Source organism: Oryza brachyantha, chromosome 10 (genome assembly GCF_000231095.2).
Source record: "Oryza brachyantha chromosome 10, ObraRS2, whole genome shotgun sequence".
NCBI classification, from domain to species: Eukaryota; Viridiplantae; Streptophyta; class Magnoliopsida; order Poales; family Poaceae; genus Oryza; species Oryza brachyantha.
Genome location: NC_023172.2, coordinates 15,994,143 through 16,130,266, shown reverse-complemented (window position 1 = coordinate 16,130,266; position 136,124 = coordinate 15,994,143). Strand labels below are relative to the sequence as shown.

The following is a 136,124-nucleotide window of genomic DNA, read 5'->3' as shown; positions in this document are numbered from 1 at the left end:
GTTGTATGACATCCATCCTCAAGTCTTTGTCCTCACCTTGTTACAGCTCAAAACTTCACACGCTTTCTAATGCTCAGGCAACTGTTCTACACAGCCATCTCCATCAAGACCTGCATCATCACCACTGTGCCAACAACGTTTACAACCAACTTCACAATAAATAAGTGGAATATTTTATCCCCATAAATAAGATAAATAAATGATTTAACAATACAGAAGCCTTGTCTTAGTAGCATCCAATCTCAGTTCAGAAACGAGTAACATCTTTAGAAATATCAGTCAGACAAGTTGCACGGTTGCACCCAAATAACGTCATCTTAACAAAACTAAGAGAATAGTATTTGCAAATGTCATAACACTTGGCGATTGTATCTCCAAATTTGGGGATAAAAATCAAATATATATATATATACATGGAACAAAAAAAACAAGATAATTTTTAACCGCAAAAACAAAATCCCACATGTTTAGGACTTGTATTTGACAAGCATGCACCCCAAAGACAACAGCTCAGATTCAGTGCGCAAGCAGCAGTGTTGTGGCCCAAAGGATACTCGTATGATGCAATAATATGTGTGTGCAAACAATGAACAAATGCATCATGTGGGGCTGGGATTCGTCCGGGTAAAATTATCATGCTAGACCTGTCAACAATCACAAGAATTTTATCAGTTATTGCTACAAATAGCTCGAGTGTATACCAAATGATACAGTGATGAGCCACCTGACCAGGGCCTTCAAGAACTCACAAGATTTGCAGGACGCTAACAGCCTCCCCTCCATGATTAGTATGGGTTATGATACTGAAGTTTAAAAGGTTCTGCCAGGAAAAATTGCAATGTCGCACTGCAGTAGTGCATCTGCTGTGTTGGAAAGAAATGAAGGTAACTTCATTGAGAGATCCAGACCTGAGAAATAAAAGGAGTAGCACATTGGTTATTTATTCATCGGATAGGTTCCTGTTGTTGAGAAAAATATTCTTTGAAACACTTTTTTATCATGGAGGCAGTAATGAGGGAAAAACCATGAAAAAGGGAACCTCTTGCAGCTATAATATTTGCTTCATAATCGTCATTAATAAATTACAAAACTAGATGTATTGTACAAAAACAAGGACTCAGCATGTGCAGAAGTTCAAGTCCACTGGGTAAAGTGTATTGTGCATTATGACATAACCATGCGTAACGGCACTATGTGTTCATCTGATTTTATTTTAATGTGTGTTTGTACATAGTAAGCTTCTATAGAACTGATGATATCTGTTATGTATGTTGACCAACTAGAACCTGGCTTCATGAAATCAACAGCATAGTTAGTACAAGAGTAAGAATAGAAATGATGCATCTGTGCAACAAAGAAAAAATAGAAGGAAAGAAACTAAGGGGAAGCACAGAACAGAACTGAGAAGGCGGAGTTTCATCGCCATGGCTGCGAGAGAGAGATAGCACTGTTTGATGAAGCTGCTCCATGACCCCTAAAGATAGTGGATTTGAGCGCATTATACTGATCAACGACCAAGTTGTACAACGTCTCTGAGAATTTCTCTCTGCACTGTTCAAAATAACAAAAAACCAAAGACATTCAACTTGACAAATTTCCAATATAAAAGCAATAGCTCTAAACAGATAAAGCAGCATCAATAAGTAAAAAACATAAACACAATCAGCGCACAAATCTGAAAGTTCCAAGTTCTTTAAACTATTTACTAAATAACAAAGGTTCTTAGCCTAAACCCTAGGGATAAGGGGAATAAGAGACTAACAGCACTGAGAAATTTAGCATTGAATTGAAGGAATCCAAGTATCCAACTGCCAATGTCAAGTGAAATCCACAATAATGCAATTACAGTTTATTCTAGACCCTCTACAAAACCAAATTTTTGTAGCTTAGTTTCATGTCCTGAAAAATTCATATATGCACTGATGCATCCATTCACCCTAAAAAATATGCCAAATGATGGGGCCATCACTTGATGCATGACTAGACATATCACTAATTTCAGCTACCCTGACAGCTGACACTGTAAATATTCAGCCATTGCCCCAGCATAGAGAGAGAGAGAATGAAATTTAGGCAAGAATTCATCGTGCTTGGTAGTCAGTAAGAAGGCAACAGTGTCCTGGAAAACTAATATAATGATTATTGTTCTACCTGATACCTGATGACTGCATAGAAGTTTCCACCCCCCCCCCCCCCCCAAAAAAAAAAAAGAAGAAAATGAATCCCTTACCCTCACCAAACGAAAATACAGAAAAAAGAAAGTCAAATTGGTATTAGAACTGTTTTTTACAGTGTTGCTTGACAAAAGACCTACAAGCCAGAGCATCACACTATCCAGTAATTAAACCTGGTAATCTACAACTAACATTCAGAACGAACCTCATCAACATCTTGGATATGACCAGTAATGTCACTGTACTTTATCTCTTCAGCCACTGACAAGCCTACACCATGGAAGGATATAACCCTTTGCTCACCAATCTCTTTCTCAACCTATTCAAAGATAAAGTTCAACAAGGCTCTCTGATAAATATATATAAAGTGGTAAGAGGTTGCAACTGAATATACCTTTTGTGGTGGAGGCATAACCTCGTAGCAGAGCAGTGAGAGTGGATATATGTGCCCAGGAACACCTGAATGCTCCAGAAGCCTCCTCATATTGTCCACTGCAGATGCATCAAATGGTGCCTGTCCTTGTTTTTGTAAGTAGTAGATCAGATGAGGATAATTAGTAAATGGGAATTATATACATTTGGCAAATAAAATGGTATTTAATTTTGGTAAACATGGGAAACTAATCGGACCATATAGAGCAACAAGACTGAGGCAGATAACATACCGGGTGCCATTCTCCTGTCAAAGGATCTGGACGATCTCTACCACCACTTGGTGCTATCCAAATTATCTGTGAACCGCCACTACAAATGTCATAAAAATTGACATGAGCAATCCAATGTAACAAAAAGGTAAAGTATGAACGTTTCTGTGCTAAAAGAAAACAAATTCAGATCCATGAAGAATTAATGGTAAATATAGAATTATTCCTTATAAATAGTATTGACTGCACTACAACAAGGTGGTAAACTTGACACATTATAAAACTAGCATTTGTATTATATGTTCTACTACTAAGGCTGTGTTCGGCAGCTGTGGTTGCCAACTTCTCCATCCTCGTTTCCGCATGCATACTTCCCAAACTACTAAACGGTGTGTTTTTTGCAAATATATAGGAAAGTTGCTTTAAAAAATCACATTAATCCATTTTCAGATTTTTTTGCTAATACTTGATTAATTATGCGCTAATCTTCCACTCCATTTTAAGTGCCAGTACCAAGGGGTTAGTTTCCAAGCCCCCTAGACAAACGCACCCTAAGTACTAACATGACAGATTAATGGTAAATACAATAGTAAGCTTCAGTTTTACCAACTTCTAGTACATGGTTATACAGCGAAGTAAAAGAGGCCTAATATTTACAAGTAAAAAGGATGAAAACTAACATGTTACTGTAAGGAAACAATACCGTAAAAGCAAGGCCATTTCCTTCAGACTACGAGTATTTGCCCTCCTCTTCATATCAATTAGCTCAGGAAAATCATTCATATGCTTTTTTGAGTACACACAAATGAGATTTCTGGAGAGAGAAAATTCGTTTATGAGAAATTGACATTTTCAGGCAATAGCACTAGAAAAATAAGACAAAACTTGGCCATATGAGCTTCTGGGTAGAGGAAAAAAACCTTCCCATACTAAATGGTTTGCAAAGGGGGTCCGTAACAACCCTATCACCAGCAACATAAACCTACAGAAATATGGTATATTAGTGCTAACGTGATTAGGTCAATAGCATATGATGATTTACATGTAAATTGGCCAAGTATGTTCAAATTATTGTCATACTATGTTTTCACTAATCCATGGATTGCTTCTTTCAAGCAGCAAAGCAATTATTGCTGGATCCGCTTCTGTCTGATGGTTAGACATCAGAACAACATTATGGCCCTACAATGACAAACAATTTCAGAAAATAATTTGCATAAGAATCTTTAGACATCAGAACAACATTATGGCCGTACAATGACAAACAATTCAAAAGAAATTCTTCAATGGTGATTAAAAAGGACAGAAGTATGTTAGGATAATTACTACAAATACCTAACTACCTAGCATCTGGTGCCTCCAGCAGTGACAGAAGTAACTTACACAAAGAATCATCTGGTGTAGTGGGACATCATGTGCTAACATATAATGGAAACATTTTATCCCTAAAACATAAGAACTGACTCATGGCGTTTGTTCTCGTCAATCTCTTCCATCAAATATCTCAAAATAACTATCAACACAAAAAATCAAATATTGATGTCTAGCTGAACCTTTCTTGTGGTAGTCAATTGTTATCAATGCCTATTTTATCAAAGCCGGGGAAGGAGGGGAACCTCTGTCGATCTGTATAATGATTATTGTCCATTTACCTTACTATCTATGATGCTGGGAGGATTACACCGTTCTTCTAAAAAAACAGAGAATCAAATCCAGAGTGGCCTTTGGAGGGTGCTTTCTACACTAGTCCTTTTACCCCTATACATGTGATTGATGAACAATTGGTTTCTTCAGATTGATGAGCTATTTATTTTGTTAATTTTATTTGACCATGGCAGCTTGCATTCACCAAGATATTGAAAAGGATTGCTTATGAAAGAAGCTGTTGATCAGAAATAAATAATACAATGGATTTCAGATGAAGTAACCTGTCGAAGCTTCTGTTCCATATCCTGAAAAATGGATATATTACCAACATATGAATTCCTGGGTGTATGGAACAGATAGTTAGTATGATAAGAAAGACATGGCTATAAGCTACAGACAAATTAGAACACGTGCAAATGTTGCAAATCTGTTGGCATGTTCAGGTAGTAAGATAAACTGAAGTGGGTTAGTAACATCACTTTTCCTGTTAAGGTATATCTATGACTAAACCATTAGTTAAAAGTAACTATAGATACTTATTGAGAGGATGGGAACAACACACGTCTTCAAGATCAGGGAAAGCAGGTATATTATGCCTTGATTAAAGATATCGCTTTATCTATAATGGGCATCCAGCCATCCTATATCCCGATTAATGTCAGCGACATCATGGGAATATCTGCTGTCTGTGCGAAATGTGCAGACAATTCTTCAGAAGTCATCCTCAGTAAGCATTTGTGCTACGAACTTTGGAAATATACAAATCATGAATTTGCAAAAAAAATGAAAAAGAAAAAAAAACTGAAAGGACCCTTGACACCCGACGATCTATGTTAAAATTAATGTGCATCATCTGGAAGAAGAGGCTTTAGTGAACAAAGCTGGTATGGTAAGGAAAAATGCAAAATGTTGTCCATTGTAGTTTGATCGAGTGATGTCTATGGGAAGTGCAGCAAATTTAGAATGGAATTATTTCAATCAAACCATCGTGGGTGTTGTCAGCATAGATTTTGCATTACCTATAGTCTACGAGGGGCCTAATGTAGTTCTGACCAAACATGTAATAGTCGAATGGTTCCCTTACAGCTCTGTGATAAGGTGGAAAGGTAAACGGATTCTGCAAAAGGATGAGGCAGATTGATAAATAAGGGATATAAAAGAAAATGTGAGCAAATCAGGAAGGCAAATGATACAAAGTAGAACCTCTACATCCAACAGAACACAATCGAACAAAGCCACCATGTTTGAAAGCACGATCTCGTGTGTATTTGGATCCCTGCTCTGCAGAACCTGATAAGGCAGAACATTCCCGTGCCATGAGCCATGAATGATGTAACTGCAGCAGATAGAAAGGAAGGTTACCGCGTTCTTGTAGTTGTAGTATAGCTCTTCCAGATTGGCGGCGACATCTGCAGGCAGCTTCCCTTTCTCCACTTCCTTCCTGATATGCAAAATGAGGTCTGCAAGAATCGAGAAATAGATTTTGGAGGTCCAATCCTCTACTAGTCATGACTAACTAGCAGGGGAGCAATTCGCCACACCCAACATGAGGAGTAAATCGAGTGCAATGCAGGAATGGGAACCTTGCTCGTTGCGCGCGTCGAGGAGGGGAGAGGGGCCAACCACCTCGGAGGCGAGGACGACGGCACCCTTGGCCGGCATCCGGGGGCCTCGGGCCGGCGGCCTCCAGGCGGCCTTGGATTCGAGGCGGAGGGCGGCGGCGCGGCGGGAGCAGCAGAGCCTGGCCGGCGCGGGCAGGATGGCGGTCCACGCCGGCGAGGCCGAGGCGGCGAGCGGCGGTGCCTGCATAGAAGCTTCTAGAAACCTGATCCGAAAAGAAAACCCTAGTGGGCAGTGGCGGGCGGGCGGGCGGGCGGAGGAGCTTCTCGGGATTTGTGCCAAACAAGGCAGGCACGCACACACCCGACGCGAACCGCTACGGTGCTATGTCCCTTCTTTTTTTTTTTCCCCTACCCTACGGTCTTTTTTTTTCTCAACATTAAATTATGCTAAAGAAAATATAGAATATACGCTCACAACGCACACACACTTTTCTCTAAAAACACACGCGCGCAACCCCCTATGAGCACTGGCCGGCAAATCTAGAGAAACTCTGAAGTCGCCCCTAAGAACACGCGCGCAAACCGCCCCGTTGTCGACGGGCACATAGTTTTCCACTGAAAGCACAAAGCCCAGCACCTCAGGTGCTACTAAGGTCTCATGTAACCACTAGGCTACAGGTCCATTCGCTTTTTTTTACATACTTAGTAATACATTGTAGTTTTTTCTCAATGTTTTTCACCGCTACCAAGTATGTTTCTTACTTATGATTTTCAAGTATTGTCAATATTTATATATCACTACTAATATATATATATTGATCAATAAATAAGGCCAGATATAACCAAAAATCTTAAATGAGAGAGTGATTATTAAAAAAAACTATTTTAAATCTCTCTATTAATACGAAAATTTACATGGTCGAGCTATGTCATTGATCAATCACGGTTATTTTTTGATATTTCAGAGAAAAAAGTGAAACGGTATATTTTTAAATGAAAAATAATTTATGAATAAAGCGCATATGTACATGTTATTATCAATCTAGAAAAAAACTAAAAAATGAACTATAATAAAAAAATATTTCAAATCAACTCTAAATTTAAGGCTAAAATTTTAAATTTTGATGTATAAGAATGGCCATAAACGAACTGACAACTTAAAAGAGTTTATGTTTTCCTTCGTAGTTTAATCATAATTTTTGTAGTAATCAATACTTGGATGTGACCTTTCGGTAACGACTGCTTGCCTACTACTCCCTCGGTCCTAATACAAGTACATATCCAAATACAATAGTTAAAATCATCATCTTAAGATCATGCGGCCAGGACGAACCCTATTTTTGTTTACACATACTTTTATATATTATATTTTTTTTCTAAACTATAAATTATCTTAACTGACAATTATAGAGTTTCCATATGTTAGGAAGTAACTTTTCAATTTTAAATGTCCAACATTTTCTATGTATTAATGACTTATTCTCGTAAATAGGTATAAGTATTTGATGTTTTGAAAATTTATATTGACACCATCTTTGTATGTAAAATAAGTAAGTTCTTTGATATGTCAAATAATACATCATTGCAAAATATTTTTTAATCATTGAATGATATGTGCACTTTCTGATAATAATGAATGGGAAATATAACAAATGGGAACATCTCTGGTAATTCCACTTTGTTAAAAAATATGTACTATATTTTTCTTGTAGTGTGGAAAATTGATCTTGTAGTGTGGAAAATTGATCTCGTAGGGATTCTTAAATTAGTGTATCAACTTTCTGTTGTAATGTTTTTGAATTTAATATATAAACTTGGCCTTACAATTATTGGAATTATCGTCCAACAATATATGCCAACCTATAATTAATTATTAATTATGTAATAGTATAGTAGTCATTATTAACCGGTGATTCGCTGCTATTTTATTAGAGTTTGTTTAGATGATCGCAGTAACAAATGGTTGATAGACAAAGAACCTTAAAAATTTGATTGATGTGATTAAATTTGAAATATTTTATGATATCTTATTTGTCTCGCTAATTTGAACAGTAGCGTTAGGCCGAGTACAATATACTGCCTTAAATGCCTATAAAATTACATGGTGAGAGGTTGATAAGAATAAATAGATAGCATTTAAATACGAGATGATTGATAGCACAGCTAATACCAGGATACATTTTTCACGAGACAAATTTAAAACTTAAATTATGCTAGTTATGATAGAGGTACTACTACACGCAGTACACGGTAGTAGGGACATCGTTCATGTCACGGTTAGCGTTATCCGATAAAGGGCATAAGAATATACTCGCATCGAAGTCGACAACTGCCCATACAGATGTTACATTTGGAGCATCATGTTCTCTCTCATGCCGGAACACTTTCTTCTTCTTTTCCATGAAACAAAACAATGTGTATGTTTCGTTATTGTGTTTGGACATGCTATGCGTTATTTTATTGAGTTAATGGGTGACAATGATACAACTCAATGTTTCGAGAAAGTCGGTTTTTTTTTTGAAAAAACGAGAAAGTCAGTTATGTTGTTGTTTTTAATCTATATAATGCAATTGGTTTCTCTTCTTAATGTCCAACCACCATTTTTTTCCTCTATGCCTTAGGGGCACATCGACCCTATCTATAGGGTCATCTTTTGGATTTTCAAACGGAAAAACAAACAACTATTTTTAAATAGGAAATAATTTACAAATAAAACTTTTATATATGTGTTAATGACGATCTAAGTAAACTTTTAGTGAAAAAACTTAAAATCAACTTCAAAATTAAAATTAAAAATTCAATTTTCGACTTATAAACATAAGCCAAATCTAAAGGATAAGCTCGTACCCTATCAATTTATTGGATGATGCTAAAACTTAGGACATTCTGGCACTACCAATAAATTAGTAGGTAAATTACCTGGTTACGTTTACATTTGGTTTGTTACCAAGATTGAGCCACAATACACAATGACAGTGAATAATGTTTTAGATCTGTGTCAAACCATTGTCATTACCAACAAACTGGATATGGATTCAATCCAACCCAAGGTATAAGTATCAGTACTATTTAAATTGCAAAAAGAAATGGTAGTGCATGTTTTGGTAACAGTCCAAAGAAGCCTTTACTTATGGCAGGATGATGTGCCAAACCTTGCTTCAAGCTATACGAGTCACAGCTATATGTGCCCAATCGATAAGCATATTTTAAATGGTAAGAAAAAAGAAATATACCTGGGCTTGAGAGTGTAAGTCGTATACATCCTGATAACTATGCAAATTTGGTAAAATGGTAAATATAGACTTGGAAGCTTAATCACTACGTGGATGATTCTCAAGTGATGGGCCATCCACACCAAATTTCCTAGTTTTTGTTCTAAGACATCTAATCAAACGACTAAGATCATATACCATGTAGGTTAGAATTAACTTATAACTGAAAACAGAGCGCAACACCCATGAGCTCGTTTTTTCTCTTATGCTTATGCTTACAAGATAAAATTTAAATTTTAAAGTTAAAATTTAGAGTAGATTTTAAAATTGTTTCATCGTAATTTATTTTTTAGTCTTTACATTTATATCACAAAAAACACATATGTAAATGTTTTACTTATTTTTTAATTATTAATAAGTTTTGCTTATGCGTAATACAAGCTAAAAAAATAAGGCTACAAAAGTTGTTCTATCAAGGGATTTTAAATCACCACGGTCAACCATAATGACTCAAAAGGTCTTATTCACAAGGTCACCATGTAGAAACTCTAGTCACGAGACAATAACATTTTTTGTTCAAAATTTGGTGCGACTCTGGGATCTAAACTAGTACAGCTAACTAATAGCTCCAATTCATCTATAGCCAATCTAATATCTAATTCATATAATAGTTAGCTATAAAACATATACTACTATGTCACATCTGTCATACACATACTGCGTCTTGAAATCCATGTTCTAGCTTGCTATAAATCGATAGTCCACTGCTCTTCTCTCTCCTCTCTTATCTCATTAAAATATAATTACAGCCGGCTATCGTACCTACTCTTAGCGAGCTTGTTGATTTTCCCTTGGCCGCAAAGCACGTGAAGAGGAAACCAGCTTAAAGTGTTCTTCTAGGGCCACGTTCAGGTAAGGGTTGACAAGTTAACTTATCCAACTTATCCAACATAGAAATTATAGTAACAAATTAGTACTTAATTAATTAATTATTAAAAATATAAAATATATTAATATGATTTTTAAACAACTTTTATATAAAAATTCTTTGTAAAAAGTACACCGTTTATCAGCTCAGTAAATGTGTGCGCGGAAAACGAGTGAGTTAAGTTAACTTATGCTCTTACAGGAATGCGGCCTAGGCTGTCATCTTCATCTAGACGGTTTATTTAGGGCGCGTTGGTATGGGCATGTTGTTATAGGTTGTTTACACTTTATTTAACACATACTTATTGTATGGTTAAATACATAGTATATATATTTTTAAAAAAGTTCATATATAAAAGTATAGTTAATATTTTACCAACGTTTACACAATTAAATAATATTACATAAACTAAAAAAAATCAATGTATTCATCTTCATCTCCACGTAAGAACACACCGAATCTGTCACTGGAAAAGGAGGAAAATGTGTATTGAAACTCATGTCAAGTGCAATAATTAAAAAGTCTTTAAAGGTAAAGACGAGTAGAAATTGTCGAAAAAAAAATAAAGACGAGCAGAAAGCCGCTTCAAACGAAGTTACTCCGTGACCACGTCACCGGTAAGCCAATAATGCACGCAAACAAATTAAACGAGGATGTGAAAAATAAAAATCAGGACTTGATGGACGGCTGGCGTTGGAAGGAGACCGTTGACTGCGCTGTGAACCGTCCGATGGATGGTAGCTGGATGTCGGCCTCACGGTCACGGCGTCTCCCTCTTTACTTACGCGGCAAGAAACGAAGGGAACTTGGGATCCAAGGAACCCTCACCGCCAGGGCGGCCCCACGAGCGCGCGGGACCCACATGTCGGCGAGCGCGTGTAGACGTGAGGCGGTAGCGAAAGCAGGAGGAGAGAGAGACACGACAGAGGCGTGGACCGAAGCCCAATAATTCCAGCGGCGCACGCCTCTCCGTTCCCCTTCCCCTCACCTTCCTCCTCCTCCCCGCGCGTCCCCTTGCCTTCCTCGTCGCCGCCGCCGTCGCCGTCGCCGCCGCCGTCGCCTCCGCTGCCGCGATCCGATTTGCGTCTTTTGCTCTGGCCGGCCTGATCTTGCTGGTCAAGGAAGCGCCGGCGGCCACCGCCCCTTTCTCCGGCAATCGTTGCCGGGGATAAAGTGGGGCTCGTAGGTTAAGGAGGGGTTTGGGGATTAGATCGGGAAGAGATGAAGCAATCAATTTCGTCCACCGTTTTCCATGCTGACGCTGCTGCGAGCCCTAGGTATTTTTCCGTCGATCGATTCGTCGTACCCAACACACTGCGATCATCTAGATCTGCTCTTTTTTTTAAAATTTCGTGCTGATGATTGTTAGTATATTTGATCTGGTTCAATGATTTTCTCTGGTAGCAAACGCCCTTCTTTTTTCTTTCTTCTTCTCATTTTTGTTGCAGCCGATTCTTGTATAGTAAGTAGATTTAAAATTACCGTCCTTGTACGTTCTACGGTTGATATTCTATTGTTGAATTTTTGGACTTGCCATGTCAATTCTGGTGAATTTCGTATTGAATTTCTGCACATCGTTATTTTATTGAATAATTCTATGCGATTGTGTCAGTCTTGCAAATTAACTGAATAATTCTAGAGAGTTCCGATCAATTTCGTTTTAGGCTTCAGGCTCCATATACCTTCTCTAATTTTCGTAGCCAACCAACTTTTTACGTTCCCGTCCTATGAGATTCGTAGGTGTTGAGAATATTTCGTTTTTATGGATGATATATAAGCCCTCACCGTTGGTTATATCAATGGATAAATCATAAGCTTCACTTTATGATGATAAGGAAAAAAACATTTCAACCTGCAGGAGTACATATATCTGATTGGAAAAAACTAGCACAGTTTTTTCATCTTTCTTCCACCAAGGACAAATTTTGCATAGCAATAAGGATGTTCATTCCTGGTTGAGTCAACCAGTTTAAAACTGGACGATACCCAATTTAGTTAGGAAATTAGCTCAGCGGATGGCAAGCATGTGGGGAAAATTACTACTCTCAGTTTTGAAAGGTTAGCTCAAAATTGGGAATAAACAGCCCGATATGTACCATGCAATCATATTGAAGGAAATTTCTCATTGGTGTTTGTCTCGTCTTTGCTTATAATCTATTCATAGTGCCTAAAGAAAAACAACCTATGTCTCTGCTAGGAACAGCGTTAAGCTATTCTTTTTAGTGACTACGGCACACAGTCAGTTGTATTGCTGATTTGAAATATTGTGTCTCAGCAGTGTTCGTTCTCTAATATCTGCTAAATTTTCTTTTTTCAGGATCATTTCACTTCTGCCTCTTTCTAACCCGACTCTTTTTGGTTTTTGCCTTGTCGATAGTGACCTTGAGTACACTCAAAAGCTTGCCTATTAGCTTAGTGTAAATAGTAGGCTTGTTGGGGTTTAGTTTGTTGGAAAGAATTAGTTTCTGGTTCATTTCAGCTAGCAACAATGGCTGCGATGAACGAAAAGGTATTGGGTAAATATGGAAGAAACATAAGTAGCCTCAAGAGAAAGCGGGACAATCCTGCTGATGGCTGCAACACCTCTAAATTTCATCAGCACTCAGCCGATAACTCCATTATTAGGTTTTATGTTGACGAAGCTCACAAGGCAAAAATCAAGTGCTTCAACATGCAGTTTATACAGAGTTATCAGAATTTCATGAGTAGCGCATTACCTAAGCGAATTCTGCTCCGCCAAGGTGGTGAATGGAAAGACTTCCCAGAGCAAATTGTCAAGCTTGCCCACATTGATTTCAGGACCAAGAAGTCAATCACAGAAGGTGAATACCAGAACCAGATATTTTTGCTGGATTTTGTGAACATGACATTCATAGACTCAAAGACAGGTCTTCAGAGACCAATTGCTTGGATTGATGAAAATGGGAAGCAGTACTTCCCAGAATTTTTTGTTGAAGATCAGTTACTACATAGGAAAAAGGATTTTGGCAACAGAGATAATGTGTACATAATTGTCGAGCCTAATGGGACACAAGAAATGAATGGCCACTTTGGAGCATCAGAAAGTTCTGCAGAAAGCTCAAACTTTGAATCAAGTACCGATGATGTTTCCAGTGCTAAGAGAGCTAGGGCTCAAAGGAGTGTCCCAGGGAAAAGAACTGGTGGTGTTGGAGAAACTATTGGAGAGAACGAGCCACACGCTTTGTTGCCTATTCCCTGCAGATCTCTACCACAGGATATGCTGGGTGAACAATCACGTGCCCAATTAGCTATTTCTGCCGTTCAGAAATTGCTATTGCAGGCACGGGGCACTGTTCTTGGTTCCAATGACATCGTTGGGATATACAGAACTCCAGTGCTGGATAATTATAAGGAATATCGTTATAATCTTTTCAAAAAGCAGGTAGAGCGTACTAAATGTAAGCGTGGCAATGCGAATGTCCGCTATGCCTGGCTTGCTTGCTCAAAAAGTAGCGTGGATGAAATGATGCTGAATGGCATATTGCAGTGTAAGAAGCCTTTTAAGTGTCCAGAATATGGGATCGGAACAATCCTAGCTCCAGCAAATTGCTCCAATACCTGGTATGGTCCTGATTTATGAATCATCTAGTGGGCAAAACCTCTTATGATTCTAATGAACATCTAAGCCTGTTATTGATACTTCCTGACTGTTTTTCTTATTTTTTAGATAAATAGTAGTTTCTCACGTGTTACCAGAATCATTTACCCTTCTCATTTATTTTTTGTTTACATGTTTTTGGATGCTATCATCAAATAACTGCTTCAATTACATACTTTCTTTTGTAAGTTTTTATTTTCCTAACCATTCAGAAATTCAATGTTTGTATTACTTTCTGCAGTGTGAATTACTCTGATGTTGATGAAAATGGCATTGTCCATATGATGTTGTGCCGTGTTATAATGGGGAACGTAGAAATAGTTCACCGTGGATCTAAGCAGCATCGGCCTAGTAACGAGTATTTTGATAGTGGTGTAGATGACCTTAAAAACCCGGAACATTACATTGTATGGGATATGAATCTGAATAGTCACATCTATTCTGAATTTGTAGTCACCATCAAATTGCCTTCTGGAGTCAAAGGTAACTACAACTGCTGTGTCCTTTAAAAAAAAATTGTTTAGCCTTGCACAATTCATTAAGCTGGCAGCCCCAGATTTTCTTATGAGTGAGTATTTCATTATCTGCTAGATTCTCCTGCCACTCAAGAAGATTGTCACAATCTATCAGAAGTTTCATCACTGGTCTTGAGCTCTGGTTCACCTGAAAGTGTCTCACAGGTAAGATACTTTGCAATGGGACTTAATAACATGCTATTGTCACATTAGAGTCAACTTCTGTTCTCATACAGACAAGTTCCACTGTTGGAGCAGCAGCAGCATGCAGTAATTCAGATTGAGTGACTGATTCAACTATTGACTTGTGCTTGCTTATGAGATTAGACTTCAAGCTGACTGTAGTATTTTATCTTTGATAGAAACCTCCAAATATGATAAGTTTTCTGTTAACCATGCTATCACTTATGTTGGCGGTACTTGAAGAATCAAATAACAAACATCCTCTTATGCACAATCAGGACATGAACCTTCAGGCGTCTCCAGCATTGGGAGGTCAATATGAAGCCCCCATGTTAGGAGATAAAGTGGAAAGGGCCCCAAGCACGCCTTGGATGCCTTTCTCCATGTTATTTGCAGCGATTTCGACCAAAGTTTCTGCTGAGAATATGGACATGGTCAATAGTTGTTACGAAGAATTCAAGGTTGTTTATTTTTCTACCATATTCGTTAGCTGAGTTTATCCTACCTTTCTGTTGATGTTGGTATCTGAGCCGCCTTTTTTGTTGTGCTTGTGGATGCTTGCAATACCAGAGCAAGAAAATAAGCCGAGTTGACCTAGTGAAGAAGTTGAGGCATATAGTTGGTGACAGAGTGCTTATATCCACAATAATGCGACTCCAAGATAAGGTGTGCACCTTTCCATTCGTCCCAGGCAATCTTATTTCTTGATTCATGTGGATATTGAAAAGCCTACCTTGTCAGCCAAGGGGGTTGACTATAGCTGTCATGATCTTCATGTTGTGAATATACCTCTTGTTATCTCCCATACATAAAAGAAAGTGCAAGAACATACTAGCGTAGTTATGTTTTTTGTTTAGCTTTTTTCATACTTGTTAAGAAGAATTTACTTGTTTTGCATGTCAGCAGTTACCTCCTATGTCGAGGCAGGAAACACCCAACACGTGGGCCAAGATGATGGGTAAACCATGAATGAGGTCGGTGGCGAACTTGAGTGGTAGTACTCAACAACTCAGTAGGAGGGCTATGAATCGAGTCTCATAAGTTGTCTGCGTCTGTATGGTGATGCGGGTTTGTCTTTTCGGTCCTAGATTCATGTTGCAAAAATTTCTGTCATCTGTTTCCGTTGCGAAATGATGATTTCAGCTTAACCGGTGGACCTGAGGTTTACAATCGATAAGTTTCCATGTTTACCCACTGTTTGTTTCCTTCTCTTTTTTCCAAAGAACCTATAAGAGCAAGTATAATAGTAGGCTATAAGTTATCTATAAGCTGACGTGAAGGAAAGAGGTAATGAAAAAGGACAGAGGTTGGCTCTCATGTAAGAGGTAGTTATACATCAACTCTAAAAAAATGCATTAAATGCAAAGGTAAGAGAAAGAGATAAGAAATAAAAATTATAGTCAGCCTTATAGCCAAACTATTACATGAGTGACTATAATATAAACTTATAGCTAGTAAGTTGGCTTTATTATTAAACTTGCTCTAATGCCATATATATATATATATATATATATATATAGATTGATGTTATTGTGTCGCCATACTATGAAAGAGCCGTGCTGCTGTGCTTTGCCTTTAGTCCGTTAATCCGCCATCAGTGTGCCTTTCAAAGGCAATCCTATTATTCTCAGATGACAGGTGCGAATTGTCCACACTTCTCATCGTTGTATTTGCCAGTGTCAACTTAGATTTAGGTTTGTTTTAAAAAAAAACTAAAGTTATCTTCATATCACATTTTCCCAATGTTATCTTCAAAAGGTGGGTGATTTCCTGCAGCTGGAACTTGCCGCGAGACAAAATATGCAACAGTAGAAGCCATGCCGGTAAATGGATGAACAAGTGAAGTCCGTTCCTAGGCTAGATGGAAATCATGTGTTGGTGGGTGGGGCGTCGGAGTCGGGATCCCAGCCGGGAGGCTCGATGTTGGGCCAATCCCCTCTGCACCCTAGCCTGATGTAAAGGCTCTTCTTACCTGCCACACATGCAAGATTGATCGTTGCCTGTCTATTTATCACTATGACACTGTACGTAACTAACAAGGCAAAGGGTAGCTGATAGGATACATACCTGCTAGCTTCTTGTCTGCCAAAGTTAGCTGCTTCAAGGCCACAAGGCAACCCTGCGCAACAGCTCGCGTGTACTCCGGGTCCCATCCACCAAGCTTCACCACTACATCAGATTTTGCGTACGCAACACTGCCTGCGCTCACACTTCTCCGGGCCTCTTCTTTGGCAGAAGCTTCATCTACGTATGGCATCCGCATCAAGGTAATTAATCTCTGGAGATTAACTAGCTACCAGTAATGGACTAGTAGCACTTGAAATTCCTTACCACTAGCATCAGACACCGACAACCAGACTGTAAATCCAGCATGAAGATACTGCCATTTATCAAATCTGCTAGCTGCTCCTTCCTTTCCCCCCAGAGTTGCTACGACAGTCCGAACATGGCTGCAACAGACATATCATTCTAAGCTTACTGACCAATAGATCAACCGAAGGCAACAAACAAACTACTTGTAGCTCAGAAAACCAACCTGCTAAGGCTTTCCAGGACAACACATTCAGCTTCTGCTACCGAGTCCACTCCTTCCGAACCCACCCCTACAGGTCATTACATACATAACCTTGTCAATTCACTGCAACTGCAACCATATGAACTATGCAAAACATGGTCGCGGTTTTTATCACCAGAATGAGGCCAGAAATTTACATGTGTCAATTGACTTTTGAGTGGCACTTTCTAGCAGCTCGCTTGTGCAGACCGGAAGGTAACTGCAAACATACGAATCATCCAACAAATATTATCTGTCATAGAATTGTATATGTTCATGATGGAAAATTTCGCAAGTGAAACCTGATCTAGGCATCTACTAAGCAGGAGTACTAACTAACTATATTCAACTGTACATCTCATTCCAATGAGCTACCATTGCACTTGTGTAGCAAATTAGAAGGTGTAGAAGAAACCAGAATGAAAGAATTTGAATTGTTAAGAAATAAGATGCCGCGTACCCAATTCCCTCAGCTATTTCTTTGGCAACTGCTTCATTTATGTCTGTGGAGTCACCAACAATATGAACGCTAATCCCAGTCAATAACTGAGTGATTCCAGAAGTCAGGGATTCCCAAGATTCATCGATGTCAGGCCATTTTAGCTCTTGCTCAACTTTCTTAAGATTTACCACCAATTGATCTTCGTCTATGAACCTGCAACACCCAAATGAGTATGACAACATGAACATTGGAATGCTCAACTGTCTTAGAAACTCCACAAGCAACAGCCATCTGCTAGATCAGTTTTACATACCATATAGTCTCAGAAGACTTAATCCTATCAAAGAGCTGCTTAACATTGATCAAAGTCTGCAGTGTCCCATCAGACTTGGCTCTGACCAGCAGAGACATATCATCAACATCAACAAAAACATCTCTTGAACTCTCAATGCCAAGCTTTCCTATGTCCAGCCTCAGCTCCACCTCTCCATTGCCATCAGTAAACTATAGAAAGTTAGGAACAAGGAGAGTTGATTATTTTGACAACGTGAGATAATGTCCGGCAGATTTCTAAAGGACGCAGAGGATCAACCATTATAAATTAACTGGAAGCCTAATATACAGCTCATAAGAGATTGCAGAGAAGTACTGTAGGATATAACATACATACATATGGTTCAGACCTGTTTCAATTACAACAATCAGAGGAAGAAGAGGCATCTCGCTGTCCCAAATAAGCATGTAAGTAGCACAATTTTGCAGTTTTACAGAAGAAAGAGAACTCGGTACTCACTCGCCAACTATGCTGCGGCGTAAGCAGAAAATAAGCTGATAAGGTAGAAAGCAAGAAGAGGAAACTGGTGGGTGGAGAAAGAAGAAATCGCTTGCCTCGTAGTCCTTGGCGGGGGCGGGGGCGGGGGATGCCGACACGTCGGATGCGCGTGGGCGGAGGCGGGGGCGGGGGCGGGGGCGGGTCGCCGGCGGGAAGGCAGCAGGAAGAAGACAGCGAGAGGAAGGTGGGCGAGCCGGAGGCCTGAAGCAGCAGAAGGTGGCGGTGTGGCAGTGACGGGTCGGGATTGACGGGGAGGGGGAGGGCGGGACGGACAGGGAAGTGGAGGCCAACATCTTTCGATGCTGAGACAGTGTGAGGTGCAGCCTCAGCAGCAGGAGTCGAGGAAGAAGATGACGGACGGTACATCATCATCAATTCGTAAGCTTAGCTAGCTTTGCCTCTCTTTCCTTCCATTTTGGGCCGGGCTTGTACGCACTGCACTCTTGTTATTGTATACTGGGCTTTTTCTACAATACGGTTTATTATTGTATTGTAACATTGCATATTACACCATCACTGTTTAGGTAATTTTAATTGCAACAGTGGCAATCACTCCATACCATTGCAGATTTGCATTCCGGAGGGAAAAGAATGATTCACTATTGAATCAATGATATTAAGCACCAGATGAACATGATGGAACAAGCGTATGAAAGAATACAGTTAGCCGAAGAGTAGCAGCTGAGGTTGCTGACAAGAAGAAGAAAAATGAAAGAAAATTACAAAGATATACAGCTGCATAGAGTCAAAGGTAGAGCGAGGTTCTAATCTGTGTTGGTCACTGGCAGTGCAGGCATCAAACAGAAGCAAAGCAGTAACCCAAGAACCTCCAGGCTCCAGCAACAAGAATCATCATGTGTCACCTCTAAACCGTGCCTAGCTGTGCCTCAAATTGGAGGCCCTGCTGCACAAAGAATCGATTAACCAACCTTCTAAAGTCAGTCAGCTTCTGTGCTAATCAAATCAACCTCATCCATCCCAACCCTCCTTCTATCATTTCGTGTAGTTAACAGCCCACCTAAACAAAGAATTTTTATCTCCATCAGAGGTTAGCATGCATCTGCGTCAGAATTCTTCTAAATTGCAGGCCAACAACCAAGCGACTTGTCATCCCTTGAAAATCTTTGCCCTGAACTGCCCTGCTCACCCACTCTGTTAGCACTAGAAGAAGGTAGCCGGATTTTCAGTCGCTTTGGTCGGACTTCTGCACCAGCATCTCTACTCGTTTCCGCAAACTCTTCTTGGGAAGAATAGCTGGTACATGGGTACGAGTACGACTTCTGCTTTGCAGAATAACTGCTCTCATCCTGCTGAGTCTCCAACTGCCGCCGCTTCATCCTCCAGTGTTCTTCACCACATGACGAGGATGAATTCAAGTTTTTCATACTCATACGGCCTGAGGGAACTGAACAGTGGCCATAGTCTTCCGGTTGCTTATTGTCCTGCTGTATTTCAGGACGCGCCTTCTTTAACCGCCTGAGAACCTGATTGCGGTATTAAGTATTTACATCAGAAACAAAAGTATGCACACTCTAAAATAAGATAAGTAAATGCTCTGAATGTTATGGGCCCATATGGCATCCTTCATATACAGATCCTTGGTCCAAAATGGTATGGCAATTTAATTGGTTCATTGCAACTTATTTATTTATAACATGATTGCAAATTATATGTCAAATGCCCTGGACAACCTGAGACGCCCAGCCATTTATATAGAATGCCATTTGGAAAACAAGGCAGAAATATTTCATCATCACATGACGGACTTTCCCTCAAGGAGTCTAAAGGTTGATGCTAAGCCATAGGAGTCTAAAAGATGAAATTTGAGCATACCTGTCGATCAGACATGCTTGATGTCTTGGCATCAGATGCAGATTTTCCAGACACACCAGACCTGCGCTTGACTCGGAAGATTTCAGATTCAGAATCTGAATTTCCACTGTATTCCACAGCTGAGGCATTACAAGAACCAATTCCATTATTAGCATCAGCCACACTGGATGCATTTGCACCCACAGCATCGGTCCCTTTGATTAAAGATGTGTTTATGGCTCGCTTGGTGGAGTCCACTTGGTTGGATTGATTGGCACATGCCTGAATAAAATAACAAGAACATTAACCCAACAGAAACATAAAAGTTGGAAACATGTTGCAATGTAAGCATGGTAAACCTACAGTTGCTTCAGCACGCACAGGCACATCGTGTTTTGCAAAAGATGTTAGTGTTGATGTTGCAGGAGAACTCTTCACACCATCAGCAGCAGTTGCTCCTGAGAAGGCATCTTCTAGCAAGTTTTCTTCAGTGTTGCTGATGCTCTGAGTAGTCTCAAAAGATGGTTCATTCTTCTCGGCCTGCTTGTATGAGTCAAAACCACTTCTTTCCTTATCCAAGCAAATATCCTTCTCAAATTTTCTTGATAGAGCTTCTAGCTCTTGTATGTCCTCCCTAACGTAGACAACCCGGTTAGATTTACAGGGGCAGCTCCGGAGTTCTTGTTCTGCAGTTCAGTAACCAAATTATTAGGTAAAATATAAACAACAAAGTACAAAAAGAGCAACTTTAATATTTCCTACCGTGATGAAGGCAGATTGGATCAAAGTTGCATCCACACAACACATGCGTAATGTAGCAATCACGCCGACACATGCTACAGGAGAGATTTGAGTACATTTTTGGCTTGTAACATATCTGAGAGCCCATTTTAGCAAGTAGACCACGTGTGTGTCTCTGGAATCGCATCAATTGCACAAAGCAAGACTTCACACAGCGCTGTGAGCGTGGATGCTCAGATTTATCGAGAAGTTTTGGGTCGCTGTTTAACAGTTTGTGGGACAGAAACTCTGCAGAACGACAAAGTAACTCCTCGTGTGCAAGCAATGGTGTTCTGTTCATAAGTGCGTAGCGTCTGCTAGCCAGAGAACCCAGAGGAAACCAGTCACCGATAGCAAAATTGACAGCCTCACCACAATTGAAGCCTGGAAAGTCCAAGCATTGTTAGAATACTACGCGTATAGCTATGCCATATACATATGCACAAACTGTAAGACATACCGTGGCTGAAACCCGCGTGGTAGGAACGGGGGAAAGTAATGACAAACTCCCCAGGTTTCTGCACAGCTTTATAAACAGGAACATTGTGATCTAACAAGATATTTGGGGGGAACATTGTTGTCTTCCCCAAGAGAACATCAAATGCTGCATCTTCTCCTTCACCAACCAAAATATCCTTGTTGTATACAAACTGGCTAGCCACCCTTTCAAAACCAGGAGCAGCATCACCTGGTATACCATACCATGTCTTAAACGCCCCACAATGATGGTAATTGATGCTGATGATATGAACAAAATGTCAGTGCACCAGTCTTAAATATGACAAAAGGGGGGAATCCACAGGGAACTGAGAATTTGTACCTGTATAGGTAATGATCTTCCACATGCCATGCAAACATACTGAAGAGCATCCCGATATAAAGCATAGGATCTGTTACTCCCTGTTTTGGATCAGTGTAATTACAATCATGAAGTTCTGTCCATGTTAAAAATTGCAAAACACATTAATTAAGCAGTAAATAAATTACTTACTGGAATTGGTGTCTGCAGAAGTCTTAGCACAGAATTGGAGAGGCGTGAAAAATTCTATGGAACAAGGAATAATATCAGTAAAACACACAGCAGCAAGCATTAACACATGCACTCATGCGAGAACACCCACACACACGAAAACACGGAAGAGAGTCAGTCACCTTCAAGTTCCAATTGCTTTTCCCAAGTTGATCATGAGGAGAAGAGGAGAAAGCGCTACCATCAACATCACAAGCATATTCAACGAAATCCATTTTACCAAAAGCAATTTCACGCCAAAATTCCTCCTCCACGTACTTAGCTGGGAGACAGCTAGCACTGGAGTATTTCTTAGCAAACACCTTGTTTGCCATTTTCTCATAGTCTCGGAAAGTATACTTTCTGCAAAATCATGCCAAGCATGATGAGACTTGGAAGAAAAGCAGATGGTAATGAAATTTACCAGAAAATGGCGCACCTTTCACTCATGAAGAAAGTGACTGTATCGTCTTCAGCCCATTCGGCTAGACGGAGCGGCTGAACCCTAGTCATGAACTTGAAACCAGGCTGTTCCTTCATCAACACGACACCAGCGGGAACAGAAGCGCTTACTGGAGATACGATTTTGCAAATTCCTGGGGGAAAAGAATAGCTCATGGTCATTAATTTGGAAAGCAAGATCCTGCATGGACTGATGGATCAATCAGTGATACAATGTCAACAGAAAATGAGGCCAGCGGGAAAAGGAAGCAGTACCATATTTTGAAGCCACAGGTGCAATCTTCTGTATATAACCAATGGGATCCTCAAACTCCTCCTTGGTGGGACAATACACGGGGCATTCTTCTATCTTGTCTATCCATTCTAGGTTAGACATATCAAACTTATCCACCCTGCGCTTTGCAAAAGGATCCTTTTTCCGGGTTCCGCCAGGTAAACCTGTGACATTGTTAGAATGCAATCTGACCCCGCAGTTTGCAGGAGTCCTTAACGCATCCCCACCGCTCCTTGCAGGCACCAGAGTACTGTTGCCGGCATTGTTCTGAGCACTCAAACGCATCCTCTCAAGCCGGCGCCTCTTGAGTGTCTCGATGCCACTCCTGACCTCTGCAGGAAGGCAGTTCCTGCCCTCCACCTGTTGCATAGGTAAACACAAACATAACAGAATGAATGAGCAAGGAAGAAGGTTCATCTGCAATGCAGGAAGGCCGCATTGACCAACAGAGACAGCAGACTCAGCCAGCACCAACAATTTGGATGATGCCAAGAATTGGTCACAGGTAGCACCGAAAGAACGGCAAAGTCCCAACCAAGTCAAAAGAAAGCTACAGTATTGTATTCAGACACGGCACATTGATATCCTTGGGTGGTTTCTCTACCACGGCCATAAGTCACAATCAGTCAGCTACAGAATTTCCCCAGCCATTAATTGTATTATATATTTTTTACTTATAGTTGTAGAAAATCCAACTAATCATGAAACGATTCGTGGCAATGGTGGGTGCCCATTAGAATCCATTGGAGAGAGAAAATAACGGCGGATTCAGATTCAGGATGAGAGGAAGGAGAAGCCATATATATAAATACAACAAAAAATTGGGAAGGTAGGCCAGGGCCCTTGGAAGAGAAAGAAAAGGAGAAGAAAAGGTGAAATTTTGCAGTGGACAGGAGACGTGGTCAGAGGAGAATTACGCACATGTGGTATGACCAGACCATTCATTCATTTTGAGGTGTGAATGTGATAACGGAGACGAATTCGTCCAAAAGGAAGGAAGATGCCCCTCGCAGAGGCTGGAACCCCAACCCCACACGGCAAGAATGGAAGGATTTGACTCAGTACTAGTAGTACTTCTCGCAGTAGACGGTCTACTCCAGCAGTAATAATAATAACAATAATACTCGATCGTAAATTTTCATGGAGGAAAACAAATTAAGCGCGTTGACTTTGTCCCCCTGCTGCTGCTACCCTGGTGCTATAACGTTAAATCTACTTTCTGTCCCTAATCTGTTGTTGTTGTTGCTGCTGCAGCGGACGCATTCCATTCCAACTCTCGTTCATTCCATACAACATGTAATCATCTCTAGTCTACTTTGCTCGTCAAAGAGAAAGAAAGAAAAAAAAATGTAGTACTAATACTTTTTTTTCCCGAACAAAATCAGCTGCAGCAATTAAAGAATAGACGAACAGAACAAATTAACACAAAAACGCGGTAACCCCCTTAGGCTGAGGCAAATTGGTGTGATTTGATGCGGAACCTAGAAGTGGGCGGCAGTTTCGTTTGGAAGATGCAATTTTGGGGAGAGAGGGAAAAGAATCGAAGCAAACAGTAAGTAAGTAAATTAAAGAGAGGGTTGTTAGTAGTAATAATTCGGCGGGAGTGAGAATATGGCGGCAAAGGGAAAAGGGAAAAGAGGCGGGAGAGCAGATCCGGCGGGGCGGAGAGCAACATACCATGGACGGACGGAGGAACCGAGCGGGCTCTAGAGAAATCCCCTCCGGCGCGGGTGCCACATTCCCCTCCGGCGAGCGGGGGCGAGGGGATCCGGAGGAAGAGAGGCGCGTCGTCCTCTCCGTGGTGCCCCGCTGGTAGTTTGGTCCGCGGCCGCGCGCGAGGGAAGTGGGGGTGGGAGTGGGGGCGGGGGGGAGCAGGTGGGCCTGGGCGGAGAGGCAATGGAGGCAATGGAGCGGCAGCCGGAGGAGGAGGAAGGGGAACGGAACGGAGGTTGCGGTGGTTGCGGAAAGAGGAAGAAGGGGAGGAGGCAGATGGAAGCAGAAGCGGAAGCAGGGTCAGGGAGGGGTATTATTGGAAACAAAAGCGCTTTTTCTTTCTCTTTCCTTTTTCTTTTCTTTGCTTCGCTGTTCTCTTCCTCCCTATATACTAGTATAATATTTCTTTACCTCATGCCTTTTGCTGCACTGCAAGCGCGACTATTTTATTACTATTCCATCTATACTATACTGCTCTACGTATTACCATAGGAGTATATGTATACCACCAGTAGCACGTACCATATTTTATGTTAGCAGAAGAGGAGGAGTATTTAATTGATTATTTATGACGACGGACAGGACGGGAAAAAAAGGGAAGAGCCCGTGAGGTGAGGTGAGGGAGAGGGAGTCCATGTTGTTGCAACCTGTGAGCTGTAGGAGTTGGGATAAAGGATTTGTTGAGAATAATAATACTCCTCCTATGCAACTAGTACTAGTATCGATCTCATATCTCATCTGGATGGAAGAGGCAACCCAAACCAACCAAACCAAACCAAACCAAAACCAAGGAAGGCGCCAACGGAAGCGCGTGGATGTATCCGCCCACAGCGCCAACGGGTTAATTGGTTTAGTTTGCAAAAGCTCCAATGGTTTTTTTCTCTCTCTCTTTACAACCAACAACCGAAGGGAAGGGAAGGGAGCAGAGGGAGCAGCAGAAGAAGCACGCGTCCTCACCTGCTACAGTAACTACCTGCCGCAGTGCTAGTCTAGTCTAGTCTGCATGTATGTGTGTGTAGGTGTCCCTCCCCATTAACACCACGCCCACCTGGAACAGTCTACTGTACAATGCCACCAAACCACACGTCTCTATTACTAATAATAATAATAATAATAATAATAATAATAATAATAATAATAATAGCTACTTTTCTATATACTCTTAATCTAATTACATTTGTATAGATTTTATTAATACATGTCTCTAAAGGGAATGTTATAGGGTACTAACGTCGTTCCCTAGCGATTGTGTTGTTAACATGGAAAACAAAAGATAATTCACACTTCAAATGTTTGAATTTAAACTAAACCCCGAGGATTTGATGCGGTAATCGTCAGGTCCACGAAAACTAAGGAAAAAAATGTAAAATACAGTAAAAAATCCAGAAATTAGTTGATAGCTCTATAAAAAATAATGTAACATCACATGAATTTTTGGCAAACCTTTAATATACCGTAGCTTGGTTAAGAGAATGAAACTCGCCAGAGTCGTAGCGAAAGTGAGTCTTTATAGGACGATTGATAATATCTCAATCCATGTTTTGTTTTTTAAAGTTCTTTTTTTCTAATTTTGATGGAGCCACAAAATATAAAGTAAACTTTAGTATTTTTCCTAAAAAATATTTGAATAAAATTCATCAAACCGTGTGGTTACCCCGCTAACCCTTTAGGTAGGTGGCTCTTGTTGGTCCCAACCCCAACCACTTGTACATCAGCACAATTAGTAGCTGCTAGCTAATACAATACCCAAAGACTATATATTTGTATTAATCCACAACTACATCTATATATTTATGATACTAGTGCATACAACAGGTGACCCAGCTAGCTGATGGACGACCGATCATCGACGGACGGATGCCATTGCATTTCAACGTAACCGTGTTTAATTCGGTCGGGTAGAATTTCAATTGTGAGGCCATCACCCCTCCTTTTCTTATGCTTAAAAACTAAAATTTAAATTTTCAATATTAAATTTAAAGTTTGTTTTAGGATTTTTTCCACCGAAGTTTATTATTCAACAATGGCTTTTTAGATGGATGTGAATACATATATAAAGCTTTTATTCATTATTTTTTATAAATATGACATTTGATTTTTTTTCTCTGATTTGCAAATGAAAAATAATTTATGAATAACACTTTTATAAACTTTGATTAAAATACCCTAAAATTAACTCCAAATTTAAAGTTAAAGATTTAAATTTTGGCTGTACACCTAATAAAAAGACGAGCGCTCAGCTGACAAAGCTTAAAGTTTCAACTGGTACTGGTACTACACTACTACAGTAGATTAGATAGAATGAGTGTTGAGTTGTTTTGTGTTTAGCAATTCAACGAATAATGCGAGGCCAACGATAACAATACGGAGAAGCATGCTATGCCCTGTGTTGTCGCTGGCCTAGCATTAAGCTTTTAAAGTGTACTTGTGGGCCGGGTTAGTGCTTGGGCTAAGCTAGTGGAGGAAAGCCTTGCAATTCGCAGAAGAGGCTACTTGTACAAGTCTAGAGGTAAAAGAAAAGAACATACTATGGAGACGACAGGTGGAGACTTCAAAGTTCAGCAGGAGCAGCATTCAGCCCCGTTTAGTTCGCAAAAACTTTTCATAAAAGTATCATATCGAATCTTTGGATATCTAAATAAAACATTAAATATACATGAACATTAAAACTAATTATACAGTTATACGGAAAATCATGAGACAAATCTTTTAAGCCTAATTAGGACGTGATTAGCCATAAGTGCTACAGTAACCAACATGTACTAATGACAGATTAATTAGACTCAAAAGATTCGTCTCACGATTTCCAGGCGGAATCTAAAATTTGTTTTGTAATTAGAATATGTTTAATAATTCAAATGGGTGTCCAAAAACTAGATTTGATGTTTTTGCAAAAAAAATTTTATACTAAACAAGCCCTCAATTCTAATAATAAAAGACACCCCCAGCACGCACTCGCCAACTCAAATTTTTTTAAGAAATAATATTATTTTAATGAAAAATCATAAAATTAGAGCTAATCCGTGGAAAATCACAAATTTAGCGTCCTATAGACTCCTATCGAACGACCAGCAGTCGACTGGGGAGGAGATCGGAGGGCTGCGAGTTCAAAAGGGCATGTCGAACCGGGACAGTTCGACAGGCCGGTTAGACATGCCCTAGACATGAGCCTGTCGAACTGGTGGGAGGCCCCTGTTGATCGGCACAGGCCTCGCTGCGCCAGGTGGGCCATGTCGAACGGTGAGTGTTCGATAGGGCCTTGTCGAACTTGACGCTAATTTTGCGATTTTCTGCGGATGACTTCTAATTTTACGATTTTCTATTAAAATAATATTATTTCTCAAAAAAAATTCTGCCAACTCTCCCCTTGGCTGCCTCCATCCAAAATATTTGAGCAATTTCTTTTTAGTATTTTAGAACGAAGATAGACAAGGCTAAGCATATAGGATAACTCCCCTAAATCTAATTAAACTAAGATAAACGTTTTCTAAAATCTGATGAATTAAGACAAAGATATGATAATCCTAAATCCGCATGGCGTGGGCTGTTCCTTTTTATGATCTTCGACAGAGTGATAGTAAGATAATACTAACAAACCGGGATGAATGGATCATATTATATTCAAATAGCTCATCTTTTCAAATGAACCGGGAAGGTCGGTCATCAGCAAGAGGATAAATGAAAAGAAATAACCCCAGACTTGGAGCAGCAGGAAGGCCAAACATCTAGCTACTATTATGTGTGTGATGAGGCTTTTGGATAGGCAAACAATGAGCAGTCCAACTTATGTTACTCTACTAGAGATAGCAGAGCTAATGGGCTGGGCCTGCATGTATTTGTCCAGACAATTAAAACACAAACAATCGTTTAATCGCTACTAGTGGACCGATGATAAATGCGGGATGATATACACACAGATACATATATTCGATTTGAAATAAAATACTGAAAAACAAACTAGGATAACAAAATACCCTAAGATCATCTACGAAATACGGCTTATATGCTGAAGGGTGAAGTTAAACTATGGAGGTAACAATAGTGTATAACTAGCATAGTATACGCCTTGCATTGACCAGTATCCACTACTGCTGCGTTCCGTTTGGGCTTGTTGAGATGAACTACCCCCTCGTTTTTCGTTAGCACGTTTTTCAAACTACTAAATGATGTATTTCGTGTGAATATTTTTTATATAGAAATTATTTTAGAAGATCAAATAAATCTATTTTTCAAAATTTTAATAAGTAATACTTAATTAATCATATACTAATTACGTTTATTGTTTTCCGTGTTGCTAATTAGCTTTTGCAACAGCATGCTTCGAACGCAGCATGACATCTGTTATAAAAATATAAATAACTATAGAGTTTAAATATATTTTTAATATAAGTTTTTCTGTACGGATTCTCATAATTTTTCTAATACTAGTGATTATATGACTAATTGGATTATTTGAATGAAGGGAAATATAAGAAATTCAAAATTTTAATTTTAATCACGGGAATAACTAAAATTTTTGAACTAAAACTTAATATTTTGGTAGATAACTGAAACTTACCTACCTTTTGGGAGCAAAGGTGCGTAATCTAAGGCCTTTTTCGGTTTACAATTTTTTTAAAAACATTGATATACAGTCACATATTTAAAGTATTAAATGTGGTTTAATTTGAAAATAAATTATAGATTTCGCCAAGAAACTGCGAGACAAATTTTTTGAGCCTAATTAATCCGTTATTAGCATATGTAGGGTAAGTTACGGTAGCACTTATGGCTAATCAGTACTAATTAGGTTTAAAAGTTCGTCTCATGATTATCCCATCCTGTGTAATTAGTTGTAATGTTTATGTATATTTAATGCTTTATTTAGATGTTAAAAATTGAATGCGATGTGTTTGCGAAAACTCTTTTAGGAGCTAAACACGCCCTAAAGAGATCTCCGAGCGATAAATAGGCCTTTTGATTTCGCAGGTAGCCATAGGTTAGACGTAGACATGTGTGGCTCCGGCATCCGGGCATGGGCGAGCCGCAGTCGCGTTGAGTTGGCGTCTCCCACGCCACGGACATGCACCGCACGTCCCCTCCAATCCATCAGTACCACTAGCACTCCCCTCCCTTTTTATCCTACACTACATATATATATCAAAAGTTATAAAGGTCATAATGTTTTTTTCTTTACTTTTTCAATCTTAACTGATGGATATGTCATTTATTTTACCAAACTTTAATACCATATTTATTTTGAAAATAAATTCTTTTTTAGATTAAGAAGAAGAATAAAAATAAAATCATTTTTTTAGAACAGAGAGGTAATAACAAGCTAGCAAAGCAAACACTACAACTAAAGTGATTAATTAACGGAACGGACTGAGGACATTTGCCAATCGTAACTAGCTATATTCATTTCTCCCTTTGTCTGTTAATGTCGTGTGATCCACAAAATATATATTGAACGGATATGATACGATAGTCTTATTATGTAATACCCTTTCCATGCTTTTTTTTATATGATTATGTTTGTGTTATTAAAAAAATATGTAGTTCTTAATTATTTTGTTACAATTTGATTTACTATTATGAAAACTTTAAATATATATAACTTATGTTTTTATATATTTAGATAAATTTTTTGAATAAGACGAATAATCAAATATAAATATAAAAATTAACTATACGATATAAGAAAATGTGAAGGTAGCATAATATATAACTAACTAATGGATGCTGCGTGTTGTCGTCGTCCTGGGTTTATATATTATGGAGTATATGGAATATTGACGTGATGTATGGAGCTTAATCGATCGATCGTTAGCTAAGGATATTATACCGTATATACTGGTGTGGAGTAGTGCTTTCCATTCCTTTTGCTTTTGCTTTTGAAGCTCAGTTCGTGGCACCAAGCTAGGTCAAGGATATTTGGCCAACCATAGCAATATGTACGTACCATGCAATCGCCACGTACATGCCGCCCGCAAATATGCAAGGCTGGCTTTGTGTTGTGTGTACACAAATTAAGATCGATCGATAGATCACTCCCTGGCCTGCATCCATCTGCATGCATGGAATCTCCTACTTCACCCTCTCTTTTTTAATTGGCCCTGCATTTATTATACGGACCGAGCAGCTGGCCGCAAAGCAAACAAACAGCAGCAGCACAAAGGGCATCTATTCTAACTATCTGCGTATATGCGTCGTCGCTCACACTACACTACTGTCTTCCCACACACACACACACATTTACGAACTTCTTGGGACAATAAGGTAGCTTAGGTACTCTTTAATAGTAATTCTTAAATTGCTAAATATAAAAAAATTTATGTAGAAATTGTTTAAAAATTCAAGTAATTTCATTTTTAAGTTTTTTGTGCGGCTGATGCAAACTTCAAACCAGAAAAACAACCATGTCGTAATTGGTTCGAGTATGGAATTGTACACCATTATTTGTAGGTTGCACCATAGAATATTAAGAAACATTTTCTGCCAAAAATAAGAAAATTGTACTTTTATAGATTTTATATCAAAATCTTCTCGATATTATGAAGCTTCTCTTTTTTAAAATCAAAGTCTATTTAGTTATAAACCTTCTGCGTGAAATATGAACAACAATTTTACATTTAAAAATTTTATGCATAAATAAAATAATTCCCGTTCATAAACTTTACACACAGATAAAATATTTTCAATCATAGATTTTATACACGAATAAAATATTTATTCCCGTTTGTAAACTTTATACATGATAAAATATTTCCATTAATAAACTTTATATGTGAATAAACTATTTTCGTTCATAAACTTTAATCATAAATAAAATATGTGTATCTAAAAACATATTTGCTCATCAAATTTGTAGAAGAATAAGAAAATTATATCCGATATCAAGAAGAATAAATGGTTTTTGATAATTTAATTAGGTAAAAGGATTGGTATTAGAATTTGCGATCTGTTGTTTGATGCATTTACGATAAAATGCATAGTAGCAAATCATCCCATAAAAACAGGATTAAAATCTGTAGTTTAGTTAAAAAGCTGCATGCTTCCCAAATACTCTCTTCATATTTTTTTATATGACAACATTGACTTTTAGTTCCACGTTTGACCTTTCGTCTTCTTCAAAAATAAATAAATAAATAATTATTATTTTATTATAATATGATTTATTATTATATAAACTTTAAGTATGCTTTATAATTTTGCATATTCAGATATAAGGGCTTATTCGTTTCAGAGGATAGGAAAAACGTATGAATAGAAAAAATATAGGAATATCGTGGGTTTGCATATGCAAAACAGAGGACCAAAAAACAGAGAAATGTGACGGTATGGAGCATTTGGAGCACAGGAATATAAACCGCATGAATTAACATGCATCTTATGACAACCAAAACAAATGAGGTAGGAGTGGATGTTTTAATCCTATAAAATTCCTACTTTTTCGTAGGATTTGTAAAGTATTCTTTTGGAATTCTTGCATGTCATTCATATGAAACGAATGCATGAACAGTTCGAAATAGGTAATCCTATAAATATCCTGTGAAAATCCTGTGAAACGAATGAGCCCTAAATTGTAAATTAGACAAACAGTCAAACCTAGATTCAAAAGCGAATGATGTCATATAAAAATATGCTACGAGAGAAAAGACTAGGATTGGCGTGCTTGATCTTCGGGCGAGCGTTTGCTGATGAGCGTTTCCGCTCCTCTCCTTACATTGCTGCAGTTGACTTCTTCTTCTTATTCCGACAGAGAGAGAGGGAGAGGTAGTACTGTATTTTGGAGGACACTCTGCTGTGCAGCTGGAATACTGTATGTCTAGGGCATCTATTCCTGCTGTTCAGCCCAAGGGGCCACCGCTACCCTCCAGACCTCACCTCACCTCCTCATCGGTGGCCACGTGGCGCTCACTCTCAATATCGTCTCTCCACACGGACGACTACTCGCTCTGTTTTTCTTTTCTACTGACGGACATCTTTTAATTTTTATGTCGTTGATAATATATATATATATATATATAAGTTTTTTTTAAAAAAATAAATATACTGTTTGTCTTTACTCTGATAAAGCGAAACGATCGTCCTTACAGTTTTCCATGCAGTATTAATTCTTCTTATCTATAAGAAACATGCATACCACTGCTTATGCATATATGTATGTATGTTACTCCTCCCGTTTCCTTCCGTTTCGTAACGTAAGTTGATTGATTTTTTGCTTATAATGTTTGATCATTCGTTTTATTTAAAAAGTTATGAAAATATTATTTATTTTATTTGTGACTCATCTTATTATCCAAAGAACTTTAAGCATAATTAATTTGTTATTTTTTATATTTATACTAAATTTTTAAATAAGACGAATGAGTAACTAAAAATACTCAAACATATAAAACGGAACGGAGGTAGTAGTTATGTATGTAGGTAGTCGAATCCATCCATCAGACGCAGACAGCTCAACGGTATATGTAAATGCATATGAGTGACGTCGCTGTATGTATAATGTATGTATGAGTCGCCCTTGCTACAGTCCATGTGGTTGCTGTCCATCTGAATATTACTGTATTGTTTTCTGCAGGCAGCACTAGACTGCAGGCCGGCCAGCGAGTAGTTGCAGAGAGGGAGACACGTCGTACGTATGTTCACGATCAAACTAATTTTATCTTTTAGCCTATATTAAAAATACTATAAGAAGATATATATAAATCTTTTTTATTTATAAATATAACGTTTTTTCTTAAAAAGGATAAATGATAATTAACCACCGTACTCGCTGGTTACCCAGCTCAGCTGCTCGGCTCAAGCTTAAATTAATATCGTCCATCCGCCGGGTAAAACATCCTAATCACTCTCACTCGCACGGATGGACACGTGCTAAGTTAATTAGCAGCTATTAGAGCATTCTCAATCCATAACGCTAGATATAATTTTTATAAACTCTACGTCATCAAGAAAACTAGTACTAGACACTACTCTTCCAATACAAACACCACTATTCCATACTTCAATTTAGTATTACTTATCTCACATGATATCTTGAATGTTGTGTAGAAGCTATGTCTCATGCAAGACATGATTTCATTCTCTTTTCTCATTTATTCACTTGACACATCATCTTTTATCCTAGATAACAACTTATTTAATGTTATAGACACCATCCTAGTTATTAGGTTGGAAATGCCCTTACGACATGGAGTACACCTATATGACCGCCTACTTTGATTGTAATATAAATTAAAGGGAAAAGGTAGCCACCCGTATACCGTTTCTACCATTGAGGCGGTATAACTCGTGTATGGCAATGCGTAGTAGAAAGATAGATAGACAATTAATTATTAATGCACTAATTAAGTAGAAGTCAGTAATTTATCGGTAACTAAGGTGTACACAGAAAGATAATAACCATTCTTTCATATATATTTTTTAATTTTATCTTTTTATTAGAATGGTGATATTTGATATATTATTCATATTTTAAAGTATCGTTGTGGTATCAACGAGTGTTGCCGATAGCATATTGGTATTAGTTGTTATCGATAAGCTGATACCACCATGGTATCAGTTGATACCAACCAAGTCTCAGCTGATAAAGGGTAGTACTCTCCATAGTCAAAGATATTTATTGCTTAGCATAAGATTGGATTAAAATTCCTAATTCTGACTATCAATAATTTATTAAATAATAATTAGTTCAAATACAAATAAAATATATATGTACACACATACATATATACATTAATTGAAAAGTACCATCATAATATTATAGAGTTATTATATTTTATGAATTTGTTATAAAACAGAATTATTCGTTGAAATTTTAGAAATTTGACCAAATCTTACCGTATCAACCCAAATCCTATGAAAAGAAGAAGCATAGGAAAACTGAAGAAATAGCCATTTGGATCGAGTATAAGAAAAAAAATAAATTAGAAGACATATAGCCACAACTTTTTTTTAAGAGGATAAACCTCACGTCAAAAATCCTCTAAAAAAAACCTATGTTTTGAGGAATTTCTAGGGAATTTAGAACGGACATTCCAAATGATAATATAGATATTTTTTATATAGGAAACTAAGCCTTCAAAACTTCCCCAAAATTCCTTTGTTCGGAAGGAGCTCTTATATTTCTTTTAACAATACACCATGATTAATATATTTATTTCCGGATGACATATGACGTGGATACACGTGTGATTAAAGTGATCCGCCCGCGGGTGTCTCGTTGCTTCCACAAAAGCCCTTGAATTTGCCCATCCTGGCTGATGCCTACACGTACGATACAAGAGAAAGGCCAAAATTTGAAATTGCCAGCTACGCGAGATTTATATATATATATGTAAAATACGGAATATATATGTTGATCGATCGGGACACGCGAAAAGCAGAGGTAGCGACCGAGAATGCATGAGAGGAGCTCGGCCTGCGCTGCATAGCTATTGCTTTATCAATTGGATATATATAACCGATCATAGTCATAGTCAAAGTCACATATATATATATATACACATACAGGTTTCAGTTTGATCAGGTCAGAGCTAGCTGCTAATTAAGAACATAGAGGATCGAGCTGGTAGATAGAAGATGGCAAGAACAACAAGGTCATGGAGCGGCCTCGTTGCAGTAGTGCCAGTGGTAGTGTTGATGATGAGGTGGGCAGCAGCAGCTTTGGCGGCGGTGGACATATCGCCGGTGCCGTTCGACGCCGCTGTTCGGAGGGGACAACCTGGTTCGCTCACCCGATGGCCGCCCGCACCCTCCACCTCAAACTCGACCGCTACACCGGTACGTCTACGTACTTCATTTCATTCATTCAATCCGGCCTGCTGCCTGACTCGATTTCCTAATTAATTTATTCTTGATGTATATTGACGCGATCTGCAGGTTCAGGGTTTGTGTCCAAGTCGGCGTATCACCATGGATTCTTCAGTGCTTCCATCAAGCTTCCTCATGGCTACAGTACCGCCGGCGTCGTCGTCGCCTTCTATATATATATATATATATATATATATATATATAATTGCACCGGCTGGCCACCGTTAATTAATTTTCTCTCAATTGATTGACTGAAATCTGCATGCATGCGTATGTTTGCATAATCATTAATTTGCTCTCTAGCTATATATATGGACTAATATTGGATCGATTGCTCTGCTCTTTAATTTCCGCTTGCGCTTAATAAACTAACTAGCTTTAATTAAGCTAGGTCATGGCCTGCCATTTCCATTAATTCGATGCATGCATGCACGCATATGGCGGTTTCTTACGAATAACGAACATACACCGATCGTTCGTTAAGTTGGTGGGTGCAGCTGGATGATGATCGATGAATTTGGCCGGCCTAGCTTACCTTTTCTTTTCCGGCCACTTTCTTTAATTTGCGATCGAGGAATCGAAGATATACATATGTATTAATTATCTAGCTTGTTGACGAAACGCACACAGCTGCAAAAGACGCAGCACGTACTCCACTCATCTTGATTGGTTGGTTCACAAATTCTAAGAGTACGTGGGGTTTGAAATTTGGGTGGTGATATATGACGAAGGCAAGTGCAATACGGACGATTGATTCATAGTTAATTCGATATCGATCGCTTGATGAGATTACATATATAGAGAGAGATGTGTGACCTGGCTGAAAAGTAGACCTACTAACATCTGCGATATAATCAACCACCATATACTACAGTAGCCGCACTAGTGGCGGAGTGTGTAGTCATGCAGAAGTTTACGAGAGCAATTCTCAATTTGCTTCGTGCATTTTCCCTTTTGCTCTGTGTGATCCTATGATCCTTCGACTCATCCTCCCCACCGTCCTAAAATAATTCAATTCATATATTCCCGCTCTATAAAAAAGAAAATAACAATCAAAATACCTCTCGTGATAGGAAGACCTTATTGTTATCTCGGTAGTGAGAGGTATTTAAGGAACAAAGTTTTTTGATTTATAAAAGGATAGAAATAATTTTATTTTAGGATTAGATTTGAACTCTATAGAGATTTTTTTGTTGTTGAACAAGGGAGTAATATTTTTCAAAGTCTAAGCTTCCACACATTGGCCAGGCCTAGCAGGCATTTTGTAGTTTAATACTCTCTCCATATTTTAATAATTTTATAAATAACATCATTGGATTTTTTCACATGTTTTAATATTTATCTTATTTAAAAGTTTTATGCAAATATGAAAAAATATTAGTTATAATTAAAATAATTTTAGCAATAAATCTAATCATAATAAAATATATAATAGTTATGTAAGTTTTTTAAATAAAAGGAATAGGTAAACGACGACGATCAAAAGTCTCAACGTTTATAGTATTATATCTGTACTTGTTGGTTTGGTTAGATATATATAATCTTTACGGGGTAGTCTATATTTATTATTAGGGAGCAGGCAGGTACTGGTACAAGGTTAGTTGTGACTTGACAATGTGATTTTTTTTTAGAAGATATGGATTGAATCATGAGCTTACCTAGTTGTTATGATACTTTTTTTGAGATAATGACGGTAAGTACAGTAGGTGTGCGCGCGCGCACATATATTGCCCAAAGCAACAGGGTAGCCCATGCCTGGCCTCCATCAATCAAAGATCGGCGCCCTATCTTCTGGATGGATGGGTGGACGTCATTGGTAGGAGACAAGTACCTGTCACGCCCTCCCCTCCCTTTCTCCCCTCGCCTCCTCATTCTAATAGCCACCATGATAATTCAGAGATAGAATACCTGCCTGCCACACACATTATTTTGTACAATCCCACAAAAATCGGATAGCATCATATCCTATTACTACTACTACGAATCTAAACATACATGTCCATATTTATTATACTAGGATATATCATATTCGGTACCGTGTTTAATTTTTATGTAAGAAGAAGCAGTACAGATGCCTTGATTGATAAATTATTCCAGGCTGCTTCTTCATTTTTTGCACTCAAAACTATCAGGGCATAAATCTCTTACTGTGTACTAATAACCGAAGCAAGCAGAATTGGCTAGAACAAGATGTAACAACGTTGTATGGATTATCCTGGTTGACCATCTTCTGTCATTGTACAATCATAAATATAATATGCATGCATAAAGTGATGGATGGATGATGAATGGAATTGGACGTTAATTCGGTTGAAAGAATGGAATGCAGCTGTCGAATGGAGACGTGTTCCCGGGGAAGCACGACGAGCTGGACTTGGAGCTGCTGGGCAACCGGCGAGGGCACGCCTGGCACGTGCAGACCAACATGCATGTACGGCAACGGCAGCACCGCCCGCGGCCGCGAGGAGCGCTACCTCCTCCCCTTCGACCCCACCGCCGCCCCGCACTCCTACGCCATCTCCTGGACCCCCGCCGCCGTCATCTTCTACGTCGACGCCATGCCACCCCCATCCGCGAGATCGTCCGCTGCTCCGACGACTACCCCGCCAAGCCCATGCCCGTCTACGCCACCATCTGGGACGGCTCCGGCTGGGCCACCGACGGCGGCAGGCACAAGGTCGACTACGCCTACGCGCCCTTCACCGACCTCGTCGTCACCGGCTCCACCTGCGGCCGCGAGAGCTGATGACGTCGGAGGTGGCCGTGATGACGCCGGCCAAGCGTGGCGCGATGCGGCGGTTCCGGTCGCGGCAGCTGACGTACACGGCGTGCCACGACAGGGTGCGGTACAAGGGGGTCGTCTTCCCCGAGTGCGACGACTCGGACCGCGACAGCTTCCACGCGTGGGGTGAGCCCAAGCGCTTGAGCAGCAGCAGCAGCATCACATACTCGCCGGCCGGAGGCGTGCACGTACTTCATCGATCGTTCCATTCCTGCTCGTGTATTTCACTTTCCCACTCAAATATGAATCTTTCTTACTACTACCGTGTAATCTAAGAGCAACTCGATCCTCTTTGGGCCGGGCCTGAGCTTACGGTCCACAAAGAGACATACAAATATGGGCCGGGCCGTTCGAGGAAGAGACGGAAGTGTATATGGGCGGCCCAGGAAGGCACGCAACGGCTAGTAAGGAGAGAGGAACGGGGAACAACGGTCATATTACCGACCGTTGTACTCCTCTCCTCCTCCTGCCTCCTGGACTACTAGTTTAAAGCAAGCACACATCATCGTGGAGCCGCCTCTCAAACCCCTCTCTCTCTCTTCTCCGACGACCGACCACCGGACGACCATGGAGACGCCGCTTTCCACCAGGAGGATCACCCGCTCCATGGCCAAGAACAACGACCACCAGCGCCACGCGCTCCACGACATCACCAACGACTCCCCCATCGTCGGCCTCGCCCTCACCACGCCGGCCTCCACCGCCACCAAGACGCGCCCCAGGCCCCGCCGCACTCCCGGTTCCGGCGAGGCGCTCCTCCGCGGCCAGGTCAAGACGCTCCTCCAGAAGGTCGACGAGGATCCCGCCCCCAACATCCACGCGCTGCTCGCCGTCGCCAGGTCCCCCGCCCACCTCCTCGCTCCCACGCCGGCCAACACGCCGCATCTCTCCGCCCCTCACGCCTTCCCCCTCACGCTGCCATGCGTCCTCCACCAGGAGGACTTGATCCCTAAGCTGCAGGTACAATACCCAATTGCCATGTTTAAGTTTTCCTCCACACCATGATTTCTTTTCCTTCTCTTCTCTTCGATTAATCACACGTGCAATCACGAAATTCTCTCATTATATGTGTCTTTTTGTAACGCTAAATTGATTTTCTTTCTTTCTTTCTTTCTTTCTTGGACATCCTCTAATTTCCTGCGTTGAATGCCTAAATTCAGAATATCCAATACCATCTGTACAACTCCAAGATTCTTTTCAACTTGATTACCCCATCATGGGGGTCGATGAATCATGCTTCCAATTGTGTTAGGATAACATTTGGTTTCTTGACTTGTTGCATTCCAAATATATTAGACCAAGGATTCAGAAGGTGCTAATTTAGTGCACAAAATTAAGAGAATTTCGTGACTTGTCTTTGCTTATTGCTGTTCTTACATTTGTCAGGTGTTAGCAGTTACAATCCACATATTTATGCACAAAATTTCACAAATGTCTTTGTGATGCTAACCATGTGTTGCCTTGTTCAGTCAGCTCGTTTAGTTTATCGTTGCACTTGGATTTGAGCTGCTTTGCTCTTTCTGGCATGCAGGTCATTGCAGCAGCTCTGCCGCCGCCGGTGGCTCAGGAAGACGAGAACCTTGGGGAGTGTAACCGTGCACTGTTGTTCGAGGATTCCCCCGGAAAATCGGAGCAGTCCAATGCTGGGCCGGTGGTCTCATCATCCCTCGCGTTCCAGGACAGCGGCAGCGACAGATCACCGGACGACGACAGTTCATCGGCTTGGTCCATTCAGGTCAATGCCAGCTCGGAGAAGGGCGACGACGACACGTTCACTGAGCAAGACCATGAGGAGGAGTGGCTAACAGAAGATGAGTGCTTTGATGATCTGTGTGAGGGGATGAGCAAGATATCTGTGTTTGACGATGAGGAGCAGGAGGAGGAGGAAGAGAAGAAGGTTGGGCTGCCTGCGTTCCAGGGGAAGCACACCCGGTTCATCTACGACAGCGACGGCGAGATGGAGAGGGAGGACGTGGCACATGTGCCGGTGGAGAACTGCAGCATGGTGTTGAGGGGCCTGCCGGTGCCGGAGGGGAAGCATCTCCGCTTCCACGAGGAGGAGGATGAAGAAGAATAGGCAGGCCTCTCTCACTCGCTACCTGACAAAGTGATACACTTCACATCCAAGCAAGAAAACATTGCTAGCCTCTTTTCTTTTGGTCTGGACAGACAAATTCAGTCTGGTGCAATACAATGTCTTTTGTCTGGTGCAGTACATGTTTTGTTCATGTTTCAGTTCTTCTGAATGCCCTATGAATGTTAAAACTGAATAATGCAGTGGAATGCAACCATCCAGTACTTTCGTGCCTCTGCGATGTTCATAAGCGACTTGACTATAAGTGATTGCATTTTTTTTTCAGTTCCCATGAGTGGTTGCATTTTGTTCAGTCACCGTAAGTGATTGAAGTCTGTTCAGTCAACTTATGTGCTTGAAGTTTGTCCAGTTACACATAAGCGATACACTACGCATCCAAGCAAGAAAACATTGCTTCTTTCTTTTTGTCTGAAAAAATGAATTCAGTCTGCTACAACATATTGCCTTTTGTGTTTCCGTTTTTGTTCAGTTCTTCTGAGTGCCTGTTACAACTGAATAGTGCAATGCAATAAGTGATTGAAGTTTATGTTGCAGCAATTCTGTGTTTCGGTTTATGTTTCAGTTCTTCTGAGAATCGGAGTGCCTTGTGAATGTTACAACTGAATAGTGCAATGCAATATACAATGTCCCAGTACTTGATGCCTCGGCGATGTTCATAAGCTTACTTGATTGCAGTTTGCTCAGTTGAGCGTGTTGCGCATGTGTCAAAGCTTTATTTTCAAAACGAAAAATGATAAGTTCAGAGTTCAGTGATCATCATCTGACCACGAAGAAAAACAAAGAGCTTCAGTCCTCGTCATACTTGAGGAGACAACATGCCATCCGTTTGCTGCTTGGCTTGTTCCTGTTTGCACAGCAATTTCTTTCTTGGCCCAATTGGAATCCTCAGTTTATTAAAGCAACTGGGGAGACTTTTAGACATTATCAGAGAGAGAGAGAGAGAGTGGAGTGTGGAAACAATCTAGAGGAAGGAGAAATCATTAAATCGATAAGGCGATAGAGGGAGATATATATGATATCCTTCAGGAGCGAAAACGACACGATCTTCGTTGACTGCCATTTTGTCTTGTTTGGCTTTAGTTTCCTTGCTCTCGCTTGGCATTGCCCTGCTAACATCAGCTTAGTGTCCCTACTAATTACGCCTTCAGAAACTTCTGTTCATTCACAGAAGCTTTGTTATTCCTGCAGTTTTCCACAAGTTCGGTGTTAATCTTGAGGAAAAACAAATGCCCTCTTCTGTATCCAATGTTGAGTTCAGAACAAGACACGGAATAAATTTCCGGATACAAGTATGCGACAGCTGGCCGATGTCAACTTAGGCATTAAGGAAAAGTTTATGTAAGCAAAGCATCGTTTTATTTAGGCACAAAGGAAAAGTTTATGTAAGCACATGTATCTCGAGAGATTATTAATTCGATTCTAGCTTGTGTCATTCCATTTCATAAATAAAACCAATATCCATATCTTGACGTTTAGGGTTCATGGGTAAAGTTGGAAGGGGCATGGTCATCTCTATTTTATTGGATATGATTGGTTGGGTGGATGTAATAAAAATAGTATCATCGTTTTATATTATAAGATATTCTGGTTTTATCTAAATTTATTTTTTATTAGTGTGCTAATAAACCTAGACACATATATAAAACATGTACGTTGATTCATGAATTAACGTAGACGAACACAAAAAGTTTTATAATATAGAACATAGGGAGTAAATTATTAATCCACAACAAATATATTTTGGGTTAATTGGATTCATGCCATTATAATTTTCACAGTTTTGAAATATGTCATTATAATTCTTCTATTTATAAATATGCCATTACAATTTAATATGTATTCTACGTGTGCTATTACTTACCGATTCAACGGCTGGAAAATTTTTGTAAGACCAAACTACCCTCGTCTTCTTCCTCCGTCCCTTCTCCCGGAGACGATTCCAGAAGCCGCCTCAACCTCCTCGCCGCCAAGAGTGTCTCCCTGTGCGGGTGCTTCGACGGCCGCGGTGCCGACGAGCCCCACCTGCCGCACCTCCGCTGCCATGGAGGGGGCAAGCCCCGACGCCTCCTTCACCACCGGCGGCATGTGGCGGTCCAGCTCCTGGACAACTCAACAACCTGCAGCACAACACATAAAAAAAAATCATCACTTCTTTTTAACTAACCAACGAAATTGGCGTCCAAATTTAGTTCATTCAAACAGCTATCACACCATTTTAATCAAGCGGTTTTAGCCCTATTTTGAGAGTGAAAGCGCACCATGTCTAAAAAGATTGATTTCATTTTTAATGATAAAACTTTATCAAGCAGAAGATAAGATGAACCAGCTGAGAGTAAATCCATATGAAGATTTGTAGTACTAGTTTAATCCCAAGTGATTAGTTTGCACTACTACCTTCAAACCATCGATTTTAATTCTGTTCCCTCAAACAGCAACAAAACTATTTCAATCACAAACTAATTTTAATCCCATTTAATCATAGAAGAGAATGACATTTTTCTCTCTCTCTCAAGCAGCCTCCTACTACAGCCTTGATGGTGCCCTCGACGTGGTCGACGCCGGGGCAGAGCGGCCCGGCGCCCTGCTTTGCGTAGGTGTACGCCGCCGCCAGCACCAGCGCGTGCGCCGCCGCTTGCTGCACGGACTCGAGGTACCTCAGCCTCTCCTCCTCCGCCGTCGCCACATCCGACTCCGGCGTCCTCTCCACCGTCACCTCCTCCTGCTCAAATCAACCAAACCAATCACCAGATTCATCACCACAGTCCAGCATAGAACAAAACAACTCAACAACAACACCAAAAATCCAGGAGCAGGTGGCCGCACTCGGTCATTCTCAGCGATAGAGAGAAGGGGACGAAGGATGAAGGAGAGGGTAGTTTGGTCTTAAAAAAAATTCTCAGGCATTGAATAGGCAAGTAATGGCACATATGCAATGTATGTTAAATTTTAATAGCATATCTATGAATACGAATAGATGAATTGTAATGATATATTTCGAAACCGTAAAAATTATAATGACATGAATCCAATTAACCCATATATTTATTACCACTAATCTTATGATAATTAATTCTAATTAACAATAAAATGTACTAAATATCCATAAGCAACACTAATCTTAAAATTGTAATCAGTAATTAACAATAAAAAAATACTAATTATTTGTTAGTGATCATTGTTAGCGAGGGTGCATGGTCTCATCGAGTCAAATTGATCGGATTTATTTCTCTAGCATATTTGAAGAATATTTCCTATGAGACTATTATATCCACCCTTCCAAGAACCAGAACCAAGCCCTGTGAAAAACCTGGTGGCCCTATTCTATCCACCCATTGTTTCGAGCAAAACACACCCTTAGTTTGTGAGCTAGTTTTCATATATATCCTAATTGAGGTACCTTATGAACCCTTCCTTTTTTTTGCCGAAAAGCATGTCGTTTGGGCCATTATGCAAATGTGTAGAAAAATCTGAGCTTTTAGTTCAATTTTAGTACTGGCTCTATAATTTTTTTCGTCGGGTGGTCCGCTACGCTCCAAAATTGGTTCTACTCCATGCTTCAAAATTTTATGACGTATTAAACTCAATATACATACATATAAGAATAAAATATATGGCAAGTACTTAAACATGGATTTTAAGGACTAAGGCATCATCTAAGTTTATAAACTTATAAAATACACATTTAAATTTCTAATGTATAGCTCGGACGCTACCGGGGACATCCATGATGTCAATTATTTTGCATTTATATGGCTGTTAGCAATAATATACCCTAAATCAATTCCTATCACTCCCAAGCGACACTTTACTACTTCCTAATAATTGATATCCCTAACCTGATATGGGAGCGGTGATAGTCAATTTAGGGGCATACTATGCTAGGGAGGCACAAATACAAAAATTCTCAAAAAAGCACGTCAACATCTGAGCTACATAATATGCACTTTGGACCTTGGGTGATACAATAAACCAAGGTTAAAGATTTAGATATGCATTTTATTAAGTCCATGGACCTAGGGGGTCATCTTTTTTTTTAGGAAAAAACTAAACAACATATTTGCAAACAAAAAATAATTTACAAATAAAATATTTATATATGTGTTCAATGCAACCTAAAAGCTAAGCCTAAAAAATAAACTACAACTGGAAAACCTTAAAATCACCAATAAATTTAAGATTGAAAATTTAAGTTTTGACTTACCAGCATAAACAAAAGCCAAAAGATGACGTGCTAAGCAAAAGCCAAAAGATGATGTGCTAGATATTAACCTAGTCAAAATTTAAGGATTGACCATGTATTTTATTATATACAAAATTTGCTCAAGCAGTACCATAGATATAGCAATAATATCTCGTACCATTGCCAGTACACTAGAAACCAATATTTGAATCCAAAAGTAAAAAAATCATGTAAATATTTTAATGTGTCATGCCTATGGAGTGGATTTGGTCCAGATTTAAGGGGTGAGGGTCCTTCTAGGCTAAAATCAAGGACCGTCCAGAGACCAGCTAGACCAGAAGACCACCCTCAACCGTCTCGTTTCACTTGGATATCAAGATGTCCCAATTATGATTACTATTAAAATCAATCAGATTCACTTTAGATCCCTTAACACAGAGTTTCAAAATCATCCCTCAACCTTAATACCGAAAATGTTGGACTCTGAACTTTTGAATACCATGCAAAAGAGGCCCCCAGCAGTATATAAGAATGGTTTGGCGTCCCAGTCAGCAAAAAATATTAAAAACAATTTATGAGGCCCACATGTTAGTATCAAATCAGCTTAAGCAAACTTAATAAAATGTAGGGCCTGCCTGTTAGCCTATTAAAAAAATTCTCTATCCTCCCTTGCTTCCTTGCTCCTCGCCGGCATGGGCAGCTTGCTCAACTTCACCGGCATGGGGTAGCTTGCTCCCCACCGGCGCTGACAGCAGAGGAGGAGAGGGAGCTGGAGCTGGCGCACAGGCGGCTGCTGGCGAGCGGTGCGCGGAGCCGTGGAGTACGACATCCCGCTGCTGGTGGACGCGGAGTATGCGACCGTGCAGCCGGCGATCGACTACTTCACGTTCGTCGGCGCGAGGGCGTTCAACGGCGAGGGCGCTCCATCATCCACGAAACCATCCAGGCCTACCTCCGCGACGCCCACGACCAGCTGGAGGTGATGGCGCGCGCGGCGAACGGCGAGCGCGTGTGCCTCGCGCTCAAGGTGTTCCGCGGCGTGTACCTTGCCAGGGAGCCCTGCCTCGCGACGTCCCTCTGCGTGTCCTCGCTGATCCACTCTAGCATCCAGGACACCCACGACTGCTACAACGGCCGTGCCACGTTCCTCCTCGACCATGTCCGGCGAGGGGCTGCCGCCGTGACGCTTGCCACGCACAACGTCGATTCCAGGCAGCTCGCGGCGGCGAGGGCGCGGGAGCTGGGGATCGGCAGAGGTGACCGCGGCCTGCAGTTCGCGCGGCTCACGGGCATGGCGGACGGGCTGTCCCTCGATCGGGCTCCGCAACACCGGGTTCCAGGTGAGCAAGTACTAGCTGTACGGCCTGTGGAACACATAATCCCCTACCTCATTAGACGAGCCAAGGAGAACATGGGTTTGCTCTCGTCTTCCTCCTTCGACAAGCAGCTGCTCCGGTAACCGGCGTTCCTCAATCAAAGCTCCGTTAAATCTAATCTTTATATCAGATCTGTACCAATCGATACGATGAATTTGGTTGATCGGTTGATTTCAGGAAGGAGTTGGTCAGGAGGTTCAAGGTTGCAATGCTGGGATGTGAGTGAAGTGATGCTGCTGGGACTGGCATGCAGTCCGCTGGTGGCTCGCCGGCGCGACGCTGAGATGGGGGCCTCCGCCCAGACGGTGGCGATGGCGATGGAGAGGAGGGAAGAGGAGTTTTTATTTTTATTTTTTATTTAACTTACAGGTAGGTTCTATAAGCGGACTAGTATGCCAAGTAAATGAAATCATTCCCGTATATTGCTTGGGGATCTCTTTCGCATGGTTTTTATGAGCTGGTGGTCTAACAATTAGTTGAGGGACAATTTTAAAACTCGGTGTCAAGATGAGTGACCTAATTCCAAATCAATTTTTTGTGGCCCATTAAATTTTGACCGGAGGAATTGTCATGGTTGTTTTTCTATGGGAATTACTCTGTAAGAGCAGGTACAATATCAGGTTACGAGACAACTATAAACATATTTTAAACAGATAAGAGAGAAGAGAAAAAATAGGTAGGCTACTAATTTGTAGCCAGCTGTATACGGGCTCCAAAACAAAATATGTATGTGATATGTTGAAGAGAAAAAATAGGTAGGCTACTAATTTGTAGCCAGCTGTATACGGGCTCCAAAACAAAATATGTATGTGATATGTGAACCATGTATTAATGTTTTGTAGGTAACTGTTATATGAATTGGCTATTTGATTGACCGTAGATAAACTTGCTCTAAAGTGGCAATAGCGGTGACTGACAAGGTTTTCGGTATCTGCGCCGTTGCACTCCTTTTTTATCCTCATGTATTACAAATAATATTAATCTTAATTAGAGTTGATCTTAAATTTTATTTTTTACTTTATTTTTCGGTCTTTATTCTTGGATCAAAATTTTATTTATAAATTATGGTTTATTTGTAAATATATCGTTGCCTATTATTCCTAACAAAGACAAATAATCACCTGGTCATCGGAAATTCGGAACACGCAGGCATCAACATGTCCGGGCACTCAGCAGCCACACGATTCACTGAACCGCGTGGAAGTGCCTTCTCCCTCCCGCCACGCGCGCGCTGAAGGCATATCTGATGGTGATGTGTTGTTTACTCAAGACTCACACTTTGTGAGTGCAATTTCCCTCCATTAATTTGTTCACAGGGCTTCACCAAATGGGCAATTGAACATAACTGAAATGAAAATACTAGATTTTTTTTTTTTGAAAAAAACCAGTCGTGCTCATTGTTAACAATGTTGGTTTTAGATTGCTGGTCGTTTCTCTTTAACTGCTCCATGCTAGTATCATGACGCTGATCGGATACGATGGCTGCTACAACAGTGGCAGTTCGCAATCGACATGTGTGTGTGTGTTTTTTTTGGACAAAGCATGAAGCAATATGAAAAATCGGTTCACACGACCGACACAAGCCCTTTGGTTTATATAAAATGAAAATAATAGGAGGCATGGAATGGAGTAAAATATGACGAACTACTATACTAGTTTGTGAGTTGATATGAAACGAAAATAAACTGTAGTGGTCATGAGACAGAAGGGGCAATTACTAGACGCGAGCAGATGCCGAGAAGTGGACGGGCGAAACACAATCCATCTACACTTGCGAGAGCTGTTGACTCACCGGACAGAAATCATCATACATACGGCGTGCGCCATTTCGTTTGTTGTCCCTTTGGAAGTCCACATACTATTTCCCCCTTTATGTCTGACCCAACGTTCATACCGAGTTCATAGTGCAGATTATTACTCTGCTTTTACGTATATATTTTTAAATTATTAAACAACATTTTAAAAAAAAGATTTCTATATCATTTATTCATTTACAATTAAAAAACTATACATTTTAAATATAATCGCGAGGAGTACGAGGCTGTATAAACTGAGCTGCGTCTATGAGACAACAGGAAAACATTTTGTTCAGAGAAGAAAGGAGTGAGGAATGTGGCACCCTCATATTTTTATTTTGCTTGTGTTTATAAGCCAAAATTTAAATTTTAAATCTTAAATTTTGAGTTGATTTTAAAGTGTTTTTTATTAAAGTTTATTTTTAGCCTTTACTTTTTTATTGTTAAAAGCATACATATATAAATTTATTTTTGTAAGCCAAACATACATATATATAATCATTTTTGAGCAGAAGCGGAGCGCTCGTGGAGTTGTGATTCCTGCTGCTCCAATGAAAAATATTTATAAGATTTAGTTAAACCGGTAAAAATCTTGATCATCAATTATTTTTTAATGCCTTGTTTAATTAGCATACAAACAATATAAATAATTTATCCTAAAAATATTATAATAATTATATTAGGTTTTTTAAATTTATTTTAGGATATCGATTAATATTTTTTGATGAAGTACTCCAAACAACAACAGTACAGTAGGAGTAGCAGAGATTCCTTTGGCTGCCTTTGCTTGTGTTCTCTGTGAGTCTGTGACCCCTCTCCTCTCCTCTTCTCTACACTGCGGCTGGATGAGTAGCCCCAACCAAAAGTCAAGAAAAAAACCAACTTGGTGCCGCACTTCAACTCTACTGCTGCTGCTCCTGCTAGCTTCCCCTCCCTTCCCTTCCCCTTCCTTCCGTGAGCATCCCGACCACCACCTCCTCAATCCACCGCCTCCCTCCACCTCCCCGGCCTGCCCTTCCGATTAGCTTCACCAATCGGCCTGCCCTGCCGCTCCCTCCGCCAGTTCCCTCCCCCGCACCCCTCATGGATCGCAACACCAACCCGCATCTCGGCGTCAACAAGCTCGGCCGCAACATCCGCAAGGCCACGCCACCGCCGCCGCCGCAGCAGCAGCCGCCCGCGCGCCCGCCGCAGCCGCAGCCGCAGGTCTACAACATCAGCAAGAACCAGTTCCGCGACATAGTCCAGCAGCTCACCGCCGGCACCCCCTCCACCCCGCCGCCGCAGCACCACCAGCCCCCTCACCGCCCTCTGCCGCCGCAGCACCAGCAGCCCAAGCCGCCCTCTATGCGCCTCCAGAAGATCCGCCCGCCCCCCATCTCCACCCCCGTCGCGCGCCCCCCGCCCGTTCACAACCACCAGATCCCCAACCCTAACCACAACCCCGCCTTTCACCGTCCGCCGCCCATGCCCATGCCCATGCCCGGCCCCCCTTCCTGGTCCGACTCCCCGGTCTCCGCCTACATGCGCATCCTCGAGAACTCGCTCTTCAGCGCCACCCCACCAGGCGCCGCTGCTGCCGCCGCCGCTGCTGCTGCGGCAGCGGTTGGAGCTGCAGCGGCTGCGGGACAGGCGCCTCCTCCGCACCATCCTCACCCGCCGCCACCGCCGCCGGTGCCGTCGCCAGGGATACTCCCCTCGCCGAGCGGCTTTCTCAACCTGCTCTCGCCTACGCCCAGGTCGCCGTACCCGCTACTGTCGCCGGGCTTCCAGCACGCAGGACCACTCACGCCCAACTTCCCCGCGCTTTCGCCACTGCCAGGCACAGGGATCCTTGGTCCAGGCCCCATGGCTCCTCCCTCGCCTAGCTTCTGGTTCCCACAGTCGCCATCAGGACTGCTCTCGCCTTCGGGCTTCTTGCCAATTCTGAGCCCACGGTGGAGAGAGATGTAGTGCAGGTCGCTCGCCGCAGCGCCGCAGGAGCTCCCGTGAAGGCGGCCGTGTAACATTTGACGCTAGGGATGTAGCTACTGTGAGGTCAATTGGTCGCTGCTGCCCAGAGTTGGGCACAGGTGGGTTGTAGCTTCGGACACCACTATTTGTTGCTCTTACTTACTACTTGTGTGATTAGTCTATAAGATGGTTGCTCATATATTTGTAATTGTATAACTGGGGAAGTTTTTAATTCATTCACTTTTCTTAGCTGCAAAAGCCGGACAGCAAAAACTGGGCATGCTGTAGTTTAGATTATCGAGTGATTAGGCTTGAAACATGTAATTGTAAACCTTTAGTTCATCAAAGATTAGCCCATGTTTTACTGTTATTTTGCTCACTGAGTCCTGTTTGGTTACCTACTCTTGAGCAGAATGTTTGCCCCTACCTTTTTCTTCCTAGGCGAGAAGGTAACTTTTTAGACATCAGCTTGACAGGAAGATTGGCAAGTCATCTTATTTGCACCAACAACTGTCAGAGGAGGCTGAGGTTTCGTACATCATTGTTATCACTATCACTCTTTGAGCGTTTGCTAGATATACTCATTGTTATCATTATCCTTTTCCCAAGTGGCATGTACATCTTTACATTGTCTTTTGTACATGCCACAGCAATGTTATTTTCGAATTTGAGGAATGTCACAGTGTGAATCGTGTTAGTGTTTCGGCACATCCATGGAGCTTGACAGGCTTGGCTGCATATCCGTGGTAGAAAAGTATAGTTACTGGTTTCTTCCAGGGATATATACCTTTTCCATTGCAGTTGTGAGCATCCAAAAACATCCATTCATAATGCAACAGTAGTCCATATACTTTTTTGTATGGATGGGAATACACTGTATTTTATTATGTACCTACAATTTGTGAAGGACTCAAAAGTTGTGCAACACACTACTCATCATATAGCTTACAATGTGTGAAGGATCAAAAGAATTTTCTAGACAAATATGTTCTTTCTTGAAATGGTGTTGTTCATGTGTATTATACTGTGCATCCCAGAAATTCCGCTGCTTTTGCAAGTGGGAGTTCCTGGGCTATCTGAATTCTCTTCTAGGTTCTACCCTGTGTTATGTGTCTTATATTATAGCAGTATGATATTCCTCTGTTCTAGGATTTATATGAAATCCCCTTCTGGATCCCTGGCCATGTAATACTAAAGTAGGGAATAACTAAAGGATGGTTCTTCTTGTTGTTCTGTATATAAGCAATCAATGTTCTTTGTACTCCGCATATCTTTGCAAGTTAAAGAGTATCATTGCAATCAGTATCAAATTATATGGTACTGGCAGGATAGTTTTGCTGAGGAATAAGATATTTCCTGCACGTGTATCCATGAATGTTTGATTAGGCTGTATCTATAAATGTCTGAGTAGACTGGATGACCATGCCATATGCTTGGTTGTCGAAGCTAGAGCATCATCCAAAAAGCAAAATGATTGCTACATTGTGGTAGTAGTATTGTTGCATATTTAATCAAGCACGAAAAATCTGAATATTTGTGTAGCTTTTTACCTCGTCTATCCGAATTTTGTGGGTTCATAGTTTTTACAAGCAGTCGGCCTTGCTTACAGCTTTGGTCCCTTTATATGCGCATTCAGGCAATCTCGTACTGTATTGTCATAACTACTACCTTATAATTTCTCTTTTAACTGTTTAAAGGCAGTACATTTCTCAAATCTCTTGGAATAAACTAAAGACATTGCACTTCCCATATCAACACCATTGCTACCGTACTTTTCTGTTGTTTCCGGTTTGTATCCAAGCATATTTGTTTCAGGGTAGTTTCCTTAACATAGTTTAACAAGGCAACAGAAGCGATGTGTAATGAGCAATTTGTACATGCTTTTGAAGATTTTTGTTGGTTATCCAGCGTTCCAATCATGTCTGAAAAGAGTTGCTTTGTTGTAATGATGAAGATATATTACATTTGATTTTTAATGTACAGCTGATTGGTGTATTGTTTCATCGTAGAAGGGATACATTGACGAATGGCTGCATTCGTGGCATTGTATCCCACGAGGGATTTTTGATTTTCATGGGCATACTTTCCAAATTTAAACGGTGAGTCTAGTGAAAAAATAAAACTTTGGCTAAGTTATTTTACGCAGATTATTCTTAGTTTTTACACGTGCACTTCCCTAACATCTAAATAGTGTGTTTTTTGCAAAAATGTTTCTATATACAGGCTTATTGTTTGATATTTGTAAGATATATTTTTGATTTTGCAGGAGCTAAATTCATTGTTTACACCATTAAATAGTTATAAAAAAAATCAAATAATCTTACGTCTTTTATCCATAAAATAACACACCCGAATCGTCATCTGATCTCTCTGAAAAGATTTTTAGTTTGTAGCAGTTAATTTAGTCATTTAAACCTTAAATAGCTATAGAAATTATATAATTCCTTGATGTTAGTAGGTACCTCAAACACCACCTATACTGATGCAGGTATTGGGCTTGGTCGATTATGTGTAAGCAAACCATGGGGAGGTAGCTCATGCTTGGCGTGTCCGCGTAATATGCTCTAGCTTTCCCAGGTCAGCCGAAAATTGGGGCAATTGCGTAGACATTTCTGTGGTCGTGCAAGGATCGGAAATGACGTGGCAAATTCCAGTTTACTTTAGTGTTTTGCGGTGGCCGTGGACGGTTGACTTGGCTATCTGGCAGTGCTTCATTGCTGCTCTTGGATGTGGGTTCTGCTTCTGCTTCTGGTCAAATTAAATCTGGATCGAATTCATCCAGCTAAGCCCTAAGCTTACTACGCGTGAGCAGCAAACTCGGTTTATCTGGCACCACTTGACTGGCTAAGCTAAAATGCTCTTACAAGTGGCTGTCACCATCATTCATGTATTCGTACCTTGTTTTTTATTTTTAATTTTTGCGCACTTTGTTCTTGTGGAAAAAAAATATATATCGGCGTGCTCTTTGCAATTTGCAAAAGAGAACGAAGAATATGACAAAGGGCAAAGCACATAGAGATAATGACGATGATAGGGATGTGCTCTAGTCCACAAACCAGCCTTTAATCTGCCCTGTGGTATGTTGTTTGTTTGATTGGAAGCAAGCAGCAATTGTGTATTCTATACTCCCTTAAAAAAAACAATTCTTTGATTTCCGTGTCCAATATTTGACCATATGTCTTATTTAAAAAATTTTCAGAAAATTAAAAAAAAGTTAGTCACACGTAAATTACTATTCACAATTTATCATCTAATAAAAACAAAAATATCAATTGCAAATTGTTTTTTAATAAGACGAAGAGTCAAAAATCGTAGGTAAAAGGTGAAAAATTGGTTTATTTAGAACGGAGGGAGTAAGTGCTACTGCTAAACCAGTATTCGCGGTATTTGATTGCACATCAAAGGACGATTAATCCTCCGTGCAGGAGTGACGGAGACGGACCACCTATCTTCATCAGTCCAGTGTCCCAGATCTACCAATCAATGATGGGAAAGACGAGTTGGATTGCTGACCTTTCAAAGACAGCCTCATCCAGCTCCAGCAGAAATCTTTGACCTGGAGAGCCCTGCACTCTGCACCCGCCTGATGCATCCAATCCAACGGTAACAAACTCAGCATGTTTTTTTTTCTTTTGTTATATACTCCTATGCTTGATGATGTTGCTCGAGCATGAATGGTTACATTTTAATTCTACTATCCTTATTCATGCCTAGTCTACACACTTGATATATGCATAGCAATCAAGAACAATACAAGCATCGGATAATAGATAGTAGCAGGTGTTGTGTTTAACAGCAAAATGGGTGTTTTTTTGGTTCAGAGTTTCAGACACTTGACATAGATACAGGTCTCTACGTTTATGGCTTTCTGACAATTTGGCACAAATTAACGAGCCTAACAATAGTCCAAGCAAAAATCAAACAGATAGTATGATGGAGTAGTAGTTGGCAGGAAAAGAATGAATTTTTAGATAGTGCAGTCAGTAGCTAGGATGAATGACTGTTCAACTTGGTGAAATGAGCTTTCTTCTTCAGCAGGCTCCCGAATTTCTTCAGCAAGGCCGCCTTCTTCTTGTTATGGCTGTGCTGCTCCTTGTGGAAAGACGATGTCGGCCCATGTATCAACAGTCCATTCATATGTTCCACAGCTGCATCGTCTCCCTGCGACTCGATCTCCTCGTCGTCGCTCGACTCGGTAGCATCGTCCCTATGCTTGCTTATGTCATCCTCTATGATCTTGCTGTTCTCAAGAGTGTTAACCTCCATTGCTGAAGCCTGCTCCTTTCCATGCTTCACCTGCTGCTTCACTACCTCCACTTCGACGTGCTTAATCTCGTCCTCTTGCACCCTCCTATAGCTGCTGCTGTTTATATCGTCTCGCACATTATCCATGGGCGAGCAGATCATCTTCAGGAACATGTTCTGCTGCTTCTCTGGGCTCCTGATAGCAACTCCGTTGCTCGAGTACTCTCCTGCTAACTTCCTAGCTGTGGCGGCATCTGCGACTAGTGAAGAGAGCTCATCGATCTTCGCTTGAGCAGCGGCCTCTCTCGTCCGCAGGCTATCGTTCTCTCGTGCAACGATCAGTAGCTCCTTCTCCTTCTCCGCAAGCGTCTCCTTCAACCGTAGGCTGCTGATCTTTTCCTCCTCGGCTGTCAGGTTGGCCTCGGTGATCTTGGACTCGAGCCGCATCAGCTTGGTGTGCAGCTGCGCCTTGTCATCCTTGGCAGCGTTTGCTTCATGCTCCGCGGCTTTCAGTGATCCCAGCAGCTTGTCCATTTCCAGCTTCATCAGTAGTACCTTGGATTTCTCAGTGCCTTTTGCAGTCTCTTCCTCTTCGGCTTTCTTCGCTGCTGCCTCTGCCAGTAGCTTTGAGAGCTCATTGGCCTTTGCCATGGCGGCCGTCTCTCTAAGGCGCAGGTCAGTGACTTCATTGTTCAGAGCAAGCACTTCCTTCTCCTTGCTGGACAGAAGGTCCTTGAGGCGTATCGTGTTCTCGGACTCATCAGCTATTTGTTGAACACTAATAGGCGAGATGCTACTACCTTCTGAATTGCTGAGTTGGAATTGTTTCAGTTTATCAAGCAGCTGGCTTCTCTCTGCATTGAGCTCCTTCACTTGCTTCTCTGCAGCTCCAAGTGACACCGTCAGACTGCTCATCTCTGACTTGACACAGCTCATTCCTTCCTCTGATGTCTTGATCATATCTACAAATCCGGCCTCTTTAGATGCCCACTCATCGTTGGAAATCTTGGCCTCTGAGCCCAGCTTCTCAACTGTCTTCTTGAGGCAGGCAACGTCGTGCTTGGATTCGTCAAGCATTAGCTCGAATCTGTCTTGTGCATTCTTCATCTCTGCCTTCAGCTCTGATATCTGAAGCTGCGCACTGTCTAGCTCGCCCTGCTTTGCAAGGACGCGTTCCTTGGCTTCTCTTGCTTCTGATGAAACCTCGCGCAGCGCAGCCGCTAAATCTTCGACGGCTTTCTTGGCCTTGTCCCTCTCAAGTATGGCAGCATCGAGCTCCTGCTGGATCCTGATCTTGTCTTGGGAGAGCAGGCCAACCTGCGAGCTCACCGTCTTCTCGTTGGTGAGTGCTTCGTTTAGCAGCTTGTGTCCAGAGCTCAAACTTTCAATGGTGGCTTGCAGTTGACGTGCCTCCTTGGTTGCAATGTCGAGGCGCCTGTTCGTCTCCAAGAAGCCCTCTTTGTACTCGCATGCTTCCTTCTCCAAGGATGCCACCTTCTCTTTGAGCTGGACAACCTGGGACTGCTCGTGTTGCAGCATGGATTTGCATTCCTCGAAGCTGTTCGTCAGTGACGCGAGTGAGTCCTCGTTGGATTTGTTGAGAGAGGAGAGTTCGTCGAGGCGAGCTTGAAGCGACTCCGCCTTCGTCTTCCACTCCTGTGCGGACTGGCTGGCGTCGGCCTCTGCCCTCTTGGCGTAGGCGATGTCAACCTTGAGGCCATGGAGAAGCTGCTCTGCTCTGCCCAGCTCCTCCTTGCGAGACGCCTCTGCGTTCTGGAGCTCGGCTCGTAGCCCGGCGGCCTGGGACTCCAGATTGGCGACGATCGCTGCGGCCTCCGCTGCTTTCGTCTCCAGCTCTGACTGCAGCCGCGCCACCTCGGCTGTCAGGGTCGCCGCCTTGTCGGCGGTCTGCTCGGCCAATGCCAGTTGGTCCTTGACCCTGTCGACCTCGGCGGCGACCTCGGCGCGGCGCTTGTCGATGGCGTCACACCTGGCATTCCACTCGCCTTCCTTGGTCTGTGCCAGGTCGATGGCGAGCTGCTCCCGCTCAAGCGACTTGAAGCGCTCGAGCTCGAGCGCCTCCTCGGCGGCCCTCTGCGCGGCGAGCGAGGCGTCGAGCTTGGCATAGGCGTCGTCGGCGAGGCGGCGGGTGAGGGAGAGGTCGTGGAGGAGCTGGGCCTTGTCCCTGTCGATGGCGGCGAGGTGCTCCCGCGCGTTCTTGAGGTCGTCCTGCACCGCGTTCAGCTGCGCCTGCAGCTCCGACGACGCCCTCGCCCCCCTCGCCTGCGCTTTCTGCATAGACGATCGATCGACAGAATTAACATCGTGATCGAATTCATCGAGGAGGAAATGCATTGGATCTAATTCGTACGTCGGGAGTGGTGGCACGGGGCGCGGCCTTGAACGATCGGCGTTCTGGCTTTGGTACGTGTATGTCCATGGACGACTTATCCAGCTCACTGTTCGAAGCCTTGCTTGCTGCTGCTTGTCTGCTCTGCAGCCTGCTAACTCTAGGCGCCAACGCATGAGCCCTGCATATGCAGATTATCTAATCTCACGTACTGACATCGTATGATCTGCTGCTGTTCATCAAGGAAATTAAGCAGAGCAGAGCAGAGATGCAGGAATTAGTTACGTACTTGGGCTTGGATGCCTGCTGCATCTTTCTTCTTGCTGGATGGCTGACCGGGGCCGGACAAGTTCAATCGAGTTCAGAGATGGAGCATGAAGCAACGATGTGTCAATTAATCATGCGTATCAACCTAGCTAGGTAGTACCTTGAACAGCTTTGTAATCAACTGAACTGAAATGAAAGATTGATGGGAGGAGAGGCTATATGACAATGCTGGATGATCCAGGGCAGTTTGTGATTTGGGGCAACGAAACGGATGGACGGACGTGCGAGGCGAGGCTGGTCCCGCCGTTTAATACTTACCAGTTTGGATTATGGCAGGCCACTAAGTATCCTATATACAATTTGTGTTTGTGCTCTCATATCATATGGAGTAGTAGTATTATGAAGATATGCATGCCGAGCTGAGCTGTCAAAGGAAGCTGCTCCAGCGAGTGCCTCAAGAGTTGTTGATGTCCATCACTAAACACGACGGCCGCGTGCTTTCAGAAACACAAAGAACATGCTGCTACACTCTGTAGTCATTAACTAATTACTAATGGTTATCGGACAGAAACTATTAATGTTGTCATCGTACATGTTCCTGACCAAGCAATACTTGTAATCTCTGGCAATTCGACTTGGCCTAACTTCCGTATAATCTTTTCTGATTTAATGATGATTCAGGTGGGGAAACTCCCCCCACCCGGTGATTATCTAAAAATAACTGTTCCTCTCCAAAAATAACAGTCACAAAAACTCCACTCGACTATTACTCGAGTTAGTTGTATTCGAGTCCCTCGATTACAAAACCGAATAATCTATAGTAGCAGTGTAAATCAAGTTCATTGGTTACATTGATAGCGGTTTGCAGGATATAGGTATAATGAGAAAAATATGATTAATTAGCTATTAACTATTATAAACTTTAAAAAATAGATTAATCTAGTTTTAGTGCAACCTATATATATATTTACCGGTTAAGTATAAGCGTGATTACGAAAAACGGAGAAAATAATCCTCCATCCGCCTTTGGACCATGTTCTGAGGCCCATTGAAGTAGCTGAGCTGATTTGGCCCACGCCTCGAGCGTAAGGAAGAGACCAAGGCCCATCCATAATAATCTAGCGGTCGCACTAGTGACGTGTTTCGACTTTTCACAGGTCCTTAGCGGCTAAGCAAAAAGCAGCGCAACAAATTACAGAAGAAAAAAAATCAAGAGAGGTGAAGTGAAGGGAGAGAGGGATCCTCCTCCAATTCTGCAAGGAAACCAAGAAACGAAATGTGGGTGGAGATCCTCTGCGGCCTCTTGGCCTACAAAATCATCCGCCACGTCTTCTTCGCCGACTCCGACGACCCCGCCCACCTCGCCGATCTCGACTCCGCCCACTCCGACCTCTGCTTCGCCCTCGCCGCCAGGTCCCCCCCCCCTCCCCCTCCCCTTCCTTCTGACCCCTCGGATCCCCCCTAAACCCCATCTCCCTCCCTCCCAGGCTCGAGAAGCTCTACTCCGGCCGCTGCTTCGTCGGCCTCCGCATCCCCGACCCCGACGCCGGCGACCGCCAGCATGTCGATATCGTGCTCATTACCACCAGGTTACCTCTCTTCTTCCCTTACTTGCACCCTGCTTTACTTCATATTCCTGTCCCCTTCTATTCTACTCTTGCATTATTTCATACAGCTGTATTCTATGTACATATCTCTTTACACTTTTTCCATCAGCGTTCTACTGGACAACACTAAATTTACCACCATCAATCTACACCCATTATAATTTGCATATTTATGTATGGTACTACTACAATTCGTGGATTGTACCATCCATGTTAATTTACTATGGCCTATCTTTGTTGCTCCACAACAGGGAGGTGATGCTAGTGGCTATCCACAACATTTCTGGTTTTGTTGAGGTTGATAAGGATGGCAACTGGACTTGTCCCACTGACAAGAAACACAAGCATGATGTTATCCCAAACCCGGTATGCCATTTCGACTGCTACCTTGTTATGCCCCACTTCAATTGCCTGTTGTAGTAAGGCACTATGTATATTGCAACTGTTGTTTTTCTGCGGTGCTGTACTCTCGGGAGAAAAGTATTGGCAGTCATGCTTCGTTTGACATTGTGGCGGGTTATGATCATCCTATTTGGTGCAGCTGTTTTTTGGACATTTTGGCATTTGCTACACTGGTTCTTTAATCTATGTCACAAACGATAATAATATTATTACATCTGAAAATATGGATCAGCCAGGAGATGAGTAACAGTTGGGTAGCATATTTTGTCTAACACTGTAACCTTAATTTCATCTATAAAAGAAATTATAACAGTTATGTGTTCTCATTTCGAAGGCAACATTAAAATCAAGCACATCAGAACACAACCACAAACTGAGCCTTGATGATGTTAGCATCATTGCCAAGCGAGGCATACAATATCTAACTGGTGTAAAGATATCCTCTCATGTGGAAAGTTCTTTGCATCTACTACTTTTATCAGCAAACTATATACTTCTTATCTCGTTGCAATTTTGTCTTCCAAATCATAAAACTACATGCATATCAGACTGGAATCTGATGTGGGGAGATTGAGTATGCACCGTTGATAACCTCTGTTGTTTTGCTTGCCCTGTTTGATGCCCATATGTTGCTGGTGTGGAAGAATAATAATTATTGGATTGTTTCTTGCATTTGTTCTTGTAGGTACTACAAGTTAACAGACTGTCTTCCAATCTTCAATCATACTTGGAACTGAGGGGAGCAAAACTGCCTGATGGCCATATAACTGGAAGGGTTGTACTGCCAAATCCCAACTGCAGGTTAATTCTTTATGGAGTTGTGTTTGTTTGTTCTTTGTGATTGTATTTACATATATCTCTGTCTGTCTATTTTTGTTTTTAAGTTTGAACTATTTGATGTGTGTTGTTCCACCAGGCCTTCCTATGCCATCACTCTTCAACCAGAGGTTATCTTGTATGATCAATGGAAAGATCTCAAGGCAGACTCCAAGGGTGGACTTTCAACATGGATTAAAGGTGCATTCAGTGGAAGCAAAGGTGACATGCAAGATTCATTAATCCAAAATCTACATTTCATTCTCAGCACGTCGCCTATGTGGGACAGGTAAAACACACAGCCATGAACACTTTTAAATGAATAGTGATGAAGAAACATTAAATGCATTGTGGTAATCGAATTGCGACTATGGCATGGCAGTTGTTACTTGTTAGTACGCACTGTTCTGCACAAAAAATGTAGTGTCTGAGGTCAAACATTTATAGTTAATCTTTCCTTTTGTAGGTTGGAACTCAAAGGGGACAGAAATATCCTTGGTGAATTCATTGAATTCAAAGGCAGGCATGATGATATTCAGGCCTTGAAATGCCTGACGCGTTCAAAAGTTAGCCGATTCATAGTCCAGAAATCAACTCTCTTTGGAGGTTTTGGTTAGTTTTCTGTTCTGTACCTTCTACTTATCCTGTTCGTAAAGCACTCCTTTGAAGTATTGACCAGGGTTTTATAACACTCCAGGTAGTCAGAAAATATATTTGTTTCATGGACATCCTGATAACCATGCTGGTAGATAAGGAGGGAACAAATGAGAATAGATCACTTGATATGCACATAAATTTCTTATTGATGTCATGCATCCTTCCATACGTGTAAAATAAAAGGAATTTTATACAATTCAGTGGCCTAGCCGATCCTGCTGTGGGAGAAATCTGTAATTAGCTTGATTGACTTATTACATCTACCTGGTTTTGTTCTTCTGCAATACAGGTCGGTCGAGAGTGCAGATATTGTATTCACCGCGAGATTACCGTGCTGAAGGAACTTCATCTTCTGAATGGAAAGAGATATCGGTGAAGCAATACACAGAGATTCTTTTTCAGCCATTGCACTCGAAAAAAGTTAAGAAGTTCAAGCTGTCAAGTGTTGCTTCTGTGACTCTGAGTGTCTAGTAAGTTTTTTTTTTTTTCTATGGGTAGTTGGGTACTTGTCCTCTGCTGCCCTGCACTAATATACCTTCCTAGGCTTCTGCCTGTGCTCCCCTGTGAAAGTTTGTCTTGTCTCTGTACACGAACCTGTATTTACTTTAAGGTGTCACTTGGCATAAAATGGGAAAAAAAAAGGAATGATCTAAGATTCTAAGGTATAGTTGAGATTTAGTTGCACATATATATCACTGGATGGGGAATTCCTACCGCTGCATAGTATTGCTGGTAGGGATTGTTGGTCTAGTTTCTTTTGTTCTTTCCTCATCTATGGGCTAGGATGTGATTGGTCATCTTTTCTCCGGACCGACCTCATTGATGCGACCTGGAACTGGAACTTTTTTATTTTCCTGGTCGTGTTTTTAGTCTATGAATTGGTATGCATCAAGAAAATCGTGAACTGTTTATTGTTATTGTCAACGAGTGATGTTGTGTTGGGACTTGGGAGGGGTCAGAAAGATAAGAGGGATGTTTACAATGCTATATGTTTCTGACTGGCTAGGGTCTCTGTCAGAGGTCAAACATGAGTGTTTTGCCATTCCATGGTTTTTGTAGCTGTTGGTGATATTGACCACTTTGGATAGAGATCGAAATTTCCAGCAGTTACAATATCTTTTTCCATGTACTGCCACGTACTCCCTCCGTCTTAAAATAAACCAATTTTTCATTTTTTATATATAATTTTTAACTCTTCGTCTTATTTAATTTTTTTTACGATTGATATTTTTGTTTTTATTATATGATAAATCATGAATAGTACTTTACGTGTGACTACTTTTTTTCTAATTTCCTGAAAATTTTTCAAATAAGACGAACGGTCAAACGTTGGACATGGAAACCGGAGAATTAGTTTTTTTGGACAGAGTAAGTACTCCCTCTGTCCTAAAATATGACAACTTGTGGCATTCAAAATGTATTCTAAAATATAATAACTTTTGCGCTTACGTTATGTTCTCAATTACAATCCCTCATTTAAATCTCATTTTTAATACCTATATACAGCTCTAAAAATCCTTATATTTTAGGACACAGTGATTCTTTAAGGAAGTTTGCCAAGCCACTAAAGTTTATTGTCTACTCCAAACTTTATAAACCCCCCCCCCCCCCCCTTTTTCTTTTCGGCCAATCATAGCATTTTTTTCATTTAATTCTATCAACGTTTTGAACACCCATGCTCAGCTCCAAAAATCTTTATACCCTAGGACAGGGAGTGATTAGTGTAGGAAGTTTGTCAGAGTTGTAGTTAAAAGTTTTGAGTTCATGTAAACTGAGGTGAAACTATATATCGTTTTGGTCCCTTGAAGCCTCAACATACGTCCATCTCAAAACAAATGCTGTAGTGCTGTTCATGGAGAGTTAAGACAGCTGCAAATACACTTTCCTAGAATTTTGTTGGTATATAAATAATCATTCAAATAATCTCACCCTCGGTAAGAATGGAATACATGTGGCAGCTTGGCCAGGTACAACATGTACATTTGACCAACCAAATTTCCCTCTTGAGGAGAAAGAATAGAAGAAGAAGAAGAAAAAAAAGGGGGTACATATTGTCTAGTTGCACGTGTGATATAAAACAAAGCAAGGCAATGGTGATAATACGCCGTAATCAATTTATGTCCCCGTAGATGCCACTGGTGAATTCCAGCATGAGTTTGTTGAGCTTCTTCGTGTGGATCATCTGTGGGATCACCTTGAGCTCATCGCTGCATTTCCAAACAAGCAAGCAAGATAAGTACTAGGTGACACCTAGGTAATGAAGAAGTGATGTGATGCAGCAAAAAGATGGTAGGAGGTGATTACCTAGGAGGTGCAGGGGTGCGTGGGGAGAGGAGCATCTGGGCGAGGTTGGCGGCGTCCTCCGGGCGGCAGACGGTGTGGTTGAAGCAGAGGTAGCGGCCGTAGGCGGTGGGGCACTCGTAGGCGGCGATGTGGGCGTCGGCGAGGAAGTCGACGTCGACGGTGACGAGCACGCCGTGGTCGTACATGTCGGGTGCACCCTTCAGGTAAGGGTTGGCGGCGCTCAGCCTCAGCCCGGGCCCGGTGACCAGCCCGGCGTTGATGGCCACCATGTCCACTCCCCTGTCCATTGCCAGCGCCCATGCCGTCTTCTCCGATAGCGTCTTCGCCAGAGCGTGCCACAGCTGCAACACCACACCACAACAAACTCATTCCTTTCTTCTTTTCCTAACACAATTCATCAACAAGCTACCTAGCTAAGCTGCTGCTGCTAGTTGGTTGGCTCCAATAAAAAAGTTGTAAATTAAAAGGAGTAACATAATCTCCCAGATCAAACAAACAACACAAAAGAGAAAAAAAATAAAAAGGAGCATCGAAAAGTATCTTGTATATACTGGAATACTGTAGTAGTAAACAAACAAGTGAGACATTATTTCTCAGACAGATCAAATGAACAAGCAAATATCTAAAAGTATCCGGTAGTATCTGTTAGAAACAAAGGCACAAACGAGACACGAATTTAACGTGGAAAACCCTTGCGAGAAAAACCACGGGCGCCAACCGGCAATAATCACTATGAGGATATGATTACAATGCAGGGGAAACAATGAGAACTTTTTTCTTCCCGTGCAGACTACAAGAGTATATATAAGGGGAAAATCTAAGAGTCCTAGTAGGATTAGGCGAAAGAATCCTATTAGGAAACTAATCCGACTCCTAGTAGGAAACAACTGGGAGAAACCTACTAGGAAACTAATCCGGATATAATTCCAGTTACAATTCGGATCACATATTTAACAATCTCCACCTTGAGACGAATTTCCTCTTGTAGCATCAAAAACATCAATCACCAATATACACCTCACAGGTCAAATTGATTGCGCGCCAAATAGTCTCTTGGACTATACCGTAACACCAACCAAGCTTGAGCAAAGCTCAAACTTAGTGGCAGGAACTGACTTTGTCATCATGTCAGCTGGATTATCATGAGTACTTATCTTGCATACCTTAACATCACCATCAGCAATAACACCTCGAATAAAGTGATATCTGACATCAATGTGCTTAGTTCTCTCATGAAACATCTGATCCTTTGTAAGGCAAATTGCACTTTGACTGTCACAAAATATATTTATGCAAGACGTAATTCCACAAAGCTCAGTATACAAGCTTCTGAGCCAAATAGCTTCTTTGCAAGCTTCAGAAATAGCCATGTACTCTGCTTCAGTAGTAGATAAGGCAACAGTTGCTTGCAAACTTGCCTTCCAACTAACAGCACAGCCTCCAATAGTGAAAACATAACCTGTAAGCGATCTTCTCCTATCCAAATCTCCAGCAAAATCTGAATCCACATAACCAACAAGTCCATCTCTAGACGTTCCAAACTGCAAACGAGCATTAGAAGTACCACGCAGATATCTGAAAATCCATTGAACTGCTTTCCAATGCTGTTTGCCAGGATTAGCCATGTATCTACTGACAACACTCAATACATGTGATAAGTCAGGACACGAACATACCATGGCATACATAAGTGAACCAACTGCTCTTGAATATGGAACTCCAGACATGTACTCAATATCAACTTCTGATTGTGGACAAAAATCTGAAGATAATCTGAAATGTGCAGCTAAAGGAATGCTTACTGGCTTTGCATCATGCATATTGAAGCGACGAAGGACCTTTTCAATATAACCTTTCTGGCTAAGATACAACTTGCCAGACTGTCTTTCTCTGGTAATTTCCATACCGAGGATTTTCTTTGCTGCACCTAAATCCTTCATCTCAAACTCACTACTCAGTTGTGCCTTCAATTTTGCTATCTCTGATTTGTCTTTTGCAGCAATCAACATATCATCAACATAAAGAAGCAGATATATAATTGAACCATTAACCTCTTTAAGATAAACACAACTATCAAATTGTGATCTTTTGAAATTCTGAGAAAGCATGAAAGAGTCAAATCTCTTGTACCATTGCCGAGGTGATTGTTTCAACCCGTAAAGGGACTTATCCAACCTACAGACAAGGTTTTCTTTACCAGGAACAACAAAACCTTCCGGTTGCTCCATATAGATGTCTTCTTCTAACTCCCCATGTAAAAATGCAGTTTTCACATCTAATTGCTCTAGTTCATAATCATGTATTGCAACGATACCAAGTAAAGTGCGAATTGAACTATGCTTCACAACTGGGGAAAACACATCATTGAAATCAATACCTGGAATCTGGCTATATCCTTTAGCAACTAACCTTGCTTTATATCTTGCCTCATCAGTTGGAGATATACCTTCCTTTCTTTTGAAAATCCACTTGCAACGGATAGGTTTCTTCTCCTTTGGCAATTCCACCAATTTCCAAGTATGATTCTTTTCAAGTGACTCCATCTCATCATGCATGGCAGCTATCCATCTATTGCTATCGGTAGAAACAATAGCCTCAGAATATGAAGAAGGTTCTGCATTACCTTCGATTTCTTGCGCCACACTCATAGCATAAGCAACTATGTTCGCTTCTTCGATCAATCTTTGAGGGGCTTTAATATTTCGCCTAGCTCTGCCTTGTGCAATAGAGTATTTTGGTGACTGCTCAACAACAGAAGAGTCTGACTCTTCAATAACCGGTGCATCTTGGTTACTAGCAATATTCTCTTTTTCTGGTACATGTACTGAACTGATCAAGTGCTCCACCTGCACGCTTGCTTTCTGCTGACTCTTAACAGGAACATTAGTAGAAGATTTATCATTCAACATAACTGTTTCATTGAAGATGACATTTCTACTAATCACAACCTTTTGGGTTTCAGGACACCATAACTTGTAGGCTTTCACACCAGAAGGATAACCAAGAAATATGCACTTAATAGCTCTAGGCTCCAATTTACCGTTGTCAACGTGAGCATAAGCAGTACAACCAAATACTTTCAGGTCTGAATAATTAGCTGGGGAACCAGACCACATCTCAATTGGAGTCTTCTTATCGATGGCATAACTGGGTGAGCGATTAATAAGATAACAAGCAGTGGAAGCAACTTCCGCCCAAAAACGTCTAGGTAAACCTGCATTTGACAGCATACAACGGGCCTTTGAAATAATTGTCCTGTTCATACGCTCAACTACGCCGTTCTGTTGAGGTGTATGAGAAACGGTGTAGTGGCGCACAATGCCTTCTGACCTACAATATGATTTAAATTGCCTAGAACAGAACTCCATCCCATTATCAGTACAAAGGACTTTCACCTTCCTTTCAGTCCGTCTTTCGACCATAGTCTTCCACTCCTTAAATACCAAAAAAGCTTCAAATTTGTGCTTTAGAAAATAGGGCCAAACTTTTCTCGAATAATCATCAACGATAGTCATCATATAACGAGCACCTCCAAATGACCTCTTACGAGCAGGACCCCATAAGTCAGAATGCACATAATCAAGAATACCTTCAGTAGTATGTGTGGATGTGGTAAACTTCACCCTCTTGTGTTTGCCAAAGATACAATGCTCATAAAATTTCAACTTTCCGATGTTTTGTCCATCTAGTAATCCTCTCTTGCTCAATTCTGCCAAACCAATTTCACTCATATGCCCGAGACGCATATGCCAAAGATCGGAATTCGATAATGAATCGGTAACTGCAGCAACATTACCTACTATCGTAGTACCTCGTAGATGGTACAAATCGGCAGTTTTAATATCAGCTTTCATCACAACAAGAGAGCCTTTTGTTACCTTCAAAATTCCGTCTCCACCGGAATATCTGTACCCTTTGCGATCAAGAGTAGATAAAGAGATGAGATTTCTCTTTAAACGGGGAATATGCCGCACATCTGATAATGTTCTAATGCAGCCATCAAACATCTTGATCTGTATAGTACCAACGCCCGCAACTTTGCAGGGCGTATTATCACCCATCAAAACATTACCACCTTGTACAGGTTCATAGGTGGTAAACCAATCCCTATTAGGGCACATATGATAGGTGCATCCAGTATCAAGAAGCCACTCGTCACTGGTTTGTACACAACCAGCATAAGCAACCAGTAATTCTGCATCTGGTTTATTATCAGTAGCAATTGCGGCTTTACCTTGCTCTTCTTGCTTACCTTTCGGTTTATAATTTCCCTTGTGCTTTTCTTTGTTCTGTAGCTTCCAACAATCGGAAATATCATGTCCACCTCTCTTGCAGTATTTGCATGACTTATACCTGCCTCTGGATTTTGATCTCCCGCGGTAGCCACTAGAACTTTTGTCTCTTGATTTGTTGTCTGTGTTCTTCTCTTGTTGCCTGCCCCGAACAACCAAGCTTTCTGGTTGTGAGTTAGATCCTTCAGAAGGTACCATCTTCTTCATCTTTTCTTTGGCTTGCAAAGCATCATAAACTTCTTGCAAAGTTAGAGTATCACGACTATACAAGATAGTATCTCTGAAATTTGCATATGAGCTAGGCAATGAGCACAACAGAATAAGGCCTAAATCCTCTTCATCATACTTTATCTCCATGGACTCAAGGTCAGCAACAATTTCCTTGAAAGTGGAGAGATGATCCATCACAGACTCATCATCTTGCAACTTGTGCAGAAATAACTTTTGCTTCAAGTGCATCTTGCTGGTTAGATCCTTTGTCATGCATATCTGTTCCAGCTTCAACCACAGCGCGGCAGCTGTCTTCTCCTTAAGCACTTCCTGCAAAATATTATTGGATAGATGAAGATGGATATATGCCATAGCCTTACGGTCTCTCTTCTTCTCATCGTCGGACCAATCATTTGTCCTTTTGTTGTTGAATCCATCAAGTGCATCATCCAGATCTTGCTGTGCAAGAATTGCACGCATCTTCACTTGCCACAATGAGAATCTTGTGTCTCGGTCCAAAAGAGGTAGATCATACTTTAAACTCGCCATTAGGAATAAATCCTGAATCTGTTGGTATTAATATGTTGAACCCAAGCAGATACGCGAAACTCCAGTGCTCGGAACGATGCACAATAGTTGATCTGACAACTTTTGGGCACACAAGATCGGGTAAATGTAGCAATTAAATCTGGAAAGAAAAACGATATTGTTACTGTAGCTGTACTATAGCTGCTACAGTAGCGCGGATTGGACGGCACGATCTGATGGCTTGTCCTTGGAACGATCAATTTTTCTCCTGCGTGCGTGCGTCTGCTCCTTTCTTTTTCTTCTGTGCGGACGCGACGTCGAGTCGGAGTCGCCGCCGATTCCGACCTGATCTCGACGGAACGGCGATTCTGTAGATCGCCGGAAAAAGCCCGGTCAGCGGTAGCAACGTAGCGTAGATTAATCTTCGCTGCTCTGATACCACTTGTTAGAAACAAAGGCACAAACGAGACACGAATTTAACGTGGAAAACCCTTGCGGAAAAACCACGGGCGCCAACCGGCAATAATCACTATGAGGATATGATTACAATGCAGGGGAAACAATGAGAACTTTTTTCTTCCCGTGCAGACTACAAGAGTATATATAAGGGGAAAATCTAAGAGTCCTAGTAGGATTAGGCGAAAGAATCCTATTAGGAAACTAATCCGACTCCTAGTAGGAAACAACTGGGAGAAACCTACTAGGAAACTAATCCGGATATAATTCCAGTTACAATTCGGATCACATATTTAACAGTATCTACTCCTACTAAACAAAGGAGTGAGATATATACGTGCCAAGAATGAAGAAAAGGCATAAAAAAAAGAGGTGGGCTGGGATGTGTGTGATCGTTTTCTGTAGGTGTCCTAATCCAAACAGCTAAAGAGTCGCACTCATTCATTCCACGTGCAAATGCCAATGCAATGTTCCTCCTCTCCTCTCCTCTCCTCTTCTCTTGGCGCAGCCACACACAGCTTTTTGTTTGCAGTCAAAGACGTTTGCCTGCTCTTTTTTCCTTGTTTTTGACGCCTGAATCGGCCTTCTCCTTCCAGATAATGTAACATCAGGCGAAGCAAGACTTGACGCATTCAGATGTGCCACTAGCTTATGCTGCTGCTTTGCTTTCTCAAGGTTTTGGTTTGGTTTGTTGCGTCCGCTTTGCATGCTTCTAGATAGGAATATGCATCACTATTAGTGTCAGAAATACAAGAGGGAGGAGGGTTGGTGAAAGAGAAAAAACTTGAAATTTAAGATGATGGTGAGCTTTGTGTGAGTGAATTGCACACTTTGTGCTAGGAGCAGGAGGAGGAGGAATGAATTGGGAAGTAATTAATTAAGGTGTACTCTACTAGCTCCGGCGATGGCGAAAGGTACCGGCCTGCGGTACAGGACCAGCCGTATGCAATGCTAGGTAGAAGTAGAAGAGAAGTGGCTGGCATGTAAAAGTAGGAATTTGTTGTTGGGTGTCGCAATAAATACTAGTGCAGTTTGTTCAGCAACCATACAGCGCCACTGCCAATTTGCCATTGTCTGGCGTCGCAGTGTGTGTACGACTGACTATACGATCATCAAATTCATGGCGTCGCAGTGGCCTTAAAAAAAAAAAAAGGAAGAAAATGGTGATGCTGTATGAATATTATATACTTCCTTCCTATTTTTTATATAACGTCATTGACTTTTAGATCTACGTTTGACCATTTATTTTATTTAAAAAATATATATAATTATTAATTATTTTGTTATAATATGATTTATTATTATAGAAACTTTGATTATGTATTATATTTTTATATATTTAGATATAAATTTTGAATAAGACGAATGGAAATTAACAGTGTCATACATGAAAATAACTAAGAAGCACTCCTCAAAGTGATAAAAAAAAAAGGGAGAAAAGGGCACGTGCCTTGAATCTTCTGCAGAAGGAGAGGTCGCTCCAGCTGGTCTCGTCCAAGGCGCTCTCCCTCTCCCTCTCCTCCGGCTCCGGCCTCCAGACGACGGCGGTGACGGAGGAGTTGAAGACCACCCTCTCCATCGTCTCCGTCTGCGCGCACGCCTCCAGGATGTTGTGCGCCGCTCGCACCTCCGCCTCCACCATCATCTCCTCTTCCTCCTCCTGCTAATTCATTTTTTTTATTTACTCTTAGTTAGTACTCAAATCACACAAGCTACGACGCATTTATTTTATTCATCGACGCCGACGCGCAAAGCAAAGAGGGTGTCCATCCATGGCCGCTTATGGCTTCCAAGCATGCGCCATTAATAGTCCTCCTCCGCCATGTTACAGCTGGAGGGCTGGCTGCAACTATTGCAGCAGCAGCAGCAGCAAGAGCCAGCTAGCTGGACGGACGGGAAGGAGGAAGAAGAAGCTACTAGTAGATGAGCTGTGGCATTAATGAAAGCAAGCAGGACAGAAGGACAGGAGGCCCAGCTCAGCTCATCATCTACCGGCCGGACTGCCCGCTCTTTCTTTCTCGGTTGAAATTTAAAGCAAAGGCCGCGTCTTTCTTTCTACCAGTAGTTCTTTGTATGTCAGCTAGCGATGGGTAATTAATTTAAGAGCTGATTACTCTACCTATGCTCCCAATCCTTCCCTAATTGATTGATGATTCAATTTATCTTATCAGTGGTATATGGGAGAAAGGAAGAATGAACTAAGCAGGTTGGCTTGATTTGGTAAGGCTAATAACTAAATACTCCTAGAGGAGGAATGGAAATTAATAACAAGAGTAGAAAAAGGGAAGGAAGGGGAGGACGTACAAAGCAGGGGGCGGGGGTGTTGAAGATGGCGAAGAGGCCGGAGCAGCCATGGACGGCGTCGGCGATGGCGTGGTAATCGTAGGGGTCGGCGCGGAACAGCTTGAGGCGCGGGTGGTGCTGCTGCTCCTCCGGCTGGGGCTGGTAGGTGGCGGCGTGGACGGTGTAGCCGCGGTGGAGGAGGCGGGCGACGAGGGCGCGGCCGAGCGGGCCGGACGCGTCCATCACGCACACGCTCTTCTCCTTCTCCTTCTCCCTCATGACTGCACTTGCTGTGCTTGCACACAACACAAGATGATGCGATGCTATTGCTATGCTACCTCAACCTCAACAACACATATACTAGGGGATTTCTCCTTCTTCTTCTTCCCTGTATGTATGTATCTACAAGGAAGGAAGGAAGGCGAGAGCCCGAGTCGATGGATGGAATCGGAATCGGAATTGGAACTAGAATAGGAAGTGGAATATATATATATATATATATATAGTCCTAGTCCGGCTCCGGCCACGGCCAGTTTGTTCATTCAAAGGGTGTGGGTGTTGTGCTGCTGGCTGCCAAACCAACCAACCAACTCAACTCCATCTTATTATCCTGGAGCAGTAGACCATAGAGTTTAGATACAGCAGCAAAGAAGCAACAGGCTCCGACTCATCAGATCAGCCTGACCGTTGTTAGTTGGGAGGAGGACCGGCAGGTCCTATTGGTTAGCTTAGCAGCTGCCCGATTCAACCCTGCCTCCATCGGATCGCTTTTATTATTTTTTACTCACTTAATCAATTTCCACCTCTGTTCTAGTAACAAGTACTAGGAGTAATTCTTACCCTTAAATTACTCGTCAACTCAACTAGTATTTCTCCGTCAGCCACCTGGAGCATAATTTAGGCAGTAGTAGGTAGCATACCATGTAATTAAGGTAGCCACGTATGCTTTGCGTACGCCACCTGCTGATGCATGGACGACGCATCCTCGCCTCACATTACTACTGCTCTCTCGTATATTTCTCATGTTTTAATTTCTTTCTTACCTTTTCAAATGGATGGAACTATCATCTACTAGCACGCAGCATCGCACATGAACATGGCAGATTTAATAACTAGATGGATGTCTTTTACGCATTACGACACAAAACATATGTTTCCTCCTCTTCTCCCGTGCTGCTAAAAACGGAGTAGTAAAACATGTGGCATTGTCTGTGATGAACTAATAAGTTGAGTCATGGATGACCTCACAGCAAGTCAACTTTCATGGCTAGCTGGTGCTGGTGCTGGTGCTGGTGCAATTGTATCGTATCGTATCGTAATGGTGTGTATTGATGCAAGTGATGGAGCAAACAGGCAATCGATCGTTGGTTGAAGATACAGTTAGACAGCGAGGTGCATTAACTAACTAAACCCTGCTCGCTGGCATTACCATTCTACTTGTACGTGCCTCATTCCAGTTCCAACTAAACAAAAAGGTGGCTTTTCGATTCGGCGGAAAATCAAAACTAATGACGACAACGCTATAGAATCTGAGAAAATCTCCCCTCTTCTTTTTTAAGAAATGGAAGAACGGTGTGGTCCTCGTAAAAAAATGTATATAAAATTCTATTTGAAATCACCCACTTTATAATATTAAGTTACTTTGTTTATATATATATCCTTGATTATTATCACAGAACATTCATGAACTATTTAGTCATTCAACAAAATTATAGGCTTGTTTACCTCGCTACTACATTCACCCAGACTGAACAGTGCTCTTTGGCAAAATCTAGTAACAGAAAAAAGTCGTCACTTTCGCTCTCACGGGCTAGAAAATCTCATGTTAATCAAAGAAAAATAAGAGAAAAAATAAAAGCATTTTTTGGATCGGACAAGGATATTTTTTAGATAAAAAACATGGATTTTGCCGTCCGTTAGTCCTGCTAATATACGATTAGTTGACAGCCTCCATCTAACAGAAAAAGGAGTTATCACGTTCGCTCTCACGGACTAGAAAATCTCACGTTAATCAAAAGAAAATAAGAGAAAAAATAAAAGCATTTTTTGATCAGACAAGGAGATTTTTTAGATAAAAAACGTGGATTTTGCCGTCCGTTAGTCCTGATAATATACGATTAGTTGACAGCCTCCATCTGCAAACTGACGTTCGACTCCCATATCTATTTTTTGTTGCAGCGGGATTAGCTGCAGATAGCTAACCTGATTAGCGACTGATTACTGAATTAAAATTTAGATTTGATTCTTAATTTAAAGGGTTGTTTTTTATTATCAAATATATTAGACAATATATTGCAAATTTAACACTATAATTTTGACACCTAAATAAATTCTTAAATCAAGTCATTATTATATTTATCTACTCTAGATGAAATAAGTATTTAAGTAAAATTAACTTAACCCGGTGCAAAGCACATGTAAATATTTAATTTATTCATATATGTTTTACCATCCAAATTTCTACTATTATAAAAGTTGATAGCGTTTGCATCCACGTTCACTCTTGTGTGCCAGAAAATCCTATATTAATCGAGAGAAAATAAGAAAAATAGAAAACAGAAATACGGCAAGAGTTGGATACGGACAAAAAAAAGTTTTTTTTGGAAAAGAATAAAAAAGATCGTTAGGTGCATGCGATGCGATCCATGCAGTCGCAGTCTCGCAGAGATCCACATTCCGCAGGTGGAGCCCACTTGCAGTCGCAGCCTGCGATTTTAATTGGACTGAAGGAAGAAGAAATAACGAGTTTTTTAATTGGACAACGAAAATCAAAGGAAAATAAAAGAGAGAAAAATAAAAGATATTTTTAACCGGATAGATCGATTAAAAATAAGAAAAAATAATAAAGAGTCCATGTGTAATAAAGTTTATAAAAATCCAAATCTTGAATTCAAAATTTTAAAATAATTAATATTGAGGGGAAAGTCTATATATAAATACAATTTAGAAAGATATAAAATTTTGGTTAAAAATATGAAAAAATTAAGAAAGAGTCGACGTACAAATATAATTTAGAAGTATCTAAAATTTGAATTACAAATTAAATATTATACATAAAAGAGTTGAGATACCAGTACAGTTTAGAATACAGGTAAATGTAGTTCTATGTAAACATATAATTTTAAAAAAATAATATTTAAATTAACAATTAAAAAATTATTATTATCAAGATAAGTGACTTTATATAGATAAAATTTATAATAATACTAGCCACGCAGTATGCGCGGACCACTAGTTTCATTACAAAGTAACAGCGGTTTAGTCACCAATCGAAGTTGAGATGGATATATGGCCGCAGGCGACAAGCGAGATGCAACGGACAACAGCACCGGAGAGGAGAGTGACGGTAGTGAAAGTGTGTGAATGATTGATCGTATTCCAAGTGTGGGTACAGGAGTACATATATACGCGCATGGGTGGCATGCAAGCCTACCGCAAATAGCGCAATCACATCCACAGATCAAGGCCTAATTACATCATGCTAACACTCCCCCTCAGTCTAATCTGAAGCATCACTAATACATAGACTGGACCGAAACTCCTGGAACAAAGAAGTAGGGAGGCCCTTGGTGAAGACGTCGGCGTACTGTGATGTCGTAGGGACATGAAGAACTCGAACGTGACCGAGGGCGACCTTCTCTCGAACGAAGTGGAGATCAATCTCAACATGCTTTGTACGCTGATGCTGCACAGGATTACTGGAGAGATATACAGCACTGATGTTATCACAATAGACCAAAGTGGCACGGCGAGGAGGGTGCTGGAGCTCAAGAAGCAACTGTCGTAGCCAAGTAGCTTCAGCGACACCATTTGCTACAGCACGATACTCGGCCTCTGCGCTGGACCGTGAGACCGTGTGCTGTCGCTTGGAGGACCATGACACCAGGTTATCTCCAAGGAATACTGCATAGCCAGAAGTCGACCGTCGAGTATCGGGACAACCAGCCCAGTCGGCATCCGTGTAGACAACTAACTCCGAAGGGGGGGAACGGCGCATGGTTAAGCCAAAATCCGTGGTGCCTTGCAGATACCTCAGGATGCGCTTCAGAGCAGCGAGGTGGGGCTCCCTGGGATCATGCATATAGAGACAAATCTGCTGAACTGCAAAGGCAATGTCCGGACGTGTAAACGTCAGGTACTGAAGAGCTCCTGCTAGACTGCGGTACTGAGTGGCATCACCAACAGGGGGTCCATCTGCAGATAGTTTGGAGTGGAGATCAACAGGCGTGCTGCAAGGCTTGCACGCACTCATCCCGGCGCGCTCCAAAATGTCCTGAGTGTACTGCCGCTGGGAAAGAAACAGTCCATTTGCAGAGCGTGTAACAGAAATGCCCAAAAAATGATGAAGCTGACCCATGTCTGTCATAGCAAACTCATGCTGAAGAGCCCCAATAATATGACGAAGGAACTCAGTAGAGGAGGCAGTGAGGACGATGTCATCCACATAGAGCAGCAAGTAGGCAGTGTTGGACCCGCGACGACAAATGAATAAGGAGCTGTCTGACTTGGTTTCAACAAAACCAATGGAGGAGAGATATGAAGCGAACCTGTGGTGCCATGCACGAGGTGCCTGCTTCAGTCCATACAAAGATTTGTTGAGCCGACAAACAAGATCTGGGCGAGAGGAGTCCACAAAACCAGAGGGCTGCACACAGTACACTGTCTCGGTGAGGGTGCCATGTAAGAATGCATTCTTCACATCTAACTGATGGATGGGCCAGTCCTGAGAGAGAGCCAGAGAGAGGATAACTCGAACTGTCGCTGGCTTGACAACTGGACTGAATGTCTCATCATAATCGAGGCCAGGGCGTTGAGTGAAACCCCGAAGAACCCAACGAGCCTTGTACCGATCAAGAGACCCATCTGCATGCAATTTGTGTCGGAAAATCCACTTGCCAGTGACAAGATTGACGCCGGGAGGTCGTGGTACTAGACTCCAGGTGTCATTGGCAATCAGGGCATCATGCTCAGCTTGCATAGCGGAGCGCCAGTTCGGATCCGCCAAGGCATCTCGAACGGAGCGAGGCAACGGCGACATTGGGACAGCGTGGAGGTTGAGGCGATCCACAGGCTGTGCAATGCCGGCTTTGCCACGGGTACGCATGGAGTGCTCGTTGACGACAGGAGCGATGGAGACCGGCCTAGTGGAGACCGTGCGCCCGGTGGCCGCAGTGCTGCTGGCAGCAACCTGTGCAGGATGCACAGGGGCAGCAGCACCGGCCGGTGGCGCAGGGGCGTGGCTGGAAGCAGCGCCGGTGGATGGCCCGGCGGGGCTGGGCGCCTCGGGCCCAGCGCGCGGCTATGGTGACCGCGGCACGGCGCTCGGTGGCGAGCGAGGGGGCGCGGGCATAGCACTCGACGAGTAGGGAGGCGCGGGAGCTCCAACAGCCCCATCAATAGTACCTGCACGGACAAACGGTGCTCCACGAACAGGAGCGGTGAGATCACTGTCATCTAGGAGGAAATCCAGAGCGGAGGATTCCATGGGTGAGGTGGACATGTCGGCGAAAGGAAAGAAGGATTCATCAAAAACGACATGTCTAGAGGTAAGAATGCGATTCGACTCTAGCTCGAGACAACGATAGCCTTTGTGTTCCGAGGAGTAGCCGAGAAAGACGCAGAGGGATGAACGAGGAGCAAGTTTATGGGCTGCTGTAGATGACATGTTGGGGTAACAAGCACAGCCGAAAACTTTAAGGTGTTCATAGGAGGGTGGAGTGGCATGGAGGTGGAAGAAAGGGGTGGAGGAGGCGAGTGTTTTGGTGGGCAGCCGGTTGACAAGGTAAGTGGCGGTGTGGAGTGCCTCAACCCAGTAGACCGGAGGAAGACTCGCCTGAAATAAGAGTGAGCGCAAGATATTATTAATGGTGCGAAGGGAACGCTCAGCCTTGCCATTTTGCTGGGATGTATAGGGACACGACATGCGAAGGGCAACACCGTGGGAGAGAAAGAACGTGCGGGCCGGGGAATTGTCAAATTCACGACCATTGTCGCACTGGACGCTCTTGATGGTGGTGCCGAACTGGGTGCGAACATAGGCAAAAAAGTTAGAAAGCGTGGCAAATGTGTCGGATTTGAGGCGAAGCGGAAAAGTCCAAATGTAGTGAGAGCAATCATCTAAAATGACAAGATAATATTTGTAGCCCGACACACTGACAATGGGAGATGTCCAAAGATCACAATGTATTAAATCGAAATTATTTGGAGCTCGGGAATTGGAAGAACCAAAAGGAAGTCTAGTGTGACGACCGAGCTGACAAGCATGACATAAATGATGACTATCATCTTTATTACAAGTGATAACTTTGGAACTAATGAGTTTGGACAAAGCTTCGTGCCCAAGATGCCCAAGACGACGGTGCCATAGCGAGGTGGGTGCAGCGAGGAGTGCGGAGGTGCTGGTAGCTGGTGGAAAAAATGGGTACAGGTCGCCAGAGCTATTGCACCTGGCGATCACGTTCCTGGTTTCCAAATCCTTCACAGAAAGACCAAACGGATCAAATTCAACGGAACAGTTATTGTCGGTGGTAAAACGACGAATGGAAATCAAGTTCTTAATGATGTGAGGTGAAACTAAGACATTGTTAAGAACTAGATTGCGATGTGGAAAAGAAAAAATATGAGATCCGACGGCAGTGACAGGAAGTAAAGCACCATTGCCCACAATGATAGATGAAGGTGTAGATGAAGTGGGCGAGGATAGGGTGGAAATTTTACCAGCATCCGCAGTCATATGCGAGCCTGCACCAGAGTCGGCGTACCATTCCGAAGGTGCCGGGGGGTGGAGCGTCATGGTGTTGAAATTCTGCACCAAGGAGTCCTGGTTCCATGCGCCTCCATGTGCCGGGTTCCAGGGGGCAGCCTGCAGCTGATATGGTGCCCCCTGAAATGTCGGTGTCGAGGGCGCTGATCCTCCCCCGTAGGTGAACGGGTAGCTGGAGCCGGGGCTGTAGAAACCGCCGCTGGACGCACCACCAAAAGGTGCGCCGTACTGCGGGACAGCAGCGAAGGCCGGTGGTGCTGGTGGTGGGCGGCCACCGTACGGCCACATCTGGAGCGTGCACACCGTGCAAGAGGGGTGCACACCGTGCACGCCACCCTGGCCAGCGGATGCGCCGTGGCCAGGGGCGCCGTAACCGCCTGTAGAGGAGCCTTGGCCACCCTGACCAGCACCGGGCTGGTGGCCCTGTCCGCGGCCACCCTTGCCACGCCGGCGGCCGTTGCGTTGGCCGCCTGGCTGGCCGCCAGCCTGGCTGTGCTGGCCGGTGCGCGGAGGACCAGTGGCCGGCGCCTGGCGGCCGGGGCCACCAGCCGGTGGCGTGGGCGACGAGGCGATGAGGGCCGCAGGTGGAGACGGTGGGCGAGCGTCGATGTCGATCTCCTCGAGGAGCAGGTGAGTCCGGGCCTCGGCGAACGACGGGAACGGACGCTGCAGCTTCAGTATAGACACCATGTGGCGGAACTTACCACTGAGGCCGCGAAGGAGAGTGAAGACCAGCTGGCGATCACCGATGGGATCACCGAATTCAGCAAGAGATGCAGCCATGGTCTCCAGCTTGCGGCAGTAATCAGTGATCGTCATGGAGTCTTGACGAAGGTTGCGGAATTGCGTCTCCAGGAGAATGGCACGAGACTCCTTCTGGCCGAGGAATTCGTCCTCGAGGTAGCACCATGCCTCGCGTGCACGGCGTTGGCGAAGCATGAGCGACTGCTGTAGGTCGCTGGAGACGGTGGCGAAAATCCATGACAGCACAACACAATCAGTCTGGACCCAAACCGGACGGTCGGGGTGCAGTTCGTCCTCGAGCACGTGCGGGGCGAGGGCATATTTGCCGAGCACGGTGAGGAACATGCCCCGCCATTTGGTGTAGCTGTTGGTCACTTTGTCGAGGATGATGGGGATCAGCGCCTTGACGTTGACGACGGCGGTGGCCTGCGCCCAGATGGTCTCATGGGCGGCCTCGAACTTGTCGAGGGCTGCAGCGCGGAGGCGCGCCGCTTCAGTGCGGCGCTCGGCCTCGGCGCGGACTTCGGCCTCCTGTGCCGCCGCTGCGGTGGCAGCCGCGTCGTCGTCGTCCGCCATGGGAGTGGTCGCGGGGCTGGTGCACACGCGCCCGCGCGCTCACGGCACGGGACGAGAAGAGATGCGCGATCGGCGGCAGCGGCTGCACCCGGCGATGTGTACAGCAGGCGATCGAACAGCACGTACAACTTCGTCCAGCACGTTGACGACGACGACGGCGGCCGGGAGTTGTACAGCCACGTACAGCACGTACAGCAGGAGATCAAGCGGAGGCAGGATCGATCGGATCGGCGGCCACACCCGGTGTCGAGGGCAGCTACGGGGTAGGCGATCGGATCGGCAGCGCTGGCGATGAGACCGGCGACACACCCGGCGACATGGAGTCAGCGACGGTGGTGGCGATCGGATCGGCGGCGGGCGCTGGTATGGGTTGCGGAAGAGTAGCGGATCGTAACCGCTCTGATACCATGAAAGTGTGTGAATGATTGATCGTATTCCAAGTGTGGGTACAGGAGTACATATATACGCGCATGGGTGGCATGCAAGCCTACCGCAAATAGCGCAATCACATCCACAGATCAAGGCCTAATTACATCATGCTAACAGGTAGGCTAGCTTCGAGCTGTTGGAGTAGCAGCACAGACGGTGTACAATACGAAACAAATGGAATATATGCAAAATGTTACACTATTCATGTAGTTTGATCGATGCATTCATCACAGGTAATATATCGATCAGCACGAATACGAATAATGGAGCTAGCTAGCGCTAATTAAGACTAGTGGTGAAGGGAAGGGACTGGACTGATGGAGGAGTTAGCTTAGGTTAGCGTAGCGTAGCTAAGCTAGTGGAACGAATGAATGGCCCAACACATATCACTAGATGTAGTTTATATAAACTTCACGTCATCAAGAAAGACACTACTCTTTCAATAAAACACCACTATTTCATACTTCAATTTAATGCTACTTATCTCACATGATATCCTGAATGTTGTGTAGAAACCATGTCTCATGTAAGACATGCTTTCATTCTCTTTCCTCGTTTATTCACTTGCCACATCATCTTTTATTCTAGATGACAACTTAATTAATGTTATGTACACCATCCTAGTCATTGGGTTAGGAATGCCCATGGTCAACAAGAGTTGAAGCTAGCTGCTGCTAAGGTGGTGTTTAGGTTGAGAAAATTTTTGGGAGAAGTGTCACGTCAAATGTTTGATCGGATATCGGGTATGGGTTTTCAGACACGAATGAAAAAACGAATTTCACGGCTAGCCTAGAAACCGCGAGACGAATCTTTTGAGCCTAATTAATCCGTCATTAGCATATGTTGGTTGCTGTAGCACTTATGGCTAATCATGGACTAATTAGATTCTAAAGATTCGTCTCAAGATTTCTTCCGTAACTGTGCAATTAGTTTTTTAATTCATCTATGTTTAATGCTTTATTTAGATATCCAAATATTAGATGTGATGTTTTTAGAAAAAAAATTTAGGAACTAAACAAGGCCTAATTTGCTTCATTATTGGTGGGTGCCTGCCATTAAATGACCGAAAGCAACTCCCATCGCGCGCTCTAAACCATCCATCATTCCCTTCCCGCGTGCCTGCTCTCTCTTAATTCAACTCTTACCTTATTGTACGTTCAAGAGAGCGTGGATTGATCGACTGTTATACCCCTTGCTAGCTAGCTAGCTACCATGTGACATGATAGCTAGCCATGGACCATTCCATGTTGATGTTCCAGAGTACATCAAACCAGTTCTCTAAATTTTTGAGGGCTCTAAATAAACTTGGAGCCATATATATATCAAATATTTTTTAACTGGTAATACGTACTGTATAACCATTTATCCTCTAAACTGAGACAAATAAACATCACCGGCTATAACCTGATGCACCATGTATTAACTCTGGAGAGTTAACTTGTAATTAATATATATCTCTATTCTTGATTTTGATGAACAATGTTGATACTAAAAATAAAGAACATGAATGGAAAAAAATTAAACAAATCAACGAAAAATAAGTTATGACTAAAACTTTTCTTGACTAGGATAAGAAGAGGAGGGAGGGATGCTGTGTGTCTTGTTCTGTGGTCCAAGGATGCGAATGAAATTAAGGTCTTCTCTGTCTTAGTTATATGGGCGTAGAATGGATTTAAACAGGGGAGGAGAAAGCTAAATGGGCCTTTGTTCCTTCCTTTCTGTTTTTGCTCAGGCCCATTCAGAGCATTCAAGGCCCACAAACATCAACCAATTCCAGGCCTTAATTAGCCCAACTACTCGTAGTCGTAGGACTCGTCTCCTTCCAAACATCAAGGCGGCTGGCCATGGCGTCCGGCGGCCTCGTCGTCGCCGCCACCGACCCCCTCCGCTCCTTCCTCTCCTCCGCCGCCGCCTCCCTGGACCTCCCCGCCGACCTCCGCGACCTCGCCTCCTCCCTCGCCTCCCAGTCCGCCGTCCCCTACCGCTCCCTCCGCGACATCTGGTGCGCCGTCTCCCCCGACGCCCGCCCGCCCCTCCGCCGCCTCCTCGACGGCACCGACTTCCTGCTAACCAGCCCAAAACCACGCGAGAAGGTCAGTCGCCCAGTGCTACCACCTGCCCTTTCGAGCTAATTTCAGCGCTCTGTGGCTTGATCTGGCTAACACCACGCGCGCAGAGCGATGAGCTCAAGGCGAGGCTGAGCAAGCTCAGGGAGATGCAGGAGAGGAAGGAGTACGCCGAACTCGTCAGGGACGTCGCGCCGACAAAGGACAACCCCGAGCCCTTCTCCTCCTACAAGGATCAGATCGGATTTGGTACCAATTGTTTCCCTCTCTTATCAGTTCTCCCCACCAATACCATACTCCTCTTTCTGCTTGCTACGGCCATCAGATTCCCATGCCCATAACAAATTTCATGTATATCTTAGCTTCTAACCATGTTTAGGGTAAAATGCATATAATTCAATGCTTGCGCACATGTGCATACTTGTCTGTGTTGGACTAATTACTTCCAAGTTCTTGCACTAGTTGTTCATTTCAATTACCTTCAGTACACATTCTTGAGAAGTGTTGCACTTGATGCGTGTAATAAAATTAATTACTCACTATAGAGTATAGGTAATGATGTAGTAGTTTGTCTAGACTGTTCGTTCATGAACAATGGAGTTGGATCCTTCGTTGCTGCATGTTAAGTGAACAAGTCTATCACACACCTATTTAACTTAGTACTTGTAGTAGTTAGTAACTTGGTATACCTTCAGCTTTGAGCTTGGACTGCTATATTCAGTTGTATGCCTTTCACTGTCCAATTGATTTTTTTTTTTTGCCTCTATTTCAGGTCTTCATGTTGTTCTTATAATGTTCACGGGTTATCTGGTTGGATTTGTTGCTTTCAGAGCTCTGTTCAACAACAGTCCTGTAATGGTAAGCCTTCAAGAAAGGCATCCACCATGCCTCTTCCATCTCTGGCATCATATTTTGTTGGTTTGGCATAGTATTTCTTTCCTGCAAATCACCATGACAAAACAAGCTAGTAAAGCTGTATTACCTAGCTCAGCGGTTTTTTGGGAAAACATTGGAGAGGGAAAAGACAGAGTTTGGGCTTCCTGGTTGTGAATGTCAACAAGTTTTTGTGTTATAGTAACACCTTGTTTATGACTTTCAGAATGCTGCTGGAGGCATCTTAGGATTAGTCGGTGGCATGCTGATGGAAACAGTTCTTTTCATCATCAGATCATCTAGTAAAGAATTGGCCGCTTCTTCTGTTCCAAGACCAAAGAAAGTTCAGTAGACCTTTTGTTCTGGTTTCAATAGTCGGTGATGAAGAAGATATGACTGAAGTTTTTACCTTGAGAAATTTTTGAACCATACGTACCGAAGGATGAGAAACATATTGTAAATGTAGCTAATCGGAATAAGTGATCTGAGGAGCTTATATCAAAAATACTTATTTGTGGAGACCTTCAGTTTATCATGAAGCTGTAAATTTCTTCTAGTTTGGCATCACGATGATGTTGTGATCGATGTTGTATAGCAGTGCCATAATCGGTCTGATCAGGATAATACTACTATATCAGACGGCTTGTCGATCGTTTGTAAAGGTCCGTTCGTATTGATTGAGATGGGGGTTTGGATATGGACAACTTTACTTGGACTTGAGATGTATGCAGACGGTATAATAATATCGCATTGAGTCAGTGTTGGCCGGCCAGTCTCCCCTTAAACATGATGGTTGCAGCAAGAGTTGAATACGGGTGAAGAAGGCACATGTGGTTTGGTAAGGTGTACTCCATCACATTCATAATGCATGGGCCGGCCGATGGATGGTCGGTCCATTCGGAAAATATACTCCATTATATACTACTCCTCCATTTCGGGCTCTGTAGTCTAAAGTACTCCTCCATGGATCGATGCAATGAGATCCAATACATACATCATACTACATATGTGGGGCCACGTGTTCTTCCTCCAACGATTAATCGGCGCCACGGCGGAGGCCGAGGTCAATGATCCATTTTAATTGCGTTCATATACTGTTTCGCGCACCTGAACTGTAATGTAGTCAACTCTACGCGCCAGGTGCCCAGGTATACTCCTCGTCTCCTATTTCACACTGCTAGCATATTGTTTGGCGTTGCAACGGGATCTTAGTTCAGATATTATCATATTTACCATATGTCATCTCTTAATTATTCGATACATTTGTTACTTACATGGTTTCATGTGGACATTTTTGCTTCATAATATTCCTTTTTCTTTCTACTAGAAAAGGTAGATAGTACGTGAGGTGATTGTTACGTGGGCCCGCTCATCTTACTACGAGAGTTGGTGGTGGGGTAACAGTGATGGATTAATTACTCGTCACCACCGCGCTACCTTTTCGTAGGGTATAGATATCTATATTTTAAACCAACTAATTTTACTTTTTAAAAACTTTGACTGTAAATACATTTTAAAATAATTATTCCAGAAAATATGACCATATATATATTGAAAGTACTTCATACTTTTTTTATATTTCATTTAAATTATGATAGAAAATAATAGTCAAGGTTATTTTTAAGGTTGTAATATTATTATTATCTAAAAACAATAGATATTATACCGTCACATCTTTTTGCTTATGTGATGTCTATAAGCCAAAATTATAATCTTTAATTTTAAATTTAGAGTAGATGCTGAGGTTTTATTAGGCTTAACTTTTGAATAAGTAAGAACGTTTTTGTTCTTGTGTGCGCCGAACGATCGGCCCAATAAAACTGAAGGTAACATGTGACTGGGAATGGTACAGTGCTACTGGTCTCGGAATAAAACCGATTGGTTGGTGGCGCGTACGTAGGACAAGGAACAAGTGACATCTGGGCACTAGTCGTCCATGCATTGTATTTGCATCTTGATGTTTATACGATTGATTCAATGGTGATGATATGGGTGGCGCACGTCAAGTGCTGCTCTCCTGATTGATTTCCTAGGCGTTTGCATGCGGTTACTCCACTATATATGGTGCTGTAATATATAATAGTAACATATTTTCTCTGCACTACTACCAGCTGGGAGAGTTAATTGGTCGGTACCCTATAGTGCAGTCTAGTCATTAGCTTAATCTTCAGTATAATCTTATACATGCATAATTACGTATATGCATTCATGTGTGCACACGGCGACGATCGATAGACGAGTGGCATCGTACTTTGTTATAGCTAGCCTCAAGGGCGTCCCGGGGGCCGTGCGAGACGATCACACAGGGCCTTCAAAAATCATCGGATCTAAAATTTACAAAATATATTATGTATATGTAATAGTTTTGAGTTTTTTTTAATTAGAATCAGTCTAAGTTATCTTGTATAATAAGTATATATAACATGTTAGTTCTTTAAGATGTTATTAAATAAAGGTTCGGTCTAAATTTTAAATTTCTTACAGTGATATGAGTGTTTTCCTAATGTAACCATTGCATACGCGTCATTAGTTTTTTTTTCACTCGATATTAGTTCTCTAGCTACTTAGTGCTCTGAACTGAACTGGACCTCATATTTCACGGGACACCACTGGCTGGCCTAGTACCAGTTGCTGCAGGTGCATGCATTTCGTGGGATGGAATGAAGCTGGCCGGGCGATGGATGGATGGATACAACATACAACATGTAGTATGCAAGTAGTACGGGGCATATATATATACGGAGAAGGATATGAGGTTGAATACAGCAAGAGATTCCAAAAAAAGAAAGAAAAGTATCGATGGATGGACAGTGAAAGTAGTCAGGTTGCGCCAAAGTAGCAAGCAAGTGATGAAACCATTGTCCGCTGGTTTTCTTCAATTCCTCCTGCGAACGACGGCCTCCTCCCAGCTGGTACCATATATAGATGCAGCAGCTAGCTTCCCGATTTTATTTATTTTTTGTTTTTTTCTGCTCACATGTATGTATACATGCAACGCTAGCGACGTTTCGAATATATGAAGGAAATTAAGCTTCGACGATATATACGATGTCGACTCATATCTCTCCATCGGCCAGGACTCGCCCGCCACTCGCTGTTTGGTCACTGCAACCATCCATCTACTAACGTTCCTAAAATTGTTTGATCGCCAATTTGAAAAAAATAATGTCATTTTTAAATAAATTTCAAATCAATTGTGATGGCTTTTGTACAACATCTTCCAAAATTTAAACCCAAATATCAAGCAGTTTTTTCCTCATATTTTCGGTTGAAACTAATCTATGGATTTAATCATAGCTTCAAATTCATTTTTTTAAAAAAGTAGCATTAAATTATATTCCATTTATTTTATCATAAGTGATTTTTTATATGAACATTTGTGAACTAGGTAGCATATAAGTATGAGAGAAGTAATAGAGTTAATTATTTAGGAATGAACTAATGGTCATATAATGAAATAAGTATAAACGAAAAATCAACGGTGTCAGAGAGTAGTACTATAATGCAGTAAAATAAGCAAATGGAAGGATTAGGGCGAGGCAAGCAGCATCCAGATTTCCAGCGGGTTGTGCAACACGTGGCTAATGTACGTGTCGTACATGCAGCTTTCCTTTGTTGTCACACCCTCACTATGCACATGATCTGCTCTGCTGTACGGCATACTCAGCTGCAGTACTGGCTGCTCAATGTCTCATCTATAAAGTTCTCAATGTTTATCCTCTCATCTCATTTCATTGTTATTTTATTCTTTTGAGACTTTGTTATTTTATTTTTATATACACAAGATTCGTTTTCTGTCCGACGTATCGCATAATTTAAATTTTTAATCTTAAATTTAGATTTGATTTTAGAGATATTTTATGATGCTTTATTTCTCAATTTTTCTATCACGAGAAACATATATAAAAGTTATATTTGTACATTGTTTTTTTATCATAAATACTTGTTTGGTTTGTTCCTAATATATCAAACACGCATATTGTATTATATGGTCATATATACGGACCTGCAGCCAGGTCGCTCCTGTACATTATTGTGCTGCATGTCTACACTGTGAGCCTAGCTTGTTCTATAGGCCCGACCCGTTTGTCTTGGTGCCATCCGTTTTCGTTCATGCCAGTTAGTGCTAATAATATACTCTTCATCTCAAATACTATTATTTTCTTTACAAGACAAAGACAAAAGAAAATGAAGAGATGGAATTAACTAGGAGACGAAGAGAGAAAAGAGCAGAAATGATTGTGATGATACACCATCACGTGGATGGTGATCGATTTGGATGGGGGTATAACGACTAGCTTGGTGCGCCGCAATTACAAGCGCCCTGGTCCGTCCGTTGAAACCGTGCATCCATCTAATTTCCTTGTCGCCTGCCCGACCTAATTATATACTTCTTCTGTCCTAAATATATGACATATTTAATTTTTTATATATATATTTAACTATCGTCTTATTTAAATATTTACATAATTATTAATTATTTTTATATCGGTTTATTTATTGTTAAATATATTTTTAGTATATATATAACTTTAGATATTTTTTAAAAAAATAAATAAAACGTATAGTCAAACATTTATAAAAAGCTCAACGGCGTCAAACATTTAAGTACGGATGAGGGAGTATATAATTTTTTCATTAAAAGGAAATGTGCAATATGATAGACTATGATCCGCTATCTTACCGTGCAAATGTTTTTTAAGAGTCGCATGTTTACCAAGTGAAATTTACAAACGGCATGGAAAAGGGAGAGGGAAAGTACATAGAAAAAATGTTTAATTTGTACGTTAAACCATGTAAGTCCACTCAGTGACGGATTTAGAGGTTAGATGAGTTAGAATAGAGCAATTTTACCATTCTTGAGTAGTTATCAAATTTTACGTAGAAAAGAGTGGTACCTACTCAAGGATGGAAAAAATACTCGTTAGAATAAATTAGATAGATTTCCATCTCCCCTTTATATTAATATTTGCCATAAAATTTTAATGAGTCTTATGAGAGCTCCAGTAACTTTAGCATGGGTAAGGGAGCTCGACCCAATGCCATCCTCATGCTAGACCTGTCCCAGTGTCCACTCTATATTAACATGTTTTGTTTATAAATATACGCATCAAAATTTGGTATAAACTTATAAGTTATAATGCGATTTCAGACAAGAGAACGATTTTTATGTATCTTTAAGATTAATCTATATATAGTTAAGGTAAATATTTTCAAAATTAATTGTAGTTAAAAGATGTAAAAGTTTGGTCTTTGTCTGACTAAAGCATTATGGAATAAGGATGAGTAGGAGTATTTAACTTTGTATTTTTATATAAAAATATTTACTAGAAAAATAGTAAAGTTTGCGCGAAACAAAGAAGGGTTTGAATTATTATTGGCAGAGTACAAGCAGGGAGGAGCAGAGTAGAGGGGAAAAATAGATTTGGCATGTACTCCCAGGACGAGGAGACGTTTTTGTTGGGTTGGTGATTGGATCATGGGAAAAATGAAACCAGCAGCGGAGGCGGAGGCAGCCGAAACCAAAACCGAGGGCCGCTTCGCCTTCACGCGTGCCGTGCTTCTGACGGAACGGTACGCCGACTGCGTCACGCCGTCAATCTCGCCGTCCCCTGCTTCCTCCTCCTCTTCCATCTATAAATAAACTACTCAAGCCCAAGACTCCTCTATTCCACTCCACTCCGACGAGAGAAGAGGAGAGAAGAGAAGAGACAGCCATGGCCAAGCTGAGCCGCTCCGCCTCCCTCTCCCCCCGACTCTGCCGCTCCTCCACCACCTTCACCTTCAGACCCTCGCCCTCGACGCACGCCGCGGCCTCTCCCCCAACCCAACGCCGCCTCCTCGTCCTCCGCCGCGCCACCTCTGACGCCGACCTCGCCAGATCCACAACAGCAACGACGTCGCCGCAGCTGCTCCGTGACATCCTGGAGGAGGACGTGGTGGACGGCTCCGGCCGCGGCAAGGGCAGCGACAGGTCCGGAGGCGGGAGCGGAGGCGGTGGCGGCGGCGGGCACATGATGGACATGGGGGAGTACTACCGGCGCGTGCTGAGGGTGGAGCCAGAGAACCCGCTGGTGCTGCGCAACTACGGCAGGTACCTGCAGGAGGTGGAGGGCGACCTGGGCGGCGCGGAGGAGTGCTACGCGCGGGCGCTGCTTGCCTGCCCCGACGACGGCGACCTGCTCAGCCTCTACGGCCAGGTGCTGTGGGAGGCGCGCCATGACAAGGACCGCGCCGCCGCCTACCTGGAGCGCGCCGTCCACGCCGCCCCTCATGACTGGTACTCCTCCCTCCTCTTCACTGCGCTAATTAATTATACAATAATAATTAAATTAACTAGCGTATAATAGTAGGTAGATTGGTGGTCGTGATTTTAATTAACTGTGCATAATTGATCAGCTATGTGCTGGGATCGTACGCGAGCTTCCTGTGGGACGCCGAGGAGGAGGAGGAGGAGGAAGAGCCGGCAGTGGCAGTGGCAGGTAGCTAAGGCCAAGATGAGATCGATCGAATTAAGGTGGCATCATATGTACAACCTGCAAGATCGACGGACTCCATCGATCGATAGATGTCCATGAATCCCCGTGATCGACTGACTGCCGCTGCTGAAACTCATGAATGAATTGGATGGAATCCCGTGGGCCGGCGCGCGACGCGAACGGACACTGCACGCAAACGCCGCTTGATCAATCAATGAATAATTATAATTAATTAAAGAGATACCCATATGCAGTGGAGGAGATGAGGATGAACCGAGATGAGACGACACACTCTCAAGGAGCGGAGTAGTACAATAATTCCTCCGCTCGGCTAATACTCCTATGTTGTAGTGGCCACTAAAATTGTGTATATTGTTGGGCTTCTTCGCTAGTTTTGTTTATTGTTTGTATGCATTTCGCATTGCCTCCTTGTGTTGGGCTTCGGAATAGACCTTTTTCCTTTCCTTTGGACAAAATTTGTTCATGGCTACCATGTGGATGTGAGTGCGTCGTTCGGCCCGCCTAACTACGTGATGATTAATTAATTAATCATATGGGCCGTGTCCCCTCTCGAATAAGCCAGCCAGCCCGATCCGACTTGGAAGCCCTGAAACTGGGCCAACACTGATGATGTACGGGGGCAAACTCAAAACTCTTTTTGGCCCAATCCACCGAAAATTAAGTGGCCACGCTACTTTTCCGAACTCTAGTCTTCTTCCTTCCATGGCCGCAATGCAGCAGCTCGCTTCCCTTCACTCCTGGATCTACGCTGGAAATGCTCTCCGAGCACTCTCATCTCCACCTTCACTCTCAGTGTATGCTATGCTAGTACAAGGTCAAGGTGAGATTGATGGGTTCCTTCCTAGCTAGAGATCTCCATGCCGTCATCGTGGAATTTCCCTAACACTGTCTAATGCATAGGATTCTTCTGCATGCTGAGCTTGCTTTCTGATTTTGCGACCAACCAAGTGGCGATCGATGGCCATGATTTGGTATGTTGTTCTTTATCTTAGGTCACTTGTTATGTTTTTCGATTGCTATGGACCAATTCCATCCTATCACCTAAAATATTATCATGTACATTTCTGAAATAAAAGCTCTCCTATTTATTTTTCCCACAAACAGATCGACTACTGACCCAGGGTTGTTTAATTTCAGGGGAAATTATGGATCACTGGTGGTGTTTTTCTGTTACGGTGAAAAAAAAATAAATCAGACTTGTCAAGCATATATACCACGTGTCCCTCCATCACGCATTTCAACGGCCAAAATCTCAATCTCAATCTCAATCTCATGGACCAGTTCCAGGTGCCATCACTGACTACGGTTGACTAGTAATCACCACTTCCGTCTTACTACCAACATTCTAGCTATTTAATCATCTCACTATCGTGTCATCTGCTGCACCTTTCTTCTTATTAAACAAAACCTTTTCATTAACTAATCTGCCACTTGCGTTTATTTGACATACATGTCTCTTCTTCTCCATGTTCCTTTGCGCTCAATTTCCAATGCGATGACATCTTCAACCTACGTCAAAATGGTGTTCTTAATCCTTTCTCTTTCCTTGTGTTAACATCGATCAATCCCGTCTCTCTGACCTCACCTCCATGTAGCTAGTATCGCTGCTGCTTACTACGTACCAGTAACTACTCTGCAGCGCCCGTAACAAGTGACCAAATGTAGTATCAAGTATCAACGGAAATTTGCCAAATTAAGGAGAAGCGCCAGTTTAAAGGTGCGAAAATGCTAACTTGCTAAGCTGAAAACTGACAGCCCAACGAGTTATATGAAGTGATCCCCACATGTAAAAAAGTATCAAAGTATCCTAAATATGAAAATAGACGCCCTTTCAACATTAAAAAAATAATCTATTTGTTAGTTCATGTTATTATTCCTACCATACCAGCCAGTTAGGTGATTGAAATATTCTTAAATATCAGCCAGTTAACCCTTTCCATTAGATCAGTATCTCAGCCCTTATCGTTTGACTTTTGTTCGAAAAAACAAAATAACATATTAACTTTTATGTACTTATTCTAGAAATAAAGACTAAAAAATATACTATGATAGAAAACCCCACAATCAACTCTAAATTTAGGTTTATTAATTTAAATTTTGGCTTATAACTATAAGTAGAAGAAAAAAAGATGAGGTACTCATCTTTCTTCACCCTTTAGCCTGCGTGACAAATTTATTCTTCCCCGATCTATTATATTAAAAATTAGAAAATCAGCTTATGGGCTAGAATTTTCATATCAACCAAAAATATAAAAAAAAGAATCTAACTATAAATAAAAATTCGTAATTAAAAAATAAAAGTAAAAGAGAGTCCATGTATAAACACAATTTTAGAAAAAAAAATCCAAAATTCAGACTAAAAATAAAAAATAATTAATATTGAGGAAGAGTATATATAGGAATACAATTTAGAAACATCTAAATTTTTGGTTGAAAAATAAGTATAGCAAGAGAAAGAGCCGGTGTATAGTATAATTATAATTTATAAAATACGGAGTAAAAAATAAACATTGTGCAGAAACTAGTTTAGGTAGGAGTACAGTTGATAAGTCAAGTAAAAAACACAAACTAAGAATAGAAAACAAGGTAAAGTAAACCGAGAGTCCACGTGAACAATATAATTTATAAAAATATGAAATTAAAATTTAAAATGTAAAATAACTAATAGCAAGATAAGAACCCATATATAAATACAAATTTGGAAACAATGAAATTTTCGTAAAAATGAAAAAAATAGATAGAACAGTGCATGTAGAAACAATTTACAAACATAAAAAATTGCATTAAGAATAACTAATATTAGGAGAAAGAGTCCATGTATAAATAATCTAGAAATATTATCTTAAATTTGGATTAAAAATAAATACTGTATAAAAAAGAGTTTAGGTAGGAGTACAACTTAGAAATATTTTAAATATGATTAAAAATAACTAATATTGAGATAACATTCCATATATTTAATTGTATTAAGTAAGGCTATCATAAAAATACCTCGTTAATCGTGCAAAGTAAATATAACTCAAAATTACCACGCTAATTGAAATTGTATAGAATCCACGCGCTAACCGAATAAAAAGATAGCTCGACCCTTCAATCCACATGAAAAAAAACTAACGAATGAGTTAGGCTATGTCCATGAAGTTGTACCACCGAGATTTTCTACCTAGATCGTAAACCATGACAAACAATAACGAAATAAAATATAAGAGACCTGTTAACAAGGAAGTTTTTATAAGGATAGATATCGTTTGATTTAAATCACGTTACAAGCTCTTACTAATAAATGATAGGATGAGATCCTTTCTAATGCAGAGATGAATGGTGATATGAATTTATTACCTCTCGCGACCGTTGGATTAAAATGGATGGATGAGATTTAGAGCTACAATATTTGCTACAATAATAGTCAATGTTTTAAAATTACTGTTACTTCAGTATTTCAATATTGTCCGGGCATTGAATTATTGTTTTGCTCACATAAACAGTAGAACCGGACTCATAAATAATAAAATATACCGCTGTCGATAGGTGGAATAATTCCATCAGAGACAATGAGGAGATGGCACCCAGAACTTAAAAAAATAAAGATATAGAGTAAAAGATAAACAAAAATAACATAACAAATCATTATTTTAGATTTGGGAAAGTATTGTAGTAGCGCACGGGGAAGGGGCAGCAAAAGCGAGAAGAGAAGAGAAGAGAGGATAGGCCTATAAAAGACAAAGCCATCTCCCACATTTATCTGTCTCACACTCACAAAGAAAAAAGGAAAAGGAAAACAAAAAAGAAGAAACAAATCGGTTGAGAGGAGGAGGTGGAGGAGAACCGCTTGATTCGATTCGATTCGAGGGAAGGGAATCGATGGCTGCCGCCGACGCCGACGCCGACGCCGGCGAGCGCTACGTCATCGGCTACGCCCTGGCGCCCAAGAAGCAGCAGAGCTTCATCCAGCCGTCGCTCCTGACGCGCGCCGCCGCTCGCGGCATCGACCTCGTCCCCGTCGACCCCGAACGCCCCCTCCCCGACCAGGGCCCCTTCCACCTCCTCATCCACAAGCTCTACGGCGACGACTGGCGCGCCCAGCTCCACGCCTTCTCCGCCGCCCACCCCTCCGTCCCCGTCGTCGACCCGCCCCACGCCATCGACCGCCTCCACAACCGCATCTCCATGCTCCAGGTCGTCTCCGAGCTCGACGTCCCGCCTCACGCCCACCACACCTTCGGCATCCCCTCCCAGGTCGTCGTCTACGACGCCGCCGCCCTCGCCGACTCCGGCCTCCTCGCCGCCCTCCGCTTCCCCCTCATCGCCAAGCCCCTCGTCGCCGACGGCAGCGCCAAGTCCCACAAGATGTCCCTCATCTACCACCGCGAGGGCCTCCGCAAGCTCCGCCCGCCACTCGTCCTCCAGGAGTTCGTCAACCACGGCGGCGTCATCTTCAAGGTCTACGTCGTCGGCGCCCACGTCACCTGTGTCAAGCGCCGCAGCCTCCCCGACGTCTCCAACGACGTCCTCGAAGACGCCTCCGCCGAGGGCTCCGTCTCCTTCTCCCAGGTCTCCAACCTCCCCACCGAGCGCACTGCCCAGGAGTACTACGACGACATGCGCCTCGAGGACGCCGTCGTGCCACCCACCGCCTTCATCAACCACATCGCCGCCGGCCTTCGCCGCGCGCTCGGCCTCCAGCTCTTCAACTTCGACATGATCCGGGACCTCCGCGCAGGGGACCGCTACCTCGTCATTGACATCAACTACTTCCCTGGCTATGCAAAGATGCCTGGATACGAGACTGTGCTCACCGATTTCTTCTGGGAGATGGTTCACAAGGAGGACACACCCCAGGCGGAGGAGGGCAGCAATCACGCCGTCGTCAAATGAGCCAGACGAATTTCGGATGCCAACATCACAAACCTGCAATGCCTGGGGCTGGTCGCACAAAATTTGATGACGGGAATAACGATCAAGCAATTAGGACTGGGTTTCACCGGTGGCATGCAGAGAACCTGCGGTGTAAATCCCTTCTCCTAACTCCTTTCATACTGGTTGTTTTAGGTATCCTTCTGTTCTTCGTAATTTGCTTCATCTAGTTTAGTTAGAGCAGCCAAGAGAGAAAATGAAGAACAAAGTTCTTAAGAAAATTTGCTCGGTGCACAAAACTTTTGTTTCTGAGTATTTTTGATGAATGGCGATCCCTTGTCATTTTTATTTTCTCTATGTGCCTACCAGAATGCTGGTAGTGACCTGAATTAGATGTTAGAAAAACTGCACTTAGTTCAAGTAATAACCTAGCTAAGTAGTGATAAATGGTTTAATTAATCTCATTGCATGATCAATCATTGGTCCCATCCTTTACTGGATATACTTAGTAGTGCTGCAATGATGAGACATATGTGAAACCCTTGGTTGATGCATACCATCTATCCTTATGTCATTTTAGTGCAGAAAAGATTCTTATTCTGTTTATGTCACCAGTTCTATTATCATCGTCATTGTTAAATCAGTGAATGATGTTTAATATGCTTTGGAAAAGAATGCTATGCACTACCTGGTTGAGTATCTGTTTATTAAATTGGCTGTTTCCGGCCTAATTGCTTTTGAGCATGTCCCCTCACTAATTTGCTGAATTTAGAGTGCTTCCATTGGTTGGAACTTTGCCCCAGCAAGTGCTGGGCAGTGATTACTGTGGCGCCAAAAGTGGCGTAGCGACAAGCTGTGCAGTGTCCAAGTCGCATAATGACAGGCTGCCCCTTTCTATTCCTTCATACTGTGAGATGTTTTAAGTTTAGCATATCTCCAGTTTGTTCTATCTTTGTTCTGTACTAATATTCAGCATTGGTTGATCACTTGATTGGCCTAGGTATAATTCCCTTTTGTGTTCAGGGCAAGCTGTATATTTATTGTTTTATACTTTTTTTTGTAGTGTAAGTCACACTGTGCGGTTCACATTTTATTGAAAGGGAAATGGTTGGATAGGATTGAGCAGTTATATTCTGCACTAATAATATGTTTCAATGGTCCTTTGATCCTCCTTGGTTTAAAAGGTGAAAAATATCGAATACCCACAGTTCCAGGAGTACACTTTCATTATTTTTTCTGACACTGAACTGTAATTGGTATCAGATAATATTAGAGGATCTGGACAGTTTTCTTTTCCAAATGATGTCTATAAATCTGGTTGATATTGTTATTTGAGCTTCTTGATGTTATTGTGTGCATGATTTGTTAATCTCAATTAAGTTAATTTGGTGGATTGCTATTGACAATGGTATTAGAAAATACGAGTACCTTTTCTATTGTCTACTTTCACTGGTTTTGTACCAAACATGATACGTCTACGCAGGATTGCATTGGAGGGTATTTTTATGTTAACATTTTGGGAGTTGAAAATTGTGAAAAACGGCACATTAACTGTAGATAGTAGTTAGGGGAAAGAAATATGGAAGTATTAATGCCTTTCCGTAAAGACGTTAAACCTTACAGCTTTACGATATCTCATGTTGTTACCTCATGCCTTATTTTCATGATTGATTAATCGAATTACCATGGAATAATGCTGCAAGTATTTTCTGTGTGCAGCATATGTAAGAGTTTCAGGTCTTGTGTTGGGGATACGATGTTTTACAGAAACTTACAATCCATGTCGTTGCCCATATTAGGATGCTCCATTGCTCCTCAGCTGATTCTTTACTTTAACACTTTCCATTTTCTCTTGTAGCATTGACGTAGAAGTTTAAACCACGATGCTAATGTTTCATGGTGGCTGATGTTTATCTTTTGTATGGTATATTACCCACTCTTCCATGCTAGATAATCCGTGAACTGTATATTTGTTTTTTTTTTTTGCCTTTGCTGCTGGGTATGTGCAGATATGCTTATTAATCCGTGAACTGTGGATGAATGTGCATCATCATCGTCGTCTCCTGTGCTGCTGGGTATCTGAAATGTGATTGTTTTGTTTTTTTTTTTTGGGTATGGACGGTCGTTATCCAAAGGAGCATCTCCCATGGAGAAAGTTGGGTTCGTTTTCTGTTTATCCAGGTCATAGATGCAAGTAGCAACTTGATAGCTTTTTCGCTGCATGATTCTTCTTGTTTTTGCTCCACTTTATGCATCCATTTTTTTTCTCTCGTATCAGATGCCTTCCTTTTTGCCCAAGTCTCGTGCATCTCTTGCACCATTTTTCCACGAAAGATTCACATTGCCATTTCTTCTTCAAAGGTTCAAATATCATACAAATGGTTATAAGACGTTCTAGAAAATGCAACTGGTATAGCAAGTTATATTGTTGTGGAATACCTTTTGCTGTGTTCTATGAGACGGAAATCGCAAACGATGTAGCAACCCAGAATGTCTGCCAGAGAGGAATACAGTGGGAGTTCGTTGCATTTTGTCTTGTAGAATCAACATCATCTGTGTAATGGATGGATTCAGACATTCAGTGAGGATCAACCGTGGGTGATCATTGGCATCGCCAGTGTGGACATATTACCTAAACAGCAACAAAAACAAGCTATCCCTTTCAAGTCACACGTTTATACGTGCCTAATACACAGGACAAGTTCACAGGCATTCCTGTTGTTTGCAATACACAATAATATGTATGTATTTCTTGGGAGAGGGTATGCATCCCTTGCGGTTTGGAGCCTATGTGCGAATCCATTCCTAAGTTGGTTAATTCTAGGATAGAGGGTTTTTTTGTTTTTGAGGAAAAACTGATGTAATTTTATACGGCGTACTCTATGGTGATATAGACATTTCCCATTTTAGTACCCAACATATGCAAATCTTATACGTATTCTCGAAAAATCACGCGACACTATTTTGTGGTAAATATCATCATCCAGGGATATAAGAAATGTCAAACCAGCTTCAAACAATCAATTAGGTGGCGTCAATAACCTGGTGAAAAAGATGAATGCACGTTCTACTGAGCTGGAAAGATAATAGACTCTAGACAGATTGGTATCCAGGTATAAGAAGAAGGCAGGTTAGTTCAAGCATGTATTTGCTCGGTTCTTATATAAAACGGGCAGGAAAATACAAGCACCAGACAGCAATGTTACTTCAACATCATCATTTATTAAAAGTCCATGAGCAACTAGATAGGCCAAATAAGAACTGCAGCAGAACCCAGTTACTCCTTTCAAATTTAACGGAATGATCACCTGCATAAGAAAAAAATGATCAATGTCATGATATATATCCAGCAGAATTTTAGTTCTACTTTTTCATTCAATTTTTAAGAGATCAGCATCAATGAAATAGTAGTGATCTGGTGTGCAGAGGTAGCAGAAGGTATCAAGTCAATAATCATCAATACAGTAGTACAAACAATTTACATGCAAGAGAAAGATGATAAACGCCCCCAAAAGCAGGACTTGTGCTGTGAAGTAACAGCTAACATAACTGTGCTACGGCAGTGGACGATCACACTCAGGAAATATAATTATTATGTATTTAAACAAAAGAGATTGGGATTCCAAAGTCATCACAAAATGTCTTATTACCATCAGCTATTATATATCATTTTTCCCTCTTGGCATGGGAATATTACATCAGATAAGAGTTGGAGATTATGTTTGCAGAAAATTTTTCCACACATTCTTTTATTCGATCTTACGAATCAAGCAAAGGTAAGGTCGAGAGATTGAGAGGGCTCTTCAAAAAAGAATGATAGCAGGATATCATGTCTCATGCTAGAGGATGCTTTCATGATTTTTTTGACTATTTGAACGTACTATGGAGTTTTTTAAGCCATTCGAACTCAGAGTGTCCTTAGGCATAAATATTAGGTAAGTAGTTAACAAGGGTAATGGCAAGTATACAATTGTTTCCAAGGAAAAAAAAGATTAGTGCCACCTTAACAAGTATCCCTTTTTGTTTCCTTTACCCATGTTTGCTATTAGGTATGCCCTGAGATCATAAATGATCCTTTTTCATGGCATGCTGAATTGTTCCTTAGAAGGAACCCCTACAACTACAAAAATTGGAAACAGTAGACGGCCTTCCTAAACGGAAATGCTTCTTCTATTCACGCAAAATCCCCAATCAGATAGAACAACAGGGTATGCCCAGCGGAAAATATAGAACAGGGTATTGCAGTTGCAGCCCTTAATATAGTGTGTGTGCTGAAATGCAAGCATCCTCTAATTGTTAGCATAAGTATTATGAAATGATAAACGGAGATATTAACAACAAATCATTTTAAGCTAAATAACACTGTGTGCTTCATCAGACAACGAAACGAAGTATGCTGACCTCTTCAGTCCAGGAAGAGAAGAAGAAGAAGCAGCAGCAGCAGGAATACTACTCGTCGGCCTCCACCTTCTTCTTGGGATCTGCGCAGCACCAACAATGCAATAGTATTCATCAATGAAGTAAAGAAAACGAAAGGAGAGGCAGCGAAATGGCAGAGTTGGGGATCATCTGACCGTGCAGCTCCGGCGGGCGCGCGTCCTTGCCCCAGCCGACGCCGCGGGTGGCCTCGAGGTACTGGTCGACGAGGTGGCGGCACTTCTGGTGGTGGTTGACGCCCTCGATGCGGTAGCACCAGCGGAGGCGGTCGCGGATGATCTTGGCGGTCTCGATCTGGATCCACTTCTCCCGCACCAGGTGCTCCCGGAACTCCAGCATCGCCACCGGGTCCCCGTACGGGTTCCTCGGGTCGAAGTCATCCGGCGGGCTCTCGTCGAACTCGACCTTCCCCTTCCGCACCATCTCCCGCCGCCGCCGCCGCCGCCGCCGCCGCCGCCGCCGAGCTCTCCTCCTCCGATTGGGTTGGGGATTTCTGATCGATACCCGCCGCTGCAATGTAACCGCAACCAAGGGGACACTAAATGGGCCGGCCCATCTCACAATAGCGGGCCGGCCCAGTAATATGGGCCCATTAATAAATTCCTCTGTCGTCCTCGTGTTCATCTCTTTCTGGATTCAAACACAACACAAAAGGGGAAAAAAGAGAACACGCGGCCTCTGATTCCGATGAGTTCTCCGGCGAGGTCGACCGTGTCGGCGGCCAGCGCGGGCGCGATCTCGGCCGCCGACGACGTCGCCGACTCCATCGACGCGCTCTACCGCAAGGATGAGGCCATGGCAGGTAAACCCCCCTCGCTCTCACGCTAGCCTAGTCTCCTCTTTCTCTTTTTGATTCTGAATCGGCTGTGGTTGCACTTCCCCGCAGAGCTCAAGTCGGAGGTGATGGAGGCGCTGCAGAAGGAGGTCAGGTCGCTCGATGACGATAGCTGGATGTTCGCAGCGCCCCGCTCCCGCATCAACCTTGTATCCATGTCTGGTAACAACCACGCTGCACACACTACAGCTCGCTCGCTCGCTCGCTCAGTTTAGTTGTGGTTTATGAACACAGCACAATTTAGTTTGTCTAATAGTAGTTAGTAGACATCTGATCTATGCCCTCGTTGAATTGGAGCTAGAGCTGTTTCGTGCTACGAATTGGAGGTGTTTCAGGCTCTTAAGAATTTTTTGTTTGCTCCCTGCTTTGCATATGTTTCTCAGGTGGTTGCCTACGCAAGAAGCAAGAAAAATTGGCTGACCTCGGTCAAGCGTCCAAGAAGACAAGGAACTTCTAGGTACTAGGTGTCTTCCAGTGAAGCCTCTGCTCTGCAGTAAAGTCTGAAATTCTGCATCTGTTTGAAGGGACTGTGACCTGGTGTCGATCCTTGCGATTGTCCCCTGCACTCAAATGTGGTAATCCTTTCATGCTATTGTTCAATGTAATAGACGAAAAAAAGTATTATTGAAACACTTGCACAGCATGTTCAGCTAGACTTAACGCTTAGTAACATACAGTTTTCCAGGCAAACTGTCTATGTGAATGAAGAATATAGGTAGATCGTTTTCCACTCAAAAGCAATTCATTTCACTGTGGAATTAAATTTAACTTACTGGGGTTTTGATATCTTGCTTTTATTCCACTTACTTATGAAGTACCAATGTTCTGAAGAAATAACCCTCAAGCTCCCAGTCACACACATTTCTCTGTTGTTTTTGTGCCATGTTGAACACGGTCCCACAGTGTTATTCGGGTTGGAGCAAGAAAAAGTCACTTGGGCAAATTATATAGATAATGGTATCTGTAGCTATATCATATTATCATGGCCACTTAAAGTACTAGGGGGAAAGATGTGATTAATTGGATAATAGTTTCTAGGTGTGCAAGATGGTAATGCTAAGTTATAATATTCTTCTGCGGACAATGAATGAAACTTTAGAAAAAGAGTTTATATGATGGTGCCTACAAAAGAACTTGATTTGCACCATTCCCTTGTTTTTCAGAGGTAATGTTTAGTGCCTGATAAGTAACGATATCGTTTGAAAAAAAAATGATGCTTCAACTTGAACCTGAAATTGACTTTGTGTGAATTTTATTGGCACCATGAGTAGACAATAACTACAAAATTGATTGATAATTTGCTACCATGTCACTATGTGTTCTATGTTTTTTCATGTATGAAAGCTTCTTGTTCCGCTACTTTAGATTTGATACGCGGTGACAGTAATTCATACTAAATAAAATTATGGTGTTTTATTTGTGGACCGGATAGGATGGGTTAGAGCCAACTCCTAGGATGTATTGGTTCTATTCTTTTGTTTTGGTAAAGAGATGCGTTGAACCTTATTTTTTATTTGGATGAAAAGATAGGATGTGATGGCGTGATCCTTTGACATGTTTGTATATATTGGAAAGAGGGATAGAGGTATAATGACTTGATGTGGTTATATTCCCATTGTGTTGGTGAGGTTACCTCAACAACGATAGTTTCAAATAAAGCAATAAGTTTGCTTCGTATTATTTAAAAAATAACTCAGTATAATTGTATTAATATTAATGCAGGTAATAGTTGAATTGCTCATGTCATTGTAAATAATAATAGACATAATAAATAAAATTGTATATGCCATTTCACCAAAAAATTAAATCAATACAATTAACCGAGTGACATCCAAATAGACATAAAAATCATATAATTAAAAGTTTCAAATAATAAATGAATTACTCGTGCCATTGCAAATAATAATAGACAAATAATAAACGGAATCGTGTACGTCATTTCACAAAAAATAGATCAATTCAAATAACCATGTGTCGTGGATAAAGTGGGATGAATCTGTCCATCTTTTTTGTGGATCATTTCATCTCGGATATACTGGATACAGGGAATATACTACTCTACATGTGTCCAAACCATCTCATCTACGAATCAAATACTCATAAAAACAGGATGTGATCCAACCCACCAAAACCTTGTATAAGTCACGCATATGAAATGTACATCATATTTCCTAGTTTGTTGTGCTTTGTAATCTGGAAAGCTTTTCTCTTCAATGGTTTATTGTCCCTCTCATTTTTTTCTCAATTTGGTTTTCTGTGTGTTTTTTTTCTGTGTTTGTGGCAAGGTTGACTGTGAGTACTATACATATTTAATACAGAGAGGTGGTTTTTTATGAACCCTGGAAGGGAAATTTTTGTTTACTCAAGTGATTACACAGTTATACTCCAGTTGTTTGTGTGTTTAATTCCTTCGTCGGTGGAGAGTACGTTGGAATCTCTATTGCCGTGAAATAAGAGACACGTGGGTGTGATTATTTGCCTTACTTAGGGAAAAGACAAATAACATATTTATAAATAAAAAATAATTCATGAATAAAAAAATTATATACGTGTTATTAGCGATCTAAAAGATTAAAAAATAATCTATGATAAAAAAATCCCAAAGTCTGCTTTAAAATAAAAGTTAAAAATTTAAATTTTAACTTATAAATATAAACAGAAAATAAGTGAAAAAATAAAGCTCGTGTCTATTAGCCTACAGTTATACAGGCACTATGGTGTGGTGCCCGTGCTCGCCGACACCGACGAAACCATTTAGAGCAAGTTCAATAGGATAGCCAACTACTAGCTCTAATTTATCTATAATTAATCTAATAGCCAATTCATACAATAGTAACCTACAATACATCACTACATGGTCCCATATGTCATACACACATTTTGTTTTGAAGCCCGTGTGCAACTGGCTATAAAATTAGTAGTTCACATCTTTTCTCTCTCTCCTTTTAACTCACTAAAATATGCTTATAACCTGCTATTGTACCTGCTCTTTTAGATCTCTCATTTGTTTTGTTAGAGGAAACTGTAGCTATGCCATGTGTCGAGCAGGAGGCCGCATGATCCATGGACTCCGGCCTGCTGTCTTGTGTGATATGTTTTTCTGGAAGTCCTTCATTGCAAGCCAGGACTGATGTTTATAAAGCTTGGATTTCGTTAAAAACACGTTTCTGTGATGGCTGATTTACAAATGATGAAGAGAAGGGTGCCACTTGTGCTGTTTGCTGTTCCTGTTAGTATAGTAGTGGTACAGTGGTGAAAGCAAAGGCAAGTGCTATACTATAGTAGGCACCCTGTGATGAAGCAGTCACAGGAAGCAAGCTCAAGCTGCAGGATGACAGCAGGCGGGCGGCCCTAGCTAACGAGCTAGCCGTGCCCACCAGCTGGAACCAGCACATCGCCGGAGGCGCCATTCTCCACACACACTGGAACTGGATGCGCAAATGTCTACAGGTCCAGGGCACGCTTTCTTTCTGTCTGTCCTCCGTTTTTATCGGTTCACCTGCTCGCTCCACTGCAATTCTGCAAGGTTGATGCTGATGCAGATGCAAATACAGTATCAAAAAAAAAAAACCGATGGGACTATACTACAGGAGGGGGAGGAGTGAATGGGTTAATGGATAATGGCGTAATTAAAGTAGAGCTGGACCAGTCCATCTGGCTCTGATCACCAAAAGTGGCAGTCACAAGCAAGGAAATAATACTGCATCTACTATATTAGCAGCAGCATAAGAACACAGTAAAACCAAAACCAAAAGAGGATAGGAGTATGAACATTTTGTTAATAATCCAATTCTCAAGGCCAAGGCAAGAAGAAGATGGAACATTTTGTTAATATTCTTGAACCAGTAGCGCCATACCAACTAGAGCAAACTAATCTACTGCTTGGTGCCGTTGGAGAGGCGTCCATGGACGATGGACGAATGATCCCAAGAAACAAACAGCGGGAGGGGAGGAGGAAGATGAGAAAAAGACGATGAGACGCTCCAACTGTTGGCACCACCTTCTTCCAACGGCTACCTGCGGTGACGTCACATCCACCGGCGTTAGCCGCCGTCACCGCCGCGCCATCCCCAGCCTCCGCCCGCGGGCCAGCCTTGCCTCCTGCTTTAGCCGCCGGTGGACGCCGCCGTTGCGCCCCACAGACGCCGTCGCTTCCGCCGCTGCAGTAACAGAGCACCGCTTGATGAGATGAGAAGCAATGACCAGCCAGGCATGCAGGCGCATCTGGATCAACCCATGCGAACAATCAATCACCTGTGGCCTCGAGGGCGCGAGCGGCGGCGGCGGCGGCCAGCACCGGCGAATCTGCACGCAGGCGCAACACAACGGCAAAGCATAGCGTTAGGCGCATGCATCACATGGGAGGAGCTAAGACAGCAAGGCTGTTACCGGTGGCGAGGGAGGAGGAGACCGAGGGGTCGTGGGAGAGGAGGAAGAGGACGAGGAAGCAGAGGAGCGTGAGGACGGGGATGAGGTGGATGGACTTGTCCGGCGCCGCCCTCGCCTTCTTCCCGGCCTTCTCGTCCGCCTCCGCGGCACCGTCGAGGAGGCGGGGCCTGCCGCCAGGCGATCCAACGGAGAGGCGCTGCATTGCGTGGCGGCGGCGGCGGCGGCGGTGTTGTGTGCGCCAATGCGGCCTAATTAGGAGGAGAGGAGAGGAGAGGAGAGGAGGATGGGGGAAGTGCATAGATCGATTTGCCCTTGGCCCAGACAGGTGGGGTCCCTTTTACATTTGCACCAGGGGACCAATTTATTTATTTTTAGAAGGAAAAAAAGAATGATACTACTGTATATTAGTACTAGTAAATGAGGAATTGACAGCATGACTTCCCCGTTTTGTAGTGTACGAGCCCAAGTGTAATTTCCTGGTTTTATTGTTGCTTTGTTACAGCTGCAGCATGTATCATGTATGCACTGGACAGCTTGATTATTGATGTACAGCCGTACTAGTACCAGGTTACTACCATTCTACCAGCCTGTTTGTTTCCATTCTCATCTGGCATTTGTAATACTACTTTATCAATGGTCTTTTACTCATTTGGCTTTTGTAACTGTCACATTTTTGGTATTGTACAAATTTACTTAAACATCCTTAAAACATAGTGTCCAACCATTAAAACCTTTGGCCAGATCAAATTAAATCCTCCTCTAGTCTAGTCGTGGTGCACGTAAGCCTCCGTTCCAGCCCAAGCAGTTAAGTTGATTAATGGAATATACAATGGATTACTGACAAATGATCAATTAAGTATTAATTATCATGATGTTTTTAAAATAAATTTTATTAAAATTTTAAAAATTATTTTGTTAAAAATCATACCATTTAGCATGTTTAGGAGTGGAAGGTTATAGGTGGACTTATTATCAAATGAATTTGAGCTAAACAGCCTTTTAAAATCCATGACTTTCAAAAAGCCCATAAATGACAGCCGCATGTCTTGTCCATACGCAAGATGGGCCGTAACATAGGCCCATCCAAAGAAAGCCTACCCAAATGCGACGCTACTCCGTTTTCCCCATCAAATACACGTAAAGCAGAAGTACGCTTCCTGGCCGTCTCGTCTCGTCTCGTCTTCTCCCGCTCCGTTACCGGAGAAACCTCGCGACGTCTCTCGTCTCGCACCCGTCCTCGACCAACGCACGCAGCAAGAGAGAGGCTCACCTCGAAGCAGCTGCACCGTCCTCCACTCCAGTCTCCAGCGAAGCTTCCTCGCCGCCACCTCCGACATGGAGATGGCGGCGGCCTCCGACGAAACCCTAGCCGCCATCTTCGCCCAGCTCAAGCCCCACACCGTCACCCTCCTCGACCTCATCCGCAGCCGCACCCCCGCCTCCAAGTCCGCCGCCGCTTCCTCCCTCCGCGCCATGGCCTCCTTCCTCCGCTCCGCCCCCACACCGGCCTTGCAGCTCTGCTTCGAGTACCCACTCCTCTCTCTCCCTCCTCCGCCCAAGTGTTTGTGTGCCGCTCCTGTTTTTTTGGCTGTACTAATGTAGGGCTTGTTCGGTGCTGTCTGCTTGGCTAGTTACACCGTGTTTCCATTGCTCCTGCTCCTGGATGCCGCAGTGCAATGCAGGAAGGAAGCCAATGCAGCAGCAGGGGAGCTCGACATCTCTGATTCCATTGCCGAAGGTGGTCTTGCGTGCCTAGAGGTGCTCCTTACCAAGTGCTGCCTCACCTCGGTCAATCAGGTGCTTCATTTTGCACTGCTACCGCATGCCTGATAATTCTCTAATTTACTAGTACTATTATATGATCTCCAACTAGAGTCTACAAATTAGCTGCATTAGTAAGATCTTTGAACAACCGAGAACATTATGGAACCGAATTTTCCTATATGCCGTAACACATGACAGGCACAACACCTGGAATTCTGGATTCTAATTCTCTCTGCTGCCGAATCCACAGTGTCACTTACATATTTGACATGAGTCTCTCTTGTTTGCTTCACCTACTAGATGGTTGCATTGCTAAAAAAATTAACTTTCGGGGCAATGCTTTCACCTTCTGAGGCTTCAGAGGAATTCCGCCAAGGCATCATAAGGTGCTTCAGAGCCATGATTCTGCAGCTATATCCATGCTTGGACCCCTCCTGTTCGTGCAAACAAGCAACTGCCTTGCCTACAGCACTATCTATTGCAAGCTTGGAAGTTGGCTCCATGGTTAGTCCAAAGTACTCAACACGGCCAGAAGAGTGCTTGCTTGCATTTCTCCAGTCCCAAAATGCTTCAGCTGCTGTGGGGCACTGGCTTTCACTACTTCTCCAGGTACATCACTCGTTTATTTCCTCTTCTGATTGAATTATATTTTCTTTTCTTTATTGATATGACACGTTTCACTTTCAGTCATCAGAACTTGAGGCATCGAGGGGTCACCGTGGCAGTGCAGATGTTAGAAAGGAATCACTGATTACACTGCGTATTCTTATTGCCAAGGTGAGAAGTTATTTGCAAGCAGCACATTGGTGGGCCACTAGCCGAGACACTTGTGATGTTCAGGAAATGCTAAATCATAGTGTCAATTGTCACTATGAAGAGATGATTGTTCGAAAAAAAAGAGAATAAAATACATTGAACTTGATGTTAGGTACACCGCACATCAACTTTCAGAGATGATAAATAGCCAGTTTCCTCTGTTTCATAGTAAGAATCAGCCTCAATGTCTTGCTAAGTCCATTGTTTATATTTATTGAAGGCATGATACCTCTGCATAAAAGCGTGTTACAGTGGTTTTAACTTCCTGTTGGGCATGAATCCTCCTGAGGGTATTATTTTATTTTCCCTTTGTACATACAATTCAGTAAACTTACTCTTCTTGTTTAGGTAGGTTCTGCTGATGCACTTGCCTTTTTCCTTCCTGGACTTGTCAGTCGTCTTGGAAGGGTTCTTTACACATCTAAGAATATGATAAGTGGTGCTGCTGGAAGTGCTTTGAGCATCGAACAAGCTGTTCTTGGGTTGACTGAGGCCTTGACGGTAGTCTTAAATGACAAGGAAAATTTGAGTGGACTTGATATTTCCAGTGATGAGAATGTTGTTCACTGTTCTGATGCCAATAGTTCTAGTGAACATGTATTGCAAATGCTTCGCCAATTACCAGCCAAAAAATCTGAGCAGATAGGCAGTTGTGAAGCTACAGAAGATTTGACTGCTGATGGCAGTAAAACCTCTGCTGATAGAAGAGAACTGCATGTTAAACGGACAAAAAAATGGCTTGAGGAAACAGCTAATAATGTTGATAAATTACTCTCTGCGACATTTCCACATGTATGCCAGTATTTTTCTTCTCTATTATTTTTAATTAGTGTGTCAGTGGTTAATGTTGGACCATCAAAATTGAATATTAGAGCATTTTTTTGTAGCTTTCTGTTCATTCATCTGAGAAAGTAAGGAGGTCGGCGGTTAATGGTATAAGAGGGCTTTTGTTTAGCTGCAGTTATACATTAAGGAAAAGCAAAATGTTGCTTGTGGTAAGTATGCATATGATATTTTATCACTTGTTGAATTGTTGTATCTAGAGTTATGCTATATATATTTTTTAACTTCTCAAAGATGATTGCAGGAATGCTTATGTGTTCTGGCATGTGATGATGCAGCAGCTGTGTCTGAGGCTGCACAAGAATCTCTTGATTACCTTTTCATGCAGGGCCAGAGAATTCTAACAGAAGATGATGTTTCTGATATTTTTATCAGGTTCATACTATTTTATTCTCTATTAGCAACACAAGTGATAGTTGGGGTAAAGTTCTCAACCATTTGACATGTAAAACAGGTTTGTTGAAAAGTTACCACAAATGGTACTTGGTAGTGAGGAGACCCTTGCTATTTCGCATGCTAGAAGGCTGCTAGCACTAACTTATTATGCAGGCCCCCAGTTTTTGGCAAATTATCTTCACGGTTCTCCTGTAAGTTATTTGCATTCCTTTTGTTGGATCACTGTTTTTTTTCCTTTTAACTTGATTCTTTTCCACTGCCAGGTTGTGGCTGCTCGTTTATTTGACTGTTTGGGTTTATGTATCAGTCAAAGTTCACAATTTTCTGGTTCTATGGACAAACTAATTGTATCAAAACCACTGTCTGTTGGATATCTATTTTCAGTTGGTGAGTTAAAGAGCGGTGCCTACCCTAAAGATGAAAACTATGGTTTTCAGCATGTCATGACTGCATCAACAACCAGCAAAATATCTGTTATCCAAGATAATGGTTTGCCAAATACAACACACAGTTCAGTTGATTACGATTTGCCCCATGTGCCTCCATGGTTTGTTCATGTGAATAGTCAGAAGCTTTACTTTGCTCTTGCTGGAATTGTTAGGCTTGTTGGTTTATCGGCAGTTTCAGGTACTTTCTCATCTATGTTGTATGCCTGTCAACATTATCATTTAGGGTCAATTCCATTCTTTCATTTTTATCCAGTTGTGCAATTTATGGTACTTAAAATCTTGTGCTAAACATATTTTGGTTGCTTTTGATGATACTAGGGGAAGAAACCGATGCTTCATTGTCTGTCTTTGTTGATATCCTACTTGATCAGTTCAGGAGGTTGAGCACTGAACTGCGGGACAGTGGGCAGAGGTGGTACATGAAAAGTGATGCTGGGCAAATGCTGCGCCAGGCAAGCTCTGCTGTTTGCATGCTCAATGAGCTCATATATGGTCTATCTGATCGGTCCCTTGGCATATGTTTACAAATATTCAACAAGAGCTCAGCACAGGCTATAGGAGCACCTGGTCAAAATGGTCAGCTAACTGCTGTGGGCCAACGTAGTGGAGGTACTAACAGAAATGTTTGGAAGATAAGCGAGCGAATGGGTGTGAAAGAGCACACTATTCATTGCATAGGAAGTATTCTGCATGAATATATGGCTCCAGAAATTTGGGATCTTCCAACAGAATCGGACTCCGAGCTATCCCAAACAGAATTCAATATTCCCTTGCACTTCTTTCGTGATACTGCTGCATTGCACCAAGTAATTATGCACTTTACAATTTACCAGTCGGGTCTTTCAAAAGTTCTCCTTTTGCTTGTTCTGTTTTGGACTATGTCTTGTTTGCTCAAGGTCAATTTTTGGTCTTCTTTATCAGGTAATGATTGAAGGAATTGGAGTATTTGGTGTTGTGCTTGGCCAAGATTTTGCAAGCAGTGGTTTTATGCACTCTTCACTGTATCTTCTGCTCCGGAAACTTATCAGCTCAAGTGTACAGATAAGAATTGCTTCAGATACTGTCTTAAGAGCACTCGCTACCGCTGGAGGTTACTGTTCGGTAATTGATGGTCTTATCTCTTTCCAAAAAATGTCCTTATCTTCGTGGACTTTGCATTTATGTTTTTTCTTCCTCTCTGTACAGGTTGGTCAATTTGTTGTGGCAAATGCAGACTACATTGTTGACTCTCTTTGCAGACAGTTGCGTCATTTGGATCTTAATCCCCATGTCCCCGATATTCTTGCTTCTATGCTGTGTTATATTGGTGCTTCTCATGACATTTTACCATTCCTGGAAGAACCGGTATGATTTGGGTGGCTATGAATCTCAGAATCAAAATATCCATTTAATACTTTTTTGCCTTCTGGTAAATTAAGTTGTGCTTCTGTAGTATTCTTGTAAGAGAAGTTCCAGTGAAACATCTGTTGTTTCTAATTGCTGAAGTATTCAAATTGCTTGCCCTTTATTTGCTCTGGAAAGTGGAAACAGTTCTATTTTGTCAGAGTTACTTGTTTTTTTTTAAAATGCTAATAGGATGTAATACTGTATGGGGTTGTAAGGGGCAATTGTTATCATTCTTTAATCTGAACAATTTGTTTTATGTCCATTTGCACTTGAAGAAAGTGACATCTTTGTAATTTTCATTTCAAATCATTTTTATTATTACAGATGCGTGCAGTTTCTTCAGAGCTGGAGGTTCTCGGTAGGCTTGATCACCCACATTTAACCGTTTCATTTCTGAAGGTATTATGATATACCAAGTTTTGATAATGTTTGGCACCTGTTTATGTTCTACTCTTTAGGGTATTTAAATTTCTCGCTGTTCTGATGATTTAACTCTCATTCCTTAGATTGCTAAATTTGATCTTTCACGTTAATGATAAATTTTTAGGGGTTTATTTTTGTGTGTGCTTTACTTAAATTTTAAATCTAACAGAGCAAATTTTTTGCTTTCTTTTTTGGGTTTCTCTAGGCTGTTTCTGAGGTTGCTAAGGCATCACGACATGAATCTGTTAGTTTGCCAGATGTGGTGGAGTCATTCTTCTTAAAGGTTAAAACCGAAGGTCAAGCAATACAAAATTTGATAGAGAAGAGAAGGGATACCTCTGCAATTTCTGGTAATAGCTTGATGAATTTAAGCGATATAATAATTACGGAACATGCATCTCCTATTCTCCTTACCCTATCTTTATTCGGGTAGTCCTTATCTCATACCGTATCTTTGTTATTGCAGCAGAAAGAATGAATGTTGATGCTCAGCCTGATTTTCTGGGATTAGAATATTGGGAGGATTTACTTTGCAAGCTAAATGAGATGAGAAGATACAGGAGAATAGTAGGATCTCTTGTTGGCTCTTGTGTAGTAGCTTCCACTCCCCTTCTGTCTTCAACAAAAGAAGCAGCTTGTCTTGTTGCCCTTGACATTGTAGAGGTATTTTCCCCTGCTAATTTAGATAAAGTTTTTGTTCCATCTCGTAGGTCATTCTACTTGCAATGCCAATATAATTATCTTACTACTGGACCATGTGTTACTCCTACAACTTTGTTTGACAATAGTTTTGGCCATCTTTTCATATGTGGTTCAAAAAAATTGATATGATAACTTGAGCTATCTCTCATTCTTCATCTCAAGAAATGTCAAGGTCAACAGTATTCAACCAGGAAGCAGATTTCTTCTGATGTGGGATGTGGGGGGGGGGGGGGGCAAGTGTTTGATTTGCTACTCATTTTCATCCTTACCAAATTTGGGCAAGGTGACAATCCAAACATGTCAAATGACCTGCCATACCAAAATTTGGTGATTCTAGAAAGTTTCCCACCTAACTCAACACCAGAATTTGTTAAGGCTTCAAACCAAACATATTGCCACATACCTCTACCTTAAAAAAATTGGCAATGCCACATTCTTGCATTGCCAAAATTTGGTAAGGTTGATTTTGTCATCAAACAAAACATGCTCATACCCCTTGGATGTCCATTTCTGTTGTCATTTACCAGTAAATAAAAGGAAAAATGTATTGCTGCATTTGTGTTAGTGCTGTAACGCTAATTATAATGAATGATTGCATAACATAGGTACTTCTAATTGCAATGAAGTTCTTTAGGAGCCTATGATAGATGAAGTCACGCTAAAATATTTTTTCCTGTGTCCAGAATGCAATTATATCTATATCCAAGGTTGAGGAAGCCTACAAGTGTGAAAGTCGATGCAAAGCGGTTATTGAGGAGACAATTCAGTTATTATCTGTGGATGAACTTCATGATGATATGGATGCTACAGAGGATGTTGATGAGAATAGACTACTCCCAGCTGTGAACAAGCTATGGCCATACTTGGTTATCTGTCTTAGGAATAAAATCTCAGTGGTACAGTTTCTTGCATTTTGTTGATCATTACTTTGTAACAAAAATTTTGTTAGCTTTCTTTCCCCTTTGCTTTATTTAATCATGCTTATCCACAACATTTATTCTTTTAACCTCCACTGCATCGTTCATTAGTGTCGGTGTTTCATACTTTCAAGTCCCACTTGCACAAAATGATCATTGAGGGCTCTTGATCCCTAAGAGCATCTGAAGCCATGACATGATAGTAATAGAAAACACAACTTTTGCCTTTTCCTTTTTACAAAAGGAAACCATAAACTGAATCATAGATTCTTTTGACCATAATCAAACATTGGACTTTGGAAGTTGTGTTGCCTGTATCATAAATTTTTTTAAGTTCATATTTTCTTTTCACTGTTTTAAGTTCATAATTTTCTTTTCTTTTCCTTATCTATTTCTGAACCCAGGTACTTTTGTGTGATCAAACTCAAATACTTTACCAATACTTATTTATATTATCCTGTGACATCTTACTAGTTATTTTAGGCCCTGTCCTCATCCAGTTACTTCACCTCTTAAATTGACACCTGGGCTTTTTTCAATCCTGTTTGATGACTTGCCATGTTGGGTTGATCCATAATCCATTGCATCATATGTTTGAATCTCTGTGAGATATAAGTTTGCATACAAGTTCAGGAAGTAAACAGATTACAACTATATTCAGCATTTGCTTTTCTTTTACTTTATGTGCATGCTTTTGATCTATTTTTGTTGCATTATTGGTTCCTTCTCTATGCTATCTGTTCTATCTAAAATTATTGTGGTTTTTGCAGTCTGTTGTCAGAAAATGCACCGAGGTATTAAGTAAAGTCATTCAGATATCTGGAGGTGATTTTTTTGTACGACGGTTTCATAAGGATGGATCTGTTGTTTGGAGGTTGCTCACCCTGTCTCCATTTCAACGGAAAAGAATGGCACTGATGGATGAGAAAGCTATTATTTTACCATATAGGAATACGTCACTTACATCCGAGGAGCCTATGGCTGAGATATCCAGCCAAAAGATTCAGATTGCAGTCTTGGGCATGGTTGCTGAAATATCTTCCAACAAAAGAAGTGCTATTGCTCTTGGAAGTGTATTAAAGAAGGTTTGTGGACTTGTGGTAGGTATTGCCTATAGTGGTCTGATTGGCCTGCGAGAAGCTGCTATAAGCGCATTGAAGGGACTTGCCTGTATTGATTCTGACCTCATCTGGCTTCTTTTGGCCGATGTGTATTATTCATTGAACCAAGTGGATATACCTTTGCCCCCTAAACAAGATCTAAGGGAGCTGTCTGACCTTTTGCCCCCTCCAATCTCATCAAGAGAGTATCTCTTTGTGTTGTACGGAGGTGAGGGTGTTAGATGTGATGTCGATCCTTCATCTGTACACGAGGTATTCAAAAGTATGCAGGATATGGTCCTAACATGAGATCTGGTAAACCGCAAAGCTCAGTCGTGTTATGGTTAATTGTTCATTTCTTTATTTTAGAGTACCGCTATGTCTTTCAGGTTTGTTGAATTTGCCTCCCTGACTCCCTGTTGTCAGCTTGGTACCTTGCTGAGGTACTTGTGTCATGCTGAGGTCAAAATGTTACTCCCTCCGTCCCAAAATAAACCAATTTTTTACTTTTTACATTCAATTTTTGACTTTTCGTCATTTTTAAAAAAATTTTGCGATTGATATTTTTGTTTTTATTAGATGATAATCATGAATAGTACTTTACGTGCACTAATTTTTTTCTAATTTCTTGAAAATTTTTCAAATAAGACGGATGGTCAAACGTTAGACACGGAAACCAAAGAATTCATTTTTTTTTTTTTTGGATAGAGGGAGTATCTCGGTACTGTCAAAGGGCAAGTCCATTTTTTTTCTATACACCTCTGGTCTACCATGCAAATTACTAATATCTAGCAAATGACAAAAAATAAATACCTACATCAAGATTCTAATGGTAAAGGTTAATGTTTGCGGTGAATTGCATGTATTGTGGAAACTGTTGGGGGCGTGTTTAAGCTGAATCTTAGAGTCATATATTCCTGTTCTTCGTCACCCTCATCTTTTGGCTTTGGCTTTTCCTTATGCTTATAAGCCAAATCTAAACCCTAAATTAGGAGTTAATTTTGAGGTTATTATAGTTTATTTTTTAGCCATGGCTTTTAAGATCACTATAAACATATATATAAAAATTTTATTCGTAAATTATTATCTGTTTATAAATATATCGTTTGGATTATAGAAATAATCTGAAACAAACCATTAGAGATTATTGTGTTAGCTTGCTATAATCTAAAACCTAGATTACTATAATTTGTTAAGCTTCTCCAAAGATGTTTTTCCTAGATTATTGAGTGGTTAAAGACCCACTACCTTAGGTACTTTAAATTAATTACTCATCTTACCGTGCATTACTTACTTCAGCTTATAATAATAATAATATGTCTCAATAATCTAGATTACAATAATCCTAAGTAGAAACAAACAAGGCCTTAGGCTCTGTACCCCGGTATTAGAAATGGATACACTTTTGGAGTACATGGACACAGCAAGGCTATGTACTCGTTATTTTTTACTGATTAGTATGCAAAAACAAGTGGCCTAACATATATTTTGTGTAGTCTTAACATATTTTCAAGAAACCTTTTTGTGACATCCTAGCCTAACGTTTAATAGGAGTTGATAGAATACTCATACCAACAAGTTGCAACTTCTTTTTTGAAAGCCTATCTCAAGGAAACTCCAAGGTTAAGCGTGCTTGGCCTGGAGCAATCTTGGGATAGGTGACCGACCGGGACACGGCATGGCACATGGGCCGGACGTGGCCAAGAGGGGAACGTTCCTAATTGTTTGCCCAAGTGTGGGTACGTTAGACCGACGGGGACATCGGGTCCTTTGAGGGTGGGTGTATGTGACATCCCAGTCCAACGCTTAATAGAATTTGATAGAATACTCATACCAACAAGTTGCAACTTATTTTCTGAAAGTTTATCTTAAGGGAACTCCAAGGTTAAGCGTGCTTGACCTGGAGCAATCTTAAGATGGGTGACCGATCAGGAAGTAATTCTCAGTGCGCATGAGTGAGGACAAAGTGCGCAGAAAAGATATATGTTAGTTGTGTGAGGGAAGTCTTGATGTCCTAGAGCATGGGCCTGACCTATGGGGGTTCCTAGGGTCAGGGCGTGACACTTTTTAACATGAATACATAGGGTGTGTTTGTTTCAAAAGATATGGCTGGATGGGATGTGGCCGCTAGGATTTTTAGTGTTTGGTTTATGGACAAAAAATGGATATGGTAGCTATCTAAGAAATATTACTCAAATATGTTGGATGAATGAATCTGGCCAATTTTGCTAGATGGGACCATCCACCCTCGCTAATAAGGATCATTAGCAAATAATTAGTGATAATTAGTATATTTTGTTAATTCATTATTATCATTTTAAGATTAGTGTTGATTATGGATAGTTAGTACATTTTGTGTTAATTGGTATCAATTTTAGGATTAGTGATCATAAATATATTTTGTTTTGTATTAACAATTTATTATTTTTGTTCCATCCACCTTTGTACATACAACCAAATAAAAAAATGGCTCATCTCGTCCCTCCAACTAATTAGTCAATTTGGATTATCATATCCAATAAAACATGGATCATTATATCCCATTCAACCTCAACCAAACGCACCAATAATGAATAGTCATTTTTATCATGCCAAAAGGCATTTTGATGGTTCGTACATTTGCGTCTTTACTTGGTCTAATTAAAAAAACAAAAATACAGGATTCATGATGAAAGATAATCCAGAGCTAGAGGCAGTTCTCGAACGGGGTTGATTTGATTTCTGCAGCGGCTTTTGCTTTGCTGTAGTAAGATAAACGGATACGTTCTACTCCTATTTAGTTATATTGATATGTTGTCACTTGTCTGCCACCTTGCATGTATCTTTATGTTTGATAGTCCTTTCTGGCAGTAGCATAGTAACTGTAGAAGTAGAGCATTAGAATTTAGAATGGAATGGAGCGACATACATGAATTCATACACCTTAAATACAAAGCCAATAACATTTAGTGATTTAGTGATATATGGGGATGCAGAATGAGGTTTTCAGATAGAATGAATATGTAATTACATATTTACATGGCTGACGGAAGAGGGTAAAAGTGTGTATGTGATCATATCTACCTATACCTGTCTAGATGCGAAATTCTATCAGATCTCAGTTTCGCGTGCTTCCAAGTGCGACAAGCGCCAGTAATTTGTTAAGATGTGAACATTTGGCAAAAGTTTATGTACAGTTCATCGGAAGAAATGCTTTTTGTCTTCCATCTGATTAGAGGGGGGAAAAAACTACTACTAGTAGTTGATTCCACATCAGAATTTGACTGTACCAAGCAATTGCTATAGCATCATTGTGAGTGCAATTTTCAGGGGAAGGAAACGGTGTGTAGCTTTGTCATAGTAACCTATTACATGATATATCTACAGTTGATCTAGTAGAGGACTACCCTCTTTGACAAGAATAAAGAGTCCCCCGTCTCCTCTGGAGATCCTGAGGTCCTTGTCAAGGTAGGTCGTCAAGAGCCAGGACCGGCCCCTGTTGTTGCCAGGAATCTGTAACTTGAGGGGTGGCTGCCCAGAAATGGACCCTGCAATGCTTGCAAAGGCTTGCTGCAGAGGGTTCAGCACCTGTTGGACTGGCCCCAAGCTGATTTTCTGCCCAAATATATCAACCTCTGCAGGCAGATCTACCGATGATGATATCTTCGGCGGCTGAAAACTTCCCTCTTTGAATTGGACCTTCGTTGGAAAGACCATTAACATGTCAGTTTGATCAATGTACATATTGTCACAAGAAAGTTGATGATAGTTATGATAAAAGAATCTTGATAATTGCCATGTAAAATGTCAAGCTTCATATGTACCCAGATTTTGTGTAGAAAATCTTGATTAAATAAAGGCACGACAAAAAGAAATATTTACACGAGTTTATAATCCTCTATGGCATGTGTATCCTACCAAATTATGTAGATGCGAACCATAGCTCAATTTGGAGAATTATGTGTACGCCTAATAAAGTTTCCTCCCCAGATATAATATTGGTAGGCCTAAAAGTAGCAGCTGTAGAAACTAGGCTCATGAAATGGAAAACCTATTTGTTTAAAACGAATGAAAACATCTGAATTTAAAATGATTTACGACCATTAAAGGCACAATTAGCGGTGAGTCAATTCAGGCATTAAAAAATGTAGTATCAATGTATCACAGGAAATAGAAGACATAAAAGTACAAATTACTTGCATATTGTACTACTAACTGAATACGACTTTTACAGAACTAGAAGGCAGAGTCATGTAGCAATGTAGGTTAAAAGAAATTAGAAGAAATCAAGCAATGTAGCATCGTATTTCCAGTTCCCCAACAAAAATTCAATGAATTGTCTCAGACAGCTCTATACTCTAACCAAGGTAATTGTTGTAAATCGGAAGAAGCACAGTATTCATTTCATGATATTAGTAAGGAATGTTGTACCTGAACTCTTGATGGACTCTGTACATCAAAAGAAGCAGTTGCGCTGAATGAAAGCGAAGCAAATGGACTTGAGATAGTTGAGGCATTGACTATGGTCATGCTTTTTGTGTCAACTTCTTGTGATATCTCGTCGACTTTGAACAATGGTGCTGCTCCGACCGCTAGGATAGGTAGAAGCTCAGAATATGCTGTATATCTGCAAGTAAATGACGAACACAATCGACATTTGAGATGGTGGCTTTCCTTTCTAAAAAGAAGCTGATAGCATCAATACAACACACATATTAGGGACATCAATCCTTTAGGACAAGACAAACTGAGGGTTAATCCATTCATTAGTCCCTATACATAAATGTCAGCATGTTGAGACGAACAGTCGGATAAAATCTTGATCTTTCACGGACTAGTGAGGTGGACAGTAGCGAAATATAGTGCTCAATTATTAGTAGTGGATGGTAGTATGGTACTACTTTTATTTGAGTAGTTCGGTAGCAATGTAATAATACTCCTCCAGTAGAAAGAAGAAGTAACTGACATGAGGATCCAGTTGCCGTCGAGGAGGTCGGTGGCCTGGACGGGTGCAGGCGTGGGATTCGCGGCCTCGAGCTGGGTGACGAGCTCCAGCACCTCCCCCCTGACCTCAGCGGACGCGCGGAATCCCAGGTCGGAGCCGTACACGGTGTCCACCAAGCAGCGTTTGAGCTCCTCCCGCCTCTCCTCCCCGTCTTCCTCCTCGGGCGCGGGCGCAGGCGCAGGCGCTGGCGCCGGCGCCGGATCCCCTCCCCACTCGTCGTCGTTGGTAGGAGGATCGGCGGCGGAGGTGGACTGGAGCTCGGGCACCCCCGGCTCGCCCCACTCGTCAGTGACGGGGGCGGGGCGGGAGTTCCCCTCGGCGGAGGCGCGGCCCCACTCGTCGTCGTCGATGGGTGGGTCGGGCTGGGAGGGCGGCTCGGGTGCGGAGGGAGAGCGGTCGCCCCACTCGTCGGGGATGCCCGGTTCCTGGAGGCGGCCTGAGGCTGGTGCCGCTACGACGGGCGGGCGGCGGGAGCGGAGAGGGAGGCAGAAGGGGCGGCGAGATCCGTGGACGGTGGGGGAGGGGGAGGGGAGGAGGAGGGATGCGTGCGAGGAGGCGGCGGCGAAGAGAGGGGGAGCCATGGGTGCGGTGCGGTGCGGCGAGCGAGCGTGTGTGTGCGGGGAAGGGGAAGACGAGGAGAGGAGGCGAGGAGACGAGAGGTAGGTGGCACCGCACGCGGCGCGTTCCTGTGGATATTCTTTTATTTGGGCCGGGCTCAATTCACCTCATTTTGGCTGGCCCATCCGATCGATCGAGGCCACATTTTTATCAGGCCGCAAGTGCAGCAGGTCCTGGGGTTAAGGGGCCCAAGCCAATATCACATGGATGGAGTAAATACTACTCCTCGAGAGAGATTGAGGGAGAGAGAGAGAGAGTGTGTACTCATAGCAGGCATGCTCGGTCTACTGTGCGGATTGAATGATTGATTACTCTCTCCCTCTGTTCTAAAAATATTTTTTCTAATATTATTTAAATACTAATAAATTTAAACATATATAATTTATTACATATATATATATATTATATAAATCTAGATATAAGACTTTTACGTCTTACTATAAGAAATAAGAAATAGAGGGAGTACATAGCTACCACATCCTTTCCATGAAGACTTTATATTTGGCTTTACTCTTTTGTCTTATAAAGAATTTATTTCTTGAGCAATCATGATATTGGAGTTTAGTAATGTTAGGGACAAATACATTGAAATTTAAAAAGGCAGGAGACACAAACATTGAGATTTGAAAATGTTAAAGGCGTTCTAGTATTTACGGATTTGTATCAATTTATATGAGGTAAGCTAAAAATGAATTTTTTTTAGAATAGATTAGTAATAAAAAATGTATATCCTAGTATTGAATCCGGATAACTCTTTGTACTAGGATAAATCCTATAATAATCTCCATTCCAAAATGTAAGTATTTTTATGATTTAAATCTTATCCTATCAATTACTACCTATTTAAAAATGTTCCCATTTTATTCTTATATATCCTTACTAATTCATTATTAATTAAGATGTTCCATTGTATTATTTATTGACATTAATATCTGCTGAATAATGTATATTCCTATATTTTGAAACGTACAAGAGTAAATAATTAAATAGAAATCGATCGATCCCGGCCGACCGCAGCAGTAAGTAGTACGTACGTACAGTGTACTGCAGCTGCCGGTACGCACCGTACGCACACACCACTGCATGCAAGTTCAGCTCTATCTCCATCTTCTCCATGCAGATGGAGAGATGCATAAGTCGATCCATATATCTATCCATCCATCGATAAGTCGATCCATGGGCTTGCATTTGCGATAGACAGCAATATCCTTTGTACGTCCTGAATATAAATATTTATACAACTTACATTTTATATTATAATATAATCATATCTACACTAATTCTTATAATATTAGTCGTTTTCCTGATTCTATGGACAATCATATGCTTATAAAAGAGAATAATATCAATTCAAGATTCAAAAATTTACCATTAAAGTGACTAAAAGAAAAATATTTTGACATCTCTAATCTATACTCCATCCACTTTTTGTATTTGATTGATGTCGTTGACTTTTAGGCATATATTTAATTATTTATCTTATTTAAAAATTTATATAATTATTTTGTTATGAATTGATTTATAACTAAATGAGCTTAAGAATGATTTATAATACTGCATATTTGCATAAAATTTTTTAGTCAAACATATATTCAAAAGTCAACGGATTAAAATAAAAAAAAGATGAAGATAGTATTAAACAACCTAAAAAATATTTATATGTTGGTACTGATGTAGCTAGTGTACGCTATATCTATATACGTATGCACCACGTACCTGTACTGCGCGGCAATATGCCTATATATATTGCCATTTGCCAATATGCATCATGCGTAGCCTCTACACGATCCCGTGCATTAGTTCAGTTCACTTCCTTATACGTGTCCTCCTCCTCTTCTAGTCTATAGTATTTCGATCGCATCCACATGCTGATCGATCACTACCTTGGCATGCAGTTCACACACACACACACACAAATATCTCTCTGAACTCTCAACTTCTCAAGTCTGGAATCTGGACGGAGCTAGCTAGAGAAACAGAATGAACAGAACCAGATAAGAGGAGAAAAGGAAACGAAAAACGAACGAACGAACTACTGGCCAAACTCCAGGGGAAAAAATATGAAAAAGAAAGGAAGAAAAAAAATATATATATAGGCTGGCCGGGTTGTTGGACTAGAATATTAGATACCATTTCACATGCAGAGAAAACAAAAAAGTGAAGATAGCTCGCCATGTAGGATCAGTATATACTGCTTTCCCCTCCTATATGATGCTCCAATTAAAACTAGTACTTCCGACATATTCATCATCACAATTATATATATATACCTTTTACATTCATGTTCTTAGTATTCTAAAAACAAATTATGTAAAATATAAAAAACCATATAATCAACTTAAAATCAATCTCTAAATTTAAAATTTGGCATATGCTCGTTAAAGTTGCCAAAACGATGAGACACTATATATCCACCGTTCTCTCGGTGATTATCACCAGTATATATCCCTTGTTTGACGCCCACAACAATTAAATTATTCAATTCCACGTACCTTCCATGCATACACGTAGTATGTACTCTATCCATCCCAAAAACATAAATTTTGGAGGGATGAATTTAGACAAGTAGGTGTTCAGGTTCATCTCTACTTTTTCCCCATTTTCTGGTCGACGGAGAGACTATCTCGTGTGTTATTCATAAACTAATTCAAGTTATGATCAAATTTAGTACGCACCTTAATACATTTTGCAATACAATACTTTCAGTATTTTGTAGCATTATACTGTCAAAAGAAAATGGAAGAAACTAAATTAGAAAGTAGCTAGTAGCCAGTGATGCATATATTTATATATAGAAGATATGGTGCATGATCTCATATATGTAGCACTGGCAGTGCAGAGATGGAGCATATGCATATCTGAATATGAACAACACAAACACATGGTGGTGGGCTGTGCATGTGCATGCATGGAGCGATCAAAAGCGAAATTAAGCAGAGATACGGGCGATGATCTTGAGCAGGCAGGCACACTTATTACTGTTTCACTCTCCTCCTACCAGCTTAGCTACATAGGTTGGGCTGGGCTGGGCTGGCTGTACAATTGCTAGTACAAATCTTACATATTAATTGCTGCACGATACTCACTCACTCGCACACACACATGCTGCTGCAGTGCCTCCGGCTCCGTATAGCAACGCGGCGTCGGCCACGGACGGCCCAGATCCGTCCCGGTGGGTGATCGGAGGGCATGCATGCAGTTGACCGGTTGGCTGGTGGCGCGGATTCGCAGCGAGCGTTACTGTTGCCGCGCATTTACTCTGTCAGTCTCACTGTAATCCGCTCTCACTAATTACCACATTAACTCCACCCCCCCGCCCGCTGCTACTGCGCCCGTTACTGCTCTCCGCTTGACTCTCTCCCGTTGACACGTGGGTCCCGCTCCCCCCGTGCTTTACGGTGCGTAGAGAAAGGCGCCGCTGACGTGTGGGGCCCCTGAGGAGAATTCAACGGTGGGGCCGCGGCGTCAGCGAGGGTAGCTGGTGAAGGGGAAAGGCGGAATAAGAGGAGGTCAAAGAGGAGTCATCCTTCCTTCCTTTCTTGCTCGCTTGTTGTTGCAACCATCATAAAGAGGGAGATCGTCTTCTTCTCCGGCCAGTCGTCGAGGGCGAGGGAGGAGGCGTCCGCCATTAGTAGAGCAAGCAAGCAAGCAGCAGGAGAAAGAAGAAGTGATCAAGGCGGGCGGGAGAGCCACGGAACAACCGACAGGGTATTTACTCCGCCCATTTACTACGCTTGTCTCCTTTCACCACCTCTCCTCCTCCGTCCGTCGTTCCCCTTTCTTCCCTCCCCCCATCTCCTCTCTTCCTCTCCTCCTCCTCCTCAGGAGTCAGGAGTAGTGTGCCATGCTCCTCCTCTTCTTGCTTCATCTTCTTCTTTCTCTTTGCTACTGCTACTGCTAGGCCGCGCCGGAGAAGGAGTAAGTGGAGACCGGCCGCGAAAGGCTATTAAAAAGGATCGCCGGCCGGCCGCCCGCCGTTGACCGCGTGCATATACCTACATGCGCAGGATGTTCGGGGACTGCCAGGTTCTGTCGTCCATGGCCGCCATGGCCGGGGCCTCCTCCTCCGCCGACGCGCTCTTCACCTCGCCGCTCATCCCCAACCCCGCGCTCGCCGGCTTCATGTCGTCCTCCGCCGCCATGCCCTTCCACCACTTCTCCAGCGCCGCCACCACCTTGATACCTGTAAGTCTTGTTCCTTCTTCTTCTTTGAGGTAATGATTTGCCATGGTGTATGTAACAATATATACGTGGGTGCGTGCAGAAGGAGGAAGGCTTGATGGGCGGGCTCCATGTGGCCAAGGACGAGGAGATGGACCTCGAGATGGAGATGGAGCTCAGCGGCGGCTCCGGCAGCGGCCACCTCGACAGCCTGCTCAGCTTCGCGGACGTGGACGACGACGGGCGGGAGCAGAAGCCGCAGCAGAGCGGGCACGACCAGGCGGCAGACGGCGGGCAGCAGCAGGCCGGAGCGGCGGCGGGCGGCGGGAAGAAGAAGCGGTACCACCGCCACACGGCGCACCAGATCCAGCAGATGGAGGCGTACGTTACGTTACAACAAATCCATCTTCTTGAATGCAGCGGCCAGCTGCTAGCTAGGCTTGGTCGTTTCGTCTCCATTGGTGATGAGATGAGATGACATGTGGCGTCCATGCATGCAGGCTGTTCAAGGAGTGCCCGCATCCGGATGACAAGCAGCGGCTGAAGCTGAGTCAGGAGCTGGGCCTCAAACCGCGCCAGGTCAAGTTCTGGTTCCAGAATCGCCGCACCCAGATGAAGGTATGCTGCTGCTGCTGCTTGCTTTTGGCTTGATTAGTTTGATGTCATAATGCAATGATCGATCGTCATGTGCAATGTATGGTGTTGATCAGGCGCAGCAGGACAGGGCGGACAACGTGATCCTGCGCGCGGAGAACGAGAACCTCAAGAGCGACAACTTCCGCCTCCAGGCCGCCATTCGCAACGTCGTCTGCCCCAACTGCGGCCACGCCGCCGTCCTTGGCGAGATGACCTACGAGGAGCAGCAGCTCCGCATCGAGAACGCTAGGCTCAAAGACGAGGTACTTACGTGCACCCCTCCCCTCCTAAAACCCTAGCTAAAGCTACCTACCATGCCAACACCGATTGCGTTGCGTTTTGAATAATCTATCTCCACTGATCGATGCTTCGCGCAGCTTGACCGCTTGGCCTGCATCGCCACCCGCTACGGCGGTGCCCGCCAGCCGGTCCTTTCCACGTCGGCACTCAGCTGCATGTCCGCGCCGCCGCCGGTCCTCATGCCGCCGCTCGACCTCGACATGAACGTCTACTCGCGTCACTTCGCCGAGCAGGCGCCGGTCATGGGCGGCTGCGCCGACCTCATGCCGAACGTCGTGCCGCAGCAGATGGACGGCGCCGCGGCGTACATCATGGCGCCCATGCAGGAGCAGGACAAGCAGCTGGTGCTCGACCTCGCCTCCACGGCGGCGGACCAGCTCTCCAGGATGTGCCGCGCCGGCGAGCCGCTCTGGGTGCGCCAGCGTGGCGTGGCGTCGGAGGTGATGTCTGTGGACGAACACGCGCGGACGTTCGCCTGGCCGGTCGACGGCGAAAAACATGACGACGCCGCCGGCGCCGTGGCGAGGACGGAGGGGACGCGTGACAACGCAGTCGTCATCATGAACAGCATCAACTTGGTGGATGCCTTCCTTGATGCGGTCAGCAATAGCAACGTTAATTTCACCATTTCCATACAATTTTTCCTCACAAAAATCTTCAATTTGTGCCTCGATTAGTTAACTTGTGCGTGCGCGGTTGCAGGACAAATGGATGGAACTCTTCCCGTCGATTGTTTGCAAGGCAAGAACAATCCAGATCATAAACCACGGAGCTGCGTCTGGTCACCTCGGCAATGGAACTCTTCTCTTGGTAATGATCAACTGCTGATGGCTAATTACTCTCGTTGATGACCCATGGATGATCGACTGAAAACGATTTGCTGTCGCTCGCAGATGCAAGCGGAGGTGCAGTTCTTGTCCCCTCTGGTGCCCGCGCGTGAGGTGGTGTTCTTCCGGTACTGCGTGCACAACGCCGACGAGGGCAGCTGGGCGATCGTGGATTTCCCGGCGGAAGGGTTCCAGGAAGGGCTGCTCCAAGCCTCGGCGGTCAGATGCCGGCGGCGGCCGTCCGGATGCATCATCCAGGACATGCCCAATGGATACTCCAGGGTACGTACGACGCTTCGCTCTAGCTCCCGGATGCAATGCCACGTAAGTAGCTTAACCGATCATGGCGTGCGTGGCAATGGCAATGGCGATGCAGGTGGTGTGGGTGGAGCACATGGAGATGGTCGGGGAGGAGAAGCCGCTGCAGCCGGTGTTCAGGGACTACGTGGCCGGCGGCGCCGCGTTCGGGGCCACGCGCTGGGTGTCCCTCCTCCAGCGCCAGTGCGAGCGCCTCGCCAGCGAACTCGCCCGCAACATCGCTGACCTTGGAGGTGCACATCCCCATTAATCAACTCTCTAATCTCAACCGATTCCGCTCTACTTACTAGCTATTCCTGATTCATCAACTGTTGACTTACCTGAAAATTCATCCAATCGCATTGGCCGCACCATGTATCAATCTGTATGATCGATTATGCTATAGATGATTCATCTTTTGCCTCACTGAGGTAGCTATCTCGTAAAAATGCAATCTTTTCTTGCTTCATTCAACAGTAATACATATGCTATTTTGGGGATTTTCGATCGATGCTTTATACGCAAGCTGTTCTTATACATCCGGCAGTGTTTGATTCTGCATGCATGCTGATTTTAAAAAATATATATTCTTTGCTCCTGATTCACAGTGATCCGCACCCCTGAGGCGAGAACAAATATGATGAAGCTGTCGCAGAGGATGATCACCACTTTCTGTGCTAACATCAGTGCTTCTGGAAGCCAATCTTGGACTGCGCTCTCGGATTCAACAGAGGACACTATCAGGGTTACAACTCGGAAGAACACTGAGCCCGGGCAGCCCAGTGGTGTCATCCTCACTGCAGTGTCCACAAGCTGGCTTCCTTTTACCCATCACCAGGTGTTTGAGCTTCTTGCAGATGAACAACAGCGCTGCCAGGTAAATGATGAAGAACTGTATTTGTATATACCATGCGCACTGAATTGTTCTTCAGCTTATTCGTTGTAGTAATGTTTGTTGGCCCTTGTAGCTTGAGATTTTGTCAAACGGTGGCTCGCTTCATGAGGTGGCGCATATTGCAAATGGATCACATCCAAGGAATTGCATCTCTCTTCTTCGCATAAACGTAAGTACACTTATTAGTTATTACCACTTCTGAATGATGCCACTTGTCTTTCTTGATTTAAGAGCATATATAATCACAATAATTGAAGTGCTTAATGGTGCATAATACTAGTAAATGTGATTAAAATACACTATCACAACGTTTTTAATCATGATATCATGTAGTACTTGTTATGTAGGTTTGCCTAGTTTCGTCCATTGCTGTAGAATATGGATTATTAATGGAGAGCATGTGAATATCTCCTCCCGTCCTGAAGAGACATAAAAACATGAAGAGTCAATATGCACACATTGTGTGTTTATGCCTTCTACAGCAAAAAAAAAGAGAGAGAGAGGGCGAGCATTTTAATTGTAGTAGCTCAATGCTACGGATTTACTGCTGTAACTGCAATCTCTGGTGAACAACTGTTGTTCAATTCAATAGTTCTACAAGCACTTACTGTTTGCTACCAATGCCAAGGACAAGAAAATTAACACCGGCTACTTGAACTGTACATGACCCAATATGCCATATTAAATGATATTTTAGTGATGTGTATGTTGGGGCTGTGCACATGTGCATTGCTGTCAATACATGCACAGATTATGTCTGAATCTTTTTTATTTTGTTACTACTGTAATAGTATTAGCTTTTTTTATACATATACTGCACGTACAACTTGTAGTTCTTACAATCTGAATGGACCATGTCATAATGTTAGAGAAACTGATGATATTAGTGTCTGGATAGTTTTACTGTTAACTTTCCATTTTGTTTCTCTGAAGATTGAAAGTAGAATTAGCTGACGATTTTCCAATTGCAGGCTGCAAGCAACTCATCACAGAACGTGGAACTGCTGCTGCAGGAGAGCAGCACCCACCCTGATGGTGGAAGCCTCGTGGTGTTCGCGACGGTGGACGTCGACGCCATTCAGGTGACGATGAGCGGCGAGGATCCTTCCTACATCCCCCTCCTCCCTCTGGGCTTCGCCATCTTCCCAGCCACGAGCCCATCACCTGCTGCAGCCACCATCAGCTCGAGCACCACCACTACTACTACTACTACTGGCAATGGCGAAAGCAGCAGCACCCCGCCACCAGGAAACAGCAACGCCGATGAGCTGCCTCCAGCTGCCAATGGCTGCCTCCTCACCGTCGGCATGCAGGTGCTGGCCAGCGCCGTACCATCGGCCAAGCTCAACCTCTCGAGTGTCACTGCGATCAACAGCCATGTCTGCAACGCCATTCACCAGATCACGGCAGCGCTCAAAGGTAACGCAGCTGCAGCTGGAATGAGCCGGGCTGCTGCTGCTGCTGAGCCGGCGTCTGCAGGATCCAACCAGTAGCAGCAAAGGGAGAGAGAGACCTGGAGGAGGGAAACAAGGGGAAGCTAGCAAGATCGATGCAGCAGAGACCAAAATGGCTGCCTGCCTGCCTCCCAATTTATTTTGCTAACATCGCAGTTTGTTTTCTGTGAGCTCATCTCATCTCATCTCAGGTGCGTGCAAGGGAGGGTTTGACAAGAATCCCAACACTAACAACAACAACTCAAATCTCCTCCTCTCTTCCCGCCATGTGCCGTGCTTCTCAAAATGACGAAAATACCCCCAATCAACAAGAAAGTTATGGGGGTATTTTGATCATTTTGGGAATCTAAATGCTCAACCACTAGAAAGAAAGAAAGAAAGGGTCTTGTCAAACTCTCACTTGCACCAACCAGAACCAGCTGAATCATGGAATTGTTGACATCGGCTCTGCAGACATTTTGGTCATCATGCATCAGTTGTTGCTGCTCTGTGTCCTCCCTCCCTCCCTTCCCTCCTCCTCCTCCTCAAAAGTGAGAACTGCTGCATGTGAAGGTTAGCTCCTTGTTTGAGTTTTGTAATAATAAGATGGATCGATGAAGAAGACTTTAGCAGCTTTGAGTGTGTGATTTGTGGTGCCACCCCACCACCACCTAGAGTAACTTGTGTAAGGTTGAAGAGAACTTAAGCAGATTGTTATTAGGAGAGAAGAGAAGAGAAAGGAGGAGAGGAGGAGTCAAGAGCGAACCAGTTGTGACCCTTCACCGTAGAGAAGGGTCTTGGTTCGGGAATTGACTTGTTACCTCTCTGCACTCTTTGTCTGTAAACCTTTGCCCTATCTTATGAGATTACTCGTATTATTATTATTATTATTTTACCTGTCAATTGCTACTGTTTACTACTACTAATACTGTTGACTTGCTATGCTGGGGTGGTTGAACTGGAGTGAATGTGCATGCATGATGCATTGTGGCTTGTGTTTTTTGTGCCAACCTAATATGTGCCCAGCCATGAATGCCCTGCCTTTCTGCTGCATTGCATTGGATCCCTCCTTCCTTTGCCTTGCTTGAAATATTCTGACAACCTACTACTGTACGTGGAGGACCAAATTTTCAGCTGCAAGACAATGCAATGGCAATGGGCTACGGCAATGCAAGCATCTGCTGCTGCTTATTTATTCCCCTGTACTATACACGGAGATGCTGTGTCTGTTGGTTAGGTGAGGAGATGCCTCTCATAAATACAAAGGGATGGACCGGATGGCCAGCCACCCTCTTCTGCCTTGCTTGCTTGCAAACTGGACAGCCATGGATTTCCCTGCGTAGTATCTATGAATCTAGTATGAACTACTACCATCTTTCTTCTACTCCTAGGAGTAGATAACTAGTAGTACTAGTGTGTTTGTGTGCTGTGGATCATGCAGCTAGCTCACTTGCATTGCATACCGTGTCATAGGCATAGCTAGTGTTTGTTCATGTGTGTTGTGTTGCTATGTTGCTTTGGCATCCATATGTGATTGTGTGTGCCATTTATGCTTGCCTAAGCTGGATCAGGAATCCCTATGTCTCTCTAGCTGGGTTTTGGGGATTCTGACAGTGACAACAGAAAGGGAGGAGCCCCATGCATATGCATGCTTAATGGCACCATGCATCCTTTGATGAGTGAATGGACCATGCATGAGCATTTGGTACTAGTGTTTTATGTCTTGCGTGTGTGCTGTTGAGAAGGGAGACACCAACTGATGGTGTTAACAGCGGCAAATTAAAGGCACAGGCATCTGTTTAGTCCTAACCTATAAACTTTTTGGAACTACACAAGGCCTCCATTCCCAACCTATAAACTTCACATCATCGAGAAACCAGTACTAGACACTACTATTTCAATGCAAACACCAATATTCTATACTTCAATTTAATGCTATTTATCTCACATGATATCTTAGATGTTGGGTAGAAACCATGTCTCATGTAAGATATGGTTTTCTTCTCTTTTCTCATTTATTCACTTGTCACATTATTTTTTATCTTATGTGGCAACTTATTTAATGTTATGGACACCATTCTAGTCATTGGGTTGGAAATAGCCTGAGGTCAGTCTCAATGTATATTTTATGGGGTGTCATGCACATTAAATAAGATGTCACATCAGCAAAATTATTGACTTAGCAGGATCATTAAATGAGTGAGTTTTATAAGATGAGAGAGTAGTTTCATCACCATAAAACTCATATGGCCCGGTTACCTAGTTTAAAGTATTGATAATTATGTTATGAAACTATGCAGTGAGATTGACCTAATAAAATTGAGAAGACTGGCCTAATAAAATTGGGAAGTTAATAAAATGAGGGACTGGGCTGTGTGCACCCTCTCGTAAGGTGTAGAGGCCGAATTTAATATAAATAATGAGGGACTCTCCGGTCAACTACATGCAGACTAGTAGCTCTTCAGTGAATGGAGGATCTGTAGCGAGAGGTGAGGAGACGCTGACATGCATGGACCATGAGATGCATCAGCTCTGCCCTCTTGGCCTCCTCGCCATGGCAATGGCATGCACCCCCATTTCTCTGTTCTGCTCTGCTCTGATCCACGCATCGGCTCCTCTAGTGTCAGCATAGGGGCTGCCCAGCACACACATGCTTTTTTTTGTTTAATTAATTCATGATGGTGTGTTATGACATGATGAAGATCGTGTTTCTGATCAAGTTCAGAGTTATTTTTGTTTTGCCGAGCACAAATTCAGAGTTCTGGATGTCTGAAAGGTTACATTTCGTCTTGTTGTGGCTGTGTTTTTTCACCCCTTTGTGGCTTTGTAAATAGTCTGGTTGTGGCTGTGTTTGTACCCTCTCCTAAAAAAACCCTTAATACAGAGAGATTTTTTTAACATACTTCAAAAGTAACCCCAGGTATCACATTTGGGCTTTTTTTTACCATTTGAGATGCCAAAAATTTTATGCAAAATTTAGTAACCTCAAGGTATATTTACCTAAAAGTATTAAATTTTTACATTGAAAAATGTAGTATCTTAAGATACTTTTTTAAGTATATTAAAAAAGTTTATCCTATTTTTAGTGTAAAAATTTAGTAGCTTAAGGTATCAGAATTTTATACAAATTTTTTTTATACCTGTAGGTACTAAAATTTTACATTGAAAAATATGGTACCTTAAGATACATTTTTAAGAATATTAAAAAAATCATGTAAAAATTTAGTGCCTTAAAGTATCAAAATTTTATACTAATTTTTTTTACTTTAAGGTACTTTTCAAGAACGGTAAAAAAACCCTACTACAAAAGATATATGCGGTTGCATATTCTCAGAAAAAAAAACATTTCGTCTTAGACAGGTGACAGATATTGCACAAAGGGATCAGATAGTCGAGCAAAGGAAAGCGATCAAGCATTTATAGGTGGCAATTTGGACATGTAATACTGATACAATATGGGATATAATGTTTTGTTCAGTAAAAGTATAAAGCTCTTGACTCATTTCATCAGAATTGGTATACAATGGAATATTAAAAAACTGTTATGATGCTATTTACCTTGGATTGTGCTCAGCACAGTTGTATTATCACCTTGATGTAATTGGTTGATCTCAATAATGCTTACATTATATAAAAATAAATAAAGATCCTGACTCATAAAGTCATACTACAATCAGAAGAGTTATAGAATATAATGGACAGAGTCTCTACATAAAAGAATTTATTCAGAACAGCAAAGTATTCCCGGGCAGTTCCGAACAAAACAATATTTTCAAAACAACTATGGAATGGAATGTCTAGGTACCAGTATGAAACTATTGACCCATACCATATTCAGAAGATGCAAGGTATGGAACAAATCTGTACAGTTAGTATTCAGAAGAGCATTTCTGAACAGCTATGTGACAAAATGGTTATGTACTAGTGTGAAGTTATTCACCATCCTATCTATAGTTAGAAGATGAATGTGTCTGCACACAAGAGCAGCTGTTCCCGAGCAGTTCTGAACCGAAAATTGCTACTCCCACAGCTCTGAACTGAAGAAAACCTCAGGATAGTTGTATACTGTTTCTTCTACCCTACACTACACTTCATGGCTCCAGCCTCCAGATGAAGTCAGATCATGCATTGCCTTGCCCGTTCTCCACATCCACAGCATCCGGTGGGCTCGTCGTCGACGTTAAGCAGGGACGCCACGAACCTCTCTACGTCCTCCGGCTCCATGTCCTGCTGCTCCGTCTTGCGCTGATCACTCTCATGCTTGTCCAGCTCCAGCATGCTCCGGTGCAGGAAGTCGTCGTTCGCCTTCCGGTCGGCCTCGAATGTCGCCTCTGGATCACTGTCCCTCATCTCCAGATTGGCTGGATGCATGGCCATACATTTACATTTTTCAGCTTCTTATCAGGGAAAGCATGAGTTTTTTTGTCACACAAGTTTGTTTAAACTGAACATCAAGGATGGCAAGGACTAATGATGAAGGACCAAATTGTAGTGCGAAAGTGTAAAGTTTCAGTTGCTTTGTATGAACTTTACATGCACGTCTGCTTCTTGTGGCAAAGAGAATCAGATAGGAGTAGTAACTTGAAAAACTTTTTCCTGAATCAGTGAAGTTGCATTTGCATTTTGCAGGCAGAAAAAAAATTCAGTTTCTTATCTGAAATTCTGAAGTTACTTACATGCCTGGCGTTCATGAACAAATTAACGTGCTAGTGTTTTAAACACTATGTATTTGAGTACTCATTTTTAAAAAAAAAACTTTTTTTTTCTGAACCAGTGAACTTGCATTTGCATTTTGCAGGCAGGAAAGACAATTCAGTTTCTTCTCTGAAGGTGATGGTTCTTCCACGTCTGCTTGGACAAAATGGATGAATTGATCGAAATCTGGCGGGCAGTTTTTAATTTGGTTTCAATAGAATTTCACAAATGCACAAAATTATTGATTTTTGCAAGTAAATAAGAAGAGTTTGGATTAAAACTGAAAGGTTCAGATACTGTGCATCAAGTTAATTGAAGGCAAGCATACATAAGCAAGTAGTGGGGGTACTAGTTTTGCATTCGCCAAAAGAAGTTCAATTTGATTAGATTAAAGCAAGAACTGAAACCAAAAGCAAGAAATGAACCTAGTTAAGATTTCAATCCAGATTCATCGACCTATCCACTCCTGGACTTAGGACATGATTGGTGGCCCTAATGATGGATAAACCAACTAGTACGGCGGAGAGGCATTGTCCCAATGAAAATCCGTTTCTCGTTCTCGGAGCAAAGAAGAGGAGTTAAGGTGGCCAGCAATTCCGTCCAGATTCATTGGCCTATGTAATCATATAGCACGCTCGATCGCAACGCCAAGAAAGGAAGGGGGAGGGAGAGAATCAGAGAAAGATTGGCATGGCAGGTTACCGTCGGGACGGTCGTGCGGCCACGCGAAGTAATCCCAATCCCACCGCTCGCACTCCAACCTGGGGCGCTGCAGCTTCACCAGCGGCTCTCGCACGCCGGCGGCGAACCCCGCCTCCGGGCCCCTGCGCTGCACATCGATCCATCAGCCACCATGCATCCATGGACGGAAAACTTGCCAAGAACACCGACGCAAGAATGCTGCAGCAAGCAAGACAAGAACAATGGCGACCCAATCCAACCGGAATCGAGAAGAACACAAGAAGGCGGCAGGAAACGAAGGATGAGGAGTCCAAGAAGAAGGGTCGTGACCTGACCTGGGAATGGCGACGCCTCGGTCTATCTCGATCTCTGCTCTGAACCAGGCGCCGCCTCTGCTCCGCGATCTCGACCCCTCCATGCTCTCTGGTTCTTGTGGCGGGCTTCGAGTTTGTTCTCGCGGATTGCTCGGGGACGAGAGGATATATATATATATATACTAGGAGCAGAGCAGAGCAGAGCAGAGGAAGAAGACCCGCGAGGCGGCGGGCCGTTTCCGCGGGAGTTTGTTAGTTGTGACCGTTACGTCTACTTGCAGAAAACACCTTGCAAGTCGGGTCTCTTATGTGTACTTGCAAATTTGCAGCTGTTTTTGCTCATCAGTATTTGTCAGGCTTCATGTTGTATCATTATATATTGAAGTCAATCGACAGTTTGGTGTGAAACTGTTATTATGACTGCAAACATTTCTCTTTCCTGATAGATGTGAATTTTTCAAAGGGAAATTAGTATGTTGAGAAATTTTGCAGTTCTCGGGTTACCAATTTTTTAAGATTTTGGTACCCCATGTTCATCCTCCTCCATTTGGCGCACAAAATAACCCTATACCACCTAAGTCAGCTAAGTCAGAAAGTATTATAAATTCTCGAGAGATGTCTCATTATATATTGCACATCATGTAAACCTTTTATCAAAATAAAATTAAAAAATATTTAAAAATTTAAGTAACACAAGTTTAGTTATGTGTCAAATACCAACCTAAAATGTGGAGTACTAGTAAAAAGTTAGTTAGTCTTGTACGACGCTATCTTTGCCGTCTCCAGCGAGAGATGGGCGGCGTCTCTGTCATGGCGGTCCTTCAGGATTCTCCGGCGACGTCGACCGCTTGTGCATTGTATTCACTGGGTTGTTGGCCATGGCGAATAGGGCTCGGTAGCGGCTGATGGTTGTGGCGAACGCTTGGGATGTCGTGAGCTGCGTCTTGACGGTCGCGACATGCTTGTCCAACGGGACCAGTGCCTGCACGAGCGCCTCCTCGCCAGGCCTCCTTGCGCAGACAGGCACGCCCCGTGTGAGCATCTCCTTCAACGCAATCGTCTTCTTCATGACAAGGGTGAGACGGCTCCTGATGTTGTTAGCCTCGGCCAACTCCTCGGGCGTAGGGACATTGTCGTCTCAGATATCTGACTCCATGGTCTCGCGCACAACGTTGATCAGCTCCGCAATCGCTATGTCGATGAGGTTGTCTGTGGCTGCTAGGCTCCTGAGGTGGTTGAGGTGCTTGTCGTACAAGCGGCACGTCGCCGAGACAATCTCCGGTGCTTCCACGATGCACGCGTCGAGCCAACAACGTTCTTCCTTAGCGCCGCCTCCTCGGGCCTTTTGGATCCGGAGAATACGGACAAGCCCCTCTTAAAGTCCATCAACATGGACGCGAAGTCATCGGCCATATCTCAATTCTCAAGCGACGACCTCTATGTCGATGGCCCAGTCCAGCTGCTCCGACGAGAGAGTGTTGGGGTCAGCAAGATACTTGATGGTTACAGACACAAGTGTTGCCATGAAGGCATGGACTCCTCGAACTCTCGGTCGCCGGCCTCTTCCTTCGGGCCTGACTCCATCAGCTCGTCGATAAGTTTCTACAAGCCGTCGTCGATCGCCGACGTCTTGCCCATGATCGCCGCAAGCAGGGGCGCAAACGTAGGGTTATCTCTATGCAAAGGCGTGGCAACGTCAATCTTTTGATTTAGAGATTTGCTCCGGTCAAACAAAAAGTATCTCGAGGTATTTTTTTTTGTTAATTTTTGGAGCAATTTTACGGTCCCTGAGTAGGTAACAAGAGGTACCAAAATTTGCATTAAAATTTTGGTATCTCTTGCTACCTTCTCAAGGACTATAAAATTACTCTAATTTTTGTTGGACTGAAGTAAATCTCTTCGATATATAGCCAAGCGGCCCCCAGCATCGGGGGACCCCATTTGGACTTCTGTTTCCCTCCCTTATTGGGCCTGGAATTGTGTGTGGGCGGGCCATGCGATTCAGCAAGCGGCAGCCGTTGGAAAAAAAAGAAAGAAAAAGAAACTGACAAGAGGTCGCTAGGCGCGCGGCGCTCATGGCTCCGCACCGCACCTTCGTCGATGAGAGCTAGCTGCTAACCAAATATCCCGCCATTCGCGCGCCGCTCCCTTTCCATTTATAGCCCTCGCGCCTCCACCACCACCGCCACCGCCAGGCAATGAGCCCCACATCGCCGCGCCACCAAGCCACCGCGGCGCCGCCGTCTCGAGTCCACAGGGCCTCCCACCTCATCCACAAGCAGCCGCCCTCCTCCTCCGCCTCCTCCTCCTCCTCCAACTCCTCCGGCTCCGGCTCCGGCTCCGCCCACCACCGCCCGCCGCCGCGCCAGCACAAGCACCAGCAGCAGCAGCCGGTCATCATCTACACCCATTCCCCCAAGGTGATACGCACGAATCCCCGGGACTTCATGTCCATCGTCCAGAAGCTCACCGGCCTCGAAACCAACAAACACGGATCGACCGCCACGTCCCGGGAGGACTCATCCTCCTCGACCGACAGCTGCGCCAACCAGGCCCACGTCGCCGCGCCGCCGCCCTACGTTGATCCGCACCCGATGCCGCCGCCGCCGCCGCTGGGGACGCGCCACTTCATCCCGCCGGAGATCCCGCTGTTCGCGCCTGCAGCCGCCGCTTCCGAGATGCCCCTGTGCGCGTCCAGGGGGTTCTACGGCGGCGGCCCGTTCATGAACAGCGCCGGCGGCGCGACGGCGTTCTCCCCGGATTTGGCGTTCCCGGATCATTGAGGCGTGGGGTGCATGAGTTAGGACGGCCGAGATCGATCCATGGCGGCGCTTTCAGGCAATAATTGGAACGATCAAAAGGTTCCATCTTTTTGCTTCATCCCACTTCCATTAGTGCTCAAATTTCTTCATCAGGAGGATGGTTTATATTAACCAAGAACTGGTGCCACGAGATCGATGTTTTTTTCGCCCACATTGTAAATATAAATAAAATCGAGGATTAGCTGTTGAGTACGAATACATTGTCAGCGTTTTTTTTTATTCTTCAAGGCGTGTTCGAATGATTAAATAGCGTTTTTTGTTCTTCCAGGGGTGTTCGGATGATTAGGTTTTTGTTGTTTTGTCATCCTCCCAGCAAGCAGTAATTTAATCAAATTAGGCACAAATGCTGGAGAAATTTAACCCTAAGAATTAATTACGGAACACTAGACGGAAGCAGTTTTTTAGCGTACGGATGGATGTTCATCCGTTGCTTACATATCATCTAAATAGTTATCAAAAAATATAAAAAAATTGATAAGATAGATAAATATGAGTTATATCACTCCACAAACACAAGTTTAAATTCAACCGCTACAAATTGTAACAAAAATAATAAAAACAATTATGAATATGCATATGCTAAAAACTGTTTCCCAACGCTGGTCGACGTTCATTTTGGATGTGAAGGGCTTCATACCAAATTTTCAACTCTGGCATTCCAAACATGGGGGATCGAACAAGGCTGAATTCACATTTTATAAGGCAACAACGTACGTTGACTCTGAAAAGGTAGCTTGAAACAAGCAAATGTAGCACTTAACTCTTTATTGATACTGTATACTGTAGCTGTGGTGCCCATGTTTTTTTTTTTGACGGATCTGTCGTGCCCATGTTATTCCGATCTGATCAGGTTGGGGATGGAGTCCTCTGCATTTGAGTACAAAATGCAGAGGTGCTACAATAATTTGTATTTGATATACCTCTCGACCGTTGGATCAAAATGGATGATCAAGATTTATCGCTATAGTTGTTGATACAGTAGTAAATAATGTTTGAAATTACTACGGTGTTTTGCGCACTATTTATGGTATTGATTCTCTGTATCCCTCGTATAAACAGTGATCCCCAGACCCATCAGATTGTCGTCTTATGCCGCGAAAAGTTTAGATACAAGTTTAGAGGGAAGTGATTTCAGGGTGTTTCTGACGATGAAAGGCACAAACCCTGAATAATAGTTTGCTCAAAACGAGGCTGGAGGCTCTCGTCGGCTGTTGGTGCCGGTTCTATAATTTGGAGAAACTAGACGAACTCGTTGCCATGATCTATTTAGGCTAAATTTGTTTTACTCATAATACATATTGTATAATCATTTGTCCTCTAAAGTGACATAAATTTAGATACTAAATTAAATTAAACCAAGTATTAACACTACAATATCGTCTCAGTTCTAAATTTTGATAGATAACGTTGACACTGCATCAAAAACTTAACTAAGAAAATAAAAAATAAACCGAATTAGCAAAAAATAATTTAAGATTAATTTTTTTTATTTATGTTCTTAGCGATATAAAAAGTAATGTTGGGAAAAAAACTACAATAAGATAAAATAAAATTATTTGAGCTTTGGTCGAACAGTTGACAAAATGACCATATAACACCTTAAGATAAACTATAATATTATAAGTGTCAAAATTTAAATTTTGGCTATGGCCAATATGACAACGAGAAAACAATAGTGCTACGAACCTTAACCAATAGATTAACATTACTTCTTCCATCCATGTTTGATCATCATATTTGGTCTTGGCATCAAGACCAAGGAAATCATGTATGCTTATATTCCATTTAATCTCCATGTAAGCTCATGCAGTCACATCATGGATATGAGCACCTCATGCATACATCTTTAGGTGAATGGCTATAGTGATTTGGATGTGTAGCTCTGATGCAGACAGCTGTATTGATGGATATTGAACTCTCAAAGCACTATGCATGGTGGCACAGTAAATCTACATGAGAGATGAAAGGTCCAATGCACCAGACGAGACACAATAGCTAATACGATGATCATTTGTGGACATGCAATTTTTTGTTATACGCCTATCAAATATGGACGGAGGGAGTATCTACTAATTTTGTAAATTGACTAATCATCTGCTCTTTTAGAAATAATAGATGCAAATCAAATCACATAAGCATATAAATATAAATTTGGTTGGCCCATATAAGCTGGGGCCCTAGCCGGTCGCCCCTCCCGCCTAGGGCCTCACAGGCTCACCCGACCTTGTTGTCGTTTTGTTCTTGTTAGTTCACTGAGGTGATGTTAGTTTGCCATATTTCTCAGCTTCCACTCCATTATTTTTCACACACACATTTCCTAAACTACTAATCGGTGTAATTTTTTAAAAGAGCATTTTTTACATAAAAGTTGTTTTAAAAATATGTTAATCCATTTTCAAGGTTTTAACAAAATACCTAATTAATTATCTGCTAATTTGCTG

General features: G+C 42.3%; 22 protein-coding genes, 1 long non-coding RNA gene and 1 pseudogene across 30 annotated transcripts in view; 13 read left to right on the top strand and 11 right to left on the bottom strand.

Annotated features, from left to right (window-relative positions):
* The window catches only part of LOC102709032 (glycerol-3-phosphate acyltransferase, chloroplastic), a 6,568-nt gene extending 246 nt beyond the window's left edge, over positions 1 to 6,322 (bottom strand). The window contains exons 1-14 of one of the 2 annotated variants that reach the window (XM_015841969.2): positions 6,049 to 6,322; positions 5,828 to 5,925; positions 5,669 to 5,755; positions 5,485 to 5,582; positions 4,747 to 4,804; positions 3,899 to 4,000; positions 3,739 to 3,800; positions 3,522 to 3,632; positions 2,840 to 2,918; positions 2,569 to 2,688; positions 2,380 to 2,493; positions 1,402 to 1,551; positions 725 to 908; positions 1 to 644 (exon numbers count right to left, since the gene is read on the bottom strand). The exon at positions 1 to 644 is cut by the window's left edge and continues 246 nt beyond it. In XM_015841969.2, coding sequence (XP_015697455.2) covers positions 1,417 to 1,551; positions 2,380 to 2,493; positions 2,569 to 2,688; positions 2,840 to 2,918; positions 3,522 to 3,632; positions 3,739 to 3,800; positions 3,899 to 4,000; positions 4,747 to 4,804; positions 5,485 to 5,582; positions 5,669 to 5,755; positions 5,828 to 5,925; positions 6,049 to 6,274 — 1,290 coding nt within the window. In that variant the 5' untranslated portion in view covers positions 6,275 to 6,322 and the 3' untranslated portion in view covers positions 1 to 644; positions 725 to 908; positions 1,402 to 1,416. The remainder of the gene's footprint in view (positions 645 to 724; positions 909 to 1,401; positions 1,552 to 2,379; positions 2,494 to 2,568; positions 2,689 to 2,839; positions 2,919 to 3,521; positions 3,633 to 3,738; positions 3,801 to 3,898; positions 4,001 to 4,746; positions 4,805 to 5,484; positions 5,583 to 5,668; positions 5,756 to 5,827; positions 5,926 to 6,048) is intronic. The other variant, XM_040528236.1, reaches the window with a different exon arrangement.
* Positions 6,323 to 11,158: 4,836 nt separating this feature from the next.
* Positions 11,159 to 15,678, top strand: LOC102700182 (inactive poly [ADP-ribose] polymerase RCD1). Its single transcript, XM_015841862.2, is given in 8 exon segments — positions 11,159 to 11,444; positions 12,485 to 13,749; positions 14,028 to 14,269; positions 14,378 to 14,466; positions 14,763 to 14,945; positions 15,055 to 15,150; positions 15,391 to 15,418; positions 15,421 to 15,678. Coding segments are annotated over 7 exon segments (1,758 nt in total). The 5' UTR covers positions 11,159 to 11,444; positions 12,485 to 12,655; the 3' UTR covers positions 15,447 to 15,678.
* A 345-nt stretch (positions 15,679 to 16,023) lies between these two features.
* Positions 16,024 to 18,655, bottom strand: LOC102708748 (probable inactive shikimate kinase like 2, chloroplastic). Its single transcript, XM_040528091.1, has 8 exons — positions 18,369 to 18,655; positions 17,794 to 17,984; positions 17,499 to 17,693; positions 17,197 to 17,258; positions 17,021 to 17,087; positions 16,816 to 16,934; positions 16,552 to 16,728; positions 16,024 to 16,456 (listed from the first exon to the last, which is right to left on the bottom strand). Exons 1-8 carry the CDS (start codon positions 18,603 to 18,605, stop codon positions 16,353 to 16,355), a joined length of 1,152 nt encoding a protein of 383 aa, XP_040384025.1. The 5' UTR covers positions 18,606 to 18,655; the 3' UTR covers positions 16,024 to 16,352.
* A 236-nt stretch (positions 18,656 to 18,891) lies between these two features.
* On the bottom strand, positions 18,892 to 24,613 carry LOC102699900 (lysine-specific demethylase JMJ706). Of its 2 annotated transcripts, XM_015841991.2 has the most exons (11): positions 24,327 to 24,613; positions 22,631 to 23,009; positions 22,353 to 22,509; positions 22,057 to 22,276; positions 21,896 to 21,949; positions 21,725 to 21,804; positions 21,365 to 21,642; positions 20,887 to 21,288; positions 20,488 to 20,810; positions 20,146 to 20,406; positions 18,917 to 19,796 (listed from the first exon to the last, which is right to left on the bottom strand). In XM_015841991.2, exons 1-11 carry the CDS (start codon positions 24,327 to 24,329, stop codon positions 19,389 to 19,391), a joined length of 2,565 nt encoding a protein of 854 aa, XP_015697477.1. In that variant the 5' UTR covers positions 24,330 to 24,613; the 3' UTR covers positions 18,917 to 19,388. The 2 variants fall into 2 exon arrangements, with proteins under 2 accessions (XP_006662104.1, XP_015697477.1); XM_006662041.3 differs by lacking the exon at positions 24,327 to 24,613 and having other exon boundaries at positions 18,892 to 19,796; positions 22,631 to 23,018.
* Positions 24,614 to 34,723: 10,110 nt separating this feature from the next.
* LOC102708471 (probable xyloglucan endotransglucosylase/hydrolase protein 29) lies at positions 34,724 to 38,235 on the top strand. Its single transcript, XM_040528148.1, is given in 8 exon segments — positions 34,724 to 35,047; positions 35,049 to 35,091; positions 35,093 to 35,129; positions 35,229 to 35,332; positions 37,489 to 37,587; positions 37,589 to 37,723; positions 37,726 to 37,879; positions 37,882 to 38,235. Coding segments are annotated over 8 exon segments (1,026 nt in total). The 5' UTR covers positions 34,724 to 34,928; the 3' UTR covers positions 38,217 to 38,235.
* A 256-nt stretch (positions 38,236 to 38,491) lies between these two features.
* On the top strand, positions 38,492 to 40,403 carry LOC102699625. Its single transcript, XM_006662040.3, has 2 exons — positions 38,492 to 38,901; positions 39,473 to 40,403. The coding sequence occupies exons 1-2, from the start codon at positions 38,509 to 38,511 to the stop codon at positions 40,016 to 40,018; spliced, it is 939 nt and encodes a 312-aa protein (XP_006662103.1). The 5' UTR covers positions 38,492 to 38,508; the 3' UTR covers positions 40,019 to 40,403.
* Positions 40,404 to 40,575: 172 nt separating this feature from the next.
* LOC107305110 lies at positions 40,576 to 42,946 on the bottom strand. 2 transcript variants are annotated; one of them, XR_005812614.1, is made up of 3 exons: positions 42,860 to 42,946; positions 41,898 to 42,755; positions 40,576 to 41,218 (listed from the first exon to the last, which is right to left on the bottom strand). It is a non-coding gene; the product is annotated as an uncharacterized LOC107305110 (long non-coding RNA). The 2 variants fall into 2 exon arrangements; XR_005812613.1 differs by lacking the exon at positions 42,860 to 42,946 and having other exon boundaries at positions 41,898 to 42,153; positions 42,431 to 42,853.
* A 1,918-nt stretch (positions 42,947 to 44,864) lies between these two features.
* LOC102708186 (proline dehydrogenase 2, mitochondrial-like) lies at positions 44,865 to 46,261 on the top strand. Its single transcript, XM_015841777.2, has 2 exons — positions 44,865 to 45,671; positions 45,770 to 46,261. The coding sequence occupies exons 1-2, from the start codon at positions 45,199 to 45,201 to the stop codon at positions 45,816 to 45,818; spliced, it is 522 nt and encodes a 173-aa protein (XP_015697263.2). The 5' UTR covers positions 44,865 to 45,198; the 3' UTR covers positions 45,819 to 46,261.
* A 2,210-nt stretch (positions 46,262 to 48,471) lies between these two features.
* On the top strand, positions 48,472 to 49,341 carry LOC121055519 (protein HAIKU1). The gene is made up of 2 exons (XM_040528040.1): positions 48,472 to 48,526; positions 48,632 to 49,341. The coding sequence occupies exons 1-2, from the start codon at positions 48,472 to 48,474 to the stop codon at positions 49,339 to 49,341; spliced, it is 765 nt and encodes a 254-aa protein (XP_040383974.1).
* Positions 49,342 to 53,328: 3,987 nt separating this feature from the next.
* LOC102707902 (putative WEB family protein At1g65010, chloroplastic) lies at positions 53,329 to 55,884 on the bottom strand. Its single transcript, XM_015841608.1, has one exon. It carries the CDS (start codon positions 55,882 to 55,884, stop codon positions 53,329 to 53,331), a length of 2,556 nt encoding a protein of 851 aa, XP_015697094.1.
* A 1,365-nt stretch (positions 55,885 to 57,249) lies between these two features.
* LOC102707618 lies at positions 57,250 to 60,582 on the top strand. Its single transcript, XM_040528152.1, has 7 exons — positions 57,250 to 57,616; positions 57,691 to 57,792; positions 58,062 to 58,176; positions 58,898 to 59,013; positions 59,129 to 59,317; positions 59,495 to 59,640; positions 59,975 to 60,582. Exons 1-7 carry the CDS (start codon positions 57,480 to 57,482, stop codon positions 60,154 to 60,156), a joined length of 987 nt encoding a protein of 328 aa, XP_040384086.1. The 5' UTR covers positions 57,250 to 57,479; the 3' UTR covers positions 60,157 to 60,582.
* Positions 60,583 to 61,491: 909 nt separating this feature from the next.
* LOC102699343 (cinnamoyl-CoA reductase-like SNL6) lies at positions 61,492 to 70,037 on the bottom strand. Its single transcript, XM_006662039.3, has 4 exons — positions 69,780 to 70,037; positions 68,926 to 69,135; positions 61,990 to 62,330; positions 61,492 to 61,892 (listed from the first exon to the last, which is right to left on the bottom strand). Exons 1-4 carry the CDS (start codon positions 70,035 to 70,037, stop codon positions 61,796 to 61,798), a joined length of 906 nt encoding a protein of 301 aa, XP_006662102.1. The 3' UTR covers positions 61,492 to 61,795.
* Positions 70,038 to 75,780: 5,743 nt separating this feature from the next.
* On the bottom strand, positions 75,781 to 78,379 carry LOC121055564. The gene is made up of 2 exons (XM_040528332.1): positions 76,476 to 78,379; positions 75,781 to 76,233 (listed from the first exon to the last, which is right to left on the bottom strand). The coding sequence occupies exons 1-2, from the start codon at positions 77,839 to 77,841 to the stop codon at positions 76,196 to 76,198; spliced, it is 1,404 nt and encodes a 467-aa protein (XP_040384266.1). The 5' UTR covers positions 77,842 to 78,379; the 3' UTR covers positions 75,781 to 76,195.
* Positions 78,380 to 80,087: 1,708 nt separating this feature from the next.
* Positions 80,088 to 82,162, top strand: LOC102707343. The gene is made up of 4 exons (XM_040528273.1): positions 80,088 to 80,363; positions 80,447 to 80,585; positions 81,109 to 81,194; positions 81,436 to 82,162. Exons 1-4 carry the CDS (start codon positions 80,115 to 80,117, stop codon positions 81,559 to 81,561), a joined length of 600 nt encoding a protein of 199 aa, XP_040384207.1. The 5' UTR covers positions 80,088 to 80,114; the 3' UTR covers positions 81,562 to 82,162.
* Positions 82,163 to 86,889: 4,727 nt separating this feature from the next.
* On the top strand, positions 86,890 to 88,269 carry LOC102707065. The gene is made up of 2 exons (XM_006662572.2): positions 86,890 to 87,489; positions 87,609 to 88,269. The coding sequence occupies exons 1-2, from the start codon at positions 86,927 to 86,929 to the stop codon at positions 87,697 to 87,699; spliced, it is 654 nt and encodes a 217-aa protein (XP_006662635.1). The 5' UTR covers positions 86,890 to 86,926; the 3' UTR covers positions 87,700 to 88,269.
* A 3,127-nt stretch (positions 88,270 to 91,396) lies between these two features.
* LOC102706787 (inositol-tetrakisphosphate 1-kinase 5) lies at positions 91,397 to 93,325 on the top strand. The gene has a single exon (XM_006662571.3). It carries the CDS (start codon positions 91,571 to 91,573, stop codon positions 92,582 to 92,584), a length of 1,014 nt encoding a protein of 337 aa, XP_006662634.1. The 5' UTR covers positions 91,397 to 91,570; the 3' UTR covers positions 92,585 to 93,325.
* A 2,369-nt stretch (positions 93,326 to 95,694) lies between these two features.
* LOC102722615 (NADH dehydrogenase [ubiquinone] 1 beta subcomplex subunit 10-B-like) lies at positions 95,695 to 97,506 on the bottom strand. The gene is made up of 3 exons (XM_006662038.3): positions 97,138 to 97,506; positions 96,965 to 97,044; positions 95,695 to 95,871 (listed from the first exon to the last, which is right to left on the bottom strand). Exons 1-2 carry the CDS (start codon positions 97,421 to 97,423, stop codon positions 97,013 to 97,015), a joined length of 318 nt encoding a protein of 105 aa, XP_006662101.1. The 5' UTR covers positions 97,424 to 97,506; the 3' UTR covers positions 95,695 to 95,871; positions 96,965 to 97,012.
* A 137-nt stretch (positions 97,507 to 97,643) lies between these two features.
* LOC102722334 (protein SAMBA) lies at positions 97,644 to 98,632 on the top strand. Of its 2 annotated transcripts, XM_015841607.2 has the most exons (4): positions 97,644 to 97,802; positions 97,887 to 97,997; positions 98,180 to 98,187; positions 98,219 to 98,632. In XM_015841607.2, the coding sequence occupies exons 1-4, from the start codon at positions 97,688 to 97,690 to the stop codon at positions 98,297 to 98,299; spliced, it is 315 nt and encodes a 104-aa protein (XP_015697093.2). In that variant the 5' UTR covers positions 97,644 to 97,687; the 3' UTR covers positions 98,300 to 98,632. The 2 variants fall into 2 exon arrangements, with proteins under 2 accessions (XP_015697093.2, XP_040384381.1); XM_040528447.1 differs by lacking the exon at positions 98,180 to 98,187 and having other exon boundaries at positions 98,219 to 98,631.
* Positions 98,633 to 101,330: 2,698 nt separating this feature from the next.
* On the bottom strand, positions 101,331 to 102,515 carry LOC107305141 (annotated as a pseudogene).
* Positions 102,516 to 103,400: 885 nt separating this feature from the next.
* On the top strand, positions 103,401 to 111,510 carry LOC102706507. Of its 2 annotated transcripts, none has more exons than XM_015842009.2 (17): positions 103,401 to 103,750; positions 103,856 to 104,021; positions 104,289 to 104,597; positions 104,676 to 104,765; positions 105,153 to 105,596; positions 105,692 to 105,799; positions 105,892 to 106,022; positions 106,102 to 106,234; positions 106,307 to 106,670; positions 106,811 to 107,298; positions 107,414 to 107,593; positions 107,678 to 107,836; positions 108,203 to 108,277; positions 108,507 to 108,651; positions 108,771 to 108,964; positions 109,687 to 109,899; positions 110,691 to 111,510. In XM_015842009.2, the coding sequence occupies exons 1-17, from the start codon at positions 103,560 to 103,562 to the stop codon at positions 111,327 to 111,329; spliced, it is 4,029 nt and encodes a 1,342-aa protein (XP_015697495.2). In that variant the 5' UTR covers positions 103,401 to 103,559; the 3' UTR covers positions 111,330 to 111,510. The 2 variants fall into 2 exon arrangements, with proteins under 2 accessions (XP_015697495.2, XP_040384268.1); XM_040528334.1 differs by having other exon boundaries at positions 108,768 to 108,964.
* Positions 111,511 to 114,322: 2,812 nt separating this feature from the next.
* On the bottom strand, positions 114,323 to 116,651 carry LOC102706229 (probable plastid-lipid-associated protein 3, chloroplastic). Its single transcript, XM_015841606.2, has 3 exons — positions 115,966 to 116,651; positions 115,431 to 115,626; positions 114,323 to 114,698 (listed from the first exon to the last, which is right to left on the bottom strand). The coding sequence occupies exons 1-3, from the start codon at positions 116,583 to 116,585 to the stop codon at positions 114,381 to 114,383; spliced, it is 1,134 nt and encodes a 377-aa protein (XP_015697092.2). The 5' UTR covers positions 116,586 to 116,651; the 3' UTR covers positions 114,323 to 114,380.
* Positions 116,652 to 120,234: 3,583 nt separating this feature from the next.
* Positions 120,235 to 126,067, top strand: LOC102705950 (homeobox-leucine zipper protein ROC3). 3 transcript variants are annotated; one of them, XM_040528438.1, is made up of 13 exons: positions 120,235 to 120,330; positions 120,524 to 120,540; positions 120,630 to 120,807; positions 120,887 to 121,164; positions 121,284 to 121,401; positions 121,494 to 121,682; positions 121,797 to 122,318; positions 122,422 to 122,529; positions 122,613 to 122,828; positions 122,923 to 123,097; positions 123,452 to 123,720; positions 123,812 to 123,907; positions 124,710 to 126,067. In XM_040528438.1, exons 3-13 carry the CDS (start codon positions 120,631 to 120,633, stop codon positions 125,229 to 125,231), a joined length of 2,670 nt encoding a protein of 889 aa, XP_040384372.1. In that variant the 5' UTR covers positions 120,235 to 120,330; positions 120,524 to 120,540; position 120,630; the 3' UTR covers positions 125,232 to 126,067. The 3 variants fall into 3 exon arrangements, with proteins under 3 accessions (XP_040384372.1, XP_040384371.1, XP_006662631.3); XM_040528437.1 differs by lacking the exon at positions 120,524 to 120,540; XM_006662568.3 differs by having other exon boundaries at positions 120,524 to 120,807.
* A 2,855-nt stretch (positions 126,068 to 128,922) lies between these two features.
* LOC107305159 lies at positions 128,923 to 130,992 on the bottom strand. Its single transcript, XM_015841821.1, has 3 exons — positions 130,883 to 130,992; positions 130,569 to 130,690; positions 128,923 to 129,532 (listed from the first exon to the last, which is right to left on the bottom strand). The coding sequence occupies exons 1-3, from the start codon at positions 130,963 to 130,965 to the stop codon at positions 129,288 to 129,290; spliced, it is 450 nt and encodes a 149-aa protein (XP_015697307.1). The 5' UTR covers positions 130,966 to 130,992; the 3' UTR covers positions 128,923 to 129,287.
* A 2,059-nt stretch (positions 130,993 to 133,051) lies between these two features.
* On the top strand, positions 133,052 to 134,027 carry LOC102705666 (VQ motif-containing protein 8, chloroplastic-like). Its single transcript, XM_006662567.3, has one exon. It carries the CDS (start codon positions 133,060 to 133,062, stop codon positions 133,642 to 133,644), a length of 585 nt encoding a protein of 194 aa, XP_006662630.1. The 5' UTR covers positions 133,052 to 133,059; the 3' UTR covers positions 133,645 to 134,027.
* The last annotated feature ends 2,097 nt before the right edge of the window (positions 134,028 to 136,124 follow it).

Bases quoted from the DNA above. Each gene is read 5' to 3' on its own strand.
- LOC102707618 (XM_040528152.1), top strand. From the start codon at position 57,480: ATGTGGGTGGAGATCCTCTGCGGCCTCTTGGCCTACAAAATCATCCGC. The intron at 59,318-59,494 runs GTAAAACACACA...TTCCTTTTGTAG, and splicing joins ACGTCGCCTATGTGGGACAG to GTTGGAACTCAAAGGGGACA. The intron at 59,641-59,974 runs GTTAGTTTTCTG...TCTGCAATACAG, and splicing joins AACTCTCTTTGGAGGTTTTG to GTCGGTCGAGAGTGCAGATA.
- LOC102707902 (XM_015841608.1), bottom strand. From the start codon at position 55,884: ATGCAGAAAGCGCAGGCGAGGGGGGCGAGGGCGTCGTCGGAGCTGCAG.
- LOC102706787 (XM_006662571.3), top strand. From the start codon at position 91,571: ATGGCTGCCGCCGACGCCGACGCCGACGCCGGCGAGCGCTACGTCATC.
- LOC102708748 (XM_040528091.1), bottom strand. From the start codon at position 18,605: ATGTTGGCCTCCACTTCCCTGTCCGTCCCGCCCTCCCCCTCCCCGTCA. The intron at 16,729-16,815 runs GTAAGGAATTTC...TGCCATACGTAG, and splicing joins GTCGGTGTCTGATGCTAGTG to ATGAAGCTTCTGCCAAAGAA. The intron at 16,457-16,551 runs GTATGTATCCTA...CATGTGTGGCAG, and splicing joins GGCAGACAAGAAGCTAGCAG to GTAAGAAGAGCCTTTACATC.
- LOC102706229 (XM_015841606.2), bottom strand. From the start codon at position 116,585: ATGGCTCCCCCTCTCTTCGCCGCCGCCTCCTCGCACGCATCCCTCCTC. The intron at 115,627-115,965 runs GTCAGTTACTTC...ATTTACTTGCAG, and splicing joins GACGGCAACTGGATCCTCAT to ATATACAGCATATTCTGAGC. The intron at 114,699-115,430 runs GTACAACATTCC...TTTCCAACGAAG, and splicing joins AGAGTCCATCAAGAGTTCAG to GTCCAATTCAAAGAGGGAAG.
- LOC102699625 (XM_006662040.3), top strand. From the start codon at position 38,509: ATGGAGACGCCGCTTTCCACCAGGAGGATCACCCGCTCCATGGCCAAG. The intron at 38,902-39,472 runs GTACAATACCCA...TCTGGCATGCAG, and splicing joins ACTTGATCCCTAAGCTGCAG to GTCATTGCAGCAGCTCTGCC.
- LOC102699343 (XM_006662039.3), bottom strand. From the start codon at position 70,037: ATGAGGGAGAAGGAGAAGGAGAAGAGCGTGTGCGTGATGGACGCGTCC. The intron at 69,136-69,779 runs GTACGTCCTCCC...ATGAATTAGCAG, and splicing joins ACACCCCCGCCCCCTGCTTT to GAGGAGGAAGAGGAGATGAT. The intron at 62,331-68,925 runs GCACGTGCCCTT...GTGGTGTTGCAG, and splicing joins CCTTCTGCAGAAGATTCAAG to CTGTGGCACGCTCTGGCGAA.
- LOC102722334 (XM_015841607.2), top strand. From the start codon at position 97,688: ATGAGTTCTCCGGCGAGGTCGACCGTGTCGGCGGCCAGCGCGGGCGCG. The intron at 97,803-97,886 runs GTAAACCCCCCT...ACTTCCCCGCAG, and splicing joins CAAGGATGAGGCCATGGCAG to AGCTCAAGTCGGAGGTGATG.
- LOC121055564 (XM_040528332.1), bottom strand. From the start codon at position 77,841: ATGGCGGACGACGACGACGCGGCTGCCACCGCAGCGGCGGCACAGGAG. The intron at 76,234-76,475 runs GTAAAATTTCCA...CTTTCTGTGAAG, and splicing joins GCATATGACTGCGGATGCTG to GATTTGGAAACCAGGAACGT.
- LOC102706507 (XM_040528334.1), top strand. From the start codon at position 103,560: ATGGAGATGGCGGCGGCCTCCGACGAAACCCTAGCCGCCATCTTCGCC. The intron at 104,022-104,288 runs GTGCTTCATTTT...TTCACCTACTAG, and splicing joins GCCTCACCTCGGTCAATCAG to ATGGTTGCATTGCTAAAAAA. The intron at 105,800-105,891 runs GTAAGTATGCAT...AGATGATTGCAG, and splicing joins AAAGCAAAATGTTGCTTGTG to GAATGCTTATGTGTTCTGGC.
- LOC107305159 (XM_015841821.1), bottom strand. From the start codon at position 130,965: ATGGAGGGGTCGAGATCGCGGAGCAGAGGCGGCGCCTGGTTCAGAGCA. The intron at 130,691-130,882 runs GTCAGGTCACGA...TGTGCAGCGCAG, and splicing joins CGAGGCGTCGCCATTCCCAG to GGGCCCGGAGGCGGGGTTCG. The intron at 129,533-130,568 runs GTAACCTGCCAT...CCATGCATCCAG, and splicing joins GCCGCACGACCGTCCCGACG to CCAATCTGGAGATGAGGGAC.
- LOC102705666 (XM_006662567.3), top strand. From the start codon at position 133,060: ATGAGCCCCACATCGCCGCGCCACCAAGCCACCGCGGCGCCGCCGTCT.
- LOC121055519 (XM_040528040.1), top strand. From the start codon at position 48,472: ATGGATCGCAACACCAACCCGCATCTCGGCGTCAACAAGCTCGGCCGC. The intron at 48,527-48,631 runs GCAAGGCCACGC...TCCGCGACATAG, and splicing joins CAAGCTCGGCCGCAACATCC to TCCAGCAGCTCACCGCCGGC.
- LOC102707343 (XM_040528273.1), top strand. From the start codon at position 80,115: ATGGCGTCCGGCGGCCTCGTCGTCGCCGCCACCGACCCCCTCCGCTCC. The intron at 80,364-80,446 runs GTCAGTCGCCCA...CCACGCGCGCAG, and splicing joins GCCCAAAACCACGCGAGAAG to AGCGATGAGCTCAAGGCGAG. The intron at 81,195-81,435 runs GTAAGCCTTCAA...TATGACTTTCAG, and splicing joins TCAACAACAGTCCTGTAATG to AATGCTGCTGGAGGCATCTT.
- LOC102722615 (XM_006662038.3), bottom strand. From the start codon at position 97,423: ATGGTGCGGAAGGGGAAGGTCGAGTTCGACGAGAGCCCGCCGGATGAC. The intron at 97,045-97,137 runs GTCAGATGATCC...GGTGCTGCGCAG, and splicing joins GCGCCCGCCGGAGCTGCACG to ATCCCAAGAAGAAGGTGGAG.
- LOC102708186 (XM_015841777.2), top strand. From the start codon at position 45,199: ATGGCGCGCGCGGCGAACGGCGAGCGCGTGTGCCTCGCGCTCAAGGTG. The intron at 45,672-45,769 runs GTAACCGGCGTT...GGTTGATTTCAG, and splicing joins TTCGACAAGCAGCTGCTCCG to GAAGGAGTTGGTCAGGAGGT.
- LOC102699900 (XM_006662041.3), bottom strand. From the start codon at position 23,018: ATGCAACAGGTGGAGGGCAGGAACTGCCTTCCTGCAGAGGTCAGGAGT. The intron at 22,277-22,352 runs GTGCGCCATTTT...ATGATTTTGCAG, and splicing joins ACTTTCTTCATGAGTGAAAG to AAAGTATACTTTCCGAGACT. The intron at 21,950-22,056 runs GTGACTGACTCT...CTTGTTCCATAG, and splicing joins AAAGCAATTGGAACTTGAAG to AATTTTTCACGCCTCTCCAA.
- LOC102707065 (XM_006662572.2), top strand. From the start codon at position 86,927: ATGGCCAAGCTGAGCCGCTCCGCCTCCCTCTCCCCCCGACTCTGCCGC. The intron at 87,490-87,608 runs GTACTCCTCCCT...ATAATTGATCAG, and splicing joins CACGCCGCCCCTCATGACTG to CTATGTGCTGGGATCGTACG.
- LOC102705950 (XM_006662568.3), top strand. From the start codon at position 120,622: ATGCGCAGGATGTTCGGGGACTGCCAGGTTCTGTCGTCCATGGCCGCC. The intron at 122,530-122,612 runs GTAATGATCAAC...TGTCGCTCGCAG, and splicing joins GCAATGGAACTCTTCTCTTG to ATGCAAGCGGAGGTGCAGTT. The intron at 123,098-123,451 runs GTGCACATCCCC...CCTGATTCACAG, and splicing joins CAACATCGCTGACCTTGGAG to TGATCCGCACCCCTGAGGCG.